The sequence below is a fragment of the Neofelis nebulosa genome, chromosome 8 (assembly GCF_028018385.1).
Source record: "Neofelis nebulosa isolate mNeoNeb1 chromosome 8, mNeoNeb1.pri, whole genome shotgun sequence".
Lineage (NCBI taxonomy): Eukaryota > Metazoa > Chordata > Mammalia > Carnivora > Felidae > Neofelis > Neofelis nebulosa.
Window position 1 is genome coordinate 47,068,658 of NC_080789.1, and position 128,175 is coordinate 47,196,832.

Consider the following 128,175-nt stretch of genomic DNA (forward strand, 5'->3'; position numbering starts at 1 on the left):
ATGTAGGAGAAAACTTACAAGTTTTATTCTGCTCCTGGAGGTCAGAATTTTTTCTACATAAAAAAAGGAGAGGTAATCATAATCCCTTCTTTCTAAGGAAACAGACAAAAGGACACTGGTGTAAAACTTCCCCAAACAATTCAATAGGAGGAAGTGCTCGTCACTGACTTTTTCCCCCCACCATGAAGGCACATTTCCTTCCTAGTCTTTGCTTCTCTTATCTGGGAGATTTTTTTTCCCCCCAAGCAAAGCATGAACAGTTGTTAAGTGGAAAATGGAGGCTGAATTTTACATGGCGATTCTTACCTGCTTAATCTTTGGGAATTCAGGTGAGTAGGCTTGCCTCCCTTGGGGCATTTCTCCAATAGCCAGCAGAGGAGTCTCTGTCCTTTGAAGTGTCTGAAATAAGGCGGAAATGGAGCCAGGTCTCCATGGCAGTTTAACCAAAGACGTTGAGGAGGGGGAATAAAAGGAGCCGGCTCTGTCCACTCTGCTGAGACTTTTCTCTGAAAGAAAATAAATGGCCTCCTCTTGTCCTCCTAATAACTCGGAGAGCTCCTGAAATGGCATCTTTATAGGAGACAGTGAAGCACCTTGAGGAGAAACTGATTTATGTGGCAGTCTGTGGCATTCTCCATGTTTTTTCCTTATCAGGTTATAGTTTTGTTTTTTGTGTATGTTAAAGAAGGAAAATATAAGGAGATATAACTAAAGGGGGTGAAGAAGTGAGGTGTGTTTTATTTGGAAGTTGCTATTTGGAAGGAACGTCTGAATATTTTCATGGGAGAGTAGAGCAAATTAAGTAAAAGCTCAGAAAATGGTTTCTGATCCTGAACATTGCACTTTTTAATACTGATGTTTAATAATTGGATGTTTAATTTTTTTTTTGTCAAGAAATGCTGGGTTTTTTTGTTTTGTTTGAGATTGTCACAATATAGAGAAATGCTTCTCTCCAGGACTGTAAGAAGTTGTATTTGTGATCAATACGTTCACTGGTCACTATTAGCTAAGAAGGTTTAGAGGGGTGGGAAAATTTGTTTTACTTTTGTTTTGTTTTGAGATGAATACATCTAATTTTTAAACATGTATCCAAACTATGTAATTTATGTAAAAATACTACTGCAGTGCTAACTTAAGAATTGGAAAAAGGGGTGCTTTTTTAGAATGGGGGATGGTGATGAGATGGAAAGAGTATAATGGTCAAAAGGGGAATGGAGCTTTTTATAACTTCAGTGTATTTAATAATTGGGCTAAAATATCACACCATATTCTTTGGATGGTTTGGTGTCTTTTTCAAGCTTCCTTTTATTATTTCAGTGGAAGTGTGTTTTCTTCCCTAAACCATGTGAAAGTAAAAGAAGGGAGCGAAGTATGACATTTTAACAGTTTGACAATGTCAGCCTTGGGATTTTAAATCACGTGTGTTGAATCTGGGACTATTCACTCGAAATGATAGTAATAGCAAAAGACAAGTAAACCTTGTATTTTCACTGGACTGATTTGCGGGTGGGATGTTTTGTTTTCTGATGGGCCTTATAATTTTCTACATAGTACTTTATGAGTATCTCATCTTCCAGAGGGGTTTCAGATTGTCCATGTCCATAAACAAGAGTGCCTTTCCAAAAATAAGAGAGTGGTGGTGGGTTTGTGCAATGGGACCAGCCAGAACCAGCAGTGGATGTGGACTGAGGATGGAAAACTCCTTCATGTTAAATCTGCTCTGTGCCTGGGCATCTCCAGCTCTTCTCGTGGCCCTTCCCTACCAGCTGTCTCTACCCACTGCTACCAGGCACCCCGATGGACTTGCCATGAGCAGGAAGGGTTCCTTGAGGTGGAAAATACCTCTCTCTTTCTCAAGAAACAAGGCTCCAAGGTAGTGGTCAAGAAGGACAGGAAATACCTCCATAGCTGGATGAAAATTGATGTCAACAAGGAGGGAAAACCAGTGAATGGAAGCCTGTGCTTAAAAAAAGGTGAGCTATTCTTTTCAGAATTGATTCTGAAAGTTCTTCTGCTCAATGTTGTTTGTTTGTTTGTTTCACATTAAAGGGATATCTTTTTACCTCAACACAATGCCTATCTATGGCACATTCATAAGCTAATGGGAATGGATCATGTGGTTCCCACTGATGTGGAAAACTTCATTATCCTTGTTAAATAAGCCCTCCTCATTAAATTAGCCCAACATCTTTCCTTTTACCTCTTACTTTTCCTTCCCTTCTTTCCTTGCTTCTTTTATTAATTAAACAAACATTTATTGAGTTTCTCTTTTGTACCACACTGTAGACACTTTGGTTAGATACCATTATATAGGAATATAAATCTAGGCATAAATGCAGCATACATATGTAATGACTAAAGCCAGTGATCAGGAAATTAATAATTCTGCTGATGTAGATAATTCTCTGATTAGGAGGAACTAGTAAAACATCAAAATGGTGTTTGAGAAAGACTGGAAAATACATTGTGCCTTTGCAAATTTTTTGTACTAAAGTTTAGGGGTACAAGAGGTTACATACTTTTGAAATGGTAAGAACCAGTGCATTGTCACAGAGTTTTCTAATTTGTTGACCATTGGTGGATATAATCTAGATGACAGATCCAGTAAAAACTTGTATATACGTGCACAAATTCCTGGTGCAGCACACAGTTCAGTCCTGTGCTGGGGATTTTATTGTGGATACAGCTTAATTTTCTATTTTACTTAATCATTTTATTGCTTATTTACTCCTATAGTAGAGATATGCTTTAGGAATTCATGAAAGATAAAACTAATAGAATCATTAGATATTAGGTACAAATGGACCTTGTAAGTCACTGGAGAAATTCTCTAGAAAAGAAGCCCATCATTGAGGAGATTGCAATTTATCAAGGTTGAGTGAATTATCCCAGATTAATTGGTGGCAAAGGTCTGATTGGAACCCAAATGTCTTAATTCCCTGTCCAGTGTACTTTCCATTATACAGTGTTTTGCAAATGCTTAACCACAGAATTTTGCCCAGTTGACTACATAAGAATCTGACCTGGGGGAGGAGAAGCAATCTCTGCCATCATTTCTTCTCCCCTACCACCTTCAAGATTCTGTTTCAAGAAATTTGGACTAAAACCTGATTTTTTTTTAAGTCCCCCAGATAATTTTGATCCATAACCCCATTTGGGGATCAGCATTCACTGTACTTTTAAATCTTTTTATTAAGTGTTTATGTTTGAGGCTCCTATGAGTTTTTTCACGATGCTGATCCCTTGGACAGCTTTCTGCCACTCCATGTTGTAAATTAAGTAAGAGTTTAATTAGATGCTAACTGAATGCAATGGGCTTTTCTACAATAGAAGTTGAATATTACAGTCTTGGTCTTTTTTTATTGTTAATTTTTTTTAACTTTTTTTTTTTTTTTTTTTTGAGAGAGAGAGTGGAAGAATACATGCACAGGAGCAAGGGAGGGGCAGAGGGAGAGGGAGAGAGAGAGAAACCCAAGCAGGCTGCACTATCAGCACCAAGCCAAACACAGGGCTCAGATTCACAAACAATGAGATCACGACCTGAGTCCAAACCAAGAGTTGGATGCTTAACCAATTGAGCCACCCAAGCGCCCTAACAGTCCTGGTCTTCTTAACTTCTCACTATGAGAATAAAACAAAAATATAAAAGTCAGCTACAGAATTCAAACTTATCAGAGAATATATAGCACAGAACACCAATATGTACAATCCCTTTCATGAGCAAGTTCTTTGGGCAAGGTCTGTCCTAAACACACAGAAACATTATAAATATTCCCATTGTACCATTAAACATAAGAAGTGAGATTCTTTCCCAGCTTCCAATCAAGCCCTAATTAGCAGTATGTTCTTTCACTAGAACTTTTAAAAAGTAAATATGGATTCAGTGGAGAATTGTTCAAGATAGAATATAATTAATGGAAAATGATTTCTTTTGACCTTCATGCAAAACTTGTCCAATGATGATGGACTTCACTTCAGAAGTAAGTGGATGAAATAGACCATTTACAGTTAATCTCTGAATGTGCCATATCCAAAACATGCCCAAGAATGTGGGTTGGAAGAAAAAATAGACTTCTAGAAAAAAGCAGAGTAAAAATTTGCACCATTGTGCTACCAAAAAAAAAAATCTTATATTTGAATACACATGTATAATACTTATGTTTGAACACAATTATAAGTTAACAAATTTTTTCCTCCATCTCAAACTTACTGTTGATTAAAGATACACATGATATCAGTTGACCCGTAGCATGAACGTTCATTGATCTGCTAGAGAATCCACTGTGAAAAATTAAATTACATTTAGATGTTTGCAATGAATGACTCCAAATGACCTTTTTGAAAGACTTGATAACTAAATATGATAATCTGACAGCACCATTATGCATATTGTTCATTCATAAGATATGAACTTTTTAATTAAGTTCTTCAGTAAAAGATAGCGTATCTGTGAAGGTCAAAAATCTGAACTATTTGTTTCATAAAGGAAACATTCATGATATCATTCATGTACTTAAGTAATAATTCCCTAACATCTACTATATGCCAGAGCTTGTGCTACGGGTACCCTACACCAGAGATTCTCAACCCAAGCATCTCATCAGAATCACAGTGGGAACTTTGAAATAATACTAATGCCCAAGCCTCATCCTCTAGGCCAATTGAATTCGGTATCATATTTTAAAAAATTGTTTTTTGTTTATTTATTTTTGAGAGAGAGAGACAGAGCTTGAGTGGGAGAGGGGCAGAGAGAGAAGGAGACACAGAATCTGAAGCAGGCTCCGGGCTCTAAGCTGTCTGCACACAGCCCGACATGGGGCTCGAACTCACAAACCGTGAGATCATGACCTGAACTAAAGTCATTTAACCAACTGAGCCACCCAAGTGCCCCTAGGTATCATGTTCTTTAAATGCTTCTAAGATTATTCTAATGTGCAGCCAAAGTTGAGAATCACTGACTATATCTTATTCTTTACAGTAATGGGAAGTCAGATATGTAAATAATTACAATAGCGTGTAAATTTTATAAAGTTCCCCTTTCTCCACTGTACATTCTTGCCAGTCATATTAAGCAACTGTATTTTAAAAATTAAGGATAATTTAAAATTTGCATATTTTTTACCCAATCCTTTGAGTGTTCACTGGATTTTGTCATAATTTAGCTGTGCCCTGTTCTCATGAAGCTATGTTTTTTTCTTCTTCCTCCCCTTTCCTCAGAGTTCCTCTGTTACAAGGTGAATTGAGGAGGCTTCTGAAGTGAATTAGAGTTCAATGCACGGGAGCCTGGGTGGCTCAGTCAGTTCAGCGACTGACTCTTGATCTCAGTTTATGTTATAATCTCACAGCTCATGAGATCAAGCTCCATGTCGTGCTCTGTGCTGACAGCAATAAGCCTGCTTAGGACTCTCTCTGTCCCTCCCCCACTCGCACACACTCACACGCACACTCTCTCTCAAAATAAATAAACATTTTTAACAATTCAATGAAAAAACTAATGTGTTTTTTGAGAGAAGGATCTATACTAGAGTCATATTTCCTCAAATAATCACTGTCCCTTAAAGAGTACATTGCATGCCTTCATTTTGGATAAAAGAAGAGAACCTGGAGACAGACTCTTTAAAAAAAATGATCCTTTTATAATCAATTTATAAAATTAGACACTAGTAGTTATTATTCTGAGTCTTAAGAGCAATAATGAAAACATTGTCTCCAAAATGCCAATGTATCTGGCTAAAAATTGAAAAAATTCATTCCCTCCATAAATTCTTTTGTCAGTCAGGTGCCAGATATCCAGCTCTTTGGAAACACTTACACCTTTGGCCACGTGTCAATAAAACAAAAAGGTGATTGACAGACTTTCTCAATTTTTCTTCATACATATTGGTGTTATATTGTATAGCTACATCCTTGGAGTCAGTGAATTAAGAGAATGATTTTTAGAAATCCTTTGTGTATAATTTCTCAGTCTTAGTCTATAAATTAACACAAAGCAGTTATCAATAACACAGTAAGAATAAGGAAAAACCAAATTCTGTTCAATAATATTGCAATTTTATGTAATCACACCTTTAAAAAAAAAAAAAAGAAGAATATTACTTTAGGAGTAAAAATGCATTCTGAGGTCCAAATCTCTAATTTACATACTCTTTAAACATAGTAGTTCTAGACCTTCCAGATGAGAGGTGCAAAATGCAGGCCATCACTTGGCTACTTTTTCCAAAGGATGCCAAGTGTCTACTTATAAACAGTTACTTTCACTCAGCTGTGTTTGTATTGAATGCGGAGTAACATTGTATGTAAGATGTCAACTACCCAATCAACATTCTGGTGACATCTACTACAGATTCACTAACTCAAATCTCATATTTACCTAAGGGCAGGAAAATTTTTGCAGACATATTTTCACGTGTCCCTAACATGACCGAGCTAGTGAAATCCCTTAAAGAGATTTCGCTTCTGAAGTAAACCAATTGCTGACAGACTTGATATAACTGCTGGTTAAAGTAATTGTTTAATTGCAGTAACCTGGGTGAGGGAATAAAATGCATTAGCACTGTAATATCCGTATATACTCTTGGGAGAAAGGGTCTTAACAGAAGCTGCTTCCTTTAGTGATTGGTGGGAATGCTTGTAAATAGAGAGAGTTGAGGAAAAAACCAAAACAAAACAACAGTGTCTTTTGTGGGTACAGATCCTACTTTGACCGCATTGCTGCCATTGGGTTTATTTTCTCCTTGCAAGATTATAAAAACATGGGCCTCGCAATTGACCATTTACTTACGGGAGCATTGGAAATCGTATGATCATTGGTTCCTGATATATGATTTACGTGATTATAGAAAAATACCCAGCACGGTATCCAGAGTCCCCCAACCATTTTTAACCTGTGACACGTCAATGAACTTATCAAGGCACATCCATGGTGGTGTATGACTTTCATGGGCCTTTTGTGGGCCCCTTCCTCCATTAAAATAAATAATTAAATAAAATTATTTCATAGATTTTCATGAGCCCCCAAATTCTCATTTTTCCCTATTGTGTAAAAAAACAAATTTAAGCAAACATTTTGACTCTGAAAGTTCTTCCTTTTTTTAAATTTTCTAATTAAATTATTTTTTTTACGTCATGGGCCCTTGGTACTGTGCCTATTGTGCTGAATGGACAAGTCAGCTGGGGGCACACCAAGTTATTCACCCACTTTCCGTCTTCCATTTTCCTGACCTTGCTTAAGTAGTACCTGCCTCAGCATCCCTCTCTCACAGCCTAGTAGCAATGAATTTAAAAGCCATTCTTTCTCCCCCATCCAGCATAGTTTCCTTGTACCCACCATCTAATATATATCCATGTCCCCAAAGAAAACATAGGACATTAGGATAAACCAGGCACATCTTCCTAACGCAACTCGGAGTATAGTAGTTGAATAATAATTGGCTATTGAAAAGTATTGCTTTCATTAAGTTTTCATTTTTTTTTTTTTTACTTTAAATGTTTTACCATGCTCTGCTTTGATGTTTCCCTATGCCATGTCAACTTCCACTTAACTTTTCTTTATTTCTAATCTTGGCTCTTAAGTCTGTAAAAAAAAAATTGACCTCTGAAATTCTCTGATTTGTTATGTCGCCCATTGTTTACAAATTCCCCCTCGTTGGTATCTCTTTCCACAAACTTCTCGCATCCTTGTTCACTTTCTCAAATTTTAGATAGGTCTTCTCTTATGCACCCTTTATTTTATTGATTACACTTTCTAAAATGTTATTCTTTTCAGCATTTCTAAAAATTATTTAGTCTATTATAACTCATATCCCTTTCACTTCACTTTATTCTCGCCCAGTCTTGTGGAATATACTTAATGTACAATATATATGCATAAATCTTCCTTTTTCTAAGGTATATTCTGTTTCATTTATTATCTCTTTTGCAGACCTTTTGCCCACTTTTAAAAGGCATATTATATTTGGCATCTTCTTACAGAAAAGAGAGTCCCAATATAGTTGAAATTTTCTATCTCCTAAATAAGTTCTGTCCAAGTTATTCTTTTTTCAGCATGGTTGAAAGTTACTCATATCATTTAAAGGAGGGAAACTAACAGATTGTGTATTTTTATTATCATTACACAAAAATCACATTTGTATTATTAATCATATCTGAGCTACTCATAGACTAATTAATAAACTAAAATACATGTTGCTTTTTTAAAAAATATATTCAAAATATCGTCCTGACCTGGTACAGTCATTGAAAATCATCTTACAGTTGCACTATCTGCAACTTCAGTGCTAAAATCTTTTAAATAGTATCCAGGATGATATACCTTATCTTGAATTGTGTTCTAAGAGGAATTATGCATAAAGTGGAAACAATGTGGCAGCAATAGTACAATAAAGCTTTTAAAAATAGCTTCAACATATTGTTCCATTGTGTAAGAACTTTTCCTTGCATTTGTCAAAACACATCTTGCTCTTTCGTGAACTGTAAAATGCATATACCTTTTTAAAGAATGTCAGAAGAATTTATAGATACCAAAACATTCAAGGATATACTATTTTCAATATAATTTCATAGCACCCATTTCAACAGAGTTCAGGAGATGAAAAGATCAGCATATTTTGATTGCTGTATATATTTCTAGAATGGATTTTCTTGCCTCCCATCTACTTTAAACCCTTCAATACCCACGTAAAGAATGATTAGAATTCAGTTTGGCTCATATTGAGTATATGGATAAAACCTTATAGTTAGATATATATTACAATCGCTGAGAAACTTGTTAGACATGCAGGTGCTGGGTCCCACACCAAATCTCCTAGTGAAGGGCCAAGCCTTCAATATTCTAAAAAGCTCCAAAGGGGATTCTGATGCCTACCACAGTTTGCAGGCCACTGCTTTAAAACACACGAAATTTGGAAACTAAATGTTAAGACTAAAGCTTCTTTCCTGCTTCTGAAATAGCACAGGTTAAAAACACAGTGACAAAATGAAGGGGTACCGACCTTAGATATTCTTTTTTTTTTTTTTCCTCTTTAGAAAAAAAGGTAGTGGTCTAAAATGTAAAATGGACTTGTTTGGAGTGTTTTAAAAATACACTTAGAAGGTTAAACACAATTTCAGAAGACTGATTTTTTTTCCATAAGATGTTCCAAAGCTACATGTGATGGTAATAAGCTATGTTACTTACACAGAAATTGCAAGAGTGTTTTGATCATTTATCTAATTTGGGGAGATTCTTGTTTCATCCATTGAACGAATCATGTAACTTGATGAATAAAAAAAAGTTCTTAGAACAAGAACTTAACCATCTCCTCCTCAGTGAAGAGGAACAAGCATAGGTTGACATGCTAAGACACATAATTACATACTATGTATTTGGAAGTTTGTTTTTGTCTTAACCCCATAATTAAATTTTTTTGAGGGTCTAAAAGCTAAAAATGTCATAGGTGGTAATCAACTCAGAGGACCGGCATTGGTCAAAGCCCAAAAATAACTAAAATACCAATCGCTACGTACAGAAAATTTTATACCCCAACAATAGACAAATGTCTTCTTGAAGGAACATTCAAGCACTTAATTCAATTAAGACTGCAAAATTAGGGCTGCTTTTTGGAGTTTATTATAAAGGAATATTGCTAATAGAACAATTGGGTTTGTCATATAGAAAACATCCCAGGGATAAATAAATCTGGTCTATGTTCAGGGTAGTAACCTGGGTGCAATGGCAATGGCATATGATTCAGAAGGGAAAAACAAACAGAAACTAACAGGAATGTCCAAAAATCTATTAAAGTCTAGGCCTAGTAGATATACAGGTAGGTTTGCCAGCTATAATACAGAACATTCAATTACATTTGAATTTTAGATAAATGACAACGTTTTAATGTCAGTACATTCCCAGTATAATATGTAACATATAATATAACCTTTGTAATATTATATATTTGACATATGCTAAATATTCTGAATTATTAGTTATTTATTGGAAACTCCAATTTAACTGGGCATCATATATTTTTATTTGCTAAACCTGGCAACCCCATGTACAGGGTACTTTGCACAACTTTCCACATCTCAAAGAAAGGGTGCTTAATACAGTCATGATTATTTCGTTAACCTTTAAGAGAATTGGTGATATTTTTTTATCTTACTAAATTTTAAAAATACTTTTTCCATTTCTATCCTCTTTTCTGTGCCTTATCCCTCTCTTCTTTATATATGCTATCATACAAAATATGTCCACTGAAATTGGAATGGAAATAAATGAGATTCAAAAGAGGGCTCAGAAAGGTGGACCAGAACAGGGAAAATGCAATCCTTCACATAGAACTTCACCTAGCACATAGTAGTTGCTTAAGAAATAGTTGGTTGAATGAACCACTAAAGGAGTAGTAAAAAATAAAATCTTCCTTCTGCCAGTTTTTAAACCAGAAACTTTTCAAAATTATAGTTATCTAACTGGGCAAGATTTTATATCCTAGGAAACTGTGACACATAATGAAACTGATAGAAGCATCTAAACATACCCCTCAGTCCATAATTTACAGTCCTTTCCAACGCTTCCTTTAATACGATTGTTCTCCAGGTCTTGTTAATTGAAGTGTGGTCCAAAGACCATCAACACCAGCATTGGCATGCCCTGAGAACTTGTGAGGAATGCGGTCTCTGACAACTTTTACTCAACCAGAATTTGTATGTTAGCGAGATCCCCAACAGATGGAGAGCACGTTTTAAAATTATGGTTAGGTGAACCTAATTTGCAAATCGATTATTTTTAAGTATTGGCAATTCAGCCTTGCAAAGTAAAGCTATACATTAATCTCACCAGTTCATAAGTTTTAAATCAATTACAGAAGATAGGGAGCTCAAACTACAACTGTCCCAGGATTTGGTGCTCACACAATTAGGAGTGGAAACAGTTGGCTCTGTGGTAAAAGAAAGTCATTGCTTTCCCAGGAATCGTCCACCTGCATGATGAAGCTAGGCAAGTTGTTAGCAGTGATTCTCAGCCTGGCATTCTGTCCAATGACCCCTTTGAGAAGTTGAATGAAAGCTATGAAAGTCTCCCACAAGAAAAAAGTATACACGGACATATATTTAGGATGAGGCATAAAGTTTTTCGAGATTCATGGACCCCCTGAAGCCAATTTCATGACTCCCTAAATGCTCAGAGAGTAAATTTAATTCTATCTTCTACACAGAACTGAGGTTTTCTGGTAGCGGTTTCTACAACTCCCCTGACCCTATGATAGATGGCCAAAGGATGGGTGGACTGGAAATTAGCATTGTCACACTCCAAGATCTTGAATTTTTCATATAACTGAAGCTCATCCACATGCCTGTTATGAAACAGGCCTGCTTTTTCTGAAGTCAAATTGCTTTTATGTGAAGACTCCACAAAACACGAAGGTAATTTTAGCAACTGTCCTTTCTTTCCCTCAGCTGGCCTGGGAGCAGAAGTTTCGGTAAGGAGCGCTAGAAACACGGCTCCACCCCAAATCCCCACCACTTTTAATGCAGTTCCATATAGCCCGGAACACCTTATTAGGAATACCACAGAGGCCTTCACCAGAAGTACAACAGAACACGACAGCCGCCACAGCAGACAGACACAGCACCCCAGTCTGCAGACGACTGGAATGACTGAGACATCTTGGGTCCCCTGGACTACTCGGCCCTTCTCCAGCACCACTGAAGAGGTAAGGGGAGAATGGGTGTGGGGCGTGGTTTGTAACGGTCTCAGAAAGCCCGCTGCTTGACAAGATCTGCTCTGCTAGAATTGCCACTACTCAAATGTGTGATTAGGTACTCTGTGTCCTAGCTGCTAATTATGCATGGTGCATTCTGTGCAATGAAAAACTCTTTGAGATAGGACGAAGGGAAAGACAATCAGGCCGCAATGTCAAAACTGCACTCCTGCAGGTTGGCCACATTTCTGAACCAAAGTCAGTCTTCATAGTCTTATGCATAACCTAAAAACAAGAAATAGAAATTAAAATCAGTGTTTTGCAGATTCCTCTGATTGTATGCCACAATCATTTATGCTCATAAGGGAGTGGAAAGAGTCACAAAGCAATGGAAGATTCAGGAATCACTATGACTGATTTGCGAACATGGTCAAATATGCAAAGTCACATACCAATTCTACATCAGCAGCCACAAAAGGGCAGATAAGTTTAATGGCTGGGGGAGCAGCAACAGTGCAGTCGTAGAGTCTGCTCACGGAGTATTTCAGTTCATCCCTTCCGTTCTGCTTCCCACTCAGGGCTTTAGGCCACCGTTTTAGGCAATAATAGTGTAACTGCAAAAGTGCAATTTGCAAAGACAAATCAAAATTGCTGCTTCATTTGCAAGTGTTTAGCTGTTTCCTAATAAGCAAACCAAAAACAATTGGAAGAAAGTAAAAGCCCAACACTAGGCATATGACTTAACGCCCCTTTAGTGCTCTGGTTTCTTTCCCCTTGTGCAGAATTTAATATTGCATGTGGTTCCTGAGTAGTAAGCACCTACTTCAGTATTGATCACAAAACAAATATAACCAGTATATTGAATAATTTGTGGAACTTTCTTTTTATCTCCAGCCTTCCTTTACTCTAAATCTTCCCTACAAGCTAGTGCTTCCCTTGCCTCTGAACAGAATTTAGGAAGGCCTCATGACTTTTCTGGATGCTCTTGGTTATCTCTTTAAAACTCAACACTCACTCTCAACCCATTAGCAAGGATTATCCAATTCAGGAAGTAACCCAAAGTCTAAATTCAACATAAATCTTAGCTTGTCCTCTCCCTTCACCCCATCCCTTTGGGCTTGACGTAGGTAAAGGGAACCTGTCCAAAACTTCCCACGTCCCACCTAGCTTTTTACCCATCTCTCCTAGTTTGATCATTGTGGTTTCAGACCTGTCTGGGCTTGGAAAGTGGGGAAGGAAAACAGGAAATGAGAGCAGGAGAGCTGGCACTCGAGGTTGCCATCATGAACTGGTGCTGTGCTCTCTCTAAATCTCTAACTCCTAAGCCCTGCCACCCACTGATGCCAGTGAGATTTGCCACTTAGTTTTGAAATTGAATGTCTCTTGGCGGAGCACCTTCTTGTCTCTGCTGAATGTGTCTCAGCCAAAACATCAGTTTGTAAGAGTATCCACGTACATCTGAAAATACATGTGTACATGTAATTTTTTTACACAACTAATACACCAAAAATTAAGTGTATATTTTAAGAATATATAGGATATCTTATATACACATATACCAGTTCAGAAAAGGAAATAAGCACATACTGTACTGATATATATATATATATATATATATATATATATATATCATATAATACATTAAGTATGTCAACTAAGAAACAAGCTGAATAAAACTGTAATAAAAACATACCTGCCTGCACACTCAAGGATTGTCTTTTAGCAAAAAACATTTTCCCATTTTTTTCCCACATTGGGCCATTGTGAAACAAACACAGAAAGAGCTCCTAGAGGCAGCCAGGCTCTACTGTGATGAATCAAGAACATCCAGAGCTTTGCTGCAGGCACCCTTGCCCTTGGGTCAACCCAGCCCTGTGTTATAGAGCTCAACTGATCCAGCCCCATAAGTGGATTTGCAGTCTCTGGTCTTGGTAAATGCACTGCAGGGGTGTATTTTGGGTTTTTTTTATTGTTATTGTTTCTTAGTCTTTTTCCTTTTTTTCTTTTAATGTTTATTCATTTTTGAGAGAGAGAGAGAGAGAGCACAAGTCAGGGAGGAGCTAAGGGAGAGGGGAGACAGAGGATCTGAAGCAGGCTCCCTGCTGACAGCAGAGACCCGATGTGGGGCTTGAACTCATGAACCTGGGGCTCGAGCTCATGAACCATGAGATCATGACCTGAACTGAAGTTCAGTTGGATGCTTAACTGACTGAGTCACCCAGGCGCCCCCTTGGTCTTTTTCTAAAGCGAAATCCTCCGCAATGTTTGTGAGCTCCCAGATGGGGCACCAGAATGACTACGTATCCAGTAGTCATCAAGTCATGACTCATCCCCTAGTTTTTCCTTGAAGCACAGGCAAAATCTTAACTATGTCTTGGGAAGCTGAAGTTCTAAAAGCTATGCTCCTTCCAAAGGCAGTTTCTAAAACTGCAGTTTTCCATGACTCTAATGCTTTAGTTAAGACATCTCTGCTAGATCATCATTTGATTTAGCATGAGCATTTACCTTATAACAGTCAATTACAAACAGCTGTAGTTAGGTATTTTGAAAGGAAAAGTCACGTGGAAGGTAAAATGCTTGTCCTTTGAAAGTAATTTTGAAAGATACTCTATCTCTATACCTAGATATCATTTGACTTGATTGCTTGGAATTCTGTAAAAGGAAAATCTTTGTGTGTCCACTGGGTTTTTTTGTTTTGTTTTTTGGGTTTTTTTTTTGGTTTTTTGTTTTGTTTTGTTTTGTTTTTTATCAGATAGCAACTGGTCTGTGGTGATTTTGGATTGACAGTACAGTTGGGCTGTGAATTGGGGTGGTATATTATCAGGTGGTGATGGGAAAAATCCGAATGTAAGGATAAGGACCGTATTTATTCAGCTTTGAGTCTCCAGCATCTGAACATAGTGCTCAATATGTTATAGAGTTTTTGTAGAAAGGAAAGGAAAAGAAAGATGTGGAATGGAGTGGAGCAAGATGGAGAGGGGAGGGAAGTGGAACAGCATGAAGTGCAGGGGAGTGGCCTGAAGAGGAATGGTATGAAATGGAGTGAAGTGGAGAAGAGTGGACTGGACTGGAATGAAATGGAATGGAGAGGAGTGGAGTGGAGTAGAGCACAGTGCAGGAAAATAGAATAGGGATAATGGAATGGAATTCTGGGGAAATGAATCAATTGAAATGGTATGGAAGTGGGTGGAATTGTTGACTACATGGGTAGCAAATGACCCATCTACTGTCCGTGTCCAGATACGATGGTCATGTTGAATAGCCATGCACATTTTTATTGTACATTTCATTTTAGTGTTTTTAAGTTTGCATGTGTCTAGAGTTTAGTATGTTTAATACATAATAATACATATATTGCTTCATTCAGGAGCTAATTTTCAGTTCCTTTTTCTCCCTTCTAATTCCCCCCGTTTCATCTCTTAATCACCCTTCGATTCCCCACCAAAAAAAATTAGAAGAAAGGGGAAGAGGCATTGATGGCCATGCAATTCAATAGCTTTGGAAAATGCTCATCAACTCAAAGAACATTTTTTGAGGACCTAACTAGTGTCAGAACAGAGTGGTTGAGTCTTTGAGATCAAAGCTCTAACTCTGCTTCTTACTAGCCAGTGACCTGGCAAGTTACTTAAATTCTCTAAGCCTCAGTTTCCTCACCTATAAGAAGGAACTCCCAGCTCTGAGGGCTGCTGCAAGGGTTGGGGGAGACAATACATGCAAAATGCTTACTATAGCACTTGGTCCTTAGCAAGCATTTAGGAAATAGTAGCTCTCATTGCTATTTTCCACTGAGACACAAAGATGAATGGCAAAACTGTTGCCCTGAAGGAACTCACCATCTGCTGTGTGGGGTTGAAGGAAATGGAAATATACACAGGCTCTTATGGAATTCAAAAGCAAGGTTCCTAACTGGTGTGAAGGTTTCAGGGAGTGTCTTCCTGTGAAGGGAATATCTAAATTGAGCCTAAAGAAGAATAGGAGTAACCTAATAAGAGGTAGGAGAGTAGGAAAGAGGGAGACAAAGGAACTGGGTTGGGTGGGATGGAGAGTTAGAAAGTGATTTCAATCTTTACCTAAAATTTGCATTTTCTGATATAATTTATTGTCAAGTTAGCTAACATACAGCATATAGTGTGTTCTTGGTTTCGAGAGTATGTCCCACGATTTATCGCTTTCATACAACACCCAGTGTTCATCCCAACAAGTGCCCTCCTCAATGTCCATCATGCATTTTCCTCTTTCCCCCAGTCTCCTCATCAACCCTCAGTTTGTTCTCTGTATTTAAGTGTCTCTTATGGTTTGCCTCCCTCTCTGTTTGAAACTATTGATGACGATCTGAAATCCGTGTTTTCAAATGGAATCTTCATCCAAAAATAGTCACTAGTTCCTACTTGTTATTTTAATTAGTGAAACTATGAAATTATCTGTCATTCCTTTTGTTCCCAGTCACATGTAGCCACTAGGTAGAATTTAGAACACTTGAGCTGAAGTAGAAATCTAGAGATTTCTAGATTTCTAGATGTTCTAGATGTTCTAGAAATCTAGAACAAGAAGCAAAATACTAAGATTTTATGCTTAGAAATGCTATGTATGTCATTACTACTAATTAGTGTTTATGCAATGACCACAGGGTTCTAGATCCACAAAGAATGAATTGGGGTTGGAACATGGGGCTGGGAACGGGGGTGGAGATGACCCAAAACATTTCAAAGAGAAAGTGGCTTGTCTTTGTGTCTTTCCCTTTCATCACCAGTCTCTGAGTTACAAGGAGTGAAACATGAAGAGACACTGTACAAAGTCTGCAAAGAAAAGAATCTAAGAGACAAAAATAATATCTAAGATTAGTATGCCAGGAACTATGCTAAGCAATCTCATATACTCTGGGAGGTGGGTACTTGTATCTATTTTCCATCACTGTATAACAAACCAAATCTTAGTAATTTGTAAAAAAATGACAGTTTTCTATTTCTCGTGATTTTGTTGATTAGCTGGGTGATTCTTCTGCCGGTTTCACCTGCACTCACTCTCGAAGCTGCATTTAGCTTAGAGGGTAAACTGAGCTAGAAGATTGACAAGAGGCTCTCTTTACATGACTAGCAGTCAGGGTTGGCTGCAGGAAAGGGTGACTCGGTTCTTCTCCATCTGGCCTCTCTTCCTCTAGTAAGCTACCCAACTTCTTCACATGATGCTTCAGGGAAGTTTTGTAAGAAGGCAAAGGGCCTCTTGAGGCCTGGGTTCTGAAATCACACAACATCACTTCTGCCACATTCTATTGATCAGTGCAGTCACAAGCCAGGCCAGCACTGAAGGAAGGGAAAATAGACCTCCTCTTTTGATAGGAAGAGCTGAAAGTCACATTGCAAAGGGCCACACACCTCGGGTGGCAGGAACTTATGGTCATTAAACAGTCTACCGTGGTATTTATTATTCTTGTTGCTATTGTTATTATTATTATTATTTTGCAGATGCCTAGCTTAGGCGTAAAAGCTCAAGGATTGGAGGTCAAATGATTAGAAAAGAGCAGAACAAGATGAGCTCACACACCCATACACATACCTCCATACCGTGTCACTTTATTCTCTTACCTAGAGTTCGTTTTAGTGAAGATAAATGCCAAGGAGAACATAGTTAGAAATAATTACTAGTAACGCTACTGCAAAGTTGTCCTAGTTTCTTTGGGAGGAGAATTTTCCTTACTTTTCTCCTTTCTCCACTTTCCTCAAATCCTTGCCTGTCCATTGTGAGGGGGTCTGTCTTTGGAAGGCTGTAGATTTGGGTCAATACTTGGCTTGAAAACTAACTCTGTCCCTCTCCCTTGCTCTCTCTCCCTCACCCTAGACATGAATTAAATAAACTAACACCAGTCATGTGCCTAGAGTAGGGCTGAAAAATCCTGTGTAGTTACTGTTAGCTGCTGTTGTTATTCTACCATTGATAGTATTTTGTGGCTGTGTGTGTCTTCACAAGGACAAGGCTGGTGAAACAAGAAGCTAGTCTACCATATGAGTTAGGAAATACCTAAACCGGTTGTTCTCAAAGTATGGACCCCAGACTGAGAACTCATTAGAAATGCAACCACTTGTCTACGGCCATAACACCCTGAACGCACCCGATCTCGTCTGATCTCGGAAGTTAAGCAGGGTCGGGCCTGGTTAGTACTTGGATGGGAGAAATGCAACCACTTGGGCCCTACCCTAGACCTACTGATTCAGAAACTCTGGTGGGGAGGGCCCAGCAATCTGTGTTTTAACAAGCCCTCCAAGTCACATGGATGCACTTGATGTTCAAGAACCACTGACCTAGGGGACGCCTGGGTGGCTCAGTTGGTTGAGTGCCCAATTTCAGCTCAAGCCATTATCTTGCAGTCTGTGAGTTTGAGCCCCACATCTGGCTCACTGCTATCAGCACAGAGCCCACTTTGGATCCTCTGTCCCCTTCTCTCTGTCCTTCCTGACTTGTGCTCTCTCAAAAATAAATAAACATTAAAAACAAAACAAAACAAAACACTGACCTAGAAAAATTTGGTCCCTGACCAATGTCTCCCTCTCAGGCTTCTAGATGCCTTGGTTTCCCAAAATTGATGGCACTTTTGTGCCTTGTGGGGGTGGGGCAGTGTGCTATAAAAGCTAAATAATCAGGGAATGGAAATTAATTTATCTAATTACAGCCTCCTGCTATTCCTTCACAGAGCGTACATCCTGTAAGGAATGGCGCCCGGGTGGGTACGTGGAGGCTGGGAAGACAGGGAACTGCTGCAAGACCCGGGTCTTTGTGGTAATTAAAAAAGGATGTTGCCAGGCGCACGGTTCCACCGTGAGTGACAGGACGTGGTAGTACAACACGGGCTGCGTTCCAGCCCCCGGGCACACCCTCAGCCAGGCATCCCCATATAGATAAAGATACATAAATATACACTGCGTCTCTGTGCACGGGCACAATTGCAGATGAAGCTGGATGGAGGTGTCAGATGTGTGCCCTGCGTATGCCAGCCATTTGCTACGGGCAAGGTGAGACTGGCAGGACCGGGGGCAGCAGGAAGTAGGTCTGCACACAGGGGGGGGGGGGGGTGGGGGGGGGAGGGAGACCCCGGTTGGGGTTTGGGGCACAGGGGGAAGAATCAAATGTGAAGAAGTGGCATCCAAAGGGTGGGCCTTGGACTTCACTTTAGCTTCAAAATCTGACCAGCTTCTGTCTGTTGAGTAGTGGCGGTGCACTCTTTTTTTTTTTTTTTTTTTTTTTAACGTTAACAGCGTGCGAGTTGGGGAGGTGCAGAGAGAGAGGGAGATACAGAATCCAAAGCAGGCTCCAGGCTCACAGAGCTGTCAGCACAGAGCCCCGAGTGGGGCCCCAACCCAAGAACCACAAGATCATGACTTAAGCTTAACCCACTGAGCCACCCAGGCACCCCTGAGCAGTGGACTCTTAAGAGCCGTCCAATCTGGACCCCTTTTCAGCCATGTGACCTTGGTGGAGACGGTGTGGTACAGTGGTAAAAAGTAGGGGTCCCATGTCTGAGAAACCTGAGTTAAATCTCTGTGGTGGCATCTACTGGTTACTCAACTCCAGTCATAATTGCTTCCACTTCAAAATAAGGATGACTAAGGGTACTCTGCCTTATAACACAGGGTGAGGATTAAAATCTGAGTAGCCAAAGTGCTTAGTACACTGGCTCCAGGAGATAAGGATTCAATAACTGTAGCAATCAACACCAACTTCTTGTTCCTGCTTCATTATCCCTGCCCTGCCTGCCTCACGGAGTTGTAAGAACCAGATACGCTGACATTATTACGTGAAAACGCTTTGAGGGGGATAAGATGTTAGGCATGCATTAAAAAGTGTTCCCGAGGGGCGCCTGGGTGGCGCAGTCGGTTGGGCGTCCGACTTCAGCCAGGTCACGATCTCGCGGTCCGTGAGTTCGAGCCCCGCGTCAGGCTCTGGGCTGATGGCTCGGAGCCTGGAGCCTGTTTCCGATTCTGTGTCTCCCTCTCTCTCTGCCCCTCCCCCGTTCATGCTCTGTCTCTCTCTGTCCCAAAAATAAATTAAAAACGTTGAAAAAAAAACTTAAAAAAAAAAAAAATGTTCCCGATTGGTGCTGATTCTGCTAAGTAACCATAAATCTTGTCTGGAGGCACACCTTCTTCTTCCCCTCCCCACCCTGCCCCTGCTCGGGCCTGGGAGAGGGATCGCGTTTCCTCAGTTCATGAATAGCCATTGTGGTGCCGCTCTGGGTTTAACAGTTCTGTGTTTCCTTCCATTTGGCCTTCAAAGAGATCACAGCCCACTGTGAGCCTCCAAATAAGTAACAAGGCAAATGCAGAAAATCCCCACTTCCGTACACCTCCATCAAGTCTGGGGCGACCTCCTTTATTGTGTTACTTACAGCATAGAGGGGACGTGCCCCACTGCCACCACTATTCTGTGGCCAGAACTAAAGATAGGACGACACTCCCCCTTTATTGAGGCAAGCACCCAGAAGGAGGAGTGCAAAGATGTAGCAAAAAAACAAAAACAGAAAACCCTAATCTTTCCTCCTGAACAAGGAAGAACTCTTAGTTTCTCTAGTGTGCATGGGATAAAATATAAGCAGATTCTGAGGCTGCAAATGGTGCAGAAAGGTCATCTTAGGGAGTAATGTTTTGTGGAAGGGATGTGTTCCTAAAGACCCTAATCTATAATTTGCATCATTCAAGTTTAATTCTGACAAAGAGCTGTCATTTTCTTAGGTTGCCAGCTAAAGTGGATTGTCATGTGCCAACAGCATAATATAGTTTGTATTTACTTGAGGCCCTCCAGCTTTTAAATCTCAACGATTTTTCTTTTCCTTCCGTTATGATTTGCATTACTTTCTATTTTGTGTACAAAAAAACAGGACAATGTTCATATTTTGTCACAACATAAATGATGTGCACATAAAAATGCAACCATGAAATACAACATGTGCATTGAAATGGGTTCTTTAACATGCCAGCATTTCTCTGGCACATCGGTTTCCCTGAGCAGGTAAGGGTTGATGCAGTGGGGAAAATGGCAAAGAAAGGGGGAAATGACATCAAAGGAGAAGCAAGGATGTGCTAATTGAGATAGGAAGTCTGTGGCTCTTGCCCTGGCCTTGCAGACCTCAGAATCATCAGGGGAGATTTTAAAAGATACAGATTCTGAAATTCTGCCTCAGCCCTAGTGAATCAGCATTTACTATTAAAGTAGGACCACAGCACCGAAAGTGTAAAAATCTCCCCATTGATTATAAAGTGCGATTAGGTTTGCAATCCTTTGGAGAATAATTGAATAATCAGCTCGTTAGAACAGACATTGAATGAAAGAGAGGGGGAAAAGTTCAGCTGGAACCATGTAACCGAATCTAATCACATGGAAATATCTGACAAATGCGAACAGAGAACAATACAATAGAAATAACTGACCTAAGGCCTCATGGGTGGCTCAGTCAGTTAACCGTCCATCTTTGGCTCAGGTCATGACCTCGTATTTTGTGAGTTCAAGCCCCAAGTCGGCCTCTCTGCTGTCAGCGCAGAGCCCAGGTCAGATCCTACATCCGCCTCTCTCTGCCCCTCCCCTGCTCTCTCTCTCTCTTCCTCTCTCTCTCAAAAATAACGAAACATTGAAATGAAGAAAATAACTGGCCTGTATCATTCAAAAAGGTCAGTGTCATAAGGATTATTTGAAAAGGCTGAGGAACTGTTTCAGATTAAAGAAGATTAAGACACTTGACAACAAAATGCAATACAGGATCATAGGCTGGATCCTTACTACAGAAAAAAAGCAACAAACAAACAACAACAACAAAACCCAAATGCTAAAAAGGACGTTATTCAGGCAATGAACAACAATGAAATATGGAGTGTAGATGAAAGGATTGTAACAACATTTGAATTTTCTGAATTTGATAACTATAATGAGATTATACCACCAACTCTGAAATGGTTCAGGTAAGAACAGTATATACAGAGAGAAAGAAGACAATACAGTAAATGTGGCAGAATGTTAAAATAAAAAAACAAACAGAATTCGTGGGTCTGGGTAAAGATATATGGAAGCATTCTGTGGAATTCTTACAATGTATAAGTTTGAAATAAAAATAAATAAATAAAATAAATATATAAAATATATAATATATAATAAAATATATTATAATATAATATAAAATAATATAATATATAAAATATATAAAATAAAATAAAAATAAATAAAAAGTACTTTGCTTAAGGGCTTTTAGAGGGTAGGGGCACCTGGGTGGCTCAGTTGGTTAATCATCTGACTCTTGGTTTCAGTTCAGGTCATGATCTTCCAGGTGGTGAGTTCAAGCCCCACTTTGGGGGTCTGCACTGACAGCATGGAACCTGCTTAGGATTCTCTGTTTCCCTCTCTCTCTTTGCCCCTCCCTGATCGCTCTCTATGTCTCTTAAATAAAAGAGGCAGGGGGAGGGTTTAGAGGGCAGAATCCAAGGCTGCTACTGAGTTAGGGATAGACCAGAGGCTCCGACGAACTAAAACCTGTCTGTCGTGTTCAAGGACCGGGGCAGAGAAGGTGGGAGCTGAGGAAGAGAAGAGCAAACACAGAAATGATGATGTGAACAACAGAGAAATGATGATGAATTTGCAAGAAAGAACAGTAAAACCAAGAGTCGGAACTGGTGGATGAGTCACTTGATAATTTTGAAGATAAGATATCAAAAGCTCTGCAAGAGATGAAGTCCTTTAATTCTCTGTAACTTTCCCCAGTTACATATTGTTTGCACCCGCTTACTCTCCACACCGCTGAAAGGAGGCACCTCTTTTTCTTCAAAGCTCTTCTGTTTTGGATTTCTTTTTTCTTTTTCTTTTTTTGATGTTTATTTTTTGAGAGAGAGACAGAGACAGAGTGCGAGTGGGGGAGGGGCAGAGAGAGACAGGGAGACACAGAATCCAAAGCAGGCTTCAGGCTCTCAGCTGTCAGCAGAGAGCCCCACGCAGGGCTCGAACTCACGAGCCTGAGCTCAGATCATGACCTGAGCTGAAGTCGGATGCTCAGCTGACTGAGCCACCCAGGCACCCCTGTTTTGGATTCCTAATAGATCTGAACCAATAAGTACACCCCATGTGCAATAGCTTTACTAGGTGCTTGCCCTTTATCTGTGTGTCCGGGAACATTTGTGTTTGCTCCCCCTTCTGCAAGGCTGTTGTACGTCCAGCCCAGAACAACACAACTGTGGAGAGAATATCAAAAAGAGTGTCCTTTGCTAAGAGTTTTGACCCTGCTGGTCCTGATTATTTGAGAAGCAGTAGATGTTCCATGAAGTGGTCAGGGTCTGTCCATTTGGAACAGGGGCTGATTGGACACTAGTTTACCCTAAGGCTTAGGTGCTAGGTATTCTTGGATTCTGTGATGCTAAAGGTTCCAGGGTGGCATTGGAGCAGCTGAAGAATGACATTTGGTTTCAGATTTACAATTAGTCCTGCCCTTGTTTAGTGGTAGGGGTATAAATGTTTCCTCTGTCAGTATAAAGTAGCATTAAGTCCCCACGACCTGGGGATGTGGCTTAGCTAATGGAGATACATGACTCTTCCCTTCACAAGGCTCATAATCTAGCCAACAGGTTTTTCATTACATTTTGAAAAACATGGTAAGACCCTTTGATCTTCCACTTTGATCACTGTTTGCCCCAACCTCCAGGGGGCTCTAGCGTGCCTGGCATCTGCTTCATCCAGCAGAGAAAGGAGAGCTGTGGGGAAGAGTCAGGCAGAATGGGGGCCCAGCAAGCCTCCATCTTTTAATTTTTTTAAAGAAAAATCAAAATCCAGTGGGGTTTTTTTTACACGTAAAATCAATTTTTCTCAACATTATCCACATATTCCCATTTCTAAAAAACAATGTTAAGATCACAGACCCAGGAGGCCTTCATACCTTGACTCCTCGCATTTGTGAGCAGACAGGTTTCTGAGGGTGGGAGGGAGTGAAAAGCAGGACTGAAGATGGAGAGGAAGCACTGGAGATTGGAAAGGTGATTCGTTTACAGTCACATCATTTTAAGTCATCCGTCTGTGTATGGTTACAAAGCTGGGGCAAAAGCTATGCAAAGTCCTTTTCCACCAGACTTAAGAAAAAAAATTAAAAAAAAAAAACACAAAAACCTAGGGGAGGAGAAGAGGGTGGAAACTTGTAGAAAAAAGTATCAGGAAACCTTAGAGATGTGTCTGAGGGAGACGGTGAAGCCTGGTGCACTCCCACCCCTCCCTTCCAGGACTTAAAAAAATGTTGGTGTGACCGCCAGCCAGAGCAGTGTTAAATGTCTTTTGTGCTCATCTACTGAAGGGCTTCTCTTGGGTACAAGATGGAAAGGCGTGATAATGTATTATCATTCGGATGTTCTCAGAAAGACATTCTCATCCATGGACTTTGTCATGCTCTAGCATCACTGGGTGCTGGGCATCCATGATGTATTGGTATTTATAATATACTATTATTACTACTAATAATCATAGTATCTAACATTTGTTGAGCCCTTTATTCAAGGACCATGCTATACATACAACATGCACCTTCTCATTTAATCCTTGCAACCTCTCTTCCCCAAATGCCTTTATTATTTCCATTTTCCTGGACACCTATGACCTAGGAAGGTTTTGATCCAGGAAGCTAGAAAGATTCCTTGAAATATAAGTCTCCCTAAATGGTACCTCTAAACACAAAAGAGGATAGTCATGGTCCTTTAAAAAAAAAAAAAAAGCAGCAGCAACTGCTTATCACAATTGCCTTACCTTAAATTTTAACGCATCTCTTTAAATGTATGACACCTGCTAGTGAAAACTGTTTTCATTTCTGTCATAATTTACTACTGAGTCAGCTCAAATGAAAACTTAGAAAGGATTCACCATCTTAGAATCGTTTTTAGGCCTGATTGCTAGGCCTTCTTCTTTTTAACCATATCTGGGGGTACACACATGAGAGTTGCATAACAAAAGTACTTCCTTGGAGGGATGCCTGGGTGGCTCAGTCTGTTAAGCATCGGACTTTGGCTCAGGTCATGATCTCCAGGTTCTTGGGTTTGAGCCCCACCTCGGGCTCTGTACTGACAGTTCGGAGCCTGGAGCCTGCTTTAGATTCTGTGTCTCCCTCTCTCTCTGCCCCTCCCCCACTCATGCTCTGTCTCTCCCTCTCAAAAATAAATAAATATAAAAAAAAATTATTTCCTTGGAGGAAAAAGAGCAGAATTGACCCATCATCTAATACTTATTAAGTTTGCTGCATGTTGGTTCTTTTTCCTTTTAGCATCCACATTTTATTTTTATTGAGAAGTTATAAATACCGAATTTGTTCTAAATATACATAGTAGAATATATATTTTATATAATATATAAGGATGCATATATTATATAAAATATACTGTTATATATTATATCACCAATTTACTTATTTGACACATTCTAAAATAGTTCAAGACTTTCTAAATCACTTACATAGCTTCTTGTAACCAAAGAGCTCAGAATTTAAATTTATAAGAGAAAGAACAATAAGATATTATTAACTCTCTTTAATACAAATGGTATCTGCTGCAGGATTTAATTAAGATTATTGGGCTCCACCATGGCATTTTGATCCCTCAGCTTGTGATAAGGCCACTTTACATTTCTAGCAAGTTCTCAGAAGATGCCATGCTGCACCTGAGAACCATCATACTGAAGAATAGGAATTCCTCCCCTCTCTTCTTTCCTCCTTTTATCTTCCCTCCCACCTCTTTCTGTTCAAAATCAATCTTTTATCCCTTTGCCCTTTTTTTCTCTTTTCTTGTCCTCCCTTCTTTCCAAGATATTTGAGGCATCCAACAAGAACATGTTTAGAAGCACTTGCTTAGAGTACTTATTCACATGGCAGTATTTACTGAACAGCTACAAAGATTCCTTCCTTCCTTCCTTCATCCATTCATTCAATAAATATTTGTTGAAACTTTTAACCAAGCAAGAAGAACAAGACAGACAAAGACTCTGCCCAAAGGGAATTCTCCATATGCCTGGGAAAGGCAGGCAGTCACAAGCATTATATTATAACAAGTGTCCTCAATGTGCTGAATTAAACAAATGGATTGATGACAGGAATGATTATAAAAGGACACTTGTTCCTTGGGTGGTCAGAAAGGGTCTGGCCCTATCGTAGGGGTGTGTTTAAAGCTGAGACCTAAAGGTTGAGGGGAAGATAACCAAGCAGAGAATCTAGGAAGGAGTGGTCCAAGGAGATGAAAAAGCAGGCATAAAGCCCGACAAAGTCAGCTCTGTGTCAGGTACACAGTAGGTGCTCAGTCAATATTTACCGAGTCAGTGAGTAAATGCATTATCAGACCAAGGCCGCTGGAGCATAGGAGGCAAGCAGAAGAAATGCCAGGTCATGAACGGAGTTTTAGGTCATAAGTGAGGAGTTTGGATTAACCAGTAACTTTACCAGTCTGCTCCCCCCTCCCCTCAGCCCCCCAACCTTTCCCACATCCAGCTCAAACCCTGATCTGAAGTAGCAGTTCTCAAGGTGTGGCCCCTAGGCCCCTGAAGTCCACTTGTGTCGTTCAACATTTGTGTTCATAAGAGCCATGCTTTCATCCATGAATTCATAATTTATGAATATGTAAATTATGATTGCTAAGACAATTTGTTTAAAAGGCTACTGTCTGTCCACTCGCGTCTCATCAGAAGCATCCCCTCCCTTCCCACGTAGTCTGGGAAATGTTTCCAAGTGGCAAAGAGAAGACGTTGTCCCCTGAGAGTTATGGAGTAGCTGGTCCCAAATTCCTGGAATGCAGTAACCTCTAAAGCATATGCAGGATAAATAGGCTTAAAAGAAGTTGAGGAACTCCAAACAAAGATGAGAACAAAGAAGAAGAATGAGTCAATTTATTTATACTTTGCACAGTAGTTTCAAATAAACTCCTCATAGAAAAAACGACATCTGGCAACTTTCCCCAGTCCCACACCGCCTTGAATCCATTACAATTCTCTCTAGTTTCTCTTATTAATGTAAGTGTTTTTTAAGAAGAAAAATGTAATCAGTAAAAGCCTGAGTTTAAAGTTTTCCTTGTTGTTTCATACCATATTAGTCCTTATGGGCTATTTAAGAACCACTAATTTTGGGGGGGAACTCTGCTGTAAGCCTTAAGATTCTCCAAGAAAAAGAACCAGGAGTCATATAACTTTGGAAAAGAAATGCCCTGACTACTGGTCCTTTCCTTAGTGCATTGCTAATGGTTCTTCATATACACTGATAGTAAAATAGATAAGTGATCACACATGACTCTAAATACACGTGCCTCTCTTTGGTAGATCAAAAATAAAAGAATCTTACTGGGGCACCTGGATGGCTCAGGTGGTTAGGCGTCCACCTCTCAATTTCAGCAGGTCATGACCTCACGATTCGTAAATTTTAGCTCCACATCGGGTTCTGTGCTGACAGTGCGGAGGCTGTTTGGGATTCTCTCTCTCTCCCTCTCTCTGACCCTCCCCTGCTTGTGCTCACATGCTCTCTCTTCTCAAAATAAATACATAAACATGAAAAAAAAAAAAAGAATCCTATTTAAAGAAACCATTTCTTCTGTTCCGAATTCCTATTTCCGAGGGCATTCTTAACGAATCACTTCTAATAACAGAATTTGTAAGCATCTAAACTGTTTTGTGAGGATATTTTGTGATTGCCTTGTTTGATTAGTGCTTTAAATTTGCCTTTTTTTTTTTTTTGGTGCATTTGCCTACACCTAAGGATTATAGGTAGAATGTTAGAAAGTATATTGAAAATGAAATATAATTTTAGATTAACTTATACGGTACAGTAGGTTGTGGCATGTAGTATTTAAAAGAAAAAAAAAATTGTTAGCCAAACTTGGAGGAGACAGGATTTATAGTAGATTTCCACAAAGGACAGAAGGGTATTTAGTATATTTGGGTGAGAAGACTTCAACTCTGAGTGGCAATTTATGAGAAAATAGTATAAACCTCAATGAAAAGGGCAAAGTGAAAGATAGGCAGAAGTTAGAAAAGTGCAACTTACATGATGGATGAATTTAAAAGAGAGCAAAAAAAAAAAAAAAATGTGACCAGGATGCTATTACCAGGCAAACCAACACCTAGATGGCACATTCAAGTTTCCAAAGATGCTTTAACATCTGTGACCTTATTCATTCTTCATAACAGCTCTGGGAAGTATTTAGAGTGATACAATTCCAGTTTTACAGACAAGGAAACCACATTGTTTTCTGAATACAGCAAGAAAAGAAAAAGGTAATGTTGAAAAAAAGCAATGAAGCCGCAAAAAGACTCACGTAAGGGCTGAGGGCAGCCTGTGGGCTGGCAGTATCTAATGGAGAGTGGAGGGGACCATCTCTGACGGTGCAGAAAGGCATGCCAGGCTGTGAAAAGCCATTGAACTTGGGGGCAAAATACAGAGGGCCAAAAAAGCTTTCTTGGAAGGCAAGTCACGTGGGCAGAGAAATAGGAAAGTTTCCTTCCATCTTCCCTGAAATGCGCACATGTTTAGGTTTGACCTTTGAGTGTCTGCGAACTTGAAAAGGAAATCTGAGGTCTTGCAGATTTAAAGCCCGTAGAATCTCTGAAGGGGTAGGAATTTCATGTTTTCATTAAAAGATTTCTTAAGAACATATTTTCTAAAAAAATTGGAACAACGTTCCCTTTTCTGCTTATCCTCAGAGTAGATACAGTTGATATAGAAGTCAATAATATAGCTTTATGTATAATCTGCCTGTCTGAAAAAGAAGGGAATGTGACTTTCTTCCTATTGCTTTAGCTCCAGAGTATTCTGTTTTGAAAATTAAAACGTAAAATCTTATCTTTTTTGGCAGTTGTCAGGGATGACACCCAAGAAAAGCAACCGAGCATTATAAAAGTTGTTGCAATATTTTGCTTTTATCATCTGTGTGCAATTAAACATTTTTGCTCTTTGGTTATTAGGAACTCTTTTAAAAGCCATTTTCAGATACATGATCATTCAGGTACCCAGGCAGTTGCTAAAAAGCATAAAGTTAGTGCTGAAAACGGAGTAAATTCCAATTTTCGTTATATGTGTAGGAGCTGAGCCTTGCATGGTATTTTCCACAAAGGAGAGTTTTATTGCTTTCTTCTATTGCTTGGACAATTATGGATGAAACGGTTTTAACTACTGGATGGTCAGTGATGAAACTGCTTTGCAGTTTGCTTTGTGGGATGAACAACTGGGAGTGATTATATTTGTTCCTGGTCAGCACCATTTGCATCAGATTTAGGGAGGACGCCGACCTCTAGACAGGAGAAAGGGGAAAGTGAATGGCAGAGAAAAAAACAAAAAGGTCAAGTGGACAATGGACAAGATCCTGAGGGGGGGTGGGGGTCTTGTTCTGTCGCTGGTGTGTCAGGGGGGTGTGCACTGGGACAAGTGAGTGTTTTGAGGTGAGAAAGGCAAGAGCACTCTAATAAAAGGCTTCAGGAAGGACTGTAGGCGACCTAGGGAAATCTGCTGTGGTCAAGTTTAATCCTGGGAAAAGAGGCCCTAGAGAAAGCAGATGAGGAAGATAGGAAGGAAGATAGGGAGGGCGGAGGCGCTGGGCGTGGAGGGAGGTAGGGGGCGGAGGGGGGAGCTGGAAAGTGAGAGGGAGCAAGTACGGATCCTGGCTGCGACGGCAGGGAGGAGGGCCACTGGGTGGGAAAGAAGTGAAAGTCCGGGAGAGGAGGAGGAGGAGGCAGAGCTCGGTGGGGCCCGACGGGACCCCCGGGCCGCGGAGGCGGCGGCGCGGGGCAGTGGGCTGCGGTGGGCGACAGCGTGGCCCGCGTCGCGGGGGGGGCCCTCGTGGCAGCCTCGGGCGTTGGCTCCTCGGGGCTCCCTCCCTCGCCGGCGCATTGTTCCTTTGCCGGGAGACGAGGAAATTGCCTTTTGATTGCGGAAGTCCGCGGCCGGGGCCCGGGGCGAGGCAGCGCGGGTCAGCATGGCAGCGTGGGAAGGGCGGCGCGCCGCCTGCCCCCGCCGCCTCTCGCGTCCGCAGCCCGCCCGGGGCGGCAGCAGCAGCAGCGGCAGCAGCGGCGGCCCCTGCGCGTCGCCAGCCGGGAGGGAAGCGCTCTGCGCCCGCGGGGCGCGCTGAGCGCTCGCAACAGGTGGCCCCTCGCGCCGGCCGTCGGGGCTGCCCCGCGCCCCCAGCCCCTCTGCCGAGTCCGGGTGGTCACCGCCGAGCGCGATGCTGAGCCATGGAGCCGGGCTGGCCTTGTGGACCGCGCTGAGCCTGCTGCAGGTGAGTGGCCCGAGAGGGGTCGCGGGCGGACGCGCCCCTCCCCGCCGACGACCAAAGTCCCACTCCGCTGTCGGGTCGCCTGGGTTGTGTTTTGCAGAGGGAGACGGCAGGATTTCTTCCTCTCCTTTGGGAAGAAAGATCCTCTTCTGAGCCCCCAGCCGGACTGACAGCTCACACTACTTCAAAGGCGCAAAAGCCACCTTCTTTCTCCAGCTGTTCCCGGGAAAGAGCAGCTAGGGAGAAAGTTGCCACCCACCTTCTCCGCGGGCCTTTTCTCTGGCTGGAGGGCAAAGGGATGGGCCGAGGCTGGGGCTGAGGGCTGAGGAGGCGGCTTGGGGACCTTGCAGTGGACAAGTTCCTGGGCAGTCTAGACTGTGGGCTTCACCTGCCTCTGGTTCCTTTGCAGGCTGGACTGGGGGAGCCAGTGAGATGTAACGTCACCCTGACAGAGTCCAAGGTCTCCACCCGGTCCGTGTCTCTCCAGTGGAGAACTTTGGGGTCACCCTGTAACTTCAGCCTCATCTATAGCAGTGACATGTCAGGGGTCGCATTGTGCCACCCCACGCGGATAGACAACATCACCTATGGATGTTACCCCAAGGATTTACAAGCGGGAACCATCTATAACTTCAGGATTGTGTCTCTGGATAGAGAAGAGAGAACTGTAGTCTTGCAAACAGGTAAGGGGCGACAGGTGCAGATGGGCAGCCAGGCCACTCTGGGCTGAGCCCTGCCTTTTCAGGATGGTGTTTCATTTGAGTTCCAGGCATACAAAAATTAAAGGTAAAAATACCTGTGAAGATCAATATTGACCGAGATTTCTAGTTTCTTCAGATCTGGCCAGAAGCAGCTTGGTTGACTTTGAGAGATTTCCTTAGTGCCGAAGACAGCGGACTAGCCCTTTGAAGGGGAGCACAGCAGACAGGAGCTGTGGGCTGTGGGGGGAATTTGTTAAATTTGTTAAAATGATGTGGTTTGAGCTCCCATCACATTAAATTGTCAAGCCCTGGAATAATTTTAACTTAATGTTTTTTTGAATAAATAATGGAAGTGCAATGATTAGGGATATGCCTTCCCTCAACTTAGTTTTATTTTTGGAACCAGGACATAAAATCTTCAGGAATAGAATAGAGCCATTCATAGGGGAGAATTGGTAAAATCCCATCAAACGAGGGCATGAAAATTAATTTGTATAACTTGAATAACTAAAACAGCATAATATCAGAGAAAGTCCTTCAGTTACTCTGGGCTTCAAATCATTTCTTTTCCTTACGCTTTTGGCAACCCTCGCAAGGAGTAAATGGTAAGAGTGTATCTCTCCAGCCTCAGTTTTCTTGTCTGTAAAATAAGAGTGTCAGCCTTGGTCATTCAGGTCCAAGTTCTTACCAAGTGCCAATCACTTGGCACTTACCTCCTTACTCCTCTCAGCTACCCGGTAACTGTGCTCTAAATTCTCTAACAACTTGGCTGTTTGATGACATCATCAGTCCTCCTTTTAACAATATCTTTACTTGTTGCACTAGTGAAACTTTAAACTTCTATCCGGGAAGGTCAATTTCACAGAAAATTTCTGGAAGTCAAATTGTAGAAATGTGTTGTCTTACTCCTAGTTCATGGTCAACCTGAACAAAGGTTACTTCCTGAGCTACAGTTCTTTAAAAATGTGTGAGAGCTTTCAGCTCTCAGAGCAGCTACAGCTGGGTCAGGAAATGTAGCTGGATTCGTGTAATAAGTCAGTCAGATATCAACTCTCTTATTTTTTCAAAGAAAAATTAAGAATGCCCAGTTACATCACTTGGCTTGCTTCAGATGAAACATCTAGATAATTTCTGAGATTTGCAGGAACTTAAATGGAAAAATTGGTTATGTTTTTATATGGAATCAAAGAAAGACTGAAATCAACCACATAATGAGAACATTTTACAGACGTTAAGGGGCTGGGGTTTTAGTCATAAAGTTGTTGGTGTCTCAGTTTGTGAGGATGGTTTTGTGAACACTCAGATTGCTAACACTGTGACATTTATGGCATAGAACTTCCAGATGTGTATACTGCATTTGCTAAGATGTCTGTTGAATGGGGCAGAACGATTTTTAAAAATAGGAAAAGGACTCACTGTGGGTGTTACGAGTTAGAATGCGCTCCAAGTTTAATTATGCATGTAGGTGTTCCAAGTCCAGAGACATTTGTGAAATGTAAGACATATTTGCATTTTATTGACTATGTTGAGTTAAAAAAAAGACTCCATTGGCATTCAGGCTTTCATCATTTTTCTTAAGGAGTTACTTTTTACAGTATCACAAATATACTTTTCACCACAAATTTTATGAGCTCCCTGATAAATGTGAAGAATGAAATTTGCAGGTGATGTTTATATAATGATATTTTCCCCCCATACTTATTTGTACAATGGTAGAAGGCTTAGGATTCTCTACCCTTTAAAAATAACTTAACTTACATAAACATTTTTTACTTAAGATATTTTTAAAATCTTTCAGGAAGGATTTTTTTGGTTGCCTGTTATTTGTTTTTTGTCATTGGTGCTTTCTATATTTTAAGGACACATGTGAATCTTTCATTTATTTGAGAGAAAGTATAGTAGTTCTCTAAATTGCCAGGCTATAGAGATGAACTCTACAAATCCTATTTTACTGTTAGTAAAGCAGGACCAACTAGTAGCATAATGTGAAGTCTGAGATACAACTTCAATCAAAAAAAAGCTACTCAAAATGTATTGGTCTTTCCTTATTCCATTTTGCCTGTCTTCTCAGTCTAGAATAAAACAGAATGAGAACAAGACATGATTTGACTAGAGATACAACAGTTGCTTAGATGATCTCTGTATCATTCCAAGTGTGATTTGTCTGATTGTTTTTCCTGAGAAGTTGTCTAAAATAGCTAATTTATTGTCATGTAGACATGACCGTAAAGATAAAAAAAGTTTTAACTAAATGGGAACTATTTCAGCAACAATCAGTTTTCACTCCAGATTTTAAGTCAGAATTGAAGAACATCCGTGGATTCAGCTAAGATTTATCAAGCATGGATCCTGCAGGGAATCATGCCAAGTAGTGACTGGTGCACTTATAAGGATGCTGAACAAAACGTGGTCCCAGCCCTTGCAGCCTTGTGCAGGGGTTGGAGAAGGTCATGATGAAGGTAGGAACAGAGCTTCATCACTTCTTTCCCAGATGAAGACCTTGCCTGCCTCGTGGATCCCACACTTTCATAATCATAGAGAAGACATTAGGCAGTTCTCAGGTTTCTTTAGTCATTAAATGGTTGATGCAACAGCCATAATAAGTTGAAAGCCAACTTATTTAGTTGTGAACTCACTGGAAATCAAATAATGAAGACAACAGATATGGAAAAATTCCAACACTTTTGTAACACTGTGTCCTCAGAGTCTAAGCAGAGAGCTACAAACTGGTAGCCCTTAGGGGTGTCTAGGTGTCTAAGTAATAAATTTGTTTCATTTGGCTCACGTAATGTTTTTGAAAAATCCAGATTATTTCACCAGCACTATAAATGGCAAATTTACAAAAATGCCAGCTTTATGGGTTCCCTTAAAACACTGGAAGATTTGGCAAAGCGAAACCGGTCTGCCTAGAACTCTCTAGAGCTAAGCTGTAGTTTCTCTCCTTTTAGATACCAATCCACTAGAATCCCCCTGGACCAGTTCTTTATTTCTGTACTTAAATGCATACTAAGGGCACTTGAGTTTATTTAAATGAAACTGTAGAGTTTTCTTTTAGAACTTTTTGGGGGCTTTTATCTTCCCAGAAATAAGAAGTGGTTTTTCAGTATCTAAAATGGCAACCAGCACATTGTATTCAATAAATATTGATTAAATGGATGGATAGATGGATGAACAAATGGATAGCTGAAAGAAACATTTTTTCACCTTCCATTTCCAGACATCAGTTTGCTGGATAGATAGATAGATAGATAGATAGATAGATAGATAGATAGATATGAATGAAAGAGATGAATATTTCAGTAGGAGAATGTATATATACTAAAAATATGATCTGTTGGGTTATAGATAGTTATAGAGCCTTAGGGAAGTAGTCCAGTAGTAGAGAACTTTACTTATAGGAAGAATATCTTACTAGCACACGCCTTCTTGTTAGTCAGGTTCAGCTACTAAATAATCAGCCTAGAACGAAGAGTGAAAAACAATGAGCTCTTTTAATATGGCTAATTCATTTGTCTTTAGTACACTTCAGGAACTTTAATTACCAAATCACCATACCAGCTACTTATTTTCACTTCATAATGTTTTACTTTTACCAGGGACCCTATGACAAAATACCAGACCAAATGACTTAAATAACAGAAATGTATTTTCTTACAATTCTGGAGGCCAGGAGTCCTAGCCCAAGGTGTCAGCAGCTTTTTTTTCTGAGGAATCTCTAACTGGCTTGCAGATGCCCACCTTTTTGTCGTGTCTTCTCATGTTTGTTCCGTGTCCGTGTTCTCTAAGGACACCAGTTATATTAGATTAGGGCCCACCCTAACAACCTCGTTTTAACTTCATTACCTTGCTGAAGGCCTTAAATTCACATACAGTCACATTCTGAAGTACTGGGGGGTTAGGGCTTCAACACCTGAATTTTGGAGGGACACAATTCAGTCCATACACTTACAGAGCTTTAAACATCAGCCAATACTTCTCAATAATGTCTGTAAGATACTTGCATCAAAATCTTTTGCAGAACCTCTTATAAAAGCATATATTATTGGCTTATACCCCACATGTAACAAATTTAGAAGGAGTGGAGGCTAGGGTGTCTGATTTTGAACAAATATCACAGTGAATCAATGTACAATGAAGTTCAAGAGCTATTGACATAGTTTTTCTTTTATTCACTGGCATTAAGATTCTGGTACCATTCCTCCCTATGCATGGCTAAATCTATAATACCTAAGAATATTTATTATCTTTCCCAGCAAGAAAATAATACTCTAATATTTGTCTTGTGCTTTTATAGTACACAAAAGACTCTTACTAACTTTATTTAGTAGATAAGAGTATAAAATATTTAGATTAGAAGCAGTTGGGTGGTTCAGTTGGGTAAGTGTCCAACTTTGGCTCAGGTCATGATCTCACAGTTCATGAGTTCAAGCCCCGTGTCAGGCTCTGTGCTGACCGCTCAGAGCCTGGAGCCTGCTTCACATTCTGTGTATGTGTGCCTCTCGCTGCCCCTCCCCTGCCCGTGCTCTGTCTCTCTTTCTCAAAAACAAACATGTTTAAAAATGTTTTAAAAGAGTATAAATTATATATTATACTAACCATATATTGTTTAATTTTATTTTTAGGGAGTATTGTGAAGGCGTAGGTTGCATAATGCTTGAGAGCTCAGTTTAAAGGCAGCCTCCTCCATCACTTACTAGTCAAGTTGCCTAGAGTAAGTTACTAACCTCTCCAGGACTTTTTCCTAACTTATAAAATGGGGATGATAATAAAAATAACACCTACTTCATAGGGTCATTTTGAGGTTTTATTTGGTTCGTACATAAATTCTAGAATAGTTTTGTCACATACTAAGTGCATAGTAAGTTTACTATTATTACTTTAAGGTTGGGGGTGAGACGGATATTCATGAGAATTAAAAGTCACACAGCTAGTATATAATAGACCCAGAACTTGAACACTCATTTGCTGACTCCATTCCAATTCTTTCCACTACTCTGCAGAAAGGATATAATTTTTAAGTTGGTATTAGTTCTTTCAAATTACCATATAATATTGTTACTACTTTTCAAGTCAACTTTTAAGGAAGAAAAAACACATTACAAAATACCTTAAATCTGTGTATATTTAGCCTACACAAAGATGGAATCGTGATTAAAAGCATTTTAGTGTGAAGAAATTATAAACAGCTATTGATTTTTTAATTGTGTGGAACTTTTGGTGATGGATTTCAATATTTAGCAATCAGCCATGGGCCGTCTATTTATTTCAGGAATTCTAAGGTCAAGCTGAGCTATGAACATGGAATGAACCAACCTAGTTCTCTGAACTTAATCTTCCTTTGAGTGTTTAGGAAGCTTCCTCCATTAGTCTGACTTTGTCCCCTCCATTAGTCTATTGGTGGGCATGGCATTCTACAGGTTAGCTAGAAAGACATAAAATCTCATTTGTCAGACAGAATAAGAGAAGAACAAAGAAACATTTTTTCACCTTCCATTTCCAGACATCAGTTTGCTGGAATACCCCTGAAGGTTAATGGCTAATATTGACACCTTTCTGACTTTGTAAAAGAAATCAAGCCCGTTCAATGTATATGAACGTACAGAAATGAAGATGAATATATGTCCCTAAACATATAACATGCAATTAAAGGTAACAGGGTAGGTTTACATATAGATTTCCAGGAATTTTTGTTTTTGGTTTTGCTTTCTTCCTTTTTTATGGGAAAACTCAAACATGTAAAAAAGTAAATGGAATAATATAATTAGCTACCATGTACTCATCACCTACCTTCAATAGTTATCAACTGATAGCCAATCTTATTTCATCTATAGCTCCACCCACTCCCCCACCCCATATCATTTTGATGCAACCCAAGTCATCATTTGATTCCCTTTATACATCTTTTAGTATGCATTTCTGAAAGGATTCCTTTTAACATAACCACAATATCATTTAGGTACCTAGCATTAAAAATAATTCCTTACTAGCTACATGTCCAAGGTTTGGAGGCACGCATGAAGTGATAGCTCATGAATTTCTACCTAGGAGAGGCGTCTGGACAGCGATCTGATTGGAAGGAAAGGCCAAGGGACTTCTTTTGATGCAGCATTTATATAGCACTTTAGATAATATTGAGAAAGCCTCATTTGTTAATATCAAAGGGTTGGAGTGGGGCTGCTGAAGGATAGCAATCGGATGGCAGTGTTAACTCTCCATCGCTTGTCAGGGCACCCTCACATGTCAGCAGGGGCATGGTTCTCTGGTGCTCACTAGGAGTGCCTTAGTTTAACCTGTTCTCTCACTCTGTAACACCCTTTCCTCTCTCTGATTTCTAAGTCCTACTTATGACCTTCCCAACTTGCTCATATTCATTTCCTTCATAAAGCCAACCTCTGAGACCTTAGCCCTTAGATATCAGTCTCCATTTCCACATTTAGTGTTGTTGCTGTCCTGTGTTACTCTTTATTATTATTATTATTATTATTATTATTATTACTAATACTTTTAATTGTTCTTTAAAGTTGATTTATTTATTTATTTTGAGAGAGAGAGAGAGAAAGCATGTGCAAGGAGGAGAGGGGCAGAGAGGGAGAGAGAGAATCACAAGCAGGCCCTGCACTGCCAGCTTAGAGCCCAATGCAGGGCTCAAACTCGTGATCCATGAGATCATTACCTGGGCCGAAATCAAGAGTCAGACACCCAACTGACTGAGCCACCCACGCACCCCTGGCCTGTGTCACTCTTAACAGCAAGAAAAGCAGCAACATTAATACCGACTACCATTTACTGAGAGCTTGCCACATGCCGGGGCTGCACTTAACATTTACCTCCATTACCTCTTAACACCTACAACTCTGTAAAGGAGGTGTTTTTCTCTCTCACAGATGGGGAAACTGAGCATCAATGAGTTTAAACAACTTTTTGTTTAAAGTCACAGTTGTAAGTGACCGTGATGGGATTTGGACCCAAGTCTAGTCTGACATCAAAGTCACCCTCCCTAATTATTTACCTTTTGCTTACCTTTTCCACATACGTCTTGAGTGCCTGAGAGACTGTAGACTCTCAGAAGAGCATCTACCACCTAACGTACCTAGGGCCAAATACGATGTCCCTCACAGTCCGGCATCCAGCACTGCCATTGATGATGACGTAAATCACTGCGAACACTGCTTTGATTTCCCTTTCAGGGCTATTAAAACTTGGAAAGTTGTTACTACTTGAACTTCATGTCTAGTGTGTAAAGTTGACAAAGTCAAATGCATGTGTCACTGTGATGTGCTGTCGCAATACAGTATATCCTCTTAAAATAAGCCGGGAAGCTGACAGTAGTCATACAGCAACAACCACAAGGTAGAAGAGAATTACCTCTCTATAATTGTATGTAATGAGCCACAGATTCTGAGCAATTGCTTTTTCATTTTGTTTTCCTGCTCATTTTCAAACACCCGCACCAAGGGATGCTCTGTGGCTTTTGGTGCCACCCTTGACTTCCATGAGAAAATTCCCAATTATTTAATAAGAATAGATGGTGTTCATTCCATTTTATGTAGAGTTCTACAGTCTCCTGGCCACCCTGCTTTTAACTAAAGTAGTGTCCCAATTCTGTGAAGATACAGAAATGGACCCTGTAACTACTAAAAAGATAGATCTCTTGGCCTAGAGTTAGTGGGTGGTAAAAGATAAGGCGGAGAGGTGGGGAATGATATCCTATTGGCAGAGACCCTGAGTCCCTATGGAGAAACTTAAACGTCATCTCCTGAAACGATCTTGGTGCTATAAGATGGATGAGGGTGGTGATGGGGAAGATAGACAGAGAGATTATTTGGCAACAGTAGAGGAAAGACAGGAAATAAAGAAGGCACCCAGAAAACTCTGGGAGCAGTTCAGACACAAGTAATGAGATCCCAGGTAAAAACAGTAAGGTTAGGGAAACAAAAGGAACAATCAAGAAAAATTATTTTTCAAAAAAATCAGTATAACTTTTATAGCCACAGAATTAGATTTAGGTGTGGTTAGTGTTATTATTCATTTTATCTCGGCCACAATACTCAAGCCACCAAATGGAAGTTCTGTAAGTTTACCTATTATTTTCCATAGACATCTGGTTTGATTGCTTTGTTATTTTACCGACTATGCATTCAAGACATTGCCCACCCTAGGACAGCTAGAAGGAACTTGCAGCCAGGTGTTAGAATCTCAGCTGTACTACTTGTTACCTATATGATATAAATGAGTCACTTAACATCTCTGACTTCCTATTCCAACTGAGAAAGCACATTGTAAATTACCAGATCTTACATAGATACACTGTGATACTATCGGGACTTCAAGAAAAGCTTTTGGTACTAAACCTGGGATTGCCTGCACTCTTGTTTTAAGGTTGAATTTATTTCCAAAATAAATATTATCATTTCAAATTCTAAACACTCTGGACATTCCTATATCAACAGATAATAATGTTGTAGTAGCCATACAAAATAATTTTTAGGGAGGTATTGTTACTTGCATTTTTTATATGTGAGTTTCACCTTCTTCCTAAGTCCCATTTTTTAAAAAGGGAAACAAAGAATTCATTTTGGTTCAGAAATTTAGCTAAACTTCATCTTTTCCTCTAAGAACAGAAAAATTGGGTTGACATCAAGCCCACTTAGAAATTATTGGGCTTCCTGTTACTGATAGATTCATTCAAATGTAACAGATGAATATCACAGAACATTTGGCTGTCCATATTCCAGGTCTGTTTGCAACTAAGAAGGACAAACAAAGATGTCTTAAATTTATAGCTAATGATAAATTGTGATATATTAAGATGAAATTATTGATTTATGGTTTTTGACCGTTCCTGTAGTTTATAAAACTTAACTAGTTACTGTATATATGAGAGTGATACATGGAAAAACCAGAAAGGCTATAAATGTACATATGTGTGCACTGATACCTGTAGCCATCAGCATGAATTACATAAGTCAAGTAGGGTTTTCTAATTACATACAAACTGTCACATGATCAAAAGATTGCATACATATAACTAAATTTTCAACTAGCATTAGAAATCTCTTGCATTCATATATATGTATATATGTGACATTCATTTGCATGTATATATGAAATTAGCACCCCTTTGGAAGTATCTTAATTTGTTTCTAATAAAATATTGAAAAACAATTCTTTTTAATACAGCAGAGTTTTTCTCGGGCTTAGATTGAAAAGCAGTCTGAAAACTATTTAACTTCTGCAGCATCTGGGGCAATAGTGGACAAGTGCCAGCACAGGACTTTATCGCGGTATAAATGGGGTTTTAAGTGTTTGTTTCCAGTGCAGGTTCTCGCAGCCCAGGCACTTCCCAGTCTCATTGTTCCTTTGTTCTAGCGGATGTACAAAGGATTGACTGTTTTGTTTTCTGGCTCAGAGAGATTAGATAAAGCCTGCATTTCTGAACTTCACCCTCTAGGCACGCAACCTTAAAATTCATTTCTATAGCTTATATTTTGCAGATTATATGTGGTTTAGATGATACTGATCACACCATTATTGTCTTTAACCTTCATCTGGCTTGGAGACAGATGACAGTATTGATCTCCTTTGAGCTATCGCTGGAAAGCAGCTGTCCCTCGCATCCTTGTCCTTAAAATGCCTCTTCAGCAAAAATGTGTCATCTCAACTATGACAAGGTTGTTCTTGAGTTTCCTTGGGAACTAGAATCTCCTGGTAGTGAAGTACCTTATTCTTGCCAGGCAACAGAAAACTTTCTGTGAGCGGAAATTATGTTCATTCTTTTTGTTAAGATGTCCTTAATTATAGACCATTATGTAGGATAGGAAATTTAAATAATATTGCCAGGGGGCGAAAAAAAGCTACAGTTTTTCTCCAAGAACCTATAAACTAGAATCATCTTGGGAATTTTTTTATTTTATCTTAATGGTGAGAAAGTTAGGTCATGGGAATTAACTGATAAGATTGTATCAAGTTTTTTATATGAAGAAGGCAAGTAAGGCTGTTAGTTTAGTTTTTAAAAATTGTATTCTACTTCTGCCTCCATTTTATCAGTGATTCAGAGGAAACTTTTTTTATGATCAAGTGTAAGTTTATATTGAGTGCCCATTCTGTGTCAGGTAAAACCTGCTTTACACCTCAAAACATCCGAGAATGTAGGTATTATTATAATCCCCAGATAGATGGGAAAGCAGAGATTTAGATGGATTAAGCGACTTGTACAAAATCTTCTGACTGATACATGATGGAGCCGAGGATTTGAACTGAGTTCTGTCGGACTCCAAAGCCCACATTCTCTGCTACTGCATTTCCCTGCTTCCATGACAAGATCTCCTGTTTATAGAAATAGTAACAGGAGCTAACAATGAATACTTACTATGTGCCAGACACTGTTCTGAGTGCTCTAGAGAAAACCCTCAATTTAATCTTCATAAACAGGGGCACCTGGGTGGCTCAGTCGGTTAAGCGTCCAACTCTTGGTTTCGGCTCAGGTCATGATCTCCTGGTTTAGTGGGTTTGGGCCCCATGTTGGGCTCTGTGCTGACAGCATGGAACCTGCCTGGGATTCTCTCTCTTCCTCTCTCTGTCACTTCCCCAGTCACACTATCTCTCTCTCAAAATAAATAAATAAACTTAAAAAAAAATTTTTAAATCTTCGTAACTATCTTGCCAAAAAGATAGTAGTATTATCAGCATTGCACGGATGAAACAGCGAGGCGAGGGGAGGTTAAGGAATTGCCTGAAGTACACAGCTACAATGCAGGAGAACCAGATTCAGGTCCAGGCTGCCAGACTACAGAGCCTACACCCTTTGGGTGAACCTCTGCTGTGCTTGGGTGTAAACCACATAACTTGCGTTTTGGGCTCTCTGGGTTACTGATGCCTTGGCTTCCTTGTCAACTGACATTTATATTATTATTAGTTCTTGTATTATAAAATGTTAGGTGGCTTGTGGTTTTTTTTTTTTTTTTTTTTTTTTTTTTGCAGTACGATGCAGTCCTATAAACCACAGCATAAAACACACACATGAAAAGACATTAGATTAACCACAGGCTGTATTTAGCTTACGTGTGGTATCTGTAGGTGACCCATAGATAGTCTTCTGAGTTGGCTGGCCATAAATGTCTTGTTGATATAGATTAAGATCACCTTGTTCCTATTTGTATTAATGTTAGTCACAAGCAAACACCTTCTTAAAACATATACTGTTCTAAGAAGATTCTAGAATCTGAAGTTTCAGAGTAAAGTTTCAGAGTTTTCATGAGTAAAAGGTAATTTGCCAAGTGTAGGGAAGAACTCAGATCTCTATAGCCGTGCCACTAAAACATCTGACCTGGCTTTGAGTTTTAGCCTCCAATATCTTGATCCGACTTTCTAGATCAAGAACCAGGTTGGATTTCTGAAAATTGCTCATATGTAAATGTCTCTCAATGTTGCTATTCCCTGCATTCGGAGTAGGGAGAGCCTTATTTCTCAGATGGTCCCACTGCATCATAGAATGGCAGGTCACCAAACACTATTGACTTAGTTCCTGATGTAGGGACAGGTGGCTCATCCTACTTCAAGTTCCACAGTGAAGATTCAATACACAGGAAATGGGATATGGGACTCCTCAAACTCGCCCATGGTTTTGAGAGTTGAAACTAAGTGAACAGCTGGGTGCAGGACTAACCCTCTCCACCTTCTCTGGAGGCTTTAGCAGCTCCAAAATGTCCTAGAATGCAAGTTGAGAACATGTAAGGAATCCCAGCTGTTGGGAGAATTCATTTCGATGAGCAAGCCTAGGTAAGGCTCATAATCAGGTCTGTATCTTTTGCAGTTTTCTGATGTTTAAAAACAATCCAAAGTTGTGCCACCTGGGAGGCTCAGTCAGTTAAGCTTCCGACTCTTGGTTTCGGCTCAGGTCATGATCTCATGATTCGTGAGGTCGAGCCCCACATCGGGCTCCATGCTGCCAGTGCAGAGCCTGCTTGGGATTCTCTCTCTCCCTCTCTCTGCCCTCCCCCTGCTTGCACATGTGCTCTCTCTCTTTATCTAAATATATAACCTTTAAAAAAAAAAAAAAAAAACAACTAACGTTATGTATACTTAACCCCCCAAATCCACAACCTAAAAAATAAAATGTTCAGGGGCACCTGGGTGGCTCAGTTGGTTAAGTGTCCGACTCTTGATTTCAGCTCAGGTCATCATCTCATGGTTTTTGAGTTCGAGTCCTGCATCGGGCTTCGTACTGACATTGTAAACGAACAAACAAACCAAAAAAAGTTCAGTACAAATTTCAAAATTATTTCCTAATGTCTGTATTTTCTATAAGATTTTTGGTATTTCTCCAGGCATAGCCTGGATGTTTGTCAGTGTGTGGCAAGTGCAAAACTTGCAAGCCAAAGAACGTAGAACCTTTCATGGAATTCTAAGCTCAGAACTTTCTTAACAAAGAAGTCTTATTCAGAAAAAGAAGCGTATCTGACTAGTAGCTAAGTGGGTTTCTTTTTTTAAATGAAATGGTAAATTTGAAAGTGGAGCAAAATGCCAATTTGTTTCATGGGCAGCAGATTCTCAGAGTCTTTAAGGAGAATGAATCTGTGTTACAGCAAACTAACATGTATTTGCACAAGTCTTTAAGCCATGTCATCTTTGCGGGTTTTTGCCTTGCAGATCCTTTACCTCCTGCTAAGTTTGAAGTCAATAAAGAGAAGACTACTTCAACCAGTCTGCATGTTTGGTGGACTCCTTCTTCTGGAAAAGTCACCCACTATGAGTTGGAGTTATTTGACAATAGCCACAAGCTACAGGAGACCCAAATTCAAGAAAGTACTTCCTGGAATGAACATACATTTTTTAACCTCACTGCTGGTAATAAATACAATATTGCCATCACAGCTGTTTCTGGAGAGAAACGTTCCCTTACAGTTTACACCAATGGATCAACAGGTAAGACCGCTTATAGATAGTCGAGTATTTAATACAGTAAACTGAAGAGATGAAAGTAAGAACGCCCCCCAGACCAAAGACAATAGGTAGATAAGTAGACAGACAGACAGACAAATGCTGTGCAGTGCAGGGGGTAGACTGGACTGAAAATAAGGAGATGTGGCTGCGCTGCTAGCTTGCTGGTTGATTCTGAACAAGTCCTGGAACTTCTCTGGGACTGGAATTCTCTCCAAAATTAAGTAGGCGTTTCCTAATGGCCTTTCTAACTCAAATCTTAGGCAACAGCATTTTCTGCCTCAAGTTCTCAGTTTGTAATAAAACTTATTTTTTAGGTGTTTTCATCCTTTGTATATTCTTTTCAGAACATCAAGTCATGACATTTCCTAAATATTCCGACGCCCGGCACGAGTTTTTACTCGCCCCCACACATCCCGATGTCAATGACACACTCCACCTCCTTCCATGAAGTACCATCCTTCTCACCATGCCCTGTCCTCTCGTTTTCTCTCCTGCTTTCTTGCTGTATTTCTGTTTTTGGTCTTGCATAGTTCTTCCCTTTCTTTTCCCTTTGCTGCTATGCCATATCATAGTTCATTGGCAAAATTACCTTCATACCTGTTAAGTGGGTAAACTATGATGTGACTTTAGGCATGGACTTTGAAAAGAGCATTAATCCAGGCTCCAGTGAAATTTCAAGAGTGCTGTTTTCATTACTTATTATACAAATTAGATGTACAGAGAAGCATACATAAATGTGTCATTTTGAATTAAATGTGTCTATGTCTTCTCTAAGGAAATTATCAATGACCCTTTGGCAATGCATTTTATGTCCCTAGTGCCGTCTCCGGTGAAAGATATCAGTATTTCAGCCAAAACCAATTCTCTCTTGATTTCCTGGTCCCATGGCTCTGGGAATGTGGAAAGATACCAGCTGACGCTCATGGATAAAGAGACCCTAGTTCATGGCAGTGTTGTGGACAGACATGCTACTTCTCATACTTTCCACGGACTGACACCTGGCCACCTCTATAACCTGACCATTGTGACTGAGGCTGCAGGGCTGCAAAACTACAGATGGGCACTGGCCAGGACGAGTAAGTTCCACTAACCAGCTGAACAAGAATAAAGCTCAAATCAAGGAAATGTTTAATAACCAAGGATTATTAAATTATTTGAATAATTTAATATGGGACGAATTGAAATTCTTATGTTACAGAAGGCCCTTAAGATGTACCCACTTTTCTACTCAGAGAAAGAGAGATTCCCTTTTATTCTAAATTTTAGATGAGCCCTTGGCAACATTCTCAAGTACAGAGTTAACCACTGATATAGTCTTAGCTTGTCTTTTTAGTATTCTGATCTCTTTGGTAAGGATTCCTACTTCCTTCTCTTAAATAAGCATCCTCTGCCCTGTGACATCACTCACAATGAGCCAAGATTACCTTTCTCAGTGCTATACAAAGACCTGCTCCTGTGAAACATCCGTTTCTTAAACCCAGTGTCCAATAAAACATGCCCTGAGACCCAAGGCTACAGGAGCTATACTCACAGCCTAACATAGCCGGATAAACTAATCTGTGCTAAGTGGTTTTGTTTTTTAAATTTTTTAAATGTTTTATTTATTTTTGAGAGAAATAGAGACAGAGTGAGAGCAGGGAGGGGCAGAGAGAGAGGGAGACACAGAATCCAAAGCAGGCTCCAGGCTCTGAGCTGTCAACACAGAGCCCGACATGGGACTCAAACTCACAAACTGTGAGACCATGACCTGAGCCGAAGTCAGACGCTCAACCAACTGAGCCATCGAGGTGCCCCAATCTGTGCTAAGTTTTAATGAATATTTCATCTACACATTCGTTCTATTCATTCATTTGTTCAGTATCTATCGAGTGTAAACTATATGCTAGGCATTGTGGATATAATAGTGTCTAACAAGGCCAAAGTCTTTGCCATTTGGAGCTTACATTCTAATGGATTCTAATGCTTCTGGTGGGTCTAATAAATTCCTTCTTTTGGTAAGCTATTCCCTCTCTTGAGAAACTATCTACTTCTAAGAGAAACTTTTAAGTATGTAGTGACCTAGAAATTATTCTAATAGGGAGAGTTCTTGGAACTACAAGAGATTGGTGAGAAAGGTATCTGGGGGCATCTGTACATTTACATACCCTTCATATCACACCTCAAAAGATGTATAAACATTCCCAACAGATGTGTATCATATATCCTGGGCCAGCCTTGGCTGGCTCAGTTGGTGGAGCATGTATCTCTTGATCTCAGGGTTGTGAGGGTAAGCCCCACAATGGGTACGAGATTGCTTAAAAATAAAATCTTTAGGTGTGCCCAGGTGGCTCAGTCGGTTAATTATCTGACTCTTAATTTTGGCTCAGGTCATGATCTCGTGGTTCATGAGTTCAAACCGCGCATCGGGCTCTGTGCCAACCATGCATGGTCTGCTTGGGATTCTCTGTCTCCCTCTCTCTGCCCCTCCCCTGCTTGCTCTCCATCTCTTTCTCTCAAAATAAATAAATGTTAAAAAAATTTTTTAAATAAAATATTTTTTTAAAAGTACCATATATCTTAAGAGTTATTAATGTATATCAAGAGCAAATTATACTTATCACTGGCTTATGCAAAATCAGTGTGATGTGCCCATTTTTAAAATGAAACATTTTTGTTTTGTTATTAGTGAAGCCCAAAATTACGACATAGCCAAGAGGTAGAAAAAGTATTCACCAAAGTGTTTCTCTTTTGTAATCATTTTCCTTTGATGAAATAATGACACACCTCTTGAGCTTTAACTTTATCATGATTTTATATGAAAGATAGCATATTTTTAGCACACAAAATTTTGTGATGGCCGATGAGTTGACCGATCTATTTATTATGTCCTTGCTATTATTAAATACATAAATATGGGAAGAAATTAGGCAGATGACAGACTTCTTTGAGCATTCCAAGACGTCATTTGCCAGTGAAGATCCCTAGGCTCAGTGAGATACACAGAGCTGTCCAGGGTTGCCCAGCTGACTAATGGCCATGTCTGAGCCAGATTCCAGGCTCCTGACTCCAATCTTTGTGCTCTTTCCAACAGCCAGACAGCCTTTCTTTGATTTTGCAGTATTATTTTTGCTAGTGAAATTGTTGTTTTCTTCTGAGCAGGGAGTGCGGCTTGCAGGGATTAAAGTACAGGTCAAAATTTGGCCATAAGACTGGTCCAATATCCTGAGTTAAAGTGTCTTTTCCTTTCTTCTTATTTAGCCCCCATGGAAGTCTCAAATCTGAAGGTGACAAATGATGGCACTATGACCTCTCTAAAAGTCAAGTGGCAAAGACCTTCTGGAAATGTGGATTCCTACAACATTACCCTGTTTCACAAAGGGGCTATCAAAGAATCCAGAACACTAGGACCCTGGGTTACTGAAACTCAATTCAAAGACTTAACCCCTGGAACACTTTACCAAGTTACTATCAGCTGTGTCTCCGGTGAATTGTCTGCTCAGAAGATGGCAGTGGGCAGAACAGGTGAGTGTAGGGCTCCAGAATATTCCTTGGTTGTCCAAATCATTGTCTGATCCATCTTAGATCCATTCATCAGGGCAAAATAAGTTCACGATTTGGGAAATATGGTCTACGTGACTAAGGGTGCCTACGGGCCAGGGCCCCATATATGGAGGAAAGCAGAGGGTTAACTGCATTCCTCTGAGTTATTTAAGCAAATGTGTTTGGAATGGTTCCTGAATGATGTGCCTAACTGGCTGTGCCTTGTGCTATTTCATGTCACAGCACTTAAGTAGCATAGATGCATTAGCATTGATACTAATGAATAAGACGTTTCTGATCAACTCTTATAGTGAGGGCCAGTTAGCACTTAATCATGTTTTCCATAAATTATTTTATTAACTTATGCAACCAAACATTTATCCAGTGCCTCCTATGTGTAAATTTCTGTGTGGTGAGTTTGGGAAGTTGTTAAAATATCAGGGTTCAGCAAACTACACCCTTTGGCCAAATATGGCCTGTGACCTATACTTGTATAGGTAGGTCTTGGCTTAGCCCCAAGCTAAGAGTGGTTTTTACATATTTAAAAGTTTTTTTTAAAGGAAAAAGAAAGACAAATATGAGACAGAGACCATACGCGGCCTGCAAATCCTGAAATATTTACTTTGCCAACCCTTGCTTTTAAGGAAGTTTCATTCTGATCAGACAAATATAGAATACACACACACAAAAATAAAAGAGTACATTTTAATAATAGTAATTGCATTGATATTTCCATGTATCAGTCACTAACTAAACACTTTACACCGTTATTTCATCAAGTTCTCCCTACAAAACCATGAGAGAGGTTCTGTTACTATCATTTTACAGATAATTCAGATAGATTAAATGGTGGGGTTAGAATTTAAACCGGAGTGTTTAAGTCAAGAGTCCGTTCTCTGTGCTGTTAGAGATTCCAACTAAGGGCCTTATGGTCAGAAAAACAAGAGAACAAAATTCTTGTTCAGAAGAGCAGTAAAGACTTCTCAGAGGAAATGGTTTTTAACTGGGACCTAAAAAATGTGAAGAGGGAAAAGAGGGAAGGGCATTTGAGGTTGAAGGAATAACATAAGCAAAGGCAGGAAGGCAGAAGAGCCCAGGATACTAACAGGTCTCCAGAACATGCAATTGGAGGCCAGCATTTGGGAGAGTGGGGAAGCAGGGAGGGTGGCTCCAGAGAGTGGTCAGAGGTTATGGGGTCTGATCTTGGAAAGCTATGAATGCCACACCCAGGACTTGGTGTTTTATTCTGTAATTAATGGAGAGACCTTACATGTTTTTAAGCAAAGGAATAATTAGACCAGAGCTATATTGCAAGAAGATTAATCTTGTTTTTGGAAAAGAATGTTTCATGACCACAACATGCAGTGTCTCTTCCAAAAGACACCAACCACATCCATCAATGTCAACATCATTAGAAGCAACATCAATATTGTCCCTAGGGATGGCGTGCAATCAAGAAAACACAGCGCTCCTATATCTAGGTTATTAACAGTGTGACAGAAAATTGCATTACTGGTATATTACCAGTATAAGATGATTTTAGCGTTCGTTTCTTGAGTGTCAAATGCCTCCAAAATTAGGAAAGAATGCTCGTTTGCAATCCACGAACATTAGAAGGGGATAGAAATATTTTGAATTGCAGCAATCAGGTCTCTTATCTACTTTTTCCCATGAAAAGTGAATGAGTATCCTTACTTTTGGTTTTTAGAATCTCCTTTTTGACATCATTTCACCGTTTAGTTCCAGAGAAAGTTGGGAACCTGGAAGCAAACAGCAATGGTTCGATAAGGTCCCTACTAGTGAGCTGGTCGCCCCCTGCTGGAGACTGGGAGCAGTATCGTATCCTGCTCTTCAATGATTCTGTGGTGCTGCTCAACATCACAGTGGGAAAGGAGGAAACACACTATGTCATAGATGACTTGGGGCTCATACCAGGAAGACAGTATGAGGTAGAAGTCACTGTTGAGAGTGGAAATCTGAAGAATTCTAAGCGTTGCTATGGCAGGACAGGTAAGCAAATACCAACGTGGTAATGACTGTTGGAACCTTAATTTGGTCCCTCTCCCAAGTAACACAGATAGTGGTCAATATCATCCCTTCTCCGCCTCCCCGTGTTCCCTAAATTTGAGATATTATAGACTGATTATAGACTGAATTAGGTTTGGTAATGTTTAATATTGTCAAATTAGAACATTAAAAATTGCTTCCAGTAGGAAGTCCATTATTCTATAAAAAGAAAGCCATTTTAAACACCAAAAGAATAGGAAGAAAACAATCTGAGAATCCTTCCCACAAAAGAGGACAGCTGACAATTTTTCTACTTGACCTAATTTGCCTTGACCTAATGTTGACTAATTTCATGTATCAAGGAAAGGCTCTATTAACGTGAAGAGGGATATATTTGGATTTTAGGGTAGAGGAGAAGGAAAATCCCGAGACATGGGTTTTGGTATTCTGGCTGTCACCACTATACTGTAACACCTTGGGCAAGTCACAACCCCTCTGAGTGTGTTTCCTCAACTTTCAAATAAGAGAATTGCCCTTCCAAGCTTAACATTTCTATGATATGGAATGTCCATACTTGATATGAAATTTGAATATCTTCTCTCTTAGTCTTGCCTGATGATAAATAAATAACTGCATTGATTCAATGTTCTTCTTAGAAGAATGTCAAAGAAAAGGACCAAGACACCTCCTTAGCTTGCCAACGGGGGTCTTCCAGTAATATCTTCATTTTCTAGATATTAATATCCCTTAAATAATGATCAAAGACCTATATAAGCTTAAACCAAGCTCCTTTTAGCATTTCACAGAACAAGTGTCTATGTCCTCTCCAATATTTTACCTCATTCACCTAAAATAACTTGGAATACTGTGAAACAATAAGGCCTCTCAGCATACTGTCATAATTATCAGGAAAATTTTCTTAAACTGTACCTCTGGGTGAATAAGGTAAGTCGAAGTAGGCTTTGCTGTAACAACCCAATTCGTTTCAGTGTATTAAAGAAGGAAGATACAGATTTAGGGACTCAATTAGAATGGAATTATAGAAAATTTCTTTGATGTAAAAATCAATATGGTTCTTCCATAATTTTGTTTCCCTGTTGTTTTGTGGGACCAGTACTTGATTCTTAACGATGTATCCTAGAAATTGTAATAATAAAACTTTTTAAAGAAATAAAAACAATTTCAATTCTTTGGATAATGGGAGCCCTTAATCAGGTACTATTATTACTCTTTCTTTCATGGGTACATCAATGGCCCCTTCTCAGAAATGAAGGGAAGAAGCACTTTGTCTTTCCAACCTAACGGAGTAAAAAATACTCCTAACTTCACCTAAATACTCAAACATGGACCTTTTTCTGTGGGTTTGTGGATGACAAGATTGAATTAAATATTTTTGTGTCATAGGGTTCATGTGAAGAAATAAATACTCAAGGTAATATGTGGTCAAAAATAAATGATCCAGAAAAGCACCTTCCAATAGTATTCTTTTGAATCCTCCTTTCTGGATACGTTATATAAACAAATTTTGGAGTGCCTGCTGGCTCAGTGGGAAAAGCATGCAATTATTTTTTTTTTCAACGTTTTTTATTTATTTTTGGGACAGAGAGAGACAGAGCATGAACGAGGGAGGGGCAGAGAGAGAGGAGGACACAGAATCTGAAACAGGCTCCAGGCTCTGAGCTGTAAGCACAGAGCCCGATGCGGGGCTCGAACTCACGGACCGCGAGATCGTGACCTGGCTGAAGTCGGATGCTTAACCGACTGTGCCACCCAGGCGCCCCAAGCATGCAATTCTTGATCTCAGGGTTGTGAGTTTGACCCCACATTGGGTGTAGAGATTACTTAAAAATAAAATCTTAAACAACAACAACAAGAACAAGGATTAGCTTTTTTTTTTTCTTCTTCTTCTTTCCCTGAGAGCTCATACACATTCAGAAAAGAAATGCTGAACTGGAACACTCCTATAGTTCGAAGGGAACAGCTCTTTGGAAATACTCTACTGTTTCTTTTCTTCCTCCTCCTCTCCTCCTCCTCCTCCTTCTTCTTTTTCTTCTTCTTCTTCTTCTTCTTCTTCTTCTTCTTCTTCTTCTTTTAATGTTTATTTTTGAGAGACAGAGAGTGAGCATTAGTGAGGGAGAGGGAGACAGAGAATCCAAATAAGGCTCCCAGTGCAAAGCCTGATGCAGGGCTCAAACCCACAAACTGTGAGATCGTGACCTGAGCTAAAGTCCAACGCTCAACTGACTGAGCCACCAGGCACCCCTCCTTCTAGTGTTTCAGAATCAAAACATTGACACAGTCTCGTTGCCTTTTCCTCAGCGCCCCTGGCTGTCCTCCAGCTTCGTGTCAAACATGCCAACGAAACCTCACTGGGTGTCATGTGGCAGACGCCCATAGCAGAATGGGAGAAATACATCATTTCACTAGCTGACAGAGACCTCTTACTCATCCACAAGTCACTCCCCAAAGATGCCAAAGAATTCACTTTTACTGACCTGGTGCCTGGACGAAAATACATAGCTACAGTCACCAGTATTAGTGGAGACTTAAAAAATTCATCTTCGACTAAAGGAAGAACAGGTAATATTCTCTATAAAAGTTTTACCGTGTGCTAAATTGTTTAACATTCAGTTCACAAGTGTTCATTAAGTGCCTATTATGTACTGGCCATTGTTTTATGAATTTTTTCTATTGTTTGTTTTTTATTATATTAATTTCAACTCTTAGTGTTCGTTTGTTTGTTTTACTTTGGGTTTATTTTGTTTGTTTATTTCTTTAAATTTTTCTTAATGTTTATTTATTTTTGACAGACAATGAGAGACAGAGCATGAGCGGGGGAGGGACAGAGAGAGAGGGAGACACAGAATCCGAAGCAGGCTCCAGGCTCTGAGCTGTCAGCACAGAGCCCGACGCGGGGCTCAAACTCACAGACCGCGAGATCATGACCTGAGCCGAAGTCAGACACTCAACTGACTAAGCCACCCAGGCGCCCCGGGTTTATTTTGAAATTGAAACAGAGCAGAGAACAACTCTTCCAAGGAGTTTTGCTGCAAAGGAGAGGCAGAGAAATAGGGCAGCATCAGAAAGAGGAAATATGTTTGAAAGAAGGATTTTTTTTTTTCAAGAATAGAAGAGATACCATGTTTTATGTAGACAGAAATGTTCTAGAAGAGAAAGGAGTGGTGATGATGTAAGGAAGGAGTTGCTGCAGTTATTATTTGAATAAGCAAGAGATACTGGGATTTAGAGCACAAGTAAAGGAATTGGTGTTAGAAAGGAACATGAAGGGGTGCCTGGGTGGTTGAGTCTGTTAAGCGTCTGACTTCGGCTCAAGTCATGATCTCGCTGTTTGTGGGTTCGAGCCCCATGTCAGGCTCTGTGTTGACAGCTCGGAGCCTGGAGCCTGCTTCTAAACAATTACCACTTACCTTCTCATCTTTCCTTCCTGTATGTCACAAGTTCTGTCTGGGCTTACTTTCCTTCATTTTGGAAAACTTTCTTCACATGTCCTTAGTTAGAGTTTTAGGGACTAACTCTCCAAACTTTTGTTTTTCTGCATATGTCTTAACATAGCTCTCAATCTTGAAAGATATTTTCCCTAGGTTGCAATTGTGTGTTGAAAGCTAGTTTCTCTCAGCACATTGAAGATATTATTGTAGTCTTTCTGGCATTTATCCTTGCTGTAGAAAAGTCAGGTGTCAGTCTAATTTTTTTTTTCTCTCTCTCTGGGTAATCTATTTACTATGACTGCTTTTAAGATTTACTCTTTGCCTTTGGTGTTCTGTTGTTTACAGTAATAACCTAGATACAGACTACTATTTGTGTATCTTGCTTGAGATCATTACAATTTGTGTACTTGTAGGTTAGTATCTTTCCTCATGCCTGGAAATTCTCAGCCATTAACTCTCTGATACTGCCTCTGTTCTCCCTCTGGTATTCTAGAATATATATACATATACATGTATATTTTTTTTTCATGTTTTTCATACATATATATATGTGTATATATATATATATTTTTTTTTTTTCATGTTTTCCATATACTTGCCCTCTTGGCTATAATCTGGATAATTTCCAGCCCTTTGTTTTTAGTTCATGAATTGTTTCTTTAGTTCTGTCTCATCTTTTTCAACTTTATCCACTGAATTTTAAATTTTAATTGGTATGTTCTTCACTTTGAAACATTCTCTTTAGTTCTCTTTCCATATCTTTTTTGTGCTCGTTTGCTCTTTTGTCATATTTCCATTATCCACATTTGTTGTTATAAGTAAATAAACCATTTTTATTTTACTTTCTTCTGTGTCTGATAATTATAATAGGTGAAATCTTAAGGGGTTCAATCCTGTTGTCTTTTGGGTTTGCTGCCTTTTGCTCATGGTGCTTTACTTCCTGAAATGTTTGTGAGTCCTTAAATTCACCTTGGAAACCTTATGAGAATCCTTTGAGGCCTTGTTTGAAGATGGGTTTTAGAGTTTTATTTTCATTTGATCCTTTGAGGTGCACGGGTGGCTATCAACCCAGACCTATTTTAATCTGAATTTTCAACTTGAGGTTTTTGAGCACCCGGTATTAATGAACCTGGGTTGAAAACTCACTGAAACCATCTTGAGGTTATGAATGCTCGGCAGAAATGGTTTTCTTCTCCATCCAGTGCCAAGGAGGCTGAGAGCAGAGAGGGAATATTTATTTCACTTACACTTAGAATGTAACCTTTCAGGACCCAGTGTTATGCAGGGTCACCTATGAGGTTCCTCAGTTTGGAAAAGTCCTACACTTTACCTCCTATCCTATAGATCGTGCAAATCCGTAAATCAAAGCTTCAATTTATGTTTGAAAAATGCCACCAAAATGAAAGTATGCTTCGGTGAACCAATTACCTTTCTATCACTTTTAGGTCTCTGAGAGTTCCTTACATTCTTGACAATGCACTCATACATTTATATATTTATATTTTATCCAACACACATAGTTGTATTTACTGGGGGGGATTTTCACAGTATGTAGCCCACTATATTGCCAGAATTGGAAGTCCAAGGCATTTTGTGAGTCTTAAGATCATTTCCATCATTCTCAACATTCACATTACTGGACCCTATGGTAAGTGTATTGTTTAACTTTGGAAGAAACTACCAAACTGTTTTCCAAAACAGTTGTAAAATTTTACATCCCCACCAACAATATGTGAGATTTCCAGTTCCTCCATGATCTCAATAGCACTTGGTTTTGCAAGTTTTGTGTTTTTTTGGTTTTTTGGTTTTTTTTTAGCCATTCCAATAAGTGTGTAGAGGTATATCATGCAGTTTTAACTTGCCTTTCTCTAATGCCTAATGGTTTTGAGCATCTTTCCATATGCCTATTTACCATTCATGTATCTTCTTTGGGGAAGAACATGTTTCCAAATATTTGTCCATTTTTTGATGGGGTTGTTTGTTTTTTATCACTTAATTTTGAGAATTCTTTATATATTCAGATATTAGTCCTTTTGTCATAAATGTGTATTGAAGTGGTTTCTCTCAGTCTGTGGCTTGTCTTTTCATTAATGTATTAGTGTATTTTACAGAATGTAAGTTTTTAATTTTGGTATCCAATTTATCAGTTTTTTTATTTCATGGACCATACTTTTGGTGTCATGTTAAAAAATCCTTGCCTTGTACAGGGTCACAAAGATTTTCACCTAGGGTTTTTATAGTTTTACATTTTTAATTGAAGTGCATAATCCATCCTGAGTTCATTTTTATATGTGTGTGAGATCTGGGCCAAAATTTTGTCTCTGCATGTGGATATCTAATAATTCCAGTCCTATTTGTTGAAAAGACCCTTCTTCCTCCACTGAATTGCCTTCACATCTCTGTAAAAAAATCAATTGACTATATATGTGTTGGTCTATTTCTGGACTCTCAATTCTGTTGCATTGATCTATGCTTCTGTCTTTTTGCCAGTATCACACTGCCTTCATTACTGAAGCTTTCTAGTAAGTCTTGAAATCAGACGATGTTACTCCTCCAACTTTGTTCTTCTTTTTCAAAATTATTTGGCATATTAGTTCCTTTGCTTTCCATATGAAATTTAAAATGAGAATTGAATCTTCCAACCCAACTACAATAATATTTTTTAATGAATATATTTGTATCTTAATCCAAGAGTTAACAAATTCTAAGAAGGGTTGTGCCACGATTCCAATCCTTTTGATTACCAAAATTCAGGGAAGAGGCACAAAGAAAGTCAAATACGTTGATCAAGAGTCAGCTTTAAGATCTGTGTAAGAGATTTTTTAATGGGTAGGTTAGAAATCACAATAGTTGTTAATAGGAGAAGGGCACAGGCTCACAGGTTAGATAGATCAGGCTTTGGATTCCAGGATGACTCTTCATTAGCACTGTGATAATAGGCTAAGTTACTTATATTTAATTGTCTTTGGTTTCCTCATCAGTAAAGAGAATCAAATGAAATCAAATGTAGAGTTTTGAATGAGTATCAAATAATATGATTTCTAAAAACTACAGAGGCCATAACTGGCACAAAGCAGGAACTAATAGTTCCCACTACTAGTTATGGTTATCATTGTCAATTGCCAGTATTATAAGATAATATAATTTATACTATTGTAGCATTTTCACGTAGAGTAATAATGGTCCTCTTGAGAATGCGCCAGTAAGGAATTAACCGGTTTTAAACTACAACCTAATCATCAGGTTGAAGGGATTTCCCACTACCACCCCATAACAACCATCAGCTCAGGTAGCTAATGTAGCACTCAGTTCTCATGAGGTAAGGACAGATGAAATCACATAAAGTAGGCAATATTCAAAAATAAAATTCTTTCATTACTGAACATGTAAAATCGGAACTACTTAATAGGTATGCTTCATCTCATCCTTGGATCTGAGGTAATTTTGATTTTCCATATAAACAGCTTCTGTATGGGAGTAGTTTGCCATATGCCACAGGAAATAGAGCTGAGAGTCTATAGCAAAAAAAAATGTAGATATATTTTTAGCATCTTCAAGACTGTCTCCATTTTTGACTCACTTTGTTACACTTCCTTAGGGTGATTAAATGTCATCTGTTTTGCTTTTCTTTTTTTTCTTCTTCTCTACTGTGGTTTAGTGCCTGCCCAAGTGACTGGCTTGTATGTGGCCAACCAAGGGACAACCAGCAGTCTGTTTACTAACTGGACCCAGGCACTGGGAGACATAGAGTTCTACCAAGTCTTACTGATCCATGAAAACGTGGTCATCAAAAACGAAAGTGTCTCCAGTGAGACCAGCAGATACAGCTTCCACTCCCTCAAATCAGGCAGTCTCTACTCTGTGGTTGTAACAACAGTAAGCGGAGGAATCTCATCCCGACAAGTGGTGGTGGAGGGAAGGACAGGTAAGAGGAGCCCATGGCAGCTCAAGAGTATATTCTAGGATTTTTTTAAACATCCTGAAAACAGATCCATTTTTGACTCTCCCAAAAGCCAAGTTTCAATACCAACCATCCGGAAGGTGGTTACTCTTCTAGGAGTAACTCTTACAACTCCTTAGTAACTCTTAGAACTCTTAGGAGTTACTCTTAGTAACTCATGTTACTCTTCTAGGAATGGAAATTGCAGGGTGGGTGAGGGTAAATGAGAATGAATTCTGAATTTTCTAAAATCTCCCATAAATGTGTCATAAAAACCTTTGCGGCAACATAATAGTCATTTGATGCCGAGGCTTATCCCCACATTCAGTTGATGATTTCCTTAATGTTCATGGCCCAGTTAAGATGAAGACAAGTAATGAGATTTCTTTTAAAAAAGGAAATTCCACTCCCTTTCATATTCTTTCAAGACATAGAAAGGAAATGATCTCTAATGTCTGTGGTTCAAAGTTGAGTTAACAAAATTCCCAAATCACATATATTTTCATAAGCAGCATTAAACAAGTGCTTAATACTATATTAATACTATTAATACTAAACAATGTTCCCTGACCTTGAAGAGATCACAGTCAAATAGGGCAAAGAGCTATGTGGTCATGTGCGTCAGACAGGGTTGGCACCAAAGAAGGAGATACAATTTTCTGCACAATACCAAGAAAGAATATAAATAGACAATATACAACTTATGTTCCTGATTCTTAGAAAGAAAAAAAATTAAATGCATTCAGTAGAAGCTTTGATAATTACTAATGAACTCAGAATCAGGTCAGTGACTTTACCTACTTAATTTTATATGATCATAAGTTGGATTTCAGGCTGCTTCTTCTAGATTTCTGATGCCTCCATCTGAGTATCAGCTGTAGGCATCATCGATAGGTCCCTTTTCTAAAAATCATGAATCTCATCTACTTAATGAACCCAAAGAACATTAATTTCATTACCTCTCCCAGAAAAGCAACTAAGTCATTGAAAAGGTATTTCCTCATTTTGGAAGAAATTCACTGATACGTACCGTTTCTCTCATTTTCTCCTTCTGTGGTAGCTGACGTTGTTACTACCCACGTTCTTCTTCCTGATACCTTCTTTCTCCTCTTTCAGTACTTCTTGGCACCAACCATTGGTGTAGCATAATTGGGGGTAGGGGACTGAAAAACTTAGCTTGGGAATCAGGAGGCCTAGAGTCTGGTTGTAGCTCTGCAATTAACTTATGTCTCAAAACCTCCATTTTCTAATCCATCCCTAGTAATATACGCCAATTTACCCCTACTGGAGGAGGGAAGGAGAATTAAGAAAGCTGAGGTAAGGGTTGAGGAGAGGCTGCACCCATTTCCCAGCGAGTTGCAGTCATGTTAGTCAGATCAGACTGACTTATTTCCTGCTTACACAACTGTGCAATGTGGGGGTTCCTGATTAGATAGCTCTATTGGTTGGTTCTTTCCCAAGCAGTAGTTCAGGGATCCAGGCTCCTACCATCTGTGGCTCTTCCTTCCTCTAGGTCCTCAGAACTCTGTCCATTTCTCCAGAGAATAGAGGTTCCAGGCAGGGGAAGATGATCGGACCTGGAAGTAGATACATCACTTCCCCCCACATTCCACTGGTGGGAACACAACTATATGGCTACATGTCATGCGGGGAAGGCTGGGAAATATCTTCTAGTTCTGTGTCCAAGAGGAAAGAGAAGCACAACTAGTCAGATTCTGCCACATAAGTTAATTCCCATTTTAAAATACCTTAAGGGCTTTCTGACTTACTGTGATATACTAAAACAGTTTGGTGCCTTATACCACTTGGAATAAGTGGGGCCTATAGTTGTTTTTATGCCTAAATTTCAATTGTAGCAGAGATATCAGTATTTGACCCACTGTATTTAACAGAAGTATGCAAAACCAAGACAAAAAAATTCTGTGAAGAATGATCACAATGCTTTGAGGAAAGGGCAAAATGTGAATAAATATAAGCATGAATTATTTTATTCAAACACATTAAGAGTGCAGACGTTATCATGGGAAAGGGGGAATATGGGATACCACTATAGAAACACAATGACTAGAGATTTTGAAATTTTCCTAGATTAGTAAATTTTGTATACAGTAGATTATAAAAAATTCAGTGGCTAAAGCCTGGATAGTCATTACCATCTACTCAAATTGCTGAAAGATCTGTCAGTGCTGAAATAATTGAAAGGTTTTGAAAGGTTGTCTCTTTCACTTATATTTCCACAGAGTTGAAACACATAAACAAACCTTCAGCCTAGATAAGGTGGCAAAATATTTAAAATTCAGGGGCGCCTGAGTGGCTTAGTCAGTTAAGCGGCAGACCATTGATTTCAGCTCAAGTCACGATCTCATAGTTCGTGAGATCGAGCCCCACGTTGGGCTCCGTGCTGACAGTGCATGCAGCCTGCTTCTGATTCTTTCTCTCCCTCTCTTTCTGTCCCTGTCCTGCTCACACTTGCTGTCTCTCAAAATAACTAAATAAACTTAAAAAAAATCTTAAAAACAATATTTAAAATGCAAGATATCGGATATGCTTAACAAATCTAATTCTAACCTGAGAAAATTCTTTTTCTAAAGGAAAAACAAATTTCATATCTGTTTTTCATAAACATGAATTTATATTTTTGACAAGACATCTGATAATTGTATCTTTTCTAATAAAATGCCAGTACTTGCAAATATTTCTAGCAGTTTTAAAAAACAAGCATAATTCTTTGAAAGCAACCAGGGGATGTACAGATTGCTACATTAAGGTTAAGAAAGAGGGGAAGGAAGGAGGGATGAAGGAAGGGAGGGAGGGAGGGATGCAGGGAGGGAGGAAGACATCAATATATAAATGTGGCTAAAAAGTTCAACTTTATGTACAGGAAATGTTCATATACATGGAACAGCATTAGCAAAGTTGTTCGATACAGTGCTATTTATAATTTTTGGTGATGGACAAGTGCTTGCACGTGTAAAGACAATTTTGGGGCTTAAGTCACAAAGTCAGAGCATATTAGATTAGAAGGATTCTCAGAGGTCATTTAGCTGGACCCTGTCCATTGTACATGATGTACTGCTAGTGACAATTATATGAAAATGTTTAGCTAAAGTAGTGAACCAATGATGAAAACAGTAGTGCAGTTTGTATACACTACAGGATTTTATTCTGATATTCACTACTGGCAATACTATTTACTGTACACTTATTTCTGATACAGGTACAATTACCACTCGATATCACAATGATTAATTTGCATACTGTTTCTAGCCAAGAAGCTCCTTGAAGGCATCCACATCTTTTCCATTTTTGTGTATGTGGCAAATAGTAGGTCCTCAATAAATGTTTGCAGCATTAAGCCCCAATTAAAATAGGCAAATGATGATGGCCGTTATCACCACAATAGCTTTTCTGCCCACAGTTGGGTCAACCTCCTGATTTGTTGCTTTCAGGATGCGCTTTTAGGTTTATTTCTTGCCACTAGAGGGCAGGAAATGCTTTACAAAGGGAAGATGCAACCCCTTTGGTCGTGTTAGTTATTAGACTCCCCAGGAATAAATAATTTCATCACAAGAAAATCAAAACTATCCCAAAGTCTAAGCTCTTTAGAAAAGTTATGGCAACGTTCACCTTTCCCTTCAAACATCTTTGCTTATTGATGGGTTTGGTTTGAGCTGATTGGATTCAGCAATTTGGATTTTTAATGTTTTTTCCTTTTCCTACAGAGGGAACCTCCTGACATATTCACCTAAAAATGCCTCCACTTAAAATACCTTACAAACAACACCATAAAAATACAGTAGCGGCATCCATATATTTATAAGGCACCCAAAAGACCTCCTTGCATTTTTATTTGGGCTAGCCTTGCTGATATAAGAACACTCAGCTTCCAGAAGCTAAAGTGAAATGCCCACACATCTTTGACCTCTTAGGTAATCAGTTGAGATCTCCTGAGTCCACACTGTATTTTGCTGGCCGTCGTAGATGACTCCAGACTTTTGACTGTGCTTTCTTTTTAAATTTTCTCCCCCACTTTTTAAACCCCAGTCCCATCCAGTGTGAGTGGAGTGACGGTGAACAATTCTGGTCGGAACGACTACCTGAGCATCTCCTGGCTGCCGGCTCCCGGAGATGTAGATAACTATGTGGTGACCCTCTCTCATGGCAGCAGGGTAATTCAGTCCCTCATCATTGCCAAGTCTATCAGCGAATGTTCCTTCAGCTCCCTTACTCCAGGCCGCCTCTACAATGTGACCATAACTACAAGGAGTGGCAAGTATGAAAACCATTCCTTCAGCCAGGAGCGAACAGGTAAGGCTATATATACGGAGATCCAGGCTCTGTGAGAACTGCCTGGCTATGTGTGGCTCAGGGCATCAGATCTGCAACCGTTCTGTAATGATCGGATTAAGGGCTTTTTGAGATCACAGAATTGTGACAGAGTCTTCAAATTCTGAGCCTGGAAATTCCTTATGTGAGCAGATGTTTCCTTTAAAGTAAGATGAACACTACATTTGTGGCTAGAATTCATATTATATGCAAATATAGTAACAAGTGTTTTCTGGGAGTACTTTTCGGTTGCTAGACACTGTCTATGTTAACTAACTTAATTCTTGAAAATTCCTGATTGAGGTCGTTGTTAGTATTCCCACTTTACAGATCAGGAAATCAAGCTTCAGAAAGGTTAAATAACCTACTTGCTCCACTGTTTAACTTGTGAAACAGCCAGTGCCTTTCTGTATTTAACCCCAGTTCTGAATGGCTCCAGAGCCTACAAAGTTATCTGTCCTGAAATCCTTTCTGAGATGCCTATTTGGTCAAAGTCTACTGTTCACTCTTTTTCACACAAGGTGAAGATGTGAACTTTCATAGTCTTGGGACCAGGAGCACAATCTTAGCAAAAGCAATGAATGCCAGGTCTTCGATGTGATGGAAAGAACTAAATTTAGACAGCTACCATTTTCCCAACGTACTTATGCTTTTGGCGGGGTTACATCTGAGATTTCTGCTTAAGTTTGACATTAATATTTTGTCAGATCTTTCCTGCTAAGCTATGGGTTGATATTTGCATTTAAAAATGCCAGGGTTTTGGAACACCGGGATGGCTCAGTTGGTTAAGTGTCCAACTTCAGCTCAGGTCATGACGTCTTGGTTTGTGAATTCAAGCCCAGTGTCAGGCTCTTTGCTGACAGCTCAGTAGAGCCCACTTCGGATTCTGTGTCTCCTTCTCTCTCTGCCCCTCCCCTGCTTGCCCCCCCCCCAAAAATAAAAACAAACATTAAAAAATTTTAAGAACTTGTTTAATTTAAAAATGTCAGGGGTTTTTGGCAAGAGAGTCAAGAATATTCAATGTAGAAAAGACAGTCTCTTTAATAAACATACAGAGATAATTGGATATGCACGTGTAAAAGAATGAAACTGGACCCATATCTTACACCACTGACAAAAATTAACTCAAAATGTATGAAAGACTTAAATGTAAAACCTTAAAATATAAAATTCCTAGAAGAAAACATAAGAAGAAAGCTTTTTGACATGGGTCTTGGTGGTGAGTTTTTGCATATGACATAAAAAGCACAAGCAACAAAATAAAAAATGAACAGGTGGGACTACATCAAACTAAAAGATTCTGCACAGCAAAAGAAGCCATCAACAAAGTGAAAAAACAACCTATGGAATGGAAAAGAATATTTGCAAACCATATCTGATAAGGGGTTAATATCAAATTCATCATTAATATTCAGAATAGAAATAACTTATACAACTCAATGGCAAAAAAGTAAATAACTCTATTTAAAAATGGGCAAAGGACCTGAACAGTCATTTCTCCAAGAAAGATATACAAAGTTCAACATATATATGAAAAGATGGTCAACATCACTAGTCACCAGGGAGATGCAAATTAAAGCCACAATGCAATATTACCTCTGGCCATCATCAAAAAACAATAGATAAATGCAGTCATGGACATGGAGAAAAGGGATCCCTTGTGCACTGTTGGGAGTATAAATTGATACAGCTACAATGGAAAACAGTATGGAAGATCCTCAAAATTTAAGAACGACCACATGATCCAACCATTCCTCTTGGGGGAATATATCCAAAGGAAACAAAATCACTAGCTCAAAAAGGTATCTGCACCCTTGTGTTCGTAGCAGCATTATATACAGTAGCCAAAACATGGAAACAATCTAAGTGTCCATCAATGGATGAATGGATAAAGAAGTTGTGGTATATCTATACAATGGAATAGTTTTCAGCCATAAAAATGAAGAAATCCTACCATTTGCAGCAACATGGATGGACCTTGAAAGCATTGTGCTAAGTGAAATAAGTCAGAAAGAGAAAGACAAATACTCTATGACCTAACTTATATGTAGAATCTAAAACTAAAGCAAAAACAAACTCAGAGAAAAAGGGATCGGACTTATGCTTAACAGGGGCAGACGGTGGGGGAAGGGAGAATTAGAGGAAGATGGCCCAAAGGTACAAACTTCCAGTTATAAAGTAAATAAGTGCCAGTGATGTAAAGTACCCCATGAATGACTATAACTACTGTATGATCTATAGGAAAATTGTTAACAGATTAAATCATAAGAGTTTTCATCATAAGGAGAAAATTTTTCTCCTTTTTTCTTTTCTTCTTTCTTTTCTTTTTATTGTATCTGTAGGAGATATTGGATGTTAGCTGAACCAACTGTGATAATCATTTCATAGTATTTATAAATGAAACCATCATGTTATATGCCTTAAATTTATACAGTGATATATATCAGTTATTTCTCAATAAAACTGGAAAAAAATAATAACAAAAAAGAAATTAGAAGAATATACTGTAAAAAAAAAATGAATTTGTCAGGTTTCCAAAACCAAAGTGTATTCACATTCACTGAAACCGAAAATTTCAAAATCACTTTTGACACGTTAGCCTTTGCTAGGATCTGCTATTGACCTCTCACAAAAGTTTTCACTGGTATATCTTTATTTTACTTTTCTTGCCAATAGCGCAGAGAGCATTACTACTTAAAGTTACAATGGTTCTCCTCCCTTGCTCCTCTGTCCACTTAACTCCATCATGCTGTGCCATGTGTCCCTCTCAGTTCTTATTAATTCTTTCTAGGAGAAATTTAGCACTCATTGCAGTGTTTTGCATCTCTCCGTCTGTGATTGCCTTTATGTCTGGAACCATATCTTTTTTTGCGTGTTTTTTTTCAAAACCTGGCTTATATAAGAACTTATAATTTTATTGCTGTTGCTGAACACAAGAATTAGCCAATCATCTTCTGGACTCAAAGACCTTACAAAAACCTAAAACTATGGAAAAAAAAATTCATTTTTGGGGCGCCTGGGTGGCTCAGTCGGTTAGGCATCCGACTTCGGCTCAGGTCACGATCTCGTGGTCCGCGGGTTCCAGCCCCGCGTCAGGCTCTGGGCTGGTGGCTCAGAGCCTGGAGCCTGCTTCAGATTCTGTGTTTCCCTCTCTCTCTGCCCCTCCCACATTCATGCTGTGTCTCTGTCTGAAAAATAAATAAACGTTAAAAAAATTTTTTTTTTTTTTAATTCATTTTTTGCACGAGGATCAGGACAATTGATTTCATCCTGTTACCTAGCAAAGGGTCTGGAGGCTCATAGACACTCAATAAATGTTCAATAAATTAACAATCAGAAATCACTTAGCTCTAGCTAGTTTTTAGTGCCCCGTGGGTAGAGGTTAGGAATGTCATAACCCCTGAAACTGTCTATGAAATTGTTGCAGATAGGAAAAGTATGTGTATTTCTTTGAGGAGAGAGTGTGTGATTTTCGAAGTTTCTGTGACCTCAAAAAGGTTAAGAACCACTGATTTACATTGCTACAGGATGCTAACATTGAAAGTGTCCATAGATTGATCTAATCCCATCTCATTTGGTGATAAAGTCCAGGAGGGAAAGTCACATTGTTAACCAGTAATCAAGTTCAACCTAGCTCCAAGCGCTATTTCCATTACATAGTGCTATCCCTGAAAGCCCTGGTTGGGGATATAAAGAGCTATGCCCTACCGTCAAATGATTTAAAGCCTAATTATAGTGATAAAATCACAATAATGACTGAGATGTGAAAAGTAGATTTCCATTTATGAAGCAGCCTTATGTCAGTGTCTTATGTTGATCAGCTTGGAGCCTAAAAATCACCAGAGTTAAAGGATGTATCATCCAACTACTAACCCCTTGCTTCCCCTCTCTGTCAACTCATGAACGTTTCCTATCCATCTGATCTTCATACTGCAAGCCTTTTGCTAAGATTGTTTTTAAATGCAAAAAAAAAAAAAACAGTGACCCTTTATTCAAAGCACCTGCTTGACTCTTTAAACCAGCATGAACTTGGATTTGATGCAATGAGTCAATCAAGGCAAGCCATTGCCCCCAACAAATCAGTTTAACATAGAGTCACGTCTGAGTTGCTGTCTTGTTGATTTTGGCTGATTGTGTCAAAGCCCTTTTCCTTTTCTAATGCTTTTGTTCTACATTTTGGGTAAAAATATCAATATTTCTAATTCTGCATCACATCATCTCATTGTGCAGCAAGGCAAGTCTCACAGATTACCTCCAATTCCACCTGAAAGCCCCTTATTGACTTAACATGGTGTGTAACCTGGTTTTTCTTCCTGTAATAGTTGCTTTGTCTTCAATAAATTGCCTGGGTCATTGACTTTTCTTACTTAGCCCATGTGCATAAAAACTTCCAAATTTCTTTTCCTTTATTCTATGATGAATAAATTCTAGGTACACTGTAATCGGTTTGGGTAAATACCTTGAAGAAAGCATACCTGTCCTGGCTCCATATCTGCAGTGAGATATATTCTTTTTTTTTTTAATTTATTTTTTTGCAGAGAGATATATTCTAATACAAAAACTAACCACTACACATATGCCAACAAAATATAATAAAATGCAACGGTAGGTGTGAGAAACATCATGGAAAATGTGGTTTAGAAGCCAAAATATTGAAATTTCTGGGTCATTTCGTGCTTCAAAGGAAAGTGGAAGAGAAGGTTTAGACACAGGCTTTGTCCAATTGATTGATCAATTGATAGACTGGTTGAGAGAAAACCACAAGTACACATTGTTTGTTTCTTTGTATATTTATTGGGGGTAACCTCAGGTGCACAAAATTGGATTAATCTTAATACTTGGTTCAGGAAACCATGTTTTGTCACTTTTATTTATTTTTTAGGCTTCTAATATAATTTAGGTATTTAATTAGTCATTTTTAATAATGTAATACACACAAGAAACCACTACTATAATAAAAGCTAGAACCTTGACAATAACCTATATCAAGTCATATGGTTCCCACCTCACTGATTCATCCAAAGGTAGCCCATCATCTTAACTCCCATTTTCATCTGTCTTCTTGCCTTTCATTTTGCACAGTTTTATTTATGTAGTCCTAAAATTATGGGTTAAAACACTTTGGTTCTCACATTATTATTTTTTTTAATGTTTTATTTATTTTTGAGGCAGAGAGAGACAGAGCATAAGCAGGGGAGGGGCAGAGAGAGAGGGAGACACAGAATCCAAAGCAGGCTCCAGGCTCTGAGCTGTCAGCACAGAGCCCGACACGGGGCTCGAACTCACAAACTATGAGATCATGACCTGAGCCGAAGTCGGACACTTAACCAACTGAGCCACCAAGGCGCCCCTAACATTATTTTTAAAAAGGTTATTTTAGGGCTAGCTTGGTGGCTCAGTCAGTTAAGCATCCGACTCTTGATCTCAGCTCATGTCTTGATTTCACGGCTTGTGGGATTGAACCCTGAATGGGACTCTGTGCTGACAGGGCAGAGCCTGCTTAGGATTCTCTCTCTCCTCTCTCTGCCCCTCCTTTGCTCATGCTCTCTCTCTCTCTCTCAAAATTAAAAAAATAAAATAAAAGGTTATTTTATGCAGTGTGTAATCTCTTGGGACTTATATTGATAACATTCACTTACATTTTGTGTTTTGATGTTAAAGGCACAAAAATCCATATTTTTACATTTTGAGTTAGAAAGTAATTAGTTATGACTGTTATATAATTTCAGTGTGTATATATACCAGTTCATTCATCCACTCTCCTGTGGTTGAGGATCCTCTCTCATCCCAAGTCCTATTGGGTTTTTTTAATTTTGCCATAAAATTATAGGGTATTTTGCCATGGTCTTGATTTGATCACCAGTGATGTTAGACATCTCTTCGTGTATTAATTATGTGTTTCCTCTTCTTCCATTTTTCTTCTGGATTATTTGTATTCTTCTTTGTAACCTTTATTACATCTTGAGTCAACAGGTATGTTAGAATTATTAATATCACCATCAATTCATATTAATCATCAGTTATCATTTTCAATGTTCAGTCTTGTACCTGACATTTTGTGTAGGCCAGACACATTGTGTAGTGTAACAGTCTTTCCTCTCTGGAAACGTGTGATCTGAAGGTCTAAAACTTTTGTTTTCAATGCCCACAATAAAAATCTACTCACTTACCTTTACTGTTTCAGGTTGTCATCTGTGATCAATTACTCACTTAGAATCACTGTATCTTTAGTACTTCTCTGTTCTCTTTTTCAGTGCCTGACAAGGTCCAGGGAGTCAGTGTTAGCAACTCAGCCAGGAGTGACTATTTAAAGGTATCCTGGCTACATGCTACTGGAGATTTTGATCACTATGAAGTCACCATTAAAAACAAAAACAACTTCATTCAAACCAAAAGCATTCCCAAGGCTGAAAACGAGTGTGTATTTGTTAAGTTAGTCCCTGGACGGTTGTACAGTGTTACTGTTAGTACAAGAAGTGGACAATATGAAGCCAGTGAACAAGGGAATGGAAGAACAAGTAAGTGGAAAGATCGCAAAATCTGGTAGCTGGTTGGGACTTGAAGGTCATCGAGTCAATAAAATATATGAGCCTTGCATTTTCTCTGCTTACTGATCAGTAAATTACATTCCCAGTAAGTCTTACTTGGAGCTAACAGCATTCGGCCAAGCGATGGCCTATGATTACAGAATATTTATTGGTAGATAAAAGCAAGCATAGTCGGGAAGCAAGAAGGCCAAATGTCCCATTTCTCTTCCTTGTCCTCTTGCGTTGTAGCATTTAAAGTTCTAGACATCTTTTTTTATCTTATGATTGAGGTCATAATTCATTTTATAATTATATTCTACCAACATTTACATATAAGATTTATGTCAGGAAAAAATTATGATTTTAATAGTTGCTTCCAATTTTTTAATTTAATTTAATTATGCATGAAGTAATTCAAGTGGTTTATTTGGGGAAGAGATGTTTGCCAGTTCCTTGAATGTGATTCATAAATTATTGTGTAGGTAAACTTTAATCAGTCACATTCCTGAAGTGTCTTCTCTATTCCTCTCTAGTCCCAGAGCCCGTTAGGGATCTAACATTGCGGAATAGGAGCACTGAGGACCTTCTGGTGACTTGGTCACGAGCTGACGGGGATGTTGACCAATATGAGATCCAACTGCTGTTCAATGATATGAAAGTATTTCCACCTTTTCACCTTGTAAATACTGCAACTGAGTATCGATTCACCTCCCTGACCCCAGGGCGCCAGTATAAAATCCTTGTCTTGACCATCAGTGGAGATGTACAGCAGTCAGCCTTCATTGAGGGCTTCACAGGTAATTTCAAATGTGGCTCTTGAACCTGAGTAGTTGTGGTGGTGTATTTAGCATGTTGGGTAGCCAGGCATTTGGGATGAGGATTTTAGGGTAAGAAGGAGATGGCAAGAAGTGAGGTTATCTTGATGGTGACAACGATGTTGTCCAATCTGGATTAACTAAAGTACAACACAGGGTAAAACGAAAAAAGGCTTTCAGAGAAACAGCAAATAATAGCTGGTGCTTGTAAGTCATATAAATTAAAAAAAAAAACAAAAAACTCTGTTGGTTGGGTATCCTTTCTTTGGAACTTTGTTCGGAGTGTTGTTATGATAGTTGACATTTATTGACAGTTTACTTTGAGCCAGACCCATAGTAAAGAACTTAACATGTACATTTTTGTTCAATCCTCACAACTCTGTGGGCTGGTTACAATTACTAACATTGCCATTTTTCTGATGAAGAAACTGAGACTTACAGAGGGTTAAGTAACTTGCCTATAGTTCCACAGCTAGTAAATGAGAAAACCAAGACCTGAACCAAGGCAATGTTACTAGCCCCTCGCTCTACTACTGGCATTCTTCATTTCTACTCACTGGTTTCCATGTCCCCCTAAACTTCCCCTCTCAGCTTCAATTCAGGCAGAAAAATCCGAGCAAGTTCTTTTAGTAAGTGCCAAAATATAAGAAGCACGAAAATTTTGGCTGAAAATTTCCACAGTTCATTCTCTGAGTGATGACTTTTAAATTTATTTTCCTTTTTAGTTCCAAGCACTGTCAAAAATATTCACATTTCTTCCAATGGGGCGACAGACAGCCTGACAGTCAACTGGACTCCTGGTGGGGGCGATGTTGATTCTTACACCGTGTCAGCGTTCAGGCAGAATCAAAAGGTTGAGTCTCAGACTATCTCCAAGCACGTCTCTGAGCACATATTCCATAGACTGGTGGCCGGGGAACAGTACCAGATTGTGATTGCCTCGGTCAGTGGGTCCCTAAGGAACCAGATAGACGCCGTTGGGCGGACAGGTGAGTGCCCGCTTGGAAAAAAGCCAAATTTTATCCATAATGGGACAACAGATGGACTTACTTAGCTATTCACAAATCAAAACTAACCAAATCCAAAGCTACAATTGAATGTGGTTTCAAGAATCTTTCTCATACTTTTTTTTTTTTTTGCATTTTTCTTTCTTAATAGAGATCTTCAAAACAAATGAAAGGTAATTAGGAACCAAATCATTTGAATACATTTGCATATGTGCTAAAGGAGATGAAAACTTTAATTTTAACAAGTAGACACTTAGAACTATTTACATTAACTACCTATAAATATTTACCCTTTTCTGTAAAGTTTACCCCTTTCTCAAAAATTACTTTTTTAAATGAACACCTATGCCATTTACTTCATTTGTTACAAGAACAAGTAGCAAATGAAGGAATAATGTGCCTATTTATATTAATATTACTGTTAATATATTACTTATAAAACAAAAATAAGCTATAAGCACCTGCTATATGCCAGGCATTTAAAATTATCTGGAGTCACACTAGAAGATAGAGATCATTATTTTCATCTTACAGATGAAAATAGGGCTCAGAAAGTTTATAAAACATTATCAAGTATATAAGTAATAAGACCAAGAGCTATAATTCAAATCTAAGTCTGTCTGGCTCCAGACCTTATACCCTGTATACTGGGATACAATACATCTTCCATTCTCATAACCACTTGTTTAGCTGTGGGGCCTGGGCTTCTGTACTGTGCCCTACTATGTCTCTATTTCATATATGTATATCTCCAACCATATGTTAAGCACTATGCTAGAAAATGGGAATTCTGTAGCAAGATAGAGCCCCAACCTCAAGAAGCTTATGATCTAGTGAAGGAGACAGAGAAATAAAAAGGCAATTACAGCACAAGTTCTAAAATAAAAATCATAATGAGGTGTGTTAGGAGCAAACATGAAGAGTCAGAGAAGGCTTCCAGGAAAAGGTAACATCTAAATAGACACTAAGAGTCATACTGGTGACACGTATGTTGACTTGGTTCCAGCAGAAAAAAACAAAGGCCTGAAGGTGAGAGAAAGTATGGCACATTTAAGGACCTACACACTGTGTGGTATGCTAGACTAAAGATGAACCATGTGGCCAAGTAAGTAGATGGACCAAATTTTGAAGGGCCTTGTGTGCCTTGTTAAGGTGTTTAGAATTATGGAGAGCCATTGAAGGGCCATCCACATGGGGGTGCTGTGAGAATATGTCACACATAGTGTGGGAGGCGAGGAAGCAAGGGGACTGATCACTAATGTGAGGGATGATGTTGTCCTAGGGGAGTAGTAGTGGATAGAGAAGGGAGAGAAGTGGATAGATGAAAGAGATATGAGATTTAGGACTTAGAAATTACAAGACCCATGTTTGATTATATATGTAGAAGGATCAGAGTGACAACCCACATTTCCGGCTTGGACCAAGAGAAACAAAGGACAAGAAAGAGGTTATGAGGAGGGAGCTGAGGAGTCCAATTTGGGCCTCATGAGAATTGGATGGAACATGCAGGGAGAGATGTCATTTGCAAAAATAGAAGAGAGATCTGAACTGCAAGTTTAAATTTGGGAGTCGTCACCATATGGGTAACAATTCAAACCATGGGAGTGGATGAGATCTCTTAAGATTATGTAGAATGAGAAAAAAAAATATGAGCCTAGGACAGAAAATATTATTCAAAATAATACTATTTTGCCTTTCACATCAGGAGCCATAGTAAAAAAAAAAAATCATTATATGCTACTGCTTAGGTGAAGGCTCAGAGCTTTGACTTGAGTTAATCTTGGGAATGAAAGTCTAAACATAATTCAGCCGTCCAAACTATATTCACTGAATGTAAATGTGTTCAGCATCTTCCACTTTCTAGATACATAAATATGAATCACTGCATATTTATCAGTGTCACTTTCACTAATTTTTCTACTTGTTTGACTTCAAGATCCTGTCTTAATTCAGCAAAAAGAATGGAGACCCAAAGCAGGTGTACAGATAATTCAGGCCAAGAAGTGCTCTCTCCTAAGGGCACACACAGGGAGTGTAGGTGCAACACAAGTGAACTGGTAGCATCGTCTTCTACCCACAGTTCATTTAGGACAGTTTTTCTCCATTGGTTTCTCAGCCGGTTTACCCTAAGTGAGGGAACCTGACGGCCATTGCTTTTCTTCTTTCTTTGCAGTTCCAGCATCTGTCCAGGGAATAGTTGCAAACAACGCATACAGCAGTCATTCCTTAACCGTAAGTTGGCAAAAGGCTGTTGGTGTGGCAGAAAGATACGAGATCCTGCTTCTAAAGGAAAATGGGATCCTTCTGAGTAACACGTCAGAGCCAGCCTCCACCACGCAGCACAAATTTGAAGACCTAACACCGGGAACAAAGTACAAGATTCGGATCTTAACTGTCAGTGGAGGTCTCTTCAGCAAAGAAGCCCAAACTGAAGGCCGAACAGGTAATCCGCATGGCTTGTTTCATACCAGATCTCTCCCTGTGTGCTATTCCTTCAGAACCAAAGGGTCGGAGAGATGAAGCAACACAGGGAGATGATGTCTGTTTCTTGACACTGTGGGAACATTCACCATGATTTACCACTTCCCTGTCAGCCAGCCTCTCCGCACAGGTTTCAGCCTACCCCACGCCAGTTCAGATACAGTGTTAAAACCTACTGCCGCTGCAATAAGTTACCGCCAACTTGGCGGCTTAAAGCAACATAGATTTTTTATCTTGTAGCTCTGGGGGTCAAAACTGAAAGTGGGTCTAATGGGGCTAAAATTAAGGCATCGGGTATCAGCAGGGCTGTTTCTCCTGGAGACTTTAGGGGAGAAGCTCTCCTTGGCCTCTTCAGCTTCTAGAGGCCACTCAGATTCCCTGGCTCATGTCCTCCTTCCAACAGTGGCATTGTTCCAACCTCAGTGTATGTCACCATATCTCTTTCTTTACTCTTCTGCGTCCCTCCTCCATATTTTAAGGACTCTTGTGAGTCACCACCTGGACAATCCAAGATAAGCTCCCTGCCTCAAGATGTTTAACTTAATCACAGGCATACAGTCCCCTTTGCCGCATAAGATAACATGTTCACAGATTCTGGGGATTTGGACATGGACATCTTGGGGGGTCATTATTCAGACAACAACACTGTTCTAATTGATTACTTATGAAGGAGCTAGATATAAAAGGGGGGGTGATGCTGACAGAGATGAAAAGATGAATTAAGCATGCTTTGTCCCGGAAGAGCTGGCTGACTGGTGGGATAGACAGACACATAGACAAAGGATGACAATACTTTGTGATATTTGTGATGACAATACTTGTGATAAGGATTATATAGAAGAAAGGAATGTCCAATACCAAGAGGAGCATGGAGGACAGGTAGAATTGGGAGGTCCTCGTAAAACTGACGTTTCAGTACTGTCATGAAGGATGAAACAATTCTGCGTGTGGAGAGAAGGTAAAAGGACACCATGTACAGACAGACTGTCCTGTGCCAAGACAGGGAGGTGTGAGAAGGAGCAGTGAGAAGCAATGGATGGATGAAGTGTGGGTGGCATGATGGAGAGGTGAGGCTGGAAAGGCAGATTAGGGCCAGATTAGAGAGCGCCTGGCACGTCTTCCTCAGGGGGTTATTTTTCATCTTATAAGCAGTGAGGAGACAATACAGGTTTTTCAGCCAGACAGTGAGTGCTTTGTAATAAAAATTTGTACCTTAAAGAAGATAAATCAGATGGCAATGGGGGATAGATAGGTTGAATGGAGAAGAGACTCATTCATTGATTCATTTGTCATTGAGCACCAACTATGTGCTAGGGACCTTTCTAAATGCTGGCTACCCAGAAGTGAGTAAAACGTGGTCATGAAGCTTACATTCCAGTAGGAAAGAAAGGCAGTAAACAAAATAAATAAGTAAAAAATATAGTAGATTAGATGGTGGTGAATCCCAAAAAGTAAAACAGGAAAGTGGGATTAACAAGCGTTAGAGGCTTGCAATTTAAAAATTTTTTTAATGTCTATTTATTTTTGAGAGAGAGAGAGTATGTGTGCGAGCAGGGGAGAGGCAGAGAGAGAGGGAGGGAGACACAGAATCCAAAGCAGGCTCCAGGCTGTGAGTTGTCAGCACAGAGCCTGACGTAGGGCTCGAACCCACAAACCGTGAGACCATGACCTGAGCCGAAGTCCGACGCTTAACCAACCGAGCCACCCAGGCGCCCCGAGGCTTACAATTCTAGATAGCACAGTCCTCACAGGTTTTGTTGAGAAGGTGATATTTGAATAAAAGTCTGAAAGAAATGAGAAAAAGGGTCATGCAGGCGTTTGGGGGAAGAATATCCCTAAGCAGGGCAAAGAGCTAAGGCAAAGATCCTGAAGCAGGAGTGTGTCTGGCCTGTTGGACCAGTAAAGAGGCCAGAATAGTTGGAGCGGAGTGAGTGAGAACAAAGTGGGGTGATGTGGTCTGAAAGGTAACTGGGGTCATAAGATGACTGCAGTTATAGAAATGATAAGGGTCAAAAGCTGAACTAACACAGGGGCCCTGGTGAAGAAAAGTAGATACAGTCAAGAAATACTTCTTCATTAGATAAGATGGCTACTTGGTGTCCAAGTAGAATACAGGAGGAGGAACAGAAAATTCCAGAACTTCTACCTGGGGTATCTGGAAGAAGATGATGCCATTAATTGAGATAAGAGGAATGGGGGAGCAGTGTCAAGGAGAAAGAGACAGGATTCAGTTTTGTACTGAGTTTGAGATGTCTGAATGGCTTGCAGTGAGAGATGATCATCAGTAATAGAAAATATGGCCCAAGCTCAGAAAAGTGAGCTGGAGATAAATATTTGGACAAAAATTCTAATTAAATACATGCCTTAGTCTGTTCAGACTGCTATAACAAAAATACCACAAATTGGGTGGCTTAAACCACAAACATGTATTTCTCACAATTCTCAAGGCTGGAAGTCCAAGATCAAGGCACCAGCAGATTTGATGCGTGGTAGGGTCCCATTTTCTGGTTCACAGATTGCATTTTCTTGTTGTGTCCTCACATGGTAGAAGGACGAGAGAGCTCTCGGGGGTCTCTTTTATAAGGGCACTGATCCCATTCATGAGGACTCCACTCTCATGACCTAATCACCTCCCAATAACCGCAGCCCCTGGTACCATCACTTTGGCGGTTAGGTTCCAACATAAGAATTTGAGGTGGAGGGGACGTAAACATTTAGTCATAGCAATCCATGAAGTGAATGAGGTTGGTTGTTTAGCCAGTGTTATGGAGTAGGAAGGGGACAGAGGATGGAATGATGGGAAACATCAACTTTCAGGGAATCTGGCACAGGGAGAGGGAGAAAATAAAAGAGGAAGTGTTTAGACTGGAGGGAGAAGAACCCAGAAGAGACTGAGGCAGGTGTCCTGTTTCCACTGGCATCCGTGGAATTAGGCAGCACCTGTTCGAACAGTTTGGAAGCAGGTCATTTCTGGTGGCTCTTGATCATTTTGCCAACAGGTACCACTGAAGACCGAAAGGGTCATAAAATCCCAATGTAAATAATTTTTAAGACTGCTTTTTTAAGTTTATTTTTTTATTTTGAGAGAGAGAGAGAGAGAGAGAGCCTGCCAGTGCAGAGCCCCGTGCGGGACTCGATCCCATGAACCGTGAGGTCATGACCTAAGCCGGATGCTTAATAACTGAGCCATCCAGGTGCCCCATTCCTATTTGTTTAATGGTTTTGGCTTTTCCTCTTGCATCTCTTTCCCATATCCCCGACTCAAATCTCCTCCTTCTGTCTGCTTTTCTCTTTCTTTCCCACTTCTCTTCCCTCCCTGCTGCCCTTACTTCCGTTTGCCATTCCTTAGCTTTCAAATGGCATTCAGAGATAGTTTTTTATTTCTTATCTAGCTCTTATTATTAGAAAAACATTTAGCCTTGGGGCACCCGGATGGCTCAATTGGGCATCCTACTCTTAGTTTCAGCTCAGGTCATAATCCCAGGATTGTAGGATTGAGCCCCACGTAGATTATCTCTCCCTCTCTTTCTGCCCCTCTCTCCTATTCATGCTCTCTCTCTCTCTCTTTCTCTCTCTCTCTCTCAAATAAAATTTAAAAAGAAAGAAAGAAAAACATTTAGTCACACAGGTCAGATTAACATTTATTTTATATCCAAAAAACATATTTGTAGATAATTTCCCAGTTACTGGTTTTTCTTTGTTCTTTTGTGCTTTTGTTTTGTCGTTGTTGTTGTTGTTTGAATTGACAGTTTCAACATCAGTAATGCACAAAATTCAGTCTTCTTAGTTTTGGGGTCCCCATGAAGTCAATATTTTCTGAAGGCCGAGACCATGTGTTTGAAGCTGCTGTGGAGTGTATCCACCTAGGCGTCAGGCCTGGGCTGTGTCAAGGGGGTACTAAAACTCGGTCTCACCCTCTCGCTCAACTTTTCCAGTCCCAGCAGCTGTCACCAATCTGAGGATCGTAGAGAACTCCACCAGACACCTGACCTTAAGCTGGACCACCTCGGAAGGGGAACTCAACGGGTACAACATCTTTCTGTATAACCCAGATGGAACGCTTCAGGAGAGAGCTCAAGTCAACCCACGAATCCAGAGTATCTCTTTCCAGAACCTGCTACAGGGCCGAATGTACAAAATGGTGATAGTAACTCACAGTGGGGAGCTGTCTAATGAGTCTTTCATATTCGGTAGAACAGGTAAGGCCCGGACCCAAGCAGGAATGTATTGTGGGGAAATTGTCTCAGTATTCACTGGCTTTTCCTTGTTTTGTCCTTAGTTCCCTCTTCCAGCCATGGTCTAGCTTTATATGAACTTTGTGACCTTCAGGCTTTTTTATCCGAAATCAGGCATTTGATTACATATCAGAATTGCCTTTGCACTGGCTTCTGCTCTGTTGCCACCACTCGTTGACCTCATAGGGTTTGGTGGAAAAATGATTCTGGCTTCTCTGTTTGCCACCAAACTGCCACAAGAGGGTTGTAACCCACTGTGGTTTGATTCAAGCTGTGCCTTTCAGCTTTCTACAGGACACGCGTGGAGTGGAGGGCAGGTCCGGAGAAGGGCCAACTACAAAAAGGACCAAGCAATGTCCACTGTGAGACAGAAACATGGCACTGGATGAAATGCACACAAAGCATTGCAGGAAAAAGAGAGAAAGAGACATCTCTCTGGGCTACAAATAAGAAACTGAATCCACTCGTTTTCCATAATTTGAGGCCATTATTTTATTTTCCCGTTCAGTTTTTTTTTTTTTTTTTTTTTTTTTTTGCTCATCTGACAATAGTTTTTGAGTGCTTTGTGTGCCAGGCACGGGGCTCACTGCTGGAATCTGTGAACAGCACAGATGAGGCCCCTGACTATAGAGCTCTCATTGGCAGAGAGGGAGCAGGGCCAGACAGCAGATTTTTAAGGGACATGACTTGGGAATGCCTTGAAGTCTGTGAAGGAAATAAACAGTATGTTGTGACAGAGTGACTTGGCAGGACAAGAAACGACTTTAGACAGAGAAAGCATTTCAGGTGAGCCTTGTAGGTGAGGGAAGTGTATCCCAGGCACCCAACAGAAGTTCTCAGCGTGTTTTTGGAAGGGAATGAAATGAGCAACAGATATGGATACACCTAGACCCTGAATAGAATTGCCTCGATGTTACTGTTTCTAGGACAATCTGCCCTCTGCACATCTTCCCTTATGTGCTCATTAATGTCTAAAGTTCCTCCATCAAGAGACAGCAGTCTTCACTCCCAGAGAATAACGAAGCTTAAATACCCACGGGACAGGTGCCAGTGTGACTAAGTTACATAGTGGTAGACGTGACTGTTAACACCCTTTTCCCAAGTGAGGATCTACCAATATAGATTTGGGTAAGAAAACGAATGAGGGAACTGAGAACCTACAAGAGAGCGGAGAGGAAGCAGAGAGACCCAGGGGAGGATGTTATGGGATAAGGGGCCTGGGTGTGATGGGCCAGCCTGGAAAGGGCTGGCACCTTTTGTGAATATATTCAAGGCCATTCATAAGGTAAGTTATGAACTGTTTGACGAGTTTTAATTAATCATTTCTGAAGATTTCATTTCAGATGTTTATCAGGCTATGTGTGGTGAGCATATGGAAGCCACCACCTGTGCTGGTTTGTTTTTATTTTCGTTTGTACCACATCTCTAGACCACATGCCCCTCTATGTAAGTGCCCTGAAATGCAGGCAAGATCTGACTCTGCAATGGGTACCACTCACCCATATGCCCAACATAGCTCGTATTCTCACCTGTAGGCCAAGTGCTTTTGCTTGTAACTCCTCTGTCCTTAGTAAAGGTTTTCGCTGTGTTTAAGTCCCAGCTTCTGTGAGTAACCTCCGGGGATCCAATCGGAACATGACAGACAGTCTCTGGTTCAGCTGGAGTCCAGCCTCTGGGGACTTCGATTTTTATGAGCTGATTCTGTACAACCCCAATGGCACGAAGAAGGAAAACTGGAAAGACAAGAACCTGACAGAGTGGCGTTTCCATGGCCTCATTCCTGGAAGGAAGTACACGCTGTGTGTGGTAACTCACAGCGGGGACCTCAGGAACAAGCTCATGGGGGAGAGCAGAACAGGTAAGGAGCTCTGTTGCCAAAGGCCAACTATTGGTAAGAAGTAGCTTCTAAAGACACATTTGAGTTATGGTTTTAATAAGAAGAAAGAAAATCAATAATGGAGTGCCTCGTGCTAGCTCTTGGGAAGACACTATGCTACAATGGATAAAGGAAGCAGACCTTAACCACTGTTCCTACAAGATCTAGGAAAAGGGTCTAGGTCCTTAACTTAGCTCTGCCACTTACCTATGTGAAGCTGGGAAGGTCATTGAACATCTCGAAGTCTCAGTCTTCTTATCTGTAAAATGGGGATAATCACATATGTCATCATTGCATTGCTATCGGCAATGCTTCCTAAATCTTTTATCTCCCGGGCATACACAGATAACATTAATCTGTACACCACCCTGGGATCAATGAACAGAGCTATCTGCAACTGGGCATAATTGTGGATTGTAGCCCTCACACCTCAAAATCTAATGGAACCAATACCTTTGCACACTTGTAACCCATTCAGGGCGCACCCATGCTCCACAGCACCTTGGTAAGGAATCTCTCCTTAGGAAAATTAAAGAAGATGCGCGTAAAACACTTGAGGACTGCAACTGACACATAGTAAACACTATAGATAGAAGCTTCTATTATATTTTCATATTATTGCTTCCTACAAAGCACCTTAAGGTACATCTGATGTCACCCAGCTCTCGTCTATGCTATGGCATAGACATGTTTATGTGATTTTTTTCATGTTCTCCTACATGCAGCCCCAAGTCCTCCCAGTCTTATCTCATTTGCTGATGTTACTAACACATCCTTGGCCATCACCTGGAAGGGGCCACCAGACTGGACAGACTACGATGACTTTGAGCTACAGTGGTTCCCCAGAGATGCCATCACGGTCTTCAACCCCTACAGCAATAGAAAATCGGAAGGACGCATTGTGTATGGTCTTCGTCCAGGGAGATCCTATCAGTTTAGTGTCAAGACTATCAGCGGTGATTCCTGGAAAACCTATAGCAAACCAGTATCTGGATCCGTGAGGACAAGTATGACATGTTTTACTACTCTTGGTTCTCAGATGGAGTGAGGGGGAAGTATGTGTTGCAACTCCTTACTCCAGCGAGGCTTGGTTTAAATCCACATTTTTACTTGGGGTTGGTCAGATTTGAATTCAGGCATAAGTCTGTATAGACGTCTTCATTCCTTCAACATTAACAACATTAACAACAAGGTTGTCTCTGCCCTCATGGAGCTTGAGTGGGAAGTGTGACGAAGTAAGTATTTGGCTCTGTAGAAACCCATGGTAGGGGCATCTGAGCCAACACAAGAGAGCTTCCTGGAAGAAGAAACTTCCAAATCAAAGCCTAAAGAACTCACCAGGTGGATATGGGGAACGAAGTGGAGAATATTCTAGGTAGACAGAATAAAATATTCCAAGACCAGGCAGGAGAGAGGAACAGAAGAGGTTAGTTGGCCAGAGCATAAAAGGTGAGGATTAAGAGAATCAGGTCATAAAATGTCTTGTGAACCACAGCAGTGATTTCAACTTTCTCCTCAATCAGTTGGTGCCACCAAGGGATTTGCAGCCAAGATCTCATAATCAAATTTGCACTATAAGAAGTCACTCTGGGTACAGTGTAGAGAATGGATTGAAAGGGGCAAACTAGAAACAGAGGGGTCAGCTAGGACATATTGCTATAAATCCTAAAGATAAAAATACTTTGGCAATGAAATATATATCAGTTCCTTCCCAAAGGCACTTTGTAATAGGTACAGCAAATCTCAAAGAACAAACGTTTTCAGTATAGAAACCTCAATCCACATATTTATTTTTCAGTAATACCTATATATGTCATTTCTACAACCAGATCAGATAGTGGTTATTTATAAAAATAAATAGTTGAAAATTATAAACTTAAGCAAGTAGTTGTTTCATCTATTCAACAAACATTAATCTTATAATAATTTTAACTTGTACTCCATAGTGTATCCAAAGAGCAGTTTGGGATTAAATAGTTGGATGTCAAGAGAAATTTGTGAAAAAGAATTTAAGAGTTTTAATTACAGCGAGCTCAGGATGGGTTTTCAGTGGCTTACCGTGAGCTGTATAACCAAAACAGGTGCTCAGGTAAGAACTCAGTAGAGGCTGGACTGATTAAATGGCTTCTGGAATGCTGTATTCTGTCCTGGGTGCTGGAATTTAAGAGAGGCATTTACGAAATGGAGCATGCCTACAAGGAGAGCTGCTGGCGAGAAGAGGGACTCAGTGCTGTGTTTTATGGGGAAGGGCTGATAGAACTTTAAGGATTGCATTAGTTAGGACTGGGTTTGGTTGTAACAGAAAACCCATCATAATAGAGGGTTAAGCAACAGAGAAGTTGATCATTCCCACGTGGAATCATTCCACTACTGCGTTTCTCACACATCTGCTCCAGCCACGATGAACAATCCGCAAGCCCTGATCTTCCACCTTCCCCCCCTGGGTGCCTGGGTTCATGCATTTCTCTGCCTGAAACACCCCTTTCCCAATTCTCAGCGAGGTGTCCTCTCTGCCAGAAAGCCTTTGCCAACTCCTGCCCACCACCGACTCTGAGAAGTTGTCTGGTGCTCCACCCACCGCCTTCTTTCTCCATTTCTTCTGGTACATTCTCCTTGTCAACTCGTATTATGGCTATTTTGTACTCCTCTACCTTCCTAGAGGTTAGGGCTAATGCCTTATTCACTTCTGAACTGTTCACAGTCTCTAGAAGAGCACCTTGCCCATAGCAGGTACTAATTTCTTAGTGAATAGGGATGTGACCTGAGGCCTTAGAAGGCATGTGGGATGTAGGGGCAGAAAGGAGGAGGGAGAAGGAACTGAGGAAAGAGGTTGAAGCAAATTTCTATATTATTCTTTGAGCAAATTATTAGAATTATGGATCAGGCAGGATATTTTTAAAGACTTTCTCTAAGGCTGAACAGAGAAGATGTCTTGATTTCCAGCTGTGATTAGTCTGAAGGAGTTCAAAAGATTAAGAAGCAGTTAATGTTTGAAAAGACACAATTACTGAGGCACCTGGGTGGCTGGCTCAGTCAGTTAAACTTCCATCTTCGGCTCAGGTCATCATCTCTCGGTTCTTGAGTTCAAGCCCCACATCGGGCTGTCTGCTGTCAGCACAGAGCCTGTTTTGTATCTTCTGTCCCCCTCTGTCTGAGCTCCTCTCTCTCTCTCTCTCTCTCTCTCTCTCTCTCTCAAGAATAAATAGAAACATTTTTAAAAGACACAATTATTGCTTGCCTCAAAGGCCAATTTCTGTATCCTGAAAAATCTTCAGATCAATTTTTTTTCTAAATCATTCTTATCTAAACTGTTATGACTTAGCTGATATTTTAGACCTTGATATGTAATAGAAATTCATTCAGTGGCACAAAGATACTGAGTATTTCAAAGTCATGATTGTTAAGGAGAGTCCTATAACGAAGGAGGAGGTGTCAGGAGAAGGTGGGTTGAATACCAAATCAGAGCAACAGGTGCTTCTCTGTGAGGGATTGATTACTAGGTCTACACATAGTTCCTAGTCGCTCATCTGTGATCTGTTCTGCAAGCAGGGCTTAGAGCTTTCTGCTGTGCAGGCACACAGGGCCTGCGTCTGGAGGGACCCTATGCTTGGTCTCATTTTCTGTTGTCACCATCTTGAAATCTTAATAATATTTTGAACATGGGGCATTGCATTTGCCCTTGGCACTGGACCTTGAAAGTTACGTAGCCAGTCCTACCTACAGGGTGTATGAACCAACATACAATTTTAATTTGGGGAGAAAGGGCAGGTGGAGAAAAGAGAAAAGGATTACATTTACAACAGGGACTATAAAAATCCAACAATTAAATGGAAGAGGTTGTTTTTTTTTTTTCTATTTGGTGTCCTAAAAGTCAAACATAAGTGTCTTTAGCCTTATTTTTTCAATCCCTCCCCTCATCATGCAGTGCTCTTGTGAGTCTTTTTGATGCTTTGATGCCACTGATTAGTGCTGTCTGAAAATTGTTACTGTATTTTCTGCTGGGATCAATAAAACAATGGGCAGGCTTTTTAAAATGAATTTTGTCAAGACTTTTGACTCCTGGAATGAAATACGGTGGTCTAGACCTAGATTTTCAAGAATTTCCTCAGAAATTCCAGGGGACAAGGGGCAAGGTAAGGAAAGTCTTAGGGAGGTCACCCCAGCAGAGCACCCCTGATCACCAAGACACGCTTAAAGCACAGGACCAGCGACCTTCTGATTTAACATATCGGGGAACTGAGACCTTTTTTTTTTTAAATATATTTTTTAATGTTTATTTATTTTTGAGAGAGAGACAGTGACAGAGCACAAGCGGGGGAGGGGCAGAGAGAGGGAGACACAGAATCCGAAGCAGGCTCCAGGCTCTGAGCTGTCAGCACAAAGCCTGATGTGGGGCTCAAACTCACGAACCTGAGATCATGACTTGATCCGAAGTCGGACGCTTAACCAACTGAGCCACCCAGGCACACCGGCCTTTTCTTTTTTCTTTTTTTAATTTTTTTTATTTTTTATTAAAAAAAGTTTTTTTTTAACGTTTATTTTTGAGACAGGGAGAGACAGAGCATGAACGGGGAAGGGTCAGAGAGAGAGGGAGACACAGAATCTGAAACAGGCTCCAGGCTCTGAGCTGTCAGCACAGAGCCCGACGCAGGGCTTGAACTCATGGACCGCGAGATCATGACCTGAGCCGAAGCCGGATGCCTAACCGACTAAGCCACCCAGGTGCCCCCGGCCTTTTCTTTTTTAAATGGCTCAGCTGCTAATATTAAAATTCAAAAACTACTTATCCAAATCGTACAGTGTAGCTTCCTAGGATGTAGTTAGAGATGTAGGCATGCAGCTGGTTGGGAAAGCCTATAGAGTTTGGTTATTAACGTGCACGGTCAGGTCACATAAGTGCCTTTCTGTCCGACTGTATCTCTTACTCCTTGTGGTGTCATTCACAACAACTAATGAGATCAGCTGCCATTCACTGGGTCCCTACTGGGTCCGGCACTCTGTTGGGCAGAAGAAAATGAACGGCCATAAGCATAGCAGGTGGAGGAGCGTGGTGTACATGGGGAGCCAGAAGCAGTTTCGGTGCCTGGAACATGTGTGTGAGCAGGAAAGGCAAAAGTGGAAGAGGGGGACAGAGCCAGGGCCTAGGGGGTTAACAAGTAAGCAATGCCGTTTCTTAATTTTCTCGTAACAGCTAGTATTTACTGAGCGATTACTCTGCCAACCACCATTTTCTAGGTGGCTGTGCCTGGTTCTACTCCCTGAACCATCACGGTGATCACAGGATCGAGGTACTCTTGGTCTCCCCACTTTACAAATGGGGCACAGACACCTTATGTAACTTGCCTAAGAAGTCACAGCTGATAAACAGAATTTGAATTCTGGCAGGCTGAGCTGCATTTTTAATCTTTTGGCTATTCAGCCCCACCTTTGATCTGACTCTGCCCCTTAACTTTAGTGCCCCTGCTAAATTTAGTTGTGTATTTGTGTTTCTGATCACTTTGGCACCTGGTGATTTTCTAAAGGGACAGCGTTTTAATTTTTAATGTTTCTCAGAGTGTGAAATTCCTTGGGAGATCCATAATAATTTTTTTTCTTGAAAAACAATCCAAGTAAATTTTGAGAATTATTTATTTAGACCTCAGAGCAAGTAGGGCCCAGAGGAGCTGGAAGAAAAAAATACGTCTCACAGAGTTGTAAGAAGTGTCTTGTCCTTTCTCTCCTTTAGAGCCAGATAAGATACAAAACCTGCATTGCAGGCCTCAGAACTCCACGGCCATCGCTTGTTCTTGGATCCCTCCTGATTCTGACTTTGATGGGTATAGCATTGAATGTCGGAAAATGGACACTCAAGAAGTTGAATTTTCCAGAAAGCTAGAGAAAGAAAAATCTCTGCTCAACATCATGATGCTGGTGCCCCATAAGAGGTACCTGGTGTCCATCAAGGTGCAGTCGGCTGGCATGACCAGCGAGGTGGTTGAAGACAGCACTATCACAATGATAGACCGTAAGTGTTTCTGGATGCGTGTGCTGAGTGAACACCTTGCTGTACCGCACCCATCACTGCCACTCACTTGCATGCAGGTCGCTTCCACATGAGCAGGCCTTGTTGTCGCTTGGAAAAGAGAACCTAGAAGCCTTCAGGGAATGGAAACATTTCTCTGTGTCTGGCAGCAAACAAGTTAAATGATCTTAAGGTACTTGAATGAGTTAGCCTTTAATTTTTTTTTTTTTTTTTTTACATTCGTTTATTTTTGAGACAGAGAGAGACAGAGCATGAACGGGGGAGGGGCAGAGAGAGAGGGAGACACAGAATCGGAAACAGGCTCCAGGCTCTGAGCCGTCAGCACAGAGCCCAACGCGGGGCTCGAACTCACAGACCGCGAGATCATGACCCGAGCCGAAGTCGGCCGCTCAACCGACTGAGCCACCCAGGCTCCCCGAGTTAGCCTTTAAATACGTCACTTTGCCTGATAGAGTTAGAGCTATAATGGAGCTTTTAAGCAGTTTGGTGCTATGACTTCAGGAAATCCTGCTGAGGTGCTGCCTCTTTCATTAGGTTTAACGTGCCACTGGCACATCACTTCCTCTGCCTGCTTTCCTCTAGGAGAGGAGGAGGTTTTCTGGATCACAAGCTTTCCACACAGACATACACACGCGCGCGCGCACACACTGAGGTCGGCGCGTGGAGACCTTCGTTTCACTGATTGTTGTTATATGGAAAAGCAGAGTTGTGACTCCCCTGGGTTCCTTCTCCATCCTTTTTCAGGGCCCCCTCCTCCACCTCCACATATCCGTGTGAATAAAAAGGATGTGCTAATTAGCAAATCTTCCATCAACTTCACTTTCAACTGCAGCTGGTTCAGCGACACCAATGGAGCTGTGAAATACTTCACAGTGGTAGTGAGAGAGGCTGATGGTAAGTGATCACGGATTATCTGCTAGCAGTAGGACACGGGGACTGCTTTCTCAAAGGTCACCATGGAGGCTCTTTCTGTGACACGTTTGGAAGAGTGGAAAACTTAAATCTTTATATAATTCTGTCCCCTCTCTGCTGGATGCTGGGAGATGTAACAAAAACTTTCAACAATAAAGCCTATTATTCACTGGGTTTAATTATTAAAAGGGTGACTGATAATCATAGCAACCACAGCAGTAAGTACAAATAACTATCATTTATGGAGCCTTTCCTATGTGCCAGGCACTGCTGGAAGTGCATTGCAGGGATTGACCTACACAGCCTTCTTCACACTCATTCAATGCTGTTCACTACTTGTTTTGTTCGGCCATTAAGCGGCAATATGCTTCAATGCCTTCCCCGCCCCAATCGCAAATACCTCAAGGAACCACACCCTTCCAAACCACTCACCAATTCACAAAGAAATATTCAAGAGCCGAAAAGAGGGAAAAGATGATCATGAAAAGCATCCTTCCTTTCTCTACTGAATTGCCAGCAGTATATTCCATTTTCTAGTCTATGAAGTCATTCAAAGTCTACCTAATTTCTATAGGCTAATAGTTATGGCAACGTTCCATAGGGCCTCAAGTACGATTTTTAGAGTTTATCACGTCAGCATTTGTCAAACCACCTACAGGAGTGTCGTATTTGCCACCGAGGGCTTGTGCACTATTTCTCCAAAACAGATGTTTGTGTCTGGAGTGGCGTGGTATCTTTTACACGTCTTCTGTTTTTTCAGAATTGTTTAAAGGGTTGCACATGAGTTTCTTAAGCATCTCTATTTCAACACATTTGTGGACAATGAGAAACTTTAAAGCTGACAAGTGCTGGAGCAGCTCCTAGGCTAAATACTGCTTTAGCTCACCGGATGTCTAACAGTCTATGTGCTTTGACATGTAATTTAATTGTACTAAAGTTGGTTGTGCGTAACTAATTAAATAATTTCAACGGCCAGTGGTGCATCCCAGATTTCCTTACATCTCATAGTTGGAGGTAAATCAGCAAACTGTGGAGAGATTTTAGAGTTAATGAAGATGTAGTGAAGGTGATGTTTTACTACATGAATGTAAGGCAGTGACCAAAAAGAAGCCATACCCCAGAAGGCAGCCTTGTGTTCTCCAGCCATGTGGGTTTTGATTATTGATGTCCATGGAGCTGGGCTGTGCTTCCCTGGTGATCTAAGATAACAGTCCATCTCATGTAAATGTCATTCATAGCATATATGTTCATCTTAAAGGCAACATTCCTTTTCTTTTTTTCTTTTTTAATTTTTTTAACATTTATTAATTTTTGAGAGACAGAGAGGGACAGAGCATGAGCAGGGGAGGGGCGCAGAGAGAAAGGGAGACACAGAATTGAAGCCCGCTCCAGGCTCCAAGATGTCAGCACAGAGCCCGAGACGGGCCTCGAACTCATGAACCAGGAGACCATGACCTGAGCCAAAGTCGGACACTTAGCTGATTGAGCCACCCAGGCGCCCCGGCATTCCTTTCAGTTACTGCCAACAAGATAATATTTCCAAGACCCACTCATTTGAGCAAATTTTACTAAACAATAGTCCGGGATGTGGTGAACCCCCACAATACCACTCCTTGCGACGCATCGTAAATGGTATCCTATCTCTATAATATTTATCTTCCTAATTATGCTTTCCTCCAGCCAACACAAAAACGAGTTTGCAGTGCCAAAACACACAGCAGGCTGGGTGGACAGAGAAGAGTTCTGGGAAGAGTTCCGCACGAGGGGCCATATTCGAGCCAGGATTAAACTGTACTCAAGATAACAGCTGTACACGGAGCAATTATCTGACAGGGTGTGGCCGCGGAGTGTGCCTTTGGGTGACTGCTCTGGACTTGAACTTGATTTCTCTTATCTCTTCCCTATTTCCTAGGTCATAGGGATTTCCTTATTAGCTCAGCTACAATGGTCATTGGCAAGGTAGAGAGCTTGTCTAGTGGGCTGACTCACAGTGGGGAGTGTCCAACTTTCTGGAGTTCTGGAACACATTATTATCAGATGAAGTGAGTTCACCTCTCAAATACACACATTCTATTTCCTAGAAAAATGACAGGGTGTGTGCATAAATATACGTACGCGTGTGTATAAAATTTTGTATCCACACACTTTAATTTTCATTCTAGGGGAAGTGAATTAAAATTAACTTCGTTAGGAGAATTTCGCAGCCTCCTTCAAGATCAAAGAGTCTGCACTTTGGAGATGACCGGTGATGGTGGGTGAGAGGAGGCAGACGTAGAAACCTCGTTAGGAATCACTGAAGTCTCGAGAAAGCCAGTGCTTCACTGTGGGTTCTCTCCCTCCAGGCAGTGATGAGCTGAAGCCAGAACAACAGCACCCTCTGCCCTCCTACCTAGAATACAGGCACAATGCCTCCATCCGAATGTATCAGACCGATTACTTTGCCAGCAAATGTGCCGAAAGTCCCGACAGCAACTCCAAGAGTTTTAACATTAAGCTTGGAGCAGAGATGGAGAACCTGGGTGGAAAATGCGATCCCAATCAGCAAAAATTTTGTGACGGACCACTGAAGCCGCGCACTGCCTACAGGTTAGATGTATTGTTTTGCAAGAAGGGACATGCTGCACTACTGGGTCCTTAGCAGTCTGGGCATCTGATGCACTGGAGCTCCCGTAGATTAATAACCAGCACTACAACAGTGTTCTACATGTTACTGGGTCATTTATAAAAGTTGAATTCCTGCCCCCATTCACAGGTAATGTGTAAAGAAGGCCGGCCTTCGGCACTCTGCAAAAGCTCTAATTCATTATATGAAGAATTGAAGGTTCTTAATAGATTGTTTTTTCTCCTAACTTCTTTAGTACAAATAAAACAACTTCTTTACTATTTTAATGACTGCAAAGATGTCCAAACAGAAAAATTGAGTGTAGGGAGACCCAAGAAATATGAAGTTTCATCTTCTACTTCTAGTGAGGGTTGTAATTACACATATTTATTTACCTTCTAAGGCATAAAAAGATGAAGGTGCTCTTTGGTCCAGACAGAATTCTTGAAGTCGAAGGCCCCTTAATGAATGGGAGTACCCTTTCCTCCTGCTAGGATGACAGATGAAAAGGAGCAGCTGTTTGCTTTGGCCCTAGGAAGCACTATGGCAGCCAACAGGCCCTTTCAGTCATAGGAATTGGCAGTGCCCTTGGTCTACACTGTGCTCCCCGAAAGCAAGTGTGAGCAGAAGTACACAGCATCCCAAGCCAGAGTCCTCAAGAAAAAGGGAACCTTGGCTGCCATCTTGGATAGAAGCCACAAGCATCCAAGATCAGTACTTCTGCAGAGAATGTGCTGTCTCTCTTAGGTGTTGGCAGAGCTGACATCCAGCCAGTATGGCAGCCAGTCAGGTTCTCTATGGCGGGTTGGTCAGTGTCCAGGTCTTACTGACTCTTACATATTTTGAATATCATCCCTGAGTCTCAGCAGAGACTTTCCTACATTCTCCAAAAGGAGACAATGACATGGAATCACACCTGAGAACATTCTCAGCCCCTCCCTGGAATCAACACAGGCAGGCCAACAGTTTTCCTAAACCAGAAAACTCACCTTGGGCAGGAACTCTGTGTAACTCCCTCTGCCCAGGACTCACCATAAAAATGTGATTTCCACCCTAACCCAGGTTGGCATCTTCAGAGTAAACTCATACGATCTTACTAGTGAGGTGGGCTCATGTGGTCTTCTATTCCAGAAGAGACCATATGAGCCTACCTGAAGGAGGTGAGATCTCAGACAGAACAAAGGAGAAATGTGAGGGAGATCAGAGCCCTGGAATCCTTTAGTTCCTGTAAGAATCAAGAGATGCCTCAGCTCCTCGGTCACATGGACTCAAGGAGATTTGAACAAAAGTCTCCCAATGGCTCTATTCGATTTGTGAGTTGGAAAGTGGAGGCTGTTTTTTGTTTGTTTGCTTTCTGAAAGAGAAGGAGAGAAGATGACTGAGTCACTACTACAGTTAAGAGAGGGACAATGAGAAGCTGTAGATGGCTCATGTCTGTCCCAGAGCCTACACTCTCCACCACACTCCTTCCCATTTGTAACGGCTGCTGAGGGCCTGGGAGAGCCTGTACTGAGTTCACGCGCTGCCACTTAGCTGTGTAACCTTGGAAATGGCATTTCAATTCCAAAATCCTCATTTCTCTCATCTGCAAAACAACACAGGGCTGTCCTGAGGAGGAACGTAGATGATCCATCAAACCTGGTCATGTCCCTTCTCGATTAAGGCCTTCCAGTGGTCCCCAATCACTTCTAGGAGTAAATGAAGATTCCAAAGAGGGCACATAAAGCTCTCACCTTCTCTCTCCTGCTTTGCCTCCTACCATCTGTCACAAGTATACCCTGCCTTTTGTTAACCCTTACTTGGAGTTCCTTTGACAGTGACATGCGTCTCTTATACCTCTGAGCCCTCACACATTCTTTTCACTCTATTTGGGATGCCCTCCCCTCCCTTGACTGGCTGGTGCATCCCTTCATACACTTCAGAAACCAGCTCAGCCCTCAAATTACCCCAATCAACCTGTCAACCCACACTGGGCAGTTGGCCCTAGCTCCATTTCCACAGCACCCAGACCCTTCATCACTCTAATCCTCACTTACCAGGACTTTTCAGCCCTTTGTTTGGTTACTTACCCCTTTTCACTAGACTATGAGAGCTTGTAGTCTAATAGAGACAAAACAATATGACAAATACCTGGCCCCAAAGAGGCACTCATTAAATGTTTGTGAACAAATAAGGGAATGACCCAAGTTGCTCTATCAGTACTTACACATTTCTTATTATAGCTTGATCAACTCATGCCATACTTACATGTTTTCTAGAACACAGCTTCCCTATATTTCCCCACATTTGGTTCAGTCCTGTGAAAAGCATGCCAGGCAGATAATGCTTGATAAGAGGAGGCACAGCCTTTCAAAGTATGTGGGGGAACCACACACTACGTGGTATCCTGTGTGATGGCTGCTGACCCCTAGCTTAATGCAGTCAGAATTCTACCTGTCTCAAGATGATGGTCACCATAGTGACCCTCAAAGCTATCAGGCATCTTTTTTCCAGAGATGAGAGAGAACGGGGCGGGGGGGGGGGGCGGTGAGGGGAAGAGGATTGAGACGAAATGGGAAATGCTAGGTTTAGCTGCTTTGCAAGTTTATTATGTCAACGAATGTAATGTTTCCCATTTGCTACTGGGTTCCTATTACTGGGTGTATAATTAACTCCATTCCATATGGGAAGAGAAAGGGCAGATCATGATGGGTGGGAGGCATTTTGGAAGTTAATAAAGTGCTGATCTGGCTTTGTTTCTATTCTAGAGTATTTTTATAATGTTTATTTATTTATTTTGAGAGCACCAGCACAAGAGAGAGAGAGGGAGACAGAATCTGAAGCAGGCTCCAGGCTCTGAGCCATCAGCACAGAGCCCGACACGGGGCTTGAACTCACGAACTGTGAGATCATGACTTGAGCCTAAGTTGGACGCTTAACTGACTCAGCCATCAAGGCTCCCCAGGCTTTGTTTCTATTCTAAATGGAATAGCAATGTGACCACGATCAGGTAGTCAGCTTCTCTTGACCTCATTTTCCCCAAATGAAAGAAATTGAAACACATGATCTCTAACTTTGTGCTATAGATTTCTGATTGTGGACACATATAAAGTTGAAGTAATTACTATCATATATCTGTTAATTAAAATAATAATATATGTGTATACACTGAATATATATATATATATATATATATACACATATGTGTATATATGTGTGTGTGTGTGTATATATATATATATACACACACACACACATATATATGCAATACAGAAGAGGTCTGTAAAATATAAGCAGAAATGTTGAAGGACATAAGAGAGTAAATAAATGCTGTAAAGGTTCAAAAGGCTTCTTGAAGGAGGTAACATTTTAGCTTAGCATTAACAAGTAGAGAAGGATTTGAAAATATGGAGATAGGGACAGAAGGAGATTCAACGTGGAGGGAAGAGTGGGAGTCAAAGTGCAGAGAAAGAAATACACAGATTGTTTAGAGAAGAGCAAATAGTTCAGTTTCAAATTGGGGAAAGAGCATGGAAAGGGGTAGCAGGGAAGACAAGACCAGGAAGGTAGGATCCAGATGGGTGCTAAATGCTAATGTGGTGGTGCTGTCCATTTTTGGAAAGAGTTTAAGAGCAGAGCTCCTACTGACCCATTGAATTGAAGGCAATCCTGTACTGGGTCATTGTCTCCTATCTGGGTTCCTAGAGGTTCTTATTCATCTATGTCCACATTGTATTTTGCATTTTGCAGCTAGCATTTCAGAATAGAACATGTCAAGGTTGTCACACTCAATGCTTTTAATTTACAAAGAAGGAAACCAAGGCATAAAAAACTTTAGGGGCCATTCATCTAATCAGCAACAGAGTGATAGCTAGACCTCAGAACCTCTGCTTCCTAGCCTGGGCCCTTTTTACCATCCCTCCAACAGAAGTCATTGCTGTCAAATTGAAATGAAGCCAAGAGAAAATAAGAGAAAGAAATCTGGACTAGGATTCAGAAAACACAGGGTCTGGTTTTCTTTCACTGCTGTTCTTTGTGATCTGGAGCAAGACACAGAATCTCTCCAAACTTCAGGTTCCAAATCTCTGACGTGTTCTAATAATAAGCTTCCTTGTTATATTGGAGAAGTTGGAAATGATCAGGTAGAACCATGTCTGTGAAGATTCTTCTTCACTTATAAATCACTATACAAATAGAAGAATCTCTTTTCACCGGAGAGACTCATTTCATTTTCCAAAAGTACAATGCATTAGCAACACACACCAACTCCTCACCTTCCCACTTAACATAAGCTGACTGCTTGTTACCCGTGAGGGACATCTCACAATGCTTCCATCAACAGTCTGTTATTCCTGGAAGTACAACTTTCGGCTGGAAAGCAGCTTTTAGAGGTGGAAATTATATATGTGGTTGATCAATATCATCTTGTTTGTTTTATAAGATTGCATTTGGACTTGGGCATGAGTTAGAAGGAAGGGCAGAGGGCAGAACAATTTGCCCAGAACATTTGGGTGAAACAAATCTAGATTTATTTTAAAGGAAAAAAGAGACTTCCATTCACTTTCGTAGGATTTAAATCAACACTAGGAAAGTTTTCCCATATAAATCAAGCCTCATAGTCTCAGCCAATCTACAGTTTGAAAGAGAAAGACCTCAATAGCTGGCCTGAGGCAGTCTTCTTAACTTAGTGCAGGGATGCTCTCCTATAGCTTCTCTGAGAGCGGGTTCTCCTCCAGCCTCTGCTTAAATGACCTCAATGACTGAGAGCTCACTACCTGTGCAGCAGCTCATACTGTAGGTGTTACAAAGTGACTTTATATTCCCAAACTACACCTCCCTGTGACTTCAGCCTATTGGGCTTTATTCTGCCTTCCTAGAGGAAAAATAACGATGTCTGTTTCCTCTTCTAGGTAAGATTCCCTTAAATCTGAAATCAAACAACATGTCCCACAAAGTCTTTTTGCTCATTGTCCTGTTTAATCACTTCAAATGATCTCAAACCCTTTCTAAGTAAGGTACGTCCCCAGAAACTGAGTGTGGCCATCCAGACTGGCCTGGCTCACCCAGAGAATATGAGACCAAGGTTTTTTGGTGGGGACAAGAGACTTCATCCAGGCTGAGGTTACAACTTCATCTTTTAGTAGCTGCTTATTGAATTCAGGGCCAGCTAATCTCAGGCACTGTCCCACATGGACATGTGGACAGCCGCCTTAGCAGCTCTCCTGTCCAGGTGGCTGGAATAACTCCAAATGTCAGCTGGAGACTTCGAGATCAACCTCGCTGTCACTGTAAATCCAACACAGCCCGAGCAAAGCTCTTCTTCTTTCCCCAGTTGAGATGCCCGTTCCTATCAGTGATGCCATTATTCTCTCAAATGACTGAGCTCCAATCTTAGGCCCATCCTGAATTCCTCCCTTCTCCTCTTTAGGCTGGGCCCCATCTGGTCTTTCTTCTCAGTGCCTTCCCCACTGTGGTTCCCTCTGCTGCAACACAGGCATGGCTGCCTCCCTGACTCTCCTCTGATTTCTGTGCACATGTCCTCTTATCCAAGAGCCCTTCACTGACGTGCTGAATAGAGCAGGTCCATATACCCATCCCCATGGCTGTCTTTCTCCCTTACTCTCCTCTTTTCTTTTTCATGGTACATATCACCATCCAGCATATTGAATTTGTATATATGTTATCTGACTTCTAACACTAGAGTATGTAGCCTCTGGATGGTACGGTCTTTGTTGTGTCCCTGGCAGTATCCCCAGATCCTAGAACAGGAACTGGCACATAGTAGAGGCTCAGTAAACATTTGACGAATAAACGAATAAATGCATGAATGAACCCAGGTCTATCGGATTCCATATTTCATATCCTACCTTGGACACATATTGACCAGGGGCCCACCTTGTTTCTCCTTGAGCACATTTTCTAGTCAGCTTTACTGTGGACAGACACTAATTTGTACTCAAATAAATCGGTTTCCCTTTCAGAATCAGCATTCGGGCTTTTACACAGCTGTTTGATGAGGACCTGAAGGAGTTCACGAAGCCCCTCTACTCAGACACATTTTTCTCTTTGCCTATCACCACCGAGTCAGGTAAGGCTAACCTCCTCATCTACCCACATAGTCTACCAACTGCTGTGTCACCTGCAAGAGCCCCTAAGTCTGGTGACTTGGCTAACAGGGGAACATGTGCTTTCACTTGGAATTTAATCTCTATGTGATCATGCATGATGTGGATTAGAGAAATTGCTCGTACTTCTAAAGGGGAATGGACTGAATGCGCATTAATCTTGAAAAGAAAGTAGAAATATCACATTTCTTTAATTAAAAATGAAGTTTTTAAAAATATGAGTGAAAAACATTCAAATTAAGAACTTGCACAGGCCAAAATATAAGTACAAAAGGCTTTTGCTCATAGGTGAGAATGTATGTATGCAGAAACATAGAAATGCATAGAAAAAAAAGACTAGAAGGAAAACCACCAAAGTATTAACAATGAGGGGTACCTGGCTGGCTCAGTCAGTAGAACATGCGACTTAATCTTGGGGTCGTGAGTTCAAGCCCCACGTTGGGCATAGCGTTTACGTAAAAAAAAAAAAAAAAAAAAAAAAAAAAAAAAAAAAAAGTATACTGAGGCTCCTGGGTGGTTCAGTTGGTTAAGCGTCCGATTTAGGCTCAGGTCATGATCTCGCAGTTTATGGGTTTGAGCCCCTTGTCGGGCTCTGTGCTGACAAGCTCAAAGCCTAGAGTCTGCTTTGGATTCTGTGTCTCCTTCTCTCTCTGCCCCTCTCCCTCCCCTTCCCCCCTCCTCTCAAAAATAAACATTAAAAAAATTGTTCTTAAAGTATTAACAATGAATATCTCAAAGTAGTGGGATTATAAGATGATTTTTTTCCTCTTTGCTTATGTTACTTTTACACCATAAAAAAATGTTAACTTAAAAAAGACTGCATAAATTTATGAAAGAAACTTCCCTAGTGTTCTAGAGGGAAAGCCTGAATAATAATAGTAGCTAATATTTACTATCACCTTGGTACATGAAATAGTTCATCCAATCTTTACTATAGCCTTTTGTGGTAGATACTGTTACCATCTCTATTTCAAAGGTGAAGACCTGTGACACCAAGAGGTTTAAGTAACTTGCCCAGGATAGTAGAAGTGGAATTCTGGCATTTTCTGCTGGAGTCCTTAACCTCTGCCCTGCATTGCCTCAGAATATTCCCATCATGCTGCAAACAGCCTCATTTTTCAGCACCTTGTTCCCTGATACGGTCTTCTGTCCCAGCGTTTCCCTGTAGCCAGTGTTCCACAATGCTTGGTCTCAGGAAGTTCTTCTTCCTAGCTAAAACAGTCTCTCATGCTGCATGACAAAAGATGACTCAGCCTCACAAACACTCCCGTCTATTTATGCCAAATATAGGGATAATCTCCCACTTTTCAAACCAAAAAGGGATCAGAACACAGTTAAGAGGACTTAGATGTGTTTGCTTGTAATTGAAAGTTAAGTAGGGGCATTGTAAACACAATTCTTTCCTATTTGGAAACAACAAAAATTGTATGTAGTCCAGCAAAGGAAGATAGTCAACATGTATCCAAAAAAAGAATATTAACCACATTAAAAGACTGTGTTGATTTAATACATCTCGAATAGCAACATTGAACAAACAAAATCCAAGGGCTTCAAGTGCAAGTTCGAAAACAGGCTGCTCCATAGACCTAAATATAAGAGCTGAAACAACGCAACTTTTGAAAGAAAACACAGGAGTAAGAATCTGTGACCTAGGATTAAGAAATGATTTCCTAGGTCTGATAGCGATAGCACAAGCAACAGAAGGAAAAAAAAAAAAAAAAAAAGATAAATAGGACTTGGTCAAAATTGAAAACTTTTGTGCTTCAAACAGGACCATGAAGCAAGTGAAAAAACAGCCCACAGAATGGGAGAAATTATTTGCAAATTAATATCTGATAAGGGTCGCACGTCCAACATATGTGAAGAACTGTTACCTTACAAGTCAAACAACAGGGGTGCTTGGTGGTTCAGTCGGTTAAGCATCCAACTCTTGATTTCATCTCAGGTCATGATCTCACACTTCATGAGATCAAGCCCTGTGTCGGGCTCTGCACTGACAGTGTGAAGCCTGCTTGGGACTCTCTTGGGACTCTGTCTCTCTCTCTCTCTCTCTCTCTCCCCCCCTCCCCCACTCGCTCCCCCCACCAAATAAATAAACATTTTTTTAAAAAGTCACACAGCAAAGGATATGAATAGATGTTTCTCCAGAGAAGATACACAAATGGCCAATAAGAACATGACCAGATGCTCAGCATCATTAGTCATTAGGGGAAATGCCAATCGAAACCACAGTAAGACATCACTTCACACCCCCTGGAATGGCTGTGATCAAAAGACACTGACAAGTGTTAGCGAGGATATGGAGAAATTGGAACCCTCCTACATTGCTCGTGAGAATATAAAATGGTTTGGCTGCTCTGGAAAACATTTCTGCAGTTCCTCAAAATGTTAAACCTAGAGTTACCATCTACCCAAACCAGCAACTCCACTCCTAATTATGTACCCAAGAGAAATGAAAACATACGCACACACAAAAACTTGTACACGGATGTTCGAAGCAGCATTATTTATAATAACCCCCAAATAGTGGTAACCCAAGTGTCCATCAGTGGATGAATGGCTAAACAATATGTTATATATTCCATGCAATATTATCCACCTATGAAAAGGAATGAAACATTGACCCCACGCTACAACACAGATGAACTTTGAAAACATTATGCTGAGTAAAAGAAACCAATGACAAAAGACCACCTATTTATGTTTCAGTTTATACGAAATGTCCAGAATAGGCAAATCCACGATGACAAAGTAGAGTTTTGGTTGACAGGAGCTGGGGAAGGATGGAGAGTGACTGCTAAGAGGTATGGGGTTTCTTTTGAGGGGTGACAAAAATGTTAGAAAATTGAATGTGGTGTTGGATGTTTGTCAGACTCCATGACTGTACCAAAAAGCATTGAATTACACAATTTAAATTGGTGAATTGCGGGGCGCCTGGGTGGCTCAGTCGGTTGAGAGTCTGACTTCGGCTCAGGTCGTGATCTCGCGGTTGATGAGTTCGAGCCCCACGTCGGGCCCTGTGCCGACAGTTCAGAGCCTGGAGCTTGCTTCAGATTCTGTGTTTCCCTCTCTCTCTGCCCCTCCCCCACTCATGCTCTGTCTCTCTGTCTCAAAGATAAGATAAACACTAAAAAAATTTTTTTAAATAAATTGGTGAATTGCATAGTATGTGAATTGTATTTCAATAAAGCTGTTTTAAAAATAGTCTACTCTTACCTATTCATAAACTCCCAGAGGTAGTATCATACCAGATAATAAAAATAAGATTTCATTAAAATAGCTCTCAGTAATTCACTGGATTTGCAAAAGTCCCCAGTGCTACTCATTACTTGTTTCATATGAATGAAATAGGATTTTTAAACTTTTATTTTTTTAATTTATTTTATTTTAAAGTTTGTTTTTGAGAGAGAAGAGTGCACAGGAAGGGCAGAGAGAGAGAGAGAGGGAGGGAGAGAATCCCAAGCAGGCTCCTCATGCCAGCGCAGAGCCTGACGCAGGACTCGAACCCACGAACTGTGAGATGGTGACCTGAGCTGAAGTCAAGAGTTGGACGCTTCACTGACTGAGCCACCCAGGCGCCCCTGAAATAACATTTTTATCTTGGTGGCAAACTGCTGGCCTTTCCATAACAAGCACAAATGAGTCCAAAATTCCTTTATAAGCTGAACACCATGAACTTCAAACATGTAAGGACTGACCTGCCATTCCAGTGTAGGAGCCAGTGTTTCACCTTCCCGGCTGCACACTCCTCCGTGATCTAGTAAATACTCCAGTGTGGCCATCGTTTGAATTCTTCCGTAATAATGTCCCTAGGGAGACAGGATTTCAGTAGCTGGCTTCCTGGTTCTTTAGCACTAATTTTCCTACCTGGGTTTGTTATTTCCTTCTGGATTATTGTAGAGCCTTTATTTGGAGTTATTGAAGGTGTGAGTGCCGGTCTGTTCTTAATTGGCATGCTGGTGGCCATTGTTGCCTTATTCATCTGCAGACAGAAAGCTAGGTGAGTACAAAGTATTCTATGGTGATTGGGCTCCCAACTTTAAAGGTGCCTTTGAAAATGCCCGTTAGCCTGAGAAGTAAGAAGGGAAAAGAATTTCCTTTCTCCAGGCTAAATTATCTTTGTTTCTGGAGAAAAACAAGTCAAACCCTCCAACAGTGACTCATTTTATTCAGCCCCTCCTCGACCATTGATGAATTTTGCCCCAGCCAAATGACTGAGGGGCCATCTGTAGCTTCTTCATTTGAATGTGAAATAACTCCTTTTGCTCCTGAAGATAGAGATGTCTGTGAATTGCCCACCCAAGTGCTTTTCTGAAATATGCTGAAAAGTATGGCTGACATCACCATGTCGTGGTCATATCTGCCATGCTAATTTAAGAAGGGACCAAAAAGAACCAAATAGCAGGTGGCCCCAAAGCCACACCCCCTCCTCTTAGGGAATTTGTTTTATTTGGCACATTGTCTTCCCTCTTGCAGTCATGTCTTGCATCTAAGGTTTACTGGGTTTTTTTTTTTAAGGAAAGTTTTATTGAGAGTGTGGGAAGTGATTATGACCTGTAGCCAAAAACCAGAAGACAAATCTTCAGCTATTGCAGAGATCCGTTTCTGAGTGGGAAAAATCTATTTCTTCTTTATGTTCTTCCTCCCCTCAAAGAGACGTTGGCTGAGTGTAAATCTACATGAATACTGAAAAATCCATATTTGCACAGACATGCACAGCCTCACCATAAATGGAAAATTTTGTTTGAATCAAGTTTCATAATCAGAATATAAACCCTCTCCCTTATGTTTCAGCCTTGGTCGAGAAAGGCCCTCTGCCCGCCTGAGCATTCGCCGGGATCGACCATTATCTGTCCACTTGAACCTGGGCCAGAAAGGGTGAGCGCCACATTTTCCTTCACATAATGTATTGAAAGATGAGTTGATTGTTTTATGTGAGATTTGCTAACGAGGTCTTTCTTCTTTTGGCGTCTTTCACAGTAACCGGAAAACGTCTTGGTAAGAGAGAGAACTCATTAATTACTATATTATCTGCTTTTGAAATACAACCCAGATTGGGTATGGCAGTTTCCCTTTATGTCAGTAATTTTCTTTTTTTTTTTTTTTCTATTTTTAACTATAGCCCAATAATAATAAATCAGTTCGAAGGGCACTTCATGAAGCTGCAAGCTGATTCCAACTACCTTCTATCCAAGGAATACGAGGTACAACTTGGCTCTGTGATGCTTTAGCAATCCCAGTCCTTAGAATTTCCCTTCCAGCCTCCCTCCTTTCCCTTTCCCTTCCTTCCTCCCCTCCACGTGGAGTCTCCCGTGGAGTCACAGGCTGATCAGACTCGGGAGCTGACCCGTAGGATCTCAGCTGACCGCTCTTTTATGCCCGAATCCATTCCCTGCTGATGCACCACTGGGTCCCAGAGGCCAGTCTGATCTCCAGAACAGCACAGCAAGCAAAGTGCTACTTGGACAAGACGTTAAGAAAGAATTAACAAATCTCAGATGTAAACCTAATTCTGTCTATTATTTAACCTGGCATTTTGCTGGACTGGGAGACAATGTGGTTTGGTGAAAAGTGCCCAGGCTGTGGATTCGGTTCCCGGCTTTGCCACCTGTGTGGCCTGCGGCAGGTTAGTTATCCAGTCTGAGCCTCATCTGTAGAGTGGAGGTGAGAACAGCTCCTCTGCTTTGGGGATCAGAGCCATTCCATAAACAGCAACTACTGGGACATGTTGTTAGATCATTATGTATCTCGAGGACTATATGATTTGCCTTCTCTTATTTCATATTCTCCACCTGCAAACTTCTTTTTGACTTAATAGGACTTGAAAGACGTGGGTCGAAACCAATCATGTGACATTGCACTCTTGCCGGAGAACAGAGGGAAAAATCGATACAACAATATATTGCCCTGTGAGTTTTGTGTTGAAATGTGTCCAGCTGTCTTCCTCTAGCCATTTCTTCTCTTTTCTAGGAATAAAATGGGGCTAAAGAAATATGGTATAGCTGAATATGGAAGATCTGAGGCTCTGAATGCCTTTAAAAAGGAATGACTTGTATGTTATTGCACTTCCCTTCAGTGGGTAACAACCAGCTTGCAACCCGCTATGACACCTCTCATGCTGTTGACATGTCACCACGTGGTCCTACTGCACCTCCTTGGAAGCCTGGGAGCAGTAATGGGGTTAACAGCAAAGGCCAGTGTGGGTTTCCTTCAAGTCCTAAGTTAGGAGTTATTATATATTTTTTATTATCCTGACCCTAGCAGGTGAGGCAGTAGAAAATAGTTGTTCTGGATTGTATTTATTCCGGCTGTGAAAGGGAGCCGGCCACTCCATCGGGGAAAGGTATAGTGTTATGAAGGAAAGAGCAGAGGGGGACTCAAAGAGCATTTGGCTTGTTTGTGTGTTTATGGGCCGCCTGAGCAACTTGGCAAATCAGTCACCCTGTCTGACCCTCATCTGCAAATGGAGATGAGAATACCTCCCTCTGGGTGTTTTGGAGGTCAGAGCTAATGCACATCAAATACCAAGCCTTCCATCAAACAGTAGAAAAAATCATCCTAAGATCCAGTGACTCTCAATCAACTTCCTTCCAGATGATGCCTCTCGAGTGAAGCTGTCCAATGTAGATGATGACCCATGCTCAGACTACATCAATGCCAGCTACATCCCTGTAAGTGAACCATTAAGCCATGGTGCCTGGGATGAAGCTTTGATGGGTGGCTACATTGCAGACACCTTTCCTCCCACATGCTCCCACACTGTTCCCAGGTCTGGAAGTACATAGGTCTGATTGCTATAAAACACAGGGGGTGCAATTCCATCACTGCTAGAGCCCATTTTTCACAATGGCTATAGTCACACAAGATGATAATGAGCTCAGGAGGCATTGTCAAGGCTAGTCTTCTCTCTGCAGCTCTCAGCAAAGATTAGAGCTCCCCAAGGAAGCTCCATGGCTCAGGCTGCCCAGCTAGGGGAGCTGACTCAATGTTATTTGGATTTTTGAAAACCAAAGACAGAACTCAAAAGTTGTGTCAGACTATTGGGCTCAAATTCTGACTAGCATCCTGCCAACTTCCCACAGCACACTACAGTGGAAAAGACTTTAAGGTCAGACAGTTTCACATTTGAATTTCATCTCTGCCCCTTGGTGACTCTGTGACCTCGGGCAAGTTATGTCACCTCTTGGGGCCTCATTTTCTTTCCCAAAAAATGAGGAAAATAATATTTACCTCAAATAATTATTCATTCACTCAATAAACACTATACAGTTAAGTAGTAACTATAAGTCAGATGCTGAGCTATGTACAGGGATAAGGTCAGGTGGAATCCTGACCATCAGAGAAGAGTCGGGACATCAGGAAATGACAAGGCGATGCCATGGGAAGCAGGCTAGAGAAGTCTTCTCCCCCATCAACATACATCCACAGCATGTGGGGTCTTGTTAAAATGCAGACTCTGAATTGGCAGGGCTGGGTAGGACCTGGGATTCTGCATTTCTCACAGGCTCCCCAGGTCATCACCGGGCTGCTGGTCTCTGGGGAGCAAGAAGCTAGGGGTGGCCAGGGGAGCTTCTGGGAGGAGACCACCAGCCCGCAGAGCTGAAGATAAAGGAAGGCTCAGCAGAGCAGGCAACATGCTGAAACATGGAGGCTAAATAAGGACTAGCCAGCCGAGAGGCAGTGTTTGGGTGGGCGGGCATGGGGGTGGCAGAGGTGACACAGTGCAGGGGCCCCGAGGAGAGGCAAGGAGAGAAGGAACTTCAGCTAGGAGCTGCAAGTAATTCTGTCTTCCTCGAGTGCAGAATAAGTGGACGAAAATATCCTAGCTCATAGAGTTGTGGTGAAGATTAAGTAAGATCTGTGGAAGTCCTGCCCCACAGTATATGGTAGATGCTCGATAAATAGTGGTTTCCCTTCCCCTAACTTTCCCTTGTACGATGTCTCCAACCAGCGCTCATGTCAACTATCCAAAATGTCTAAAGCTCCCCTACATTGAATAGGGGAAGAGCCTGATCCAAGTCAGTCCCTCAGGCAGTCCCTTCCTACACACACACACACACACACACACACACACACACACACACACAGTCTAGATTATTGCCTGAGTCCTCCATTGCCTCTTAGAATAGACCCAGCCTAATAAATGGGAAGCAGTCTCCTAACAATAGTTCAGTGTTCCGGCCTTTGTCCTTCCTGTTCCCAAGCCTTGACACTTGTGTTAGTATCTTTTTCTCAAGTCAGGGATCTGGCAAAGACCTATATATCATGTAGTCTGCAGAGATAACCCTCTGTTTACAGTCCTGAGGAGGCCCATTGTTCCTGACTCTCCATGTTGTAAATTCATCACAGGGCAACAACTTCAGAAGAGAATACATTGCTACTCAGGGACCTCTTCCTGGCACCAAGGATGACTTCTGGAAAATGGCGTGGGAACAGAATGTTCACAACATCGTCATGGTGACCCAGTGTGTGGAGAAGGGCAGGGTGAGTAAACAGTCTCCCTGACTTCCGAACTTCGCTTACCGCCCCCAGGATGGAATTCTACCCCACCTCCGAGAGTTAAACTCCATAAAAGCGAAGGAGGGATCATGTGAGAACATTGTTAGTGAATTCAGCCACTCAGTTACAAGAGGCTTACCTGGGTGATACCCACTTCTGATTCTGGGTCTGAAGTTTCAGGCAAAGGTGTTTCCATTTGAAGACTGAGATCATCAGAAGTGCCCATGACACAGAAATATTAGGTGGCTCCTTGTCTGTTCCACCCTTCAGTGTATACCTTACCAGAATCACTGGCTCTGCCCCTACTTTTAGGAAAAGAAATAAACTTTAGGCTGCAGACACAAAGTAAAATAGTTATCTAGGGCGCCTGGGTGGATCAGTCAGTTAAGTGTCCAACTCTTGGTTTTGGCTCGGGTCATGATCTCACAGTTTGTGCGTTGGGGCCGTGTATTAGGTTCTGAGCTGACAGTGTGGAGCCTGCTTGAAAGTCTCTCTCTCTCCCTCTCTCTCTCTCTTTCTCTCTCTCTTTCTCTCTCTCTCCCTCTCCCTCTGCCCCTACCCCCCCACCCCCATCAAAAATAAATAAGCTTTAAAAATAAAATAAAATAGTTATCTGGACAAATTAAGCAAATCTTGTAATGCATTTATAAGCCCCTATTTTATGTGGTTATTTTGAGGATGAAAAAAGAGATTGCATATAAAATACCCAGTATCTGTGATCAATAAATATGGGTTCATAATTCTCCCTCCTGTCTTCCTACATGTAAATTGGAGCTTAGCTAAATGTTCCGAATTTTCAAATATCACTTGGCACATGGCATTTGGTCTGGGTGAGGACAGTGATATCAAAATAGAAACAAAACAGGGCCAAGAAGACATTGGCTTCCTCTGCCCACCTAGAACTTTATTGAGAAAGAACTATTGTAATATGTGGGTTATGGGCCAGTGGAATTGAAATGCAAAGGAAATCAACAGAAAGCTCAAGCCTTGGAACAGTGTGCCTGAAAGGTACGTGAACCCAAAGTCGGGGCTTCGCTCCTTGGATAGCCTCCAAGGAGAGCTCCCTCCAAGTCTCTCCTTCCTTCGCAACTGCAGCCTGGTTTGAGCACTGGCCCTGAGCACACTGATGGAGAGCAGATGGTCAGACGCTCTAGCAGCTGACCGTAGATTCCAGCTCAGGAAGATGTTTTGAGGAGGAAACATCCAGGTTCATAGAGGAGTCACGTTTCCAGACTCACATATTTCTGTCTTCCTCTAGGTAAAGTGTGACCATTACTGGCCAGCAGACCAGGATTCCCTCTACTATGGGGACCTCATCCTGCAGATGCTCTCAGAGTCTGTGCTGCCTGAGTGGACCATCCGGGAATTTAGGATATGCAGCGTATGTTTGTCTGTTTGACTTAACCTAACAGCCCCTATTGGAAAGACACAGGACACCCATGAATCCCCTTTTTGCCGCTTCCTCCCCCATAGTTTCAGCTCATGGGAGTTGCTGAGTGGCATCAGATGTCAGACTTGTATGTTTGCCTTGGGTCCTTCCTCTTTTTTTTTTTTTTTTTTTTGGTGGTGGTCGTGGGGCGGGGGGTCCTTCCTCTTATCATCCTCTCTGCCTTCCAGGAGGAACAGCTCGATGCACACAGACTCATCCGCCACTTTCACTACACAGTGTGGCCAGACCACGGGGTCCCAGAAACCACCCAGTCCCTGATCCAGTTCGTGAGAACCGTCAGGGATTACATCAGCAGAAGCCCCGGTGCCGGGCCCACCGTGGTGCACTGCAGGTACCGACGGGGAGTGGAGCGTCCGTCTGGGCCAACCGGCCTGCGCAGGCTGAGAGCACATTATTGTGCTCTCTCCTGTCTTCTTTCTCCCTTTCTTCACCTTCCACCTGTCTCTCACCCTCACTCTCCATCCCTTTCTCTCTCCCTCTTGATCTTTTTGCTTCTGTACAAAATGCAAAGTCCCTATGTGACTTCCAGACCCTCCATAAGTGGGTCCGTCTCACTTCCCAACCCAAATTCCTGGAAACCTCCCTCCCACGCTCTTCACAAACCTGCCTATTCTCGCCTCTTGCCATCCTTACTCTTTGGAATGGCCAAATCTCTCTGCTCCACTTGTATAAACCCTGAGCACCCTTCCAGATCCCTGCTCCAGACCTCCCTGCAGGTCAAGTAGCACTTGCCATCTGGAGCACCCAATTTTGCTCTTAAACCTCTGTTCTGTCTTGACTTCTCTTTGCTTTGGACTGCATACCCATATAACCAGCCTAACAAGCAATGCCTCACTCTTCGTCTCTGGGGAGCCTGATGCTTAGCTAATTAATGTTTGCAGCAACACTTTGATAGCCCTGACCGAATGGCACTAAGAAATAAAGAGCAGGGAATTGCTACAGTAAGAGAAATGTCAGATGCCCTCGTTTCCTCGCAGTTAGCCCAGCACCCTAGGAGCCTGGCTTTTATATGTCATTGGAACCCTGATGCTTTTAATGGGAATGTGAAGCACTCAGGAGCTTCCTGCTTTCTGCAGAATGGCTGGCATTTCTGCCGGGACCACTTGAGAACTGTTATTCTTTATATTACAAATCTGTGCATCAGAAACTTCCAGTTACACAGTCACTTTGGGAAGCAATTCAGCAATCCCTACTGAAGCTAGGGATTCTAGCTTCCCAATGACCCATCAGTTCTGCTTCTAGATATCAACCCTAGAGAAGTCCCCATGCATGTGCACAAGGAGGCTCACTGCAACACAATGTTTAAAGGAGAATAACTAAAAATGATCTCATTGCCTGTCAGTAGGGAATAGATTAGCAGGGGATAGATTGGCAGTGGTTTATGAACTCTGTGGAGTAGTTAAAAGAAAGTGGATCTTGGGGTGCCTAGGTGGCTCAGTCAGTCAAGAGTCTGACTCTTGATTTCAGCTCAGGTCATGATCTCACAGTTTGTGAGCTAGAGCCCTGCGTCCGGTTCTCTGCTGTCAGTGCAGAGCCTGCTTCAGATCCTCTGTCTCCCTCTCCCTCTGCTCCTCCCCTGCTGGTTCTCTCTCCCTCTCTCTCTCTCTCAAAAATAATAAATAAATAAAAACTTAAATAAACAAGAATCAAATTAAAAAAAAAAAAAGAAAGTGGATCTGCATGTAACAACATGGATAAATCTCAGAACATAATACTGAGTAAAAAGAAAGTTGGCAGAAGGATACATAAAACATGTTACCATTTTGGTCAATTTTTGGAACACAAAAAAATGAGTATATGGTTCATGGTTTTACATGTATGCAGGAAAAGTATAAAACATCCATGGAAACGCACACTAAGTGTAGAGAAGCACTTATCCCTAGTGGGGCGGGGGAGGTAGAAGAAGGAAGGAAAAAGAGAAAAGAGGGAAAGAAGGATTCCCATATTCTCTCATAACCTGGAAGGGAAAAGAAAGATGGGCCTAGAGTCTCTGGGGATGCAGTCCTGAAAGGCTAATTTAAGAAAAAAGGCTCAGTCTTCCTTCACTCTCTCTCCTAGTGCTGGTGTGGGTAGGACTGGAACCTTTATCGCATTGGACAGAATCCTCCAGCAATTAGACTCCAAAGACTCTGTGGACATTTATGGAGCGGTGCACGACCTAAGACTTCACAGGGTTCACATGGTCCAGACGGAGGTAAGAGTTACAGGCTGAAGGACACAGATCACCTTCCCTGCCTCTCTCCCCCAAAATGTCCAAGGCTTTAATCTGACAAGAGCAAATGACTGTGACTCATTAGGAAGAGAAAGAGAACTGAATATAGGTGTTCTGTCAGACTCGTCATTGTAAACATATTTCAGTGACCTTGAGGCTGATGTGTGTCCTTTTCTCTACTGCACCAGTTGCCCATCTTCTGTAGGTGGATGAGAAGCACTGTTTTAAATCAATGCATTGTACGTGGGTGTACATGGGGGAAAGGCCAGGCCAGTCTTGAAGGTTATTTTCAGATAAGCTGGCTAGTGAGTACCAGAACTTCCATTAAGAAAAAAGAAACAGACTACAGTCTCTTCTCTCCTCCAGCCCACCCCAGCCCACCTCTAAAGACCCCAAAGGACTGCATGCACATTGATTGCAAAGGATAAATGCTTCCATTTGTGCTGTCCTTTGACATTTGTAGGGCATTTTTTAACATGTTATCTCATTAAATTTTCACAAAAAAACAGACAAGAGAAGTATCATTTCCCATTTCCAGGCTAGAATGAGATTCAGAGGCTAAAGGGCTTGCACAGCTATGAAGTGGCCAAGCTGGGACTCAAACCCATTCAAGAGAGTCCCAGGCCCTTAGCCCCACAGCCTCAGGGTCAGATCTGTGCTCACACACAGACCAAGCTTGTTTTCCCCCTGCATCATTGCCTTACAAGACTCAAGTTCTCTTACCCTTGTGTTTCCCAAGCAACTCTGCAAAATCCTCTCTCTCTCTATCTCCCTCTCTCCCTCTCCCTCTCTCCCTCTCTCCCTCTCTCTCTCTCCATATATATATATGTGTGTGTGTATGTATATATATATATACATATATATACATATACATATATATATACATGTATATATATATATATGTGTGTGTGTGTGTATGTATGTATATATATACATATATATGTATATATACATATACGTATATGTATATATACATATATATGTATATATGTATATGTATATATATACATACACACACACACACACACATATATATATATACATACACACACACACACACACACACACACACACACATATATATATATTCCCATTGTTGGAAAGATACAAAGCCCTACATGCCCCTCTTGCAGTTATAGTATACAGGAAAACTATGGAGGTGGCCGTGCTCCACAAAACAGAAACATCCTTGCTTCCCATAGGCAGTGGCCACACCTGGGACCCTCTGTCACCACCACTGTCCTGGGCTGGGAGTACTTTCATTGTAACAATTATTACACTATATTTTTAATATTTTATTGTGGAATTTTTAAAATTCATATTTCTAGGGAAAATAGTATAGTGAATTTCCATGCACGTGAACTCCAGCTTCTACAATTATCAGCATTCTATGCTCTTTTTTCATCTACATCCCGCATACACTATCTCCCACCCCGTAACCTTATTTTTAAAGGAAATCCTACTTATCACATGATTTCATCCTTAAATAAAGTATATGCAGATACTTTACAGATAAGGACTCTTTTTTTTTTTTAATTTTTTTTTTTCAACGTTTTTTATTTATTTTTGGGACAGAGAGAGACAGAGCATGAACGGGGGAGGGGCAGAGAGAGAGGGAGACACAGAATCGGAAACAGGCTCCAGGCTCCGAGCCATCAGCCCAGAGCCTGACGCGGGGCTCGAACTCACGGACCGCGAGATCGTGACCTGGCTGAAGTCGGACGCTCAACCGACTGCGCCACCCAGGCGCCCCGATAAGGACTCTTTTTAAAATTGTGACCAGAATACAATTATCACACCTAACAATTTTAACCATAATCCCTTAATATCATCTAACATCCAGTTAGTGTTCAAATATCCCTAATTATCTCAAAAATTACTTTCCACACTTAGTTTGCATAAGAATCCAAACAGAGTCCACATACTGCCTTTGGTCGAAGTCTCTTTTAAATTTCTTTTAAGTCTATAATTACCCTCCCTTGTTTTCCAAGCCATTTATTTGTTAAAGACACCAGCTTAATTTGTTCACAGATTTTTCCCACATTCTGGATTTGACTGCTTTTTCATGCTGGTAATATATTCCTCTCTTCCCTGTAATTTTTGTCAGCAGGTCATTGGATCTAGAGGTTCCATTAAATTCAGGTTTCTTTTTACCACCCCAATGCTTTACAGGTGGCACCAAGTACTGCCTGTTGCATCGCATCAGGACACCTTTCCCGTCTGGAGACTCTTTTGATGAAATTGACAATGACCATCCATTATAACATTTCCCATGAGCCTTTCACTTAAACAGTTTCAGCAACTGTTGGCGACCTGAACATAGCTGTCTAGCTCTGTTATTTCATTAAGGCTTTCAGAATTATACCACACTTCATCTTTCTCCATAAGACTACCAGTTCCAAAGACTGTAGGAATTCATTTTCCTTCTCTCAAAATGCAAGTTTTTCTTTTTTTGCCTGCTAAATGAATGAACTGATATCCTACAACTATGTCGCTAAAAAGTCAGGATCAGTGTTTCATTATTTATTGTCATTTCTACAAACTCAACCCATATTTAATTTATAATCTGGGGATTAAGACTGCTTACTACATTGTAAGTAGTCTTGAGGCGTGTGTGTGTGTGTGTGTGTGTGTGTGTGTGAGAGAGAGAGAGAGAGAGAGGGAGAGAGTGAGTGAGAGAGAGTGTGTGTGTGTGTGTGTTCAGGCTCCTTAATTATTGTCAGAGGCTTCTTGGGTCATGTGACACTTGCATACTCCTGCCCCAAACTCTGGAGATGCACTGTGGCAAAGAGCAACCGCTCCTATTGTAAATATCACTGGCAGACTTCCGGGGCAGAGTAAGCCCATGTGCCATAACTCTTCCTCCTTCTTGGACATAACTCCTTCTTTCCCCTCTTCCCTCCTCCTTCTCCTCCTAACTTCTGAGGATTCTATAGCTCTTGTTCCTTAGCTTGCCCTTTCAGTGGTTGGATTCCCCACAGTTCTGTCCTCAAGGTGTTGTTCTTCCTTCTCTCGATCTTCATTCTTTGTGATGTCCCATGGCTTGAAGAACCATGTACGAGCTTGTGTTTTCAAGTCTCGTTCTTCTTTTCCAGCAATGACCTAAGTACCTGCCTACCATACAGTTTCACCAGGAAGCTTTACAGTCATCTCAAATTTCAAAACTCAAAACTGAACTCATTATTTGTCTTTAAACAAGCAAAGAAAGCGCTTCTCCCCCTCTTGCTCATTTCAGTTTCGGGTGACAGTGTTGCTATCCATCTTGCCTTCCACCTGTTTGCCCAAGCTAGGATTCTGACTTCTTTTCCACAGTTCTCGCATTCAAGCAGTCACGGAGTCCTGTCAGTAGCACCTAACATCCTTCTCTTCCTTCTAGTCTCCCACCCAGCTGCCACTGTCCTTGCTCAGCCGTTTATCAGCTCTCCTGGTAACCTCCTGGTGTTATCTCCTACCACCAGCCTCTGCCCTAACAGCTCTTTGTCACCACTGCCACCAACACAGTACTTTTGCTAGCTATGTCAGCTCCTGCATAAAAATCTTGGCAAGCTCTCCATTGCTTTCAAATGAAGTGCATTTGTCCTTGTCTACAGGCCTCTTCCTAACTGGGCTCTACTTACTTCTCCTGTTTCATACCACAGCATAACCCATTGTTTTAGGGTCTGCCAAAATTCAGGAAGGCTTCCCTTCCTGGGTCAGAATCAACTCTGATTCTTTTGATTATAATGAAATAAACATTATAGTGAGAGAAATTTTCTCTCTCTCTTCTTTTCTTCCCACTGTCAGATGAAATCCCAAACAATATTCAGATAATATCTGTCTTGTTTTAACTCCTTGCCCACAGTGGGCTTTTTCTAGTCTCAGAAGCCCCGGCCTCGGCACTGGTATGGCTCACTCAGTACCAGGAGTGAGTGCAGAGGGGTGTGAACCACAGCTGAGCCAAGGGAAGCAAAGAAGGAAAGGCTTTCAGACCCCTTTTATTACTTTTCTGGGTTCTTGGGGATAGGCAACTTTAATTTTATTTCACCTTATTTGGGATACAAAGGGATTGCAGGTCTTCACAGATTTTAATAAATAGATCAAAGAGCAAGGATTTCTAAACAAAGAGGAATCAAACAGGAGATTTTCAGATGTGTCCCTTCTTCTTTAGCCTGGGGAAATTTGCAGCCTGACTCCCAGAGAGACACTCAGATGAAGCAATAACTTGTTAAAGAACGATAGGTGACAGGCACAGTCTGTTAAACTCATCTGCTTCCCCTAAGGAGGAAATAGTGGGATGTTGTAGGAATAAGCATCTCAGTGCCCATTTGGGGGATTGTCCTTGGGGTTTCCCATGACCCATGCACCCTACATTTTAGCTACCCTAGACTGCTCACAGCTTCTAGAATATATATGTACACTGTCATATTTTTTATGACACTTGGAAGGTCCTACTTATTTGCTCAAATTTACCTTTCCCTTAGGTTGATACTTCTCTCCCCCAAAAGTGAACCTGAGGGTTTCTTCTTATGTGTGAAGTGTTACACACAATTCTATCTCACATTTATAACCTTATAGGTATTTGTTCACATATCTGCCCTTCTGCTAAACTGCGAACTCAGGGACCATGGAAGGCTGTTATTCTATAAATACTATCTAGTACTACAACTATTGGTGAAATTGAATGGAATTGAGGCTTCATAAGTTAGCTAGGCAGAGCCAAAAATTATCTTTTAAGATCCAAGGTTCATATATTAAACTGTATTTTTCCATTAAGAATAAAGTGGGAAGCACATTAACAGTCTGAAGGTTTTAGTGGTAATCATTTTCAAAAGGACGTTCCATTGGGAAAAGAATTTATATTTAAGGCAAGGCAAATTAATGAATATTAACTGGTTTCAAAGCCCATAGTGGGTCATTGTTGAAGAATTTATTAGTAAGGCATACCATAGATGTAATAGAATTCATTCACAGCTGAATTTAAGGTCCCAAAGTAATTTAATATCCCAGTACAATTGAAAGTATGAATCATGGTTTGGTTGGGAAGAAACAGGAAATGTCAATTTGGTAGATTGTCTTAATGATGGCAAAAAGAAACTGCCTATACTAACAATGATTTTCAGGACAGCTCCCTCCTCAAATTTTCAAGATCAACATCGCATAAAATACTCATAACAAGTAAATAGGGTTTCTGAGCATTCCAGCGTCCTCTCCCTCTGAGGAGTTGCTATGTCATTAAGGGAGCCCAAGGCCAAGCATGGAGGTTACACGGACATTTCCTTGCTAGACAGTTCTGTAGGTAGTGAGGAAGGAAGCCCAATGCACATGTTTAGCTGCCTGTGTCTAAGCCTGTGTGTTCAGTGGAGGTTTTGTATGTCTTTAGGGTCACCAAAACACTGACTCTTCTATCTTTGTTTCTATTTCAAAAGTAGTTACCAGAGAGTTGACAGAGGTGAGTCTGTTCTCACCGTGTAAACCTTTGAAGTTCTCTGTCATCAGCCAACATCTTCAAGATTCTTCCTTGTGCCAGACTGAGATGCTGAGAGAACCGAGATAGATAAGACCCTGACCTTGCCGTCAAAGTACTGATGGTCCAGTGGGGTCTATTGTATACACCTACCTTCTTTTTCTCACGGTCCTCCCTAAAGAAAGAGAACAAAAGAGTATACAGTGAAGTGATTTTCTCATTGAATAATACAATGAAATTAGGGGTGCCCGGGTGGCTCAGTCAGTTGAGCACCCGACTTCAGCTCAGGTCATGATCTCATGGCTCATGAGTTCAAGCCCCACATCAGGCTCACTGCTGTCAGCTGGTCAGCACAGAGACAGCTTCAGGTCCTCTGTCCCCCTCTCTCTGCCCCTCCCTCACTTGTGCTCTCCCAAAATAAATAAAGATTTGAAAAAAAATAATACAATGAAATTAGAAGTCACTTAAGAAAACTGCTATAGTGAAAAGAACATGAATATGAGCCCTAGGATCAAATTCTGAAGTCCCATTTCTTGGCCGTGTAAGAAGTTACTTAACTTCTCTGAGTCTCCTTTCTTATGGATGCTTATATCTACTTCGTGAGGTTGTCAAAATAATCAAATGAAGTAATTTATATAAAATGCAGAGCACAGTGTTTAGCATTCAGTCAACTATTTAATATTTGTAGAGGACCAACTATGTGCCAGACATAATCCCAGGCACTCATAGAATATACTCTATAAATATGCATGCACATAAAAAGAGAATGAATAAACACCACCGTCTCTCCTCATTACCATTATTCTCTTTTTAGTGCTAATAGAAAGCAGTCACTCTTCTATTCACTAGAAACTGTTAGTGAAATGATCAAGAAATTTTTGCTAACCATATAGAATCCCATCACTCACGATGCTTTATGAGAGTCTCTTGTCTTTCTTTTGCTTCAGAACTTGCCTTCCTCTGACACATTTTCTACTTTTTCATAGTGTCAGTACTTATACCTACATCAGTGCATAAGAGATGTCCTCAGAGCAAGGAAGCTACGGAGTGAACAAGAAAACCCCTTGTTTCCAATCTACGAAAATGTGAATCCCGAGTATCACAGAGGTAGGACCTTACTTCATTAACTTACAAGTTCACCTATCAAGATATGATGCCTCTGGACACCATTAATAACCAAAAGCTCTTCCAAAGTGCACCAGCCCTTTCTCCTTCCACCCAAAGACCCTTAGCGAGTAGCAACAGGGAGGAGAGGCAGAGTGGGGAGGAGACTCCCACCACTGAGCACCAACTGCATGGGGTATCTCTTCCTATCTGGCCTAGGATGCCCTCTCTTAAGGATTCTGCTTAACATTTCTTTTCTAAGCAGTAAGGCTCTTTGCTGGGGAAGATGCTTTGAAATCACAACTGAGGGTTCAGATCAAAAGTCCCTTTGAAGAATAATTTGGCCATATGTGTCAAAGTCCTTAATATGTTCTCGTCTTGTCACCTAGTACTGAAAAAGTCTTATGCATGACAATTTTTATAGCTAAAAGTTTAAGTGAAAAAAAAAACCCAAATATTTTACAGTGGAGAACTAAGTACACCATGGTGCACTTAATAGAATACAATGCAGTCATTAAAAATGATATCTTGAGGTTATTATAATAACATGGATATTATTATAAATATATTGAGTTAGAAAAGCAGAATGCAAAACAAACAAAAACAACACATGGGAAGTGGGGGAGAAAAGACTGGTAAGAAATATACCACAATAGTAGACAAATTTCTCACAGCAATAAAATACAATTTTTCTTCTGTTTCATGTACATTTTCTAGAATAAGCATGTAACGATTTTTTAAACAAAAATTTTAGTGAAAGAATATATAAACTTTATAAGGCACTGCTTAGGTCAGACACTAATGACTTGATATCATTTAGACCTAATGTATCACAGAGGCTAATATGAAGTTACACTGTATTAGTTATCTATTACTGCCTAACAAATTTGAAGTTACACTGTATTAGTTATCTATTACTGCCTAACAAATTACCCTAAAATTTAGCAGTTTAATTCAACATTTATTATCTAACAGTTTCTGTAGATCAGGAATTTGGAAGGAGCTTAGCTGGGTGGTTTTGGCCCAGGGTCATTCATGATGATGTAGTCAAGCTGGTGGCCAGGGGCTGCAGTCATCTGAAGACTCAACTGGGGCTGGAGGATCCATTTCAAGATGGTGTACTCACACGGCTGTTGGTATAGGTCTCAGTTCCTTGCCACATGGACCTATGTCCATCTATAAATCAGATCATTCTTTAATCATTATTTCACTTATTTTATCTCCATTTCTAACTGATCCTCAATTTTCTTAAGTTCTCTGCACCCCTTGTACCCACCCACCTAGCCACTATGTTAAATAGTTAATAATCTGTGAAGCACAAAAACATGAGAGAGCTGCTATTTAAAGGAGTCCTTTGTCAGTCAGATAATACTCTTGTATTATAAATAATCACCCCCTAATGTATCTGTATAGTAAATTAAGGTTTTTGCATGTCACATTCTTTAAGAAGCTCTGGGATGGAGGGAGCTCTGGGGGATCTTGGAACTTCCTTTGTCTTATTATGACTTGCTTGAGAGTCTTTTTCAAGAGTTATCTTGGGTGCTCCAGAAAGAGCTAGCTGTGGTATAGTTAGCTTCAGGAGTCTGAAAGTAGAATTCAGGTCCTAGCTCTGGAACTAACTGATATTGCCAAGCTGTGTAACCCTGAGTTAGTTACTTTACTAGATGTAAAGTTAGTTACTTTACATCTGTAAAATCAGAGAGGATGGACTAGGGGAGTCCATGCCCATCCATGGAGGATGGGATGAGCTGACCCCTCCAGGGATGGTCTCACTTTAAACCATATTGAACGTTAGTCATTTCTGTCAGCCTCATTCATTTGCAATCTTCATAAATGGAACAAACAACTATGATACACCCTGCTGCATCTCTAATTACAATGTCCTTCCTTTCAGACACGGGCTATTCAAGGCATTGAGAATGTATCTGAAGATCTCTTGGATAAAAACTATGCACTGTGTGATTTTTTAAAAAATTTGCTTCATGCCCTACAGAGGTGCCAGCTATTTCTGTTGTCACTATGTATAATTTATTAATCTGGAGAATTTTAAAGAATTTATGTAATTTAAGGGTAACAGATATTATTGTACATAGTTGTATTTTGTAGTTTCTTCTGTAAATATGTATTTTTTTCATAATGTTTAATATTAAGCTTTATATAATACTATGTTTCCACAGTAAAGTGTTCATGGATTGTTCTCCATAAACTAATTCAACCTGTATAACAGGACTCCTGGGAAAACATGTCTGGAGGGGGTTGCAGAGGCAATCCCATGGGCCATGGTTTTGACCTGTTTTGATATTTACTGGTCAGGATAAAGGACAGGGCTGGAGAAAGCGTGTAAGACACCTGGCTTTGCTGCATTGCTGTTCTAGGAATGTAGAGATCCAAAGATAATCCAAATGCTATTTGGACAAATGTAACAGTAAAAAAAAAAAAAAAAAAAAAAAAGAACTGGGGGGAAGCACGAAAGCTGAAGCCGGTGGTTATTGCTAAACTAGTTCATCTCTCCCCTTCCTTCTGACAGAGGTTCAAGCCAAAGTGGTCAGTTCAGGGGCTGTGTAACTTGCAGAGAAGTCCGGGCTGCAGGATTGAGGGTTCTGTTAGAGAACAATCCAAACAGAAGGGATGAATTCCTTACATCAAGGATGCCTCCTGTACCCCTGACTGGAAACAAAATCAACATGCAAGGTGCCATCTGTAGTGATTGGAGATGATTTCACTGCATTCGGTGTGTGAACATACAAACCCATACTGTAATGAGTGTGTTGGTTGATGTACACACAGTCATCCTTGTCTCATTTCTAATGGGCTGCACTCCTGGAAAAGTCAAAATTACGCCAGTCGTATTTGGTTTTCCCACTAAAAGAAGATTGTTGTGGCAGATTACATTTCTGACCAAAGGACCTGATATTAACATCTTTATAGAAATGTCCACAAACATCATATGCAGTTCATTACAAAAACAAAAATCTGGGGCACCTGGGTGGATCATTTGGTTAATCATCTGACTCTTGATTTTGGCGCAAGTCATGATCTCATGGTTCGTGAGTTCAAGCCCCGCATTGGGTTCTGCACTGACAGCACGGAGCCTACTTGGGATTCTCTCTCTCCACCTCTCTCTCTCTGCCTCCACCCCTCTCTCTCAACATAAATAAATAAAGTTAAAAACAAAACAAAACAAAACAACTCAGTGGTGCTTAACATAAAAACTTCCAAAAGACTTTTTTAGTAAGTCATTGAGGTGAAAATATCAGTAGTCACCGGAAGGTGCATTTAATACGAAAGCCATTACATACTCTACCAAATTTATTTTCAGTATTTGTGCCTATTTTGACTATAACAAATATCAGTGAATTGGATAGTAGGCATTGCCCTCCTCAGTGTCCAGTTCTGAGGGTCTTTCCAGGGAAAATTTGAAAGGTATCTGTACTGAATCCTTATGGCTACTTGAGAAATGAGCCAGGATGTTTGCCTTTTTCTCACGTACAGATTTCTCTGTAATAAACCTAAGAATTTGAGATGAAAATTGTTGACCTCACAGCTTCAACTGCAGAAAAAATACATTTCTTTTCAAAGTATGTATTTTTTCTACATACCATAAAGTCCCATAAATAATATAATGGGTACAAGTGAAAATCATTAAATATATCCAAAATAGTTATTTGTAGTTATGTAAATTTCTACACACACCAGAAAAATTTCCAGGGCTACTTGAAGTTTATAAAAACAGGGAAAAACTTTATAAGAATAGATGCAAAGAGTAATAAAAGGATTCCAAGTTTTCAGTCTCATTGTGCTCAATGCCCTTGTGAAATAACAGTGTTGGGTTGTCTCAGGGAACTAGGTGGATCTTCTAGAAATGAAAAGAAACAATATATAGGTAAGGGTGGCAGATGTACCACCAGGAAGAAAATAGAGGTCAGAGATTTATGAGAGGTAGGGTCAACTAGGAATAACTTTCCCTGCATTAAAAAGAAAAAGCAAGAGAAAAACAACAGATTTTTATACTAATGTTGCCTGGCACAAAGTACATTAACACATGGAAAGAGAAATTCATTTTTGGCCTTTCATTCATTCAGAAAAGTTTTAGTAAGTGCCTATAACCTACGAGGCACTGTCCTAGAAACAACACATTTGTACTCAATAAAGAAAATGCATCACAATAGTAAAGTTAGGGTTGCTGTTACTATTTCCAATGAAGCTTGAAAGAGGGCTCTGGGGAGCCGGTAAAATAAGCAGTCCAAGGCAGTGGCAGCCTCCCACAGATCACACTGGAAAAGGCTAGTGCAGTCTCCATAGCAGACCACTGGATCTAGAAGAGAAAGCAATGAATTACACAAACCAGGAATTAAAACTATAAAACACGGACACATCTGTAACAGTAAATAATGTCCACATACCCTGGCGTATTGGGGGTGGAATCACAGTTAGGGAAATGGACATGACAAGGGGAAACTGTATGTTCTTTTAGTCTAATCCAGGAAATATTTATTCCTACCCTCCACCTGTCTAATTTTAAATCTCCTTGGCAACAAATATTCCGCTATCTTCCCTCCTGCCGCCACCAAAGACTAAATACATTATCTACTTGATCTGTTTATTAAATTTAGGACAGGGTGGGAAAAAAAGGTTTCCTTGACATTCAGCTCAATTGGATGTATTTTAATTTAATCCCATCATGGGTTTTGTCTTGGTAAACACGTCATTTCTGGGCATTCTGTTCGCACCTGTGTGCTACACTTGAATCACCCAATCTTCAAAGGGCTTTTGAGCTATCAAATCTTGAGAGAGTCCCGTCTTGCATCGTAATAATTATTTACTCAAGTTCTTTATAATTAACTCCTTTAATCTCTACTCATTAAATCGATTTCATATTATCATTCTGTTGCTCTCTGGAAAGCGGCCAATTTTTCAGCTCTTGAATCAGACTTTTCAAAGTCTCATCTCCCTGCCTGGGCCTGCACGTATTTGTCCTAAGTAATTCACCATCCCTGAACACTTCTGAGTCCCTCTTTCTCACGACTTGTTCCCTTCTCCTTTTTTGAATATGTTTGCTTTCCCAGTTGAATGTGATTTTACTTTCTGTTCATCTTATCTCCTTAAAACCACTGGTATTTCATAGTCTTTTCAGGCTCCACATTATAGAAGAGATGACCATGGTTTCACTTTTAAATACTAAAATGGCCGTGGCACACAGACACGTTGGGGACAGTTTTATTTGGAAGGGTCTTTAATTTTATTACCTCTTGGAAGAAAGCCCAAAATGACACGTGAAAATAATATGAAACCACCAAGCAGATGTCCAGCAATACAAAAATAGACCTCACATGTTATACTTCACACTCTGATTCTCTTGTCTTAGTGTCTCGCGATCAGTTTCTTAAACACTCTCCTCATTTTTTGCAAGAAAACTACTGGCCATCTATTAAATTCCCAATTAGCTGAGTTTTGAGGTTGGAATCCTGAGGTCAACACTGGCTGGGTCTGTATGACTGCAAACAACAGGACCTGATCCCCAACTCTGGGATGTTCTAGAGTTTTAGTTCACCCATGTGAGCCAGACCGAACCTGACCTGGCATTGAAAAACAATAGAAAATAGGCTGCTTGTTTGAGGAAGTAGTTCAAGGACTTTGCAGGTTCCATTTCACTGAGGAAATGAAAGTAATTGATCAGCCAAAACAGAGTGGCAAGAAGGAATGGCTGTTCCTCCCCTACGTGGCTGTGAGCAACCCTCAACCCCACCTCATTCCTGAAGAGCCACAGTGGAAAGGCCATTATCAGCCTACATGCCGTGTTAAGTTTCTGAGTAGTTTTAACCAGAGGTTTCAAGTCATATCAAGTATTCAAAGGAAGTTTCATATCAGAGGAAAATCTGTAAACCATGACTACAAAAAGCAAGTGAAATGATGCAAAAAAGGGGAAATATCTGAAAAAAGGGAATCTAACCAAACATCATCAGGAAGAGAAAATGGCACCCTTTCTGTGTGTCCAGACTGTTTTTTCAAAGTGTCATGTTTCTATGAGGATGTATTATCCTTTGGGGGCTCTCTTTGACTTCATTAGCCACATGATTTAGCTGATTAAGCAACTGAATTGATTCATTTAGTTTTGTGAATTGACCAGGTGTTTGACTAAACTGAGCTTGGAATTCAGACACACTACCTAAGATTCTTATAGTGGATGATGCCTTTGAAAGTGGCCATTTTCGTTAAAATGCCGGGTAACATTTGATACAGCCATGATAATAGCAAAAATCTGTTCAGTTCCAAAAATGCTTCTAGCAATGGAACTATTTCTGACTAAAAGAATACTCTTGACTTGTAGGGAGGTTCCCTAGGAACAAATGTATGCCATGAAAATAAGGCATTTTATTTTTTTAAAGGTTATGTATACAGATACATTCATGAAATAAGGAAATTGTCAGCGGATGCTCTTAATAGAGGTTTATGTAATGAAAACAAAGGAATCTATTAACAGTTTCACCAAAGATTATTTTTATAGTCTCTATGCCAATGATCTTATATAAGTTACCAAAATAAGTTTTTAAAACTGAATAATGTCACACAGGTGTAATGTCCCCCTTCTAGAATCATCACAAGAAACGTTAGTTATGGCTGTTTTCTGCCTTAAGGAATTTCTTGTAGGAAATACCATCTTCACCCTAACAGCAAGCTCTCTGTTACGTTTGAGATGTTGTATTTTATTTATTTTTTTATTGTTTTTTCAACGTTTTTTATTTTGGGGACAGAGAGAGACAGAGCATGAACGGGGGAGGGGCAGAGAGAGAGGGAGACACCGAATCGGCAACAGGCTCCAGGCTCCGAGCCGTCGGCCCAGAGCCCGACGCGGGGCTCGAACTCAGGGACCGCGAGATCGTGACCTGAGCTGAAGTCGGACGCTCAACCGACTGCGCCACCCAGGCGCCCCGAGATGTTGTATTTTAAGAGGTGAGTGAGCAGATAAGCATCCCAACAGGAGCGTATGCGATTGTGGCTTTAGGAGTTTGTAGTCACAGTTGGACAGAGTTTCATCTGCAAGCCAGTGGGAAAGTCTGCAGAGGCCTTGGTGAAATCGCCTACTGTCCACCCCACTGACAACCGGGTGCACCAATGTTCTTCCCTGAAGAGTCCCTGATCGCTGATCTTCCATGTGGGACTCATTAGGCTTACATAAATTCTACAAAGACAAGAATCAGGTCTTTAATTTCTTCCCTATTCCTACCTTGTAGAAATTATGTCTTGAGTGGAAACTGCTCCTGGCCCCACACTTTGGGCGTTAGATAGTGTCTAATAACACTATTGTCCATGGAGGTTCATCTGGCTGTTCCTTGATTGACGTGCACCTTACAGAAACAATGTAAATAAATTCAGCAACTGAAAATATTATGTTCTATCAAAGAGCACTTTTATGTTTTTAATATGATGTACTCTTTCTCTGCAAATATGGTTATTTAAAATGGCAGTAGATTTGATTGTATTTTTTCATATTGTTGCATCTCCCCACAATAGTGTGTTTCTAACCAACTCTATTTGAACAAAGAGCTTCATTAGTCTGCCTATTTAAATTATGTATTTGCTTGATATATTTTCACATTTGCGACTGGTCAAAAACATCTACCTAGTACCTTACACACCTTCTCACTAGTACCCGAATAAAACTGCTGTTTGTTGAAGCAAAGAGTCCTGTCTTCTCTTCACCTATTTCTCATTTGTCAATTTCTGTCATCCTTCTGCTCAAGAGAAAGGTCATGTGTGACTGATTTTAAATGAGAAAAATCTTCCAGGCCATTATCAGAAGAGCATGGGTGTCTTCTCCTTTATTCTTGTGAGTGCTGAGTTCGTTACCTAGGTTATCACGTACATTACAAGAGACTCTCTAGTTGACTGTCTCCAACTAAATTCTTGTTTTCGGTTCTGTAGTTCATTAGTAACCAAAATGTCATCCCTGACCAGCAGTGTTGGCGTATTCTCAGAGGCCCTGCCCCAGCTGGATCACCGTGAGCCCTTCAGAAACACTTCACACATTAGCAGGCAGTGTGACATTTGGTAAAGGGCTGCTGTGCCTATTTCCAGAATTATTATTTTGCCCTTTGCCTTTTCCTATTTCAGTTGAAAGATCAGTGTCCTTCACAACTCCAGTATTTCATTTTTCTACAACTCACAGAAATCCTTATTTTTTTTAAATGTGCAAGAACACATTTACATATAAAACCATTAATTCAAAGCAACAGTTTCTGGATTCGAATAATCAAATTAGTAAAATAACTTGACTTAGGAGGCTGGATTTTTTTCCCCCTAAAGTAGCTGTTTGTTTGATGGAATTTGCGCTTAAAGAATTTGAACTAAGCCCTGAGTAATTTTGTTGTTATGTCTTCCACAATCATAAAATGTTAGAGCTAGAAAATCCCTTAGGGATGGACAAGGAAGGAAACCAGGAGCCAAATTTAAAGGTGATACAGCAAAGGGCGCCTGGGTGGCTCAGTCGGTTAAGCGTCTGACTTTGGCTCAGGTCATGGTCTCATGGTTCATGGGTTTGAGCCCCGCGTTGGGCTCTCTGCTGTCAGCACAGAGCCTGCTTGGTATCCTCGGTCCCCCCACCCCCACCACACACCCCTGTCTTTCTCTGCCCCTCCCTAGCTTGCTCTCTCTCTCTCTCAAAAATAAATATTTTTAAAAAAACATTAAAAGTGATACAGCAAAACAGGACAGTACTAGAATTGAAGCTTGTCTTCCTCCAACACTCAGGGGAGGACCTGTTTACATGTAAATATACACAAACAGGAAATCTCAGTTTCCAGCCACCTTCGACACTGAGATAAAAACTTTAATGGAACTGTCAACATTTTGGCTGATTATTCCTCTTATTTTTATATCTTGTATGTCTGAAGACATCCATTTGTTAAAACACATCTCAGACTGTATTTTAGAGTCATGCCTTAGCAAAGCCATCACAATCTTAAGTTGAGATATTGAATAGAAAAAGAGAAGACATGATTTTCCAACATAATACTATTATAAAACATTATTGAAACTAATTCAAACCACCTAAAACCAGAAGAGGTACGACAGCTAGATTTTGAAAGAATTGGCAAGGTTTCGATGTTGCCAATAAAAGAAGCTTTCATAATAGAAGGATAAAAATTAACCAGTAAAATTCAAGTTTGAGTAATAAAGAAAACCATGCAGGGATGGTTCTGTATAGGAGGTAACATTCACCTTTTTACCAAAGGAGGTAATCAGTCCCAAAGGCTGTGATTACTATCTCCCCAACCCAGTATCCCCAAAGGAAACTTGTACTATTCAGAATTTGTTGATCTGTGTAAAGCTTGCCCCCTTTTTTTCAGAGGTTTACTACAATGATGCAAGAAACTTTGTGTAAATTATCCTAATATTAAACTACTTTTCTCTTTGCTCTCAGAGTTCTTGACGCCAGGAAGAAATGTGGCATTTTAGTCTTTAAGAAAGAGCTAGCAATATAATATGTTTCTTGTCTCTGCTATCCTGCTGCAAGCCATCGGTGGCCAAGAAGATTCTGTCTTAGGGCTTGCCAAAGAGCTAAGGTAAGAAATAACAATAACAGAAACCAAAACCAAAAAGCTGACAATACAACTACAAAAACAAAAGGCATTAAAAGTAGAGAAAAGTTCAGAAGCCAGGGAACATTCCCAAATCTAACCTCACCAAACAATATCATTTGTAAGACATATAAATTAAATTTTTAAGCCATATTTTATTCCTAAAGAACTTTCCAATGATCCCTGGCTCAGTCTTCACCCAAGCAGATGTTCCTTCCCCCCTCACATCAGATGTTTGGAGAAGGAAACAACTGTCTACCTTCAAAGAATAACACATTAGCAATAAATAAAGGCAAAAGAGGACAGAAGAGAAATAAAATGAATGATCTGCTTTGGTGGAAAACTGTGGGCATAAGTCAACAAGGAAGTAAAATCAAAGGTGAGAGAATCTAGAAGAGATGTTGGGAGTCTTAGACCTGTTGTAACAGCAGAGGATTTTCTAATTTAACCTAAGAGGAAGACATTCCGAGTACTATTTAAAGTGCAACACAACAAAACTAAAAGGCAACTGACAGAATAGGAAAAGATATTTGCAAATGACATATTGGATAAAGAGTTAGTATCCAAAATCTATAAAGAATTTATCAAACTCAACACCTAAAAATAATAACAAATAATCCAGTGAAGAAATGGGCAGAAGACATGAATAGACACTTTTCCAAAGAAGGCATCCAGATGGCTAACAGACACATGAAAAGATGCTCAGCATCACTCATCATCAGACAAATACAAATCAAAACCACAATGAGATACCACCTCACACCTGTCAGAATGGCTAAAATTAACAACTCAGGCAACAACAGATGTTAGTGAGGATACAGAGAAAGGGGAACACTTTTGCACTGCTGGTGGGAATGCAAACTGGTGCAGCCACTCTGTAGAATAGTAGGGAGGTTCGTCAAAAAATTAAAAATAGAGCTACCCTATGACCCAGCAATTGCACAATGAGGTATTTATCCAAAGGATACAGGAGTGCTGATTCGAAGGGGCATATGCACCCCAATGTTTATAGCAGCACTATTAACAATAGCCAAAGTATGGAAAGAGCCCAAATGTCCGTCGATGGATGAAAGGATAAAGATGTGGTATACTGGGGCGCCTGGGTGGCGCAGTCGGTTAAGCGTCCGACTTCAGCCAGGTCACGATCTCGCGGTCCGTGAGTTCGAGCCCCGCGTCAGGCTCTGGGCTGATGGCTCGGAGCCTGGAGCCTGTTTCCGATTCTGTGTCTCCCTCTCTCTCTGCCCCTCCCCCGTTCATGCTCTGTCTCTCTCTGTCCCAAAAATAAAAAGTTAAAAACGTTGAAAAAAAAAAAAAAAAAAGATGTGGTATACTACTCGTCAATCAAAAAGAATGAAATCTTGGGGCACCTAAGTGGCTCAATCAGGTAAGTGTCCAACTTCGGCTCAGGTCATGATCTCACAGCTTGTGGGTTCGAGCCCGGCATTGGGCTCTGTGCTGACAGCATGGAGCCTGGAGCCTGCTTCAGATTCTGTGTCTCCCTCTCCCTCTCTGCCCCTCCCCTGCTCACACTCTCTCTCTCTCTCTCTCAAAAATAAACATTTAAAAAAAGAAAAAAGATAAAAGAATGAAATCTTGCCATTTGCAACACCATAGATGGAACTAGAATGTATTATGTTAAGTGAAATAAGTCAGAGAAAGATAAATATCCTATCATTTCACTCATATGTGGAACTTAAGAAACAAAACAGATAAACATAAGGGAAGTGAAGGAAAAATAGGATAAAAACAGAGAGGGAGGCAAACCATAAGAGATTCTTAAGTACAGAGATGAAACCGAGGGTTGCCGGAGAGGAGACAAGTAGGGTATGGGCTAAATGGGCAATGGGCATTAAGGATAGCACTTGTTGGGATGAGCACTGGGTGTTATAAGTAAGTGATGAATCACTAAGTTCTACGCCTGAAACCATTATTATACTTTATGTTAACTAACTTGGATTTAAATAAAATTTAAAAAACAAAAAATAAATTAAAAAAATTTTAAGATAAAATAAAGCGTAACAGAAGGGGACTACATGTTTAATCTCTAGGATAGTCACTCGAGGTTGTGACATTAAGGCTATTATCTTACTGAGAACCTTCACCTGTCATATACTATAGATTAGTCAATGTTCCCACTTCAGAGATAAGGAAGTAGAGGCACTGAGAGGACCAAGTCATTGCTCAAAATTAGGCAGAAGCACAGTAACAATAGCTAACGCATAATATCAGTAACTCTATGCTAAATGCCATACACATATATAATTTATATCTAATTTAACTCTTTGCACACCCTAGCTACTAGACTTATATTGGAGACAAGGAATCTGGAGTTTAAAGAGACAAGGTAATTTGCCCAAGGCCACGCAGTGCCAAAGCTGTGTCCAGTTTGAATCCTTCTGGCTTCAGAATGTGATCTCTTAATCTCTATGCCAGCTCATCTCCAAGTTTGCTACCCAGACCAGCTGCAACACATCACCTGAGACCTTGTTAGAAATGCAAACTCTCAGACTCCTATCCCCCAGGCTTATTGAATCTGAAACTCTCGGGGTGGGGCCAACGTGTGTTTGAACAGGTCCCTGGGTTATGCAGAAGCACACTGTTCTGCATGAAGTTGGGGCAGCCTCGCTGTTTTGCAGTTTCTCATCAATCAGATCTAGCTCTTTGAGAAGAAACTCTATCAGACCCTGTGTGACAAAGAGGAATAGTAATGTGTAACATTTTTTGAGCCTTAACACATAATAAGCACTTAACGAATGTTAGCAACTCTTATTATTATGTGCCAAGTAGTATTCCAAACTCCCTTACCTGCGTTATCTCAATTAATCACCTCAAAACTAAATAAGGGAGGGACTACAACTTTTTCCATTCCACACATGAAGAAACTGAGGCACGAAGAAAGTATCTTGCCCTAGGTCACAGAGCTAGCAAATGTCAGAGCCTTATTTCAACCATGGACAGAGTAAATTCTGAAGCCTGTACTCTCAACCATTTTCTCCTGTATCAGGGGTTGAAGAAAAGGTTGACTAAGCTCCATGGCTTATATTAAATTCAATGTGGGGCCTCCAACTTTCAGTTCAGTTTTGCAGACTCACATATATGCTACAAATCACTTCCCTCCACCCTTACCCTATTGACTCTTGTTAAAAGGCCCATTAATCCATTAGCCCTGATATTGATGTCTCTCCCAGCATTTTAGACTAAATGTGATAGCACAGTCACCTATTCGAAATTCAAACGCTCCTATTCCCTCTATGGCCTCAGAACATGCTGCTAAACAATTCTTCAGGTTACAGGACATTCCTAGCTCAAAGCACCAATAATTGTCCCACGCGGAACTGGCATGTGAACTCAGAATGAGAGCCATAAAGAAAGAGAAGTAACCACAAAGAGGAATCCATAAATAAGGCAGAAGACACAGGGACCAAAAGACAGCTCTCAACTCACAGGGATGCTAACAACTAGAGGCTGTAAAAGCCAGGCCACAGTGACTGCTGAGCTGTCTGGGGAGAGCAGAGAAAACAGGAACACTGTTCACAGCCAGCAAGACAAAGAAAGCAAGCATTACCTAGGCCCTGAAGAGTGAGACAGAATGAAGGACAGGAAGGTCCTCAAATGTGCTGCTGCTACCATGTCCCCCAAACCCAGCCACGGGCAAGAAAGGTGTGATAAAATGCTCATTCGTCACTTCCATTTCGGTAAAGGCCACACGGATACACTGGTCAGGGGTCCAGCAGGAAACAGGTGGCATACTTAGAAGGGAATGAGCAGAGCTCAACAAAGGGATCATTGACCAAGAAGTAGGCAGTCTTCCTGGCTCCTTTGGGATTTCCCTGGACCAGTCTCCCCCAGCAGCTTCCCGGGGCCTCAGCACCCAAGGCTGTGCACACACTTTGCTAGGCAGCATGACACCGAGGACTGGAGGTAGAGTAATAGCGTCTAGATTCATGTAAAATCTATGTGACTTTATTAAGTCTGAAGGACCCATTGTCTTTTCCACCCGCACTCCTGGACAGGAAGTCATCAGTCCCTCTAAGTGTTCTTTTTTTTTTTTTTTTTTTTTTTTTTTTATTTATTTCTGGGACAGAGAGAGACAGAGCATGAACGGGGGAGGGGCAGAGAGAGAGGGAGACACAGAATCGGAAACAGGCTCCAGGCTCCGAGCCATCGGCCCAGAGCCTGATGCGGGGCTCGAACTCATGGACCGCGAGATCGTGACCTGGCTGAAGTCAGACGCTCAACCGACTGCACCACCCAGGCGCCCCTAAGTGTTCTTATTTCTACTAACCTAGAGAGCCAGCCCTTCTCTACATCACTGTCCTGCCCGAGTTCAGGTCTCATCTCAGCCAAGCCCAGAAGTTCTCCGTGTGGTCTCTGTGCTTCTGTCTGGCACTCCAGTCCTCCCTCCACATTGCCTCCAGAGTGACTTACCTAAAATCCATGACCATGGACCATCTGAAATTGACCAGTGACTCCCCACCACCCACGACATGCAGCCCAGGCTCCTCAGGGACTATAGAAGGCCTTCCTTGACTTGGCCTGTGCCTTCCTCCCTGGCTTTAGTAGTAGCCACTCCTCTCCTTGCAACTTTATGCTTTGCAGACTCAAGCTCCTTGTGGTTTCTAGAGTGCATACTGCTGTTCTGTGCATTTTTGCTCTTGTATATTCCGCTCTCCCTGCTAAAATGGTTACCACCAATTCTCTGACACCCAGGGTATATCACAAAGGAGGCAGGAAGGTCATTAACCTAGGCCTCACCCTCACAAAAGGTTGCAGATATAGCCCTTTAATTTTTTTATATTAAATATAATTTATTGTCAAATTGGCTTCCATACAATACCCAGTGTTCATCCCAACAGGTGCCCTCCTCAGTGCCCATCACCCACTTTCCCCTCTTCCTCACCCCCCATCAACCCTCAGTTTGTTCTCAGTATTTAAGAGTCTCTTATGGTTTGCCTCCCTCCCTCTCTGTAACTTTTTCCCCCTCCCCCTCCCCCACGGTTCTCTGTTAAGTTTCTCAGGATCCATATATGAGTGAAAACATATGGCATCTGTCTTTCTCTGTCTGACTTATTTCACTTATCATAATACTCTCCAGTTCCATCCACGTTGCTGCAAGCGGCCAGATTTCATTCTTTCTCATTGCCAAGAAGTATTCCATTGTATATATAAACCACATCTTCTTTATGCATTCGTCAGTTGATGGACATTTAGGTGCTTTCCATAATTTGGTTATTGTTGAAAGTGCTGCTATAAATATTGGGATACAAGCGCCCCTATGCATCAGTTCTCTTGTATCCCTGGGTAAATTCCTAGCAGCATATGGCCCTTTAATTTAACTACCAAAGTTAAATGTAGAGTCTCAGAGATGCAGACAGGAATGAGATGTGAAGACATGTTTCATATAACTTTAAATTCAGGCCCATTAATCGATCAGTCTACCTATAACACATTATAAAGAAATTTTTTAATAAATATTTTTATTATTTTGTGAATTAAACAATTTTTATAATTTTCTTTAGACATTTTTTAAAATTTTAAGTTCATTTTTTGGGGCATCTGGGTGGGTCAGTCAGTCAAGCATCCAACTTCAGCTCAGGTCATGGGTTTGAGCCCCACATTGAGCTCCACATTGACAGTGTGGAGCCTGCTTGGGATTCTGTTTCTGTCTCGGTCTGCCCCTCCCTAACTCGTGCTTTCTCTCTCTCTCTCTCTCTCTCTCTCTCTCAAAACTAAATATATAAACTTAAAAAAAAAAAAGCTTTTTACTATTCCAGAAACGTCAAAAAATGGTCACAATCCTCTCTTGACCTCTGAGACTTTGCTGACCCATTCTCTAACTTGTCTGTTTTTTTAAAATTATTTTTTAATGTTTATTTATTTTTGAGAGAGAGAGAGAGCAAGCAGGAGAGGGGCAGAGAGAGAGGGAAACACGGAATGTGAAACAGGCTCCAGGATCTGAGCTGTCAGCACAGAGCCCCACACAGGATACGAAGTCACAAACTGTGAGATCATGACTTGAGCTGAAGTTGGACCTTAACCAACTGAGCCACCCAGATGCCCCTAACTTATCCCTTTAAACTCCCCCTCTTTCCCATATTGCTTCTGTATCTCTAGAGACATTTTTCACTGTCTGCTGCACATTATGTGGAAATTATTTGTTCTGTTTTCCCTATTAGACTATGAGTTGCTTCAGATCAGATGCTCCTAGGCACCAAGCAAACAAATTTGAGACAGATTCCAGATATTATGATAATAATAATACAGTAATATGTAATACTAATATGCACACTTCAACAAAGTGCCCAGCATCATTCATTGGATTCTAACCATTTTGATAGACTCAATTCTCCCAGAAACCCTATGAGATGAGAAAATGAGACCCAAGAGTCACAGCCAAGAAATGGCAGAGCCATGATTCAAACCCAGACTATCCAGCTTCAGAGCAAGTGCACTCAATCATTCTGCCAATGGTTTTCAAACTTCGGTGTGCATCAGATATGGGGCTTGAACCCA

General features: G+C 40.7%; 1 protein-coding gene across 4 annotated transcripts; it reads left to right on the forward strand.

Moving 5' to 3' along the window:
• Positions 1–205: 205 nt before the first annotated feature.
• On the forward strand, positions 206–118,596 carry PTPRB (protein tyrosine phosphatase receptor type B). 4 transcript variants are annotated; one of them, XM_058742043.1, is made up of 34 exons: positions 206–329; positions 1,578–1,973; positions 11,431–11,687; positions 30,321–30,594; positions 43,261–43,536; positions 44,373–44,630; positions 46,792–47,055; positions 48,814–49,083; positions 51,400–51,660; positions 56,188–56,454; positions 60,514–60,777; positions 67,050–67,313; positions 67,856–68,119; positions 68,863–69,126; positions 71,318–71,587; positions 75,561–75,824; positions 77,455–77,718; positions 78,462–78,743; positions 83,462–83,740; positions 84,503–84,652; positions 87,013–87,256; positions 93,233–93,339; positions 97,277–97,376; positions 98,171–98,254; positions 98,357–98,374; positions 98,499–98,580; positions 99,195–99,285; positions 99,971–100,047; positions 101,726–101,860; positions 103,134–103,256; positions 103,493–103,656; positions 105,384–105,519; positions 111,967–112,087; positions 113,979–114,172. In XM_058742043.1, the coding sequence occupies exons 1-34, from the start codon at positions 275–277 to the stop codon at positions 113,999–114,001; spliced, it is 6,648 nt and encodes a 2,215-aa protein (XP_058598026.1). In that variant the 5' UTR covers positions 206–274; the 3' UTR covers positions 114,002–114,172. The 4 variants fall into 4 exon arrangements, with proteins under 4 accessions (XP_058598026.1, XP_058598027.1, XP_058598028.1 ...); XM_058742045.1 differs by having other exon boundaries at positions 313–329; positions 1,859–1,973; XM_058742044.1 differs by lacking the exon at positions 111,967–112,087 and having other exon boundaries at positions 113,979–118,596.
• The last annotated feature ends 9,579 nt before the right edge of the window (positions 118,597–128,175 follow it).

Bases quoted from the DNA above. Each gene is read 5' to 3' on its own strand.
- PTPRB (XM_058742043.1), top strand. From the start codon at position 275: ATGGAGGCTGAATTTTACATGGCGATTCTTACCTGCTTAATCTTTGGG. The intron at 330-1,577 runs GTGAGTAGGCTT...CTCATCTTCCAG, and splicing joins CTTAATCTTTGGGAATTCAG to AGGGGTTTCAGATTGTCCAT. The intron at 100,048-101,725 runs GTAAGTGAACCA...AATTCATCACAG, and splicing joins TCAATGCCAGCTACATCCCT to GGCAACAACTTCAGAAGAGA.